At 45.6% G+C, this 144,179-nt stretch overlaps 1 protein-coding gene across 1 annotated transcript; it reads left to right on the top strand.

Annotated features, from left to right (window-relative positions):
- The first annotated feature begins 50,174 nt into the window (after positions 1–50,174).
- On the top strand, positions 50,175–131,794 carry DEPDC1B (DEP domain containing 1B). Its single transcript, XM_040339685.1, has 11 exons — positions 50,175–50,376; positions 80,555–80,820; positions 82,669–82,804; positions 97,935–98,062; positions 104,149–104,279; positions 109,750–109,797; positions 110,638–110,778; positions 114,911–115,077; positions 115,755–115,931; positions 118,230–118,415; positions 131,157–131,794. The coding sequence occupies exons 1-11, from the start codon at positions 50,329–50,331 to the stop codon at positions 131,316–131,318; spliced, it is 1,590 nt and encodes a 529-aa protein (XP_040195619.1). The 5' UTR covers positions 50,175–50,328; the 3' UTR covers positions 131,319–131,794.
- Positions 131,795–144,179: the final 12,385 nt, after the last annotated feature.

The raw sequence follows: 144,179 nt of genomic DNA, 5'->3' as shown, positions 1-144,179 counted from the left end.
TACACTAATAATCAGGGCACTCCCACCAGTGCTGCCAATTGGTGTCACCATCAGTGCAGCCTCAACAGCGCACATCATCGAAGGAGAGAAATTACCTGTTTGCAAAATTTTATTACAAACTTTGAAACCAGTAGTGATTAACCATTTGCCGACCTGCCCGCTGCACTGGGGGGTGCCGATGCTCGTGACCGGCAGTCGTGATGACTGCCGGCCACGAGTGATCGCGTGCATGAGAGGCAGAACAGGGATGTGTGTGTGTGTGTGTGTATGTAAACACACACATCCCTGTTCTGTTCTGAGAGGAGATGCAGATCGTGTTTTCCTATAAGCCTGGAACCATGATCTGTCATCTCCTATAGTGAGTCCCCTCCCTCTACAGTTAGAACACACATTCGGGGAACACAATTAACTCCTTGATCTCCCCCAGTGTTAACTCCTTCCCTGCCAGTGACATTTACACAGTAATCGGTGCATTTTTATAGCACTAATCGCTGTATAAATGCCTATGGTTCCCAAAAATGTGTCAAACGTATCTGCCATAATGTCATAGTACCGATAAAAATTGCAGATCGCCGACATTACTAGTAAAAAAAATTATAATAATTCAATTAAAAAGATTGGGGATATTTATTTTAGCAAAAAGTACAAAATATTGTGTTTTTTGTTTTTTGTTTTTCAAAATAGTCACTCTTATTATGCAGAAAAAAATTATAGCGCAAAAAATAAAAATCACAGAGATGATCACATACCACCAAAAGAAAGCTCTATTTGTGGGGAAAAAAATACGTAAATGTTGTTTGGGTACAACGTCGTATGGACGGAGCGTTGTCATTTTACTAACTCCTCCCCTTTACAAATGTTTCTATGGCAATGACTCAACCACAGAGATGCTCCCCCATGAAGTCTTCATTAACCTTGGATCCTTACATGATCTCTTGACAATAAACAAAATACAGGAAGAGAAGCAGAGTACTTTATTGGCACCTGGAGGGGGGGCCTCTCTAATGGGCACAGAGAGGGCTTCTGTTAGAAAGTGTCCCCAGACATACTACAGACATGATACAGGAGATGGTCAGAGACTGCAGACACAGTACAGGAGATGGTCAGAGACTGCAGACACAGTACAGGATATGGTCCATTAGACCCCTTTCACCCCTTTGGAGACATTTCTCTTTCGTTCATGGACGGACACAGCCTTGATCTTGACTTGGTGGGTATTGGCTTTCCTTTAGGAGTTGACTAGGCAGAAACTTATATAAAAGGTTAACTTATCATACACACCCTATAGCCCCGCCCAGGGGGCATAACCCCTCTCTGCATCTCGCAGATCAGTTTTTTTCTGCCTAGTTTCAGGAGAAGACATGGCTCCCTTCAGGCCCATGGCTTGAAGGCTGTTAAATCAAGATTCTGGATTTTTATTTTTTATTTTTTTCCTGCGATCTTCGATCAACTGCCGACTGGGCTGGATCCTAGATCCTTGTATTCTTCCCAGTTTCGGCCATCGAGCGTGTGCTGACCGTTGCTGCGCGCTGGGTTGTCCACGACATGCCCGTCGCTCTACGGGTGGCTGGTGAGCTATACGCTGCAGGGCTTGCATAAAGACCGTTCTACAGGGCCGAGTCGCAGTAGCCTGGCCAACAGTCATCTCTGTTACCATGCGGAAGATGCACTGTCCAGGATGCTCCAGCATAAAACCACAGGAGGGTAAGTACTACTACCTTGCTTCGGCAAGAAAACAGAGCTGGGCATCCCTGGAGAGGTGAATAAAGGGCTCTATATTTCCCTTCTCCCCTCCTTCCCCTTCCCTCCTCCCTAGACTGTTGAGGTGGGGGTTGTCCTGGGGAGCTCCACCTTAGAACCAATATAAAGTATAAGTACATAGATATTGCTTACTTTTGTCCATGTTGTCCGCTGCTGCTTCCCTCTTTCAATGTAGAGAGCTGCATAAGAGATTCTGCTGCTGTGTGTCTGGCGACCATTTTTTTCTGTGACCATGCTGGATTGTTTGTATACCTGGCAGCCATTTTCTTGTAGCCACTGTTGGCCTCTACTCGGAGCTTGGCGGGCCATAATTCTGGGGTCTATATGCACTACGGCGGCCATTTTCTTGTAGCCGACCAGCGCTGGAGGTGTTGCTCACACGGCGCCCAAGGGGGGGCTGTACCGCGTTTCCCGGCTGCTCAGCGGCCTGCGCGGTGCGCCCCAAGAAGGGCGATTAGAACGGCTATCCTCCGACAGCATTTCCCCATAAAACTGGGGCCTCTAGCGTCCCGCTCGGTGGCCATTTTTTTTGTAGCCCATGCAAGTATTACAGCACTGGCGGCCATGCTTTTGGGGCCTCAGTATGTTTGACCTCTAGCGCCTAAGCGGCGGCCATCTTATAAATCAGCATCCAAACAGACACACGCTGCTGACTAGCAAAGCTGATAAGGACAGCAGCATTGTAGAGAACAGCCATTCAGCAGACTGACCGTTATATTCAGCGGACAAAGAAGCAGCTCAGCTTGACGGCACTGCACTGCTGGTTCCAGGGTGGTGAGTCCTCTCGGGGGGTACCCCTCATCTCTGCTGCAGTTAGGAGGGTGGGTTGTCCACCTTGCTCAGAATCCCTGTGTCAAGCGTGTGGGCAGCATGGCGTCAGAAACAGAAGGTTTTTCCCTGAAACACCAATTGATGCCCCTGCGCCCGATGTATCGGTGGACGCTATGTCGGCAATCCTAGATGCCTTCATTGCCAAGGTGGAATCAGCGCGTGGAAGAACGGGGGCTAGAAAGCGCCCCCTCCCCCCGCCATCTTCTGGGGACAACTCCGATACGGAGACAGGTCTAGCTACCACTCAGGACCCTGACTGAGGTATCTGATGGTGCAGACCTAGAGCGGCCAGACAGTGAGGATGACTCTGGACCCAGGTCAGCTCGCGAGAAGGCTCTGGTGAGTAACCTTATCACCGCAGTGCGAGATACCCTAAAAATAGAGGGGTCTGTAGAATCAACAGAATCGCCGGCAGGGGTCAAGTCCTGAGGAAAAAAGTGTGGGAACTCCCACCCAAGATCCACTCCCCCACCAAAAAAAAAAAATGATACGCTCATATGCATAATTACTAAACCGCATGTTTTTTGTTTTTTTTCCGATCCACTGTACCTTAGTAATCCTTTATGTTACTGGCTGCTTCCTGTATATGGATTCATCGGGTAGTGTGCGGGTATTCAGTCACTTCCTCAATGCCGCAATGTCTCCTGGGAGCTTTTGTCATTGTTCCCAGGAGTCATTGCGGAGGTCTGCCGCAAGTTATCGCGGGATTTAGAAAGAAGTTCTTTCTAAATCCCGCGATAATTTCGCCTGCCCCTGACAGTGACTCGAGCCGGGCAATGCCGCTTAGTGAAGGATTGGCTCGGGTGGCTCGGCTGCTCTAGTCCTGCAAAGGGAACTGCAGTCCTGCTGTGAAAAAAGTGCAGGAACTCCGTTCCCACGCGTTCCTGCAGGACTTGAGCCCTGAGCGCCGGTCCCCTTTGGGTTCCGTAAGGCGACCCGCACTGCTAAGGTGTTCCCTTGTGTGTCTCATTTAGACAAACTTTTATACAAGGAATGGGACAGACCACAAAAAACTTTTTTGTACCTAAAAACCTGGCGGTTCGTTACCCACTGGAGGAGGGTTTCTTAAAGAAATGGAGCTCGCCCCCCATAGTGGACCCTCCTGTGTCCAGACTAAACAAGCTTACCACCCTTCCGGTGGAGGGGGCTCCTGCCTTCAAGGACCCGGCGGACAAGAAGGCAGAGTCGATATTCCGTAACCTATACACCATAAGTGAGGCGCTGGTGTCCCAGACACTCCGTGAGTGGGCAAAGTTACTGCTCAATGGGTTACAAACACATTACGCTTCCACCCACGAGGTATCCCTAGCGGAACAACTGGTACAGGGCCTAAAATTTGTGTGTGAATCAGCCTTGGACACTATTCCTCTGCTGGCCAGAGCCTCTGCTCAGGCTGTGTTGTTACGCCGTCTACTTTGGTTGAAGAATTGGTGGGTGGACCAAGCTTCCAAGAAGGCCCTAATGAACCTGCCCTTTAAAGGCGACAGACTCTTTGGAGCTTGCCTGGATGACATTATTAAGGATGCCACAGGAGGTAAGAGCACCTTGCTCCCTCAGACCTATAAGGGGAAGGAGCCACGTCGGCGACAGGGGCCCTTCTTTACCGCACCCAATCGTTTTTTTCGCCCGCCCAGCGCTGCGGGAAGAAAACCACAGGTCAATGAAGCGCCTGCTCAGGGACAGAGACGTCCCTGGTTTCGCAAACCCGTTAACAAGACCATGTCCGCATGAAGGTGTGCCCCCACCCATCCCTTTGGTGGGGGGACGTCTTCGCAAATTCGCTACCCGGTGGACATCTCGGGTCGACCGGTGGGTTCACGAGGTAGCCTCATCAGGGTACAAGATAGAGCTCCTATCTTGCCCACCAAACAGATTTTTTTCCCTCCAACCTCCAGCTACTACCGGCTCGTCTGACCTGCTGGAACGCGGGGTGGTTATCCCTGTCCCAGTACAGGATCGGTTTCAGGGGTTTCACTCCAATCTGTTCATTGTACCAAAGAAGGAGGGCGTTCGTCCTATCCTGGACCTCAGTGCCCTCAATTGCTTCGTGAAGGTACAAGGATTCCGGATGGCATCAATCCGCTCTGTCGTTGCTATCCTCCAGCCGGGGGGACTTTCTGCCATCCTTGGACATCAGGGATGACTATCTGCATGTCCCCATATGCACAAAGCATCAGAAACTTCTGCGCTTTGCGGTCGGGGAAGTCCACTATTAATTTGTGGTTCTCCCCTTTGGCCTGGCATCGGCACCAAAGGTGTTCACCAAGGTGATTGCCCCAATTCTCGCCCTACTAAGACAACGTGGCATCGCAGTCGTGGACTACTTGGACGACCTGCTTCTGAGGGCCGCTTCAGCCTCAGAATTAGAGGTGAGTGTTTATAACATCAGACCCTCAGACACTTGGGTGGCTACTGAACATTTAAAAGTCAGTAATGGTAACGACTCAACGCCTAGTGTATCTGGGATTGATTCTGGACTCCTCAGAGGCAAAGGTTTGCTTCCCTGTGGAAAATTTGCAGACCTTCGGGCTGCAGTGTGGTAGTTGACATCCCAGAAGGGTCATCAGTCCGCTTTGCATGTGAGTCTCGGGCCTTATGGTGGCCTCCTTTGAGGCGGTACCATAGGCACTATCTCACACGCGAGTGCTACAGAAGGAAAAAAAATTCTAGATGGGACAAGTGCCCATCATCCCTGGATTATCAGATCCGGGTGAGGCACCTGGTCAGACCCTCCCTGGTGTGGTGGCTGACCTCACCGGCACTTCTGTCCGGGAAGTCGTTCCTTCCTTATCACTAGATAGTCATCACGACGGACGCCAGTCTTACCGGTGGGGGAGTCTGGGGGGTTCAGTCGACCCAGGGTCGCTGGTCTCCAGAGGATTCCTATTTGCCGATCAAGGTCCTGGAACTTTGGGAGATCAGGCTGTGCCTCTCCACATGGTCTCAGAGGCTACGAGGGCGTCCAGTCAGGATCCAGTCAGACAACGCCACGGCGGTGGCATATGTCAACCATCAAGGAGGAACAAGTAGCTCGGCTGCAGCGTCAGAAGTCGCTCACATCCTAAGGTGGGCAGAAAGGAGCATACCGGCACTGTCGGCCATATACATTCCGGGTGTGGAAAACTGGCAGACGGACTACCTGTGTTGCCAGATGCTGGACCAAGGAGCATGGTCTCTGCACCCGAAGGTGTTTCAGCTTCTTTTGCCCAGGATGGGGCACGCCAGACGTAGATCTCCTAGCGTCTCAACTCAATCGGAAGGTATTGAGGTTTGTGGCCAGGTCAGGAGACCCATGGCCGGACGCGACCGATGCATTAGTGGCGCCATGGAGTCAGTACCAGCTAATCTATGCCTTCCCTCCTCTAAAGCTCCTGCCTCTTCTGCTTCGCAGAGTGGAGGCAGATGGGATTCCTATGATCCTAATTGCTCCGGATTGGCCTCGGTGTCCTTGGTACGCCGATCTAGTGCGGCTAGTAGCAGACGTCCCTTGGCGTCTACCACTGAGAGAGGACCTGCTGTCACAAGGTCCCATACTGCATCCTGCTTTACAGTTGTTGGCTTAACGGCATGGCTATTAAAAGCCAGGTACTAAGAGACCGGGGCCTGTTGGATTCTGTGATTCCAACCATAAGGAAGGCTAGGAAGTTATCCATTAGGAGCAATTATTATCGCACTTGGAGAGCTTACTTAGCCTCTTTGCGAGGAAATGAAGTGGAATCCACAGACTTATTTGGTTAAGGGACAGATATCTGCCCTGGCTGTTTTCTTCCAGCGACCCCTGGCGACTCACTCTCTAGTGAGAACATTTCTACAGGGGGTTCGGCAGGTGGCCCCTCTGGTCCGTCCTCCACTACCTCCGTGGGGATTTGAATAGCAGACGCAACTTGGCGTCTACCGCTATGAGAGGATCTGCTGTCGCAAGGTCCCATAAGCCATTGACTGTAAAGCAGAATGACCTAACGCCATGGCCTCTAGGTGCCTCAGAACCACTGTTGAGAACATTAGGAAAGTTCCCTCGTTGACACTTCTCAGAAAGTGGTCCTTTTAGTGGCTGTTATGTCAGCTAAGACGGGTTCTGAGCTGGCAGCCTTGTCATGAAAGGCTCCCTATCTGATCTTCCACAAGGATAAGATGGTGCTGCGTTCGCAGCCTTAGATTCTTCCTAAGGTCATTTCAACCTTCCATTTCAAGGAAGACATTGTACTGCCATACTTGTGTCCTCATCCGTCGAATCCTAAGGAGACGACGTGGCATTCCTCGGACGCTGTCCGAGCTCCGAGAATATACTTGTCTGTTACTGCTCCGTTCCGGAGTTCAGACTCACTGTTTGTTTCTCCCAAGAAGGGCCCAGCGGTCTCATCGGCCACCATTTTGAGGTGGACGCGACAGATCCTGATCAGGGTTGCGCCATAAAGGGTCGGGCGCCTCCCTATCACGATGCATTCGACCAGGGCAATGGTGCCTCTTGGGGTTTCTGACATCAAGTGTCTGTTTCCCAGGTGTGTAAGGCGGCTACCTGGTCGCCCGGACACACTTTCACTAAACTTTACAAGTTGATGTGAGTGCATCTTCGAATGCTTCTTTGTCGGCAAAGTTTTGCAGGCGACTGTTTAGAGTTACAACTCCTCAGTTGAGCTCGGTTTTGGGGTGAAGTTTAATTTTTTTTGCTGTTCCCACCCCTCATTTTGACACTGCTTTGGGACGTCCCACTAAGTCAAGATTAAGGCTGTGTCCATCCATGAACGAAATAGAAAATAGGATTTTATGCTCACCGTAAAATCTCTTTCTCTGAGTTCATGGACGGACACAGCACCCTCCCCTCTTTTTTATGTTTGTACTACTTTTGACGGTGTGTATGATAAGTTAACCTTTTATATAAGTTTCTGCCTAGTCCACTCCTAAAGGAAGGCTAATACCCACTAAGTCAAGATTAAGGCTGTGTCCGTCCATGAACTCAGAGAAAGAGATTTTACGGTGAGCATAAAATCCTATTTTTTCAGGCACTTTAGCGTTAAAAATAGCGCCTGAAAAAGCCTCATCTGCAATCCCAGTGTGAGAGCCTGAGTGCTTTCACACTGGGGCGGTGCGCTGGCAGGATGTCTAAAAAAAATCCTGCAAATAACTTCTTTGAGGCGCTTTAGGAGCAGTGTATACACCGCTCCTAAAGTGCCCCTGCCCATTGAAATCAATGGGCAGTGCCTGCAAAGCACTTTGGCACTGGCGCCTTTGAACCCTTTATTTGGCCAATAGTGGGGGTTAAAGGTACCTCTAAAATGACAGTAAAGCGCCGCTAAATCTAGCGGCGCTTTACCGCCGATGCCCTTGCACTGTCAGTGTGAAAGAGCTCTTGGTACAGCCTATTATACATGACATGTGTAGATGGACTAGGCGCAGGAATGGGCAGGGGCTGTATATCCTATGCAATCTATCATGCCATAAAACATCTAGAGCAGGGGCAGCCCAGAGCATGTGTAAAGGGATATTGGGGATGTCATCCCCCAGCACACTGAACACTGTGACTCACCTTGGTTCTCTCTCTGTGCAGCCCGAGATAGAGCTGGGAGGGGGAGGCATTCCAACTGGAGTTGGTGGAGACAGTTCGGGATCCAAGACTCCCAGTGTGAGGAATTCATTCCTGCACATCAGCACTCAGCAGCCACTGAAAACTAGAACCCTTGTGTCAGGAAGAGGAGCGGTCCCTCCCCCGAGCACTGCCAGGCTGGACGGGCTGCCCTATGCTCACACATCAATTCTGGACGGACACACACCTATGCTCAGAACACTAGTTCTGGACGGACACAAACAAGGAAAGAAGGAGGGAGGGGAAAACTCTGGCACTTCGGCGCCCCCACCTCTGCAGGCGCCTGGGTGGAATGCACCCTGTGCACCCTGCCTAGGATCGGCCCTGGTATACCGCTACTTCACCGCTCCCGCTCATTGAAATCAATGGGACAGCGCAGAGGCGCATTGTGGGCGGTTTTAACCTTTTCTTGGCCGCTACCGAATAGTGCAGCAAAATTAGCGGTAAATCGCCGCTAAAAATAGCGGCGCTTTACCACCACCGCACCTCCGCCCCAGTGTGAAAGGGGCCTTAAAGCGGAGTTCCGGCCACAATTTTAAATATAAAAACTTTTTAAATATAAAAACCCCTGTAATACACAAGCTTAATGTATTCTACTACAGTTAGTCTGTAAACTAAGGTCCGTTTTGTTAGGTTGTTACAGCATTTAGACACTTTATAAAATAGAAATTGACTGGGGCCATCTTAAGTGTGGGCATCATGAAGCCAGACTGTATGACTTCCTGGATTTCAGCCTCGCACATGCTCAGTGCTGCACAAGCAATGTAGTGGTTTCAGATCAGGTTTCAATAGCAACGGGAGTGTCAGAGGAAGTTACCGCCCCTTATCTATGCAAACCTCTCCTCCCCTCCTCCTTCCAGGAACCAGTAAATATACAAAATAATTTGTTCCTGTGCAGATATATCTACATAACAAGATGATATATATATCTTGTTATATATGTGGTGTGTATACATATACCAGACATGTGCACTGTCAATAAATTCATTTTGTTTAGTTCCGTTTCGTATTAGCCGTTATTTCGTATTTTGTGCCCGAAACTCACTTCGGATTTGTACGCTCATAATGGGCACAGCAGGAGTACAGGCACAGGAAGTCAGCACAGAACAGGGATGGTGGAAACCCTTCATGAGGGATTCCCACCATCCCTGCACTGAGTTCCCGGGTCTGTACACCAGCTGTGCCCATTATGAGGGGTTCCCACCATCCCTGTGCTGTGTTCCTCCTGCTTCCTTCTTCCCCCAGCACAGCACATTGCCACCATAACATTGCCCACCGCATCATCCCCGGCACAGCACCCCGCATCGGCCCCGGCACCCCACATCGGCCCCAGCTCACCGCATCATCCCCGGCACAACACCCCGCATCGGCCCCGGCACCCCGCATCGGCCCCGGCACCCCACATCGGCCCCAGCCCACCGCATCATCCCCGGCACAGCACCCCGCATCGGCCCCGGCACAGCACCCCGCATCGGCCCCGGCACAGCACCCCGCATCGGCCCCGGCACAGCACCCCGCATCGGCCCCGGCACAGCTCCCCGCATCGGCCCCCGGAACCACAACCAGACCCAAATGTCAGGGTACACCAGTGCAGATCATCAGTGCCCACCAGTGCATTATCAGTTCCCATTAGTGCGGTGACACCAGTTCATTATCTGTGCAGTGGCACCAGTGCCTTATATCAGTGCGGTGACAACATTATTAGTGCCCATCAGTGCGGTGACATTATTAGTGCCCATCAGTGCGGTGACAACACTATTAGTGCCCCTCAGTGCGGTGACAACATTATTAGTGCCCCTCAGTGCGGTGACAACATTAGTGCCCATCAGTGCGGTGACAACATTAGTGCCCATCAGTGCGGTGACAACATTAATAGTGCCCATCAGTGCGGTGACAACATTGTTATTGCCCCTCAGTGCGGTGACAACATCAGAGCGGTGACAACATTAGTGCGGTGACAACATTATTAGTCCCCAGTGCAGAGTGGGGAGAGTTACAGATCATCAGGCTGACAGAGCGGATCTCTGTCTGATAGATCTGTATGTGTGAACACAGCTCCTAGTACAGCCCCGCCTCCCTGTACATAGAAACATCGCTCTGCACTGTCTGTTACAATTCTAGTGCAGGATGACAGTTGGCATCTCTGTCTGTGTAGATCTGTATGTGAGTACACTGATCGTAGTACAGCCCCGCCTCCCTGCACCAGAATTGTGATAGACAGTGCAGAGCGCGCTGTTTCAATGTACAGGAAGGCGGGGCTGTACTACGAGCGGTGTTCTCACATACAGATCTATCAGACAGAGATCCGCGGGTGGTGGAGGGGGGAGGACGGGGGCGGTGGGAGGAGTTAGAGAGGGAGAAGAGGAAGGACACCACCTCTATGGGCGGCACTGCCCTCCCTCTCTCCTGCCCCCCGAGATGTTCAACCACGGCTGTGATGTTCAGCCCAGCCTCCTGGGATTGATGACACACATCTCCCAGGAGGCATAGCAGCGCTAGATGCGGCGGAGAGGCCATTCCGCCGCAACGGGGGAAAGAGACACATGAATAAAACCGTGAGTTTTTCAAAGACAAAAAAAAAACATCCCAAATGTATTTAAGGGGGCAGTGTAAAAAAGAATGCTGATAAGTTGAAAAATAGGGTGGAACTCCGCTTTAAGGCAAGATCCCTACAGAGTCTGGACTGGTTGAGTGACATCAGCCGACAGCAGAGCTGAAAAGGGGTCTCAGGAGTTCAGAACTGAGTGCACTCCCTTGACTCACAGTAGATGAAGGGTTAAAACGCTTTGGCTTTACTCCTCTTTTAATGCTACATCTGCGCTATGCATTCTATAAAAGAGGGATCAACAGCAGCAGCCCTTGGCTTTAGGTCTCAGAAAGCCAGTTGTCAATTAGGCAGCCAGGGTGGATCCTGACAATATTGGATTGGCCATGGAGCAACTTTCACACTTCAGCTGATGGCAGGCATTAGTTGTATACTCCTGTGGTCCAAAAACAGTATATGTAGCTAAAAACAGTATTGGTATTGGTAGTTGTAATGATAGACCTCCAGCCAAATACACCTGGGCAGTACACTGTGACCACTGACATGGTATTATCTATTCTAGGCACAAGGGGGAGCAGGCCTTCCACTTGAGCACACGTCTGGCCTAGTTACCTGGCGACTTATTGAATGAATGTTTCGGGTTGCAGGATTGCCCACTAGTTCTAGGTCAGTGACAAAGTGTTATTAAACCCAAAACCAAAAATGTATTATATTGCAGCTTACCAATCATTAGATGTGGTGGCTGCAATGGTTTTCTTTTCTTTGACTTTTTTCACCTCTCTTTTTATCTGGTCATCTGGCCAGTATCATACCTCTTGTGAGACATAACCCTGGATGAATGAGAACAGGAGGCTGTTCATTTTATTAGCAGATTTAAATACACTGGGGTAGATTCAGATAGGAGATACAACGGCGTATCTCCTGATACACCGTCGTATCTCTGAGTCTGGCCGGCCGTATCTATGCGCCTGATTCATAGAATCAGGCGCATAGATTTCCCTAAGATCCGACCGACGTAAGTCTCTTACGCCGTCGTTTCTTAGGCTGCATATTTATGCTGACTGCTAGCTGGCGCTTCCGTATATTTCCGCGAGGAATATGCAAATTAGGTAGTTACGCCGATTCAGAAACGTACGTCCGGCCGGCGCTTTTTTTTACGTCGTTTACGTTAGGCTTTTTTCGGCGTATAGTTACCCCTGCTATATGAGGCGTATCCTATGTTAAGTATGGACGTCTTTCCCGCGTCAAGTTTTACAAATTTTACGTCGAAAGCAATGACGTTTTGCGGCGGATTTTCGAGCATGCGCACTGGGATTTTTTCACGAACGGCGCATGCGCCGTTCGTAAAAAACGTCAAATGCGCGGGGTCACAGTTAATATACATAAAACACGCCCACATCATCCACATTTGAATTAAGCGGGCTTGCGCCGACACAGATACGTTACGCCGCCGTAACTAAGGGCGCAAGTTGTATCTGAATACGGAACTTGCGCCCTAAATTATGGCGGCGTAACGTATCTGAGATACGTTACGCCGGGCGGATAGATAGACCATTCTTTCTGAATCCAGCCCATTGAGCTTTATTATCAGTTATAGCCGTTTTCTTCCTTTTGAGATTTTGAATAAATAAATAAAAGCTGATTATTTTAATCACCCCTGCTAGTGTTAAGTGGTCTGTCCCATCCATGTAAACTGATACCTTCTGTTGGAGAGCTTCAATTTTTGAAAAACAGACTTGCTGGCTGGATCACCAGATGAAAATAGAAGAAAGAAAGCCTAAAAGAAAACCAACACAGCCATCACATCTAAGAAATGGTAAACTGCAATATATTAAATGTTTGCTTTTGGATGTATTACTGCTTTGAATGATTAACCACTTAAGGACCCCTTCACGCCGATATACGTCAGCAGAATGGCGCGGCTGGGCACATCAACTTATGTGTACGTTGCCCTTTAAGCCGTGGGTTTGCGGGCGCGTGCCCATGGCGCGCTTCCGTGACCCGATCCGAAGCTCCGTGACCGCGGGACTCGTGGACCCGATCGCCGCTGGAGTCCCGCGATCGGTCCCCGGAGCTGAAGAACGGGGAGAGCTGTATGTAAACACGGCTTCCCCGTTCTTCACTGTGGCGGCGTCATCGCTCGTGTGATCCCTTTTATAGGGGGACACAATCGATGACGTCACACCTACAGCCACGCCCCCCTACAGTTGTAAACACATATTAGGTCATACATAACCCCTTCAGCGCCCCCTTGCGGTTAACTCCCAAAATGCATTTTTTGCTGTGAAAATGACAATGGTCCCAAAAATGTGTCAAAATTGTCCGAAGTGTCCGCCATAATGTCGCAGTCACAAAAAAAATCGCTGGTCGCCGCCATTAGTAGTAAAAAAAAATAATGAATAAAAATGCAATAAAACTATCCCCTATTTTGTAAACGCTATAAATTTTGCGCAAACCAACCGATAAACGCTTATTGCGATTTTTTTTTACCAAAAATAGGTAGAAGAATACTTATCGGCCTAAACTGAAAAAAAATATTTTTGGGGGATATTTATTATAGCAAAAAGTAAAACATTTCAAAATTTTCGCTATATTTTTGTTTATAGCGCAAAAAATAAAAACCGCAAAGGTGATCAAATACCACCAAAAGAAAGCTCTATTTGTGGGAAAAAAAGGACGCCAATTTTGTTTGGGAGCCACGTCGCACGACCGCGCAATTGTCTGTTAAAGCGACACAGTGCCGAATCGCAAAACCTGTCCGGGTCCTTTAGCTGCATTTTGGTCCGGGTCTTAAGTGGTTAATACCAGAAGATCAGCACAAAGGCTTTACAGGTAGCATTTTCAGCTGGAAAGTCCAGCAACCAACCAGCAGCCTCAAGATTTGTCTCTTTAATAAATGTTTCTTTAATAATGAGCTGATGGAGTCTTCTTAGTCTGCTGTCTTAGTGCGACCTCTTGTGGCCACTGTTGATCATAGCAGCTACTTTTTCTGCTATAACATTGTGATTACTTCAATTCATTTTAGGTGTGGGCCTATCAGACTTCTTGATCAGATTGGCAAATCAAACACTTTCCAAATAAATGTAGATGGTAGACGTGAATGTGTGGTGCATGTGTTAGTCACCTCATCTTGTGCCATATGCTGTTCACAAGAGCAGATGTGTATTCCAGGGGTTCATTATCTCCCATTTAGTGACCATTTTTGTGCGGCTTGGATCGGCTTCAGAGACACTTGTCTGGCCCCTACCACCATCTATATGTTCATCTCTTACTGAAACAGCAATGGAACTTTAAATGATATAATGATTTCCCGAAATACGTGGATTGTTATTATTATTTACACTCACCGGTCACTTTATTAGGTACACCTGTTGATTTGCTTGGGAACACAAATTGCTTATCAGTCAATCATTCGGCCGCAACTCAATGCATTTAGGTATCTAGACGTGATTAAGACGACTTGCTGAAGTTTCAAACCGAGCATCAGAACGGGAAAGCAAGGGGGTGTGACTTTGAACGTGGCATGATTGTTGGTACCAGGTGGGCTGTTCTGATTATTTAAAAAACTGCTCATCTAATGGGATTTTCACGCACAATCATCTCTCGGGTTTACAGAGAATGGTCCGAAAAAGAGAAAATACCCAGTGAGCGGCCGTTGTGTGGATGACAATGCCTTGTTGAGGTCAGTGAAGAATGGGCAGGATGGTTTAAGATGATAGAAAGGCAACAATAACTCAAATATACACTCGTTACAACCAAGTATAGGTGTGCGCAGCCTTTGGTGTTAGGGTGTGCACCCCAAAGCTCAAACACACTCTACCGATCACTTATGATGTTCATTCAGAAAGGGAAGGGATCGGGAAATGGCATATTTACAGGCCCCTTCCCCCATTCATCCTAAAACATCCACAGCAACAACCAGTGGAAGAGGAGGGAAGCTGGCAGTGCTGTGGGGGGAAGGAGGTGGAGCCAGATCAGTGGGGGAATCTGTTCTGCACAGGGTGATTAGGGTGTGCCTGGGCACACCTGGCACACCCTGTGCGCATGCCTATGCAACCAAGGTATGCAGAATACCATCTCTGAACGCACAACACATTGAAACTTAAAGCAGATGGGCTACAGCAGCAGAAGACCACATCGGGTGCCACTTTTCTGTCAGCTAAGAACAGGAAATTGAGGCTACAATTCGCACAGACTCACCAAAATTGGTCAATAGAAGATTGGAAAAACGTTGCCTGGTCTGATAAGTCACTATTTCAGCTGCAACATTCATATGGTAGGGTCAGAATTTGCTGTAAAACAACATGAAAGCATGGATCCATCCTGCCTTGTATCAGCGGTTCAGACTGGTGGTGTAATGGTGTGGGGGACATTTTCTTGGCACACTTTGGGCCCCGTAGTACCAATTGAGCATCATTTAAACACCACGACCTATCTGAGTATTGTTGCTGACCATGTCCATCCCTTTATGACTACAGTGTACCCACCTTCTGATGGCTCCTTCCAGCAGGATAATACACCATGTCACAAAGCTCCAATCATCTCACCACTGGTTTCTTCAACATAACAATGAGGTCTCTGTACTCCAATGGCCTCCACAGTCACTAGATCCCAATCCAATAAAGCACCTTTGGGATGTGGTGGAACAGGAGATTTGCATTGTGGATGTGCAGCCAACAAATCTGCAGCAACTGTGTGATGCTATCATGTCACTATGGACCAAAATCTCTGAGGAATGTTTCCAACACCTTTTTGAATCTATGCCACAGAGAATTAAGGCAGTTCTGAAGGCAAAAGGGGTCCAACCCGGTACTAGCAAGGTGTACCTAATAAAGTGTCCGGTGAGTGTATATAGTGGTGACAGTTATACAGGGCGTACTCCCATCAGTCCCTGCCCTCAAGGAGCTTACAGTCTATAGACCCTATTAGTCATGAGCACATACACATGATAGGGCCCATTTAGACGGGAGTCAATCTACCTACCATCATGTCTTCGGAGTGTGGAAGTAAATGGGAGTATCCAGAAGAAACCCATCCAAGCACAGGGAGAACAAGTAAACTTCATGGCCCGGATTCACAGACAGCGGCGCACATTTATGCCGCCGTAGCGTATCTCCTTTATGCTACGCCAACGCAGCGCAGAGAGGCAAGCATGGAATTTACAAAGCACTTCCTCCCAAAACTGCGCTGGGTTTCCTAGGCGTAAACCGGCATAAGTGGAAGTGGGCTTGAGCCATGCTAATGAGGCGTGACGCCATGCAAATGATGGGCCAAACGCCAGACAGATACGTATCACCAACTGCGCATGCGCCGGGACGTGGGCGCATTGTTCTGCGCATGCTCAGAATCACGTTGGAACAACTGCCTAAGATACGCCAGATCACTGCCTACAGCGTGAACGTAACCTACGCCCAGCCATTTTCACGTCCTACGTAAAATACGCCGGCTTGGGTTCCTTGGTGCAGCCATTTGCATGGATGCTGCTGAGGCATATGGGGCATAACTTTACACCGTACGTACAACTTACGCGCACCAGTCGTAGCCTGCGTCGGGCGCAAGTACGATCGTGAATCGGCGTATCTCCCTCATCTACATATTTGAATAGAAAATCAATGGGAGCGCCACATGCGTCCAGCGTAAATATGCGCCCACTCTACGCCGGCGTAGGCAAGTTACGTCGGTGGAATGAAGCCTGTTTTTAGGCGTATCTTAGTTTTGTGGGCACGGCGCACAGATACGACGGTGCATATTTGCACTTACACGGCGTATATGGAGATACGTCGGCGCAAGTGCTTTGTGAATCCGGGCCCATGCGTCTAGTGCTCAAAAAAGTGCACAAGGTAGTTCAAAATCAGAACCGTATCCCAATGCTGATGCCCCCAATGCACCTATATTGACAGTTGTGGTTCCTTAAGGTCATGAACATGAAAAAAGATGGGGATTAGAGATCACCAAGAAACCTTATAAAGTAACAACATAGACTTAAAAAAATCGACTTTATTGCAGAAAACTACCACTGATGCAAACATCGTGTCATTTTTAATGTTTGCATCAGTGGTGTTTTTTTGCACCAATTTATTTTAACCATATTCAATCAAGTGGATTTTTTAAGTCTATGGTGTTCCTTTATAAGGTTTCTTGGTGATTCATGCACAGGGCTGCTTTTAGAAATCACGGGGCCCCGTACAGCCTACCTGACAGCCCCCCCCCCCCCCCCTCAAATATATCAAAACAAGATTTTTACTTAAAATTATACTAAAATCATTCTTAGCCCACGCTCCTGGCTTCTTCTCTATGGGGAGCAGGGGTGGACTGACAACTCATGGGGCCCCCGGGCAATAGAAGATTATGGGGCCCCCGGGCTTACAGATGGCCACCACGCCAGGAGGCAGTGCAGAGGCAGGGCAGCTAAAATCTCAAGATTTTCACTTTAAAAGCATGTCGGTTTAAGACATAGCAGGGACAGATGTAAAAAAAACACAACTTTTTACATACTGTCCCTGGTTTTATTGAGCCTGGCAACCCTGATGGGGCCCCCTAGTGGCATGGGGCCCTCGGGCAGTACCCGAAAGTCCCAATGGTCAGTCCGCCCCTGATGGGGAGAGACATGTAGGCTCACTCCCAAGCTGGGCTCTGTGTTTTCATAGACACACACACAGCATGGCTCAGCCCAGCCCCCCATTCCCTCCTTAGGCTCAATTCACACTAATGCTTTTTTTGATGCATTTTGCAGAAATGCATGGACATCTTTTAACATGGTTTCCTATGGAACATGTTCACATCAATGCTTTTTTGTGCCTCTGCGTTTTTGGAAAGGGTCAGGGACTTTTTTTCCTGCAAAAAGCAGCGTTTTGCATGTAATAGAATTTAATGGACCCGCATCCAAAACGCAAGTACCGCGTTTTTGCCGCGATTTGTGTTTTTTTTTTTACCTGTGTATAGCTGGTTGTTAAAGGAAATGTAAAAAAATTAAAATTGATGGCTAAAAAACAAAAAAAAAAAGGAAATCGCGGTAAAAATGCACGACAAAAAACGCAGCAAGCCCTGCAAAAAGCACTGCAAATACGCTCAAAAGCAACATGCATAGGTGTGAATCGAGCCTTACAGGATTTGATTGATACCAGCCAGGGGTGGACTGACCATTGAGGCACTCGGGCACCGCCCGAGGGCCTCATGCCATTAGGGTATGTAAAAAATTATGTTTTTTTTTACATCTGTCCCTGATATGTACGAAACCGACATGCTTTTGATGTGAAAATCCCGAGATTTTAGCTGCCCCGCCTCTGCACTACCTCCTGGCATGGTGGCCATCTGTAAGCCCCGGGGGCCCCATAATCTTCTATTGCCCGGGGGCCCCATGAGTTGTCAGTCCGCCCCTGAGACCAGCAGGAGCAGATGGCTCCCACTGCTGTGTCTGTGTCCTGCAAGGAGAAGAAGAGAGACCAGAAGATAAGCACAGCGCTGAATTGAGATAGGACTCAGGTAAGTATACGGGGGCAACACAAATACTGGGAAATTTACAACCACTTTAAGGCTGGGTTCACACCATTGCCACATGCCGCTCCCAGCAGGGATCCGGTGCGTCCTGGTTCACTGTTTCAGGTCCGATTTTAGCTCAAATATTTGGCTGAATTTGGACCTGAAACTGATCAAAAGATGCACAGGGCTCCTGTGCAAATTCGCACTAGAGCCGCAGTGGAGATGTGTGAACCGGTTCCATAGAGAGCCGGTCAAAATCTTCTGCTATTGTGAATCCAATGGTGTGAACCCAGCCTTAAAGTGATTGTAAAGGATATATATTTTTTTTAAAATAACAAACATGTTATACTTACCTCCACTGTGCAGCTCGTTTTGCACAGAGTGGCCCCGGACACCGACTTCTGGGGTCTCCCAGCAGCTCTCGAGGCTCTTTCTCACTTTCCAATAAAAACCCTAAGAGAAGCGCTCTCATGGGGGGTTACCATACGGGCGAGTTTGCTAGTCCAGCATTCTGCGTCTATAGACACGAATGCCGGACTCGGCCCCACCCCCCAGTGCCTGCGTCATTTGATTTGATTGACAGCAGAGGGAGCCAATGGCTGCACTGCTATCAATCTATCCAATTGGGATACGAGACACCAACTTCAGATGGTGTGCTCATTCCCAAACAGAAGATGAAAGTGTCCAGGTAAGTAAAAGGGGGGGGGGGGGGGGCTGCAGCCCTTTAATGCAGCCCTTTAATGCACATGAAAAAAATTGGACATGCAACCACACACAGCATGTGTGGGTTTATTATCTGCTACCATAACAGTGTGTTGGGGTGCAAAAGAATAAGGCTAAATGAGTCCTTAACCACTTGCCGACCTACCGCTGTCATTATACTGTGGCAGGTTGGCACGATCCTGCAAACCTACGTCGGTCCCTTTAAGCGGGATAGCAGGCACGTGCCCGCTGCACTGTGGGGGTGCCGATGCGCGTGCCCAGCGTTCGCAATGACCTCCGGCCACACGCGAGCACAAGAGGCAGAACAGAGACGCGTGTGTGTGTAAACACACACACATCCCCATTCTGTGAGGAGAGGAAAGGCAGATTGTGAGTTCCTACAAGCTAGGAACCATGATCTGTCAATTCCTCCAGTCACTTATGTAGCGCCTGGCTACTTTTATAGCAGGTGCTGTTGTAAATTTAGAAGGGGGTCAGAGAGTTAATTGGCTCTGAACGTGTTAATTTGGCTAAATGTAGGGCCTCTGTACCAGCCCTGGCTGTGCTGTGTGCCTATCCTCCTGTCTGGAGACTTCAGTCACCCCCGGATGGTAGGGGGCAGCAGTAGAATCAGGGTCGTGTGGATACTTCTCCTCGGCAGCCAATCAGGAGGGTTGATCGCCTCGCTGTGCATGCTGGGGAGGGGTATTTAAGGGGCAGACGCCATTGGTTTGGGTCGTCGCCGCCCCACGCCTTCCACCTGGGCAGTCGTCCCACCACCCCCGTGTGTGGCCCTCCTGGCTGGGGTGTGTGTGTTGCTGTGTTCCTGGCTCTGGGACCACGTTGGTCCAGAGCATTAATCGAACTCATAGGCTCAGTAAGCAGACTGGGTCTGCTATCTACAAGTGGTCCTGTGCTGTCCGTCCAAGGTGGAGGAAGCCGGTCGATGGAGAACCTGTCTGGGGGACACTGAGCATGAGGCTGGTGTTGCAGGAGAGGCCTATCTGCTCATCGAAGGACACTTCGTACCTGAGAGGCTGGACGATGGTCGCCTATCAGTTATTGATGCAATTGAAGCTGTTTGAAGGTAAGGTGACCAGACTTTTAAAATTAATTTCCTTACTAGTAATGGCAACAATCAGCACTCTCTGCCCGTCGCCGCCCGCCTCACAGCCTCTCAAGTCTTACTCTTCAGGCCCCGGCTACTACTGCATAGGGAGTGGAGGAAGATCACTCCGCCAGGGAAGGCAAGGAGGTAGTCAGGTGGCTGGCCAGGATTTGAGCTAAGGCAGAAGAACATGCGAGCGAAGCTGGATGGGCATGCGCCCGAAACTGAAGAAATATTCCCTCCGCTCCGACCAGCACATGATCATCAGAAAGGGGCACAGATAATGGGAAAAATACAACCCCCCTATGCTAGTAGGCACGGCGGAGTGGGGGGTGTGTAATTCTAATTTTTTTATTTTAATTCTGCACTGACTGTCTTTGAAATTGCCCCTGCCCCCTATTAAATCCAATCTGGGGACAAAACCAGGGACAGACTTGGTCCGGGGACAGTGTCCTCAATCAGGGGACTGTCCCCTGAAACTGGGGGTGTCTGGTCACCTTATTTGAAGGGTGCTGAATCCAGTTGAGAGGGATTTTAGACCGAGATTATCTCCACCTTTAGGAGGGTCTGTGGCAGAGACTTTAAAGGGGAGGTTCACCCTAAAAACCACTTTCTCTAATTACACTGGCCCCCCACATTACAATACGATTATGCCTGATGCTGTACATACCTTCGTACAGCTATTCACCCGTGGCTTCGGGGTTGCGAGTCCCGCGGGAGTGGGCGTTCCTCACATGCTGGTGATTGACGTTTTGACAAAAAAACAGTTCCCCCCGTCGCGTAAGCTGCGTCACGATTGGCGAAAGGAGCCGAACGGCGATGCGCAGGCGCAGTATAGCGCCGACTCGCCGTTCGGGGGGAGCTGTTTTTTTGTCAAAACGTCAATCACCAGCATGTGAGGAACGCCCACTCCCGCGGGACTCGCAACCCCGAAGCCACGGGTGAATAGCTGTACGAAGGTATGTACAGCATCAAAAAAAACATAACAGGCATAATCGTATTGTAATGTGGGGGGCCAGTGTAATTAGAGAAAGTGTTTTTTAGGGTGAATCTCCCCTTTAACCTAAAGTTCCGAGTGACACTCTGGCTGCTAGGCTGGGGAGAGAGGCCTATCCAGGTGCACTGTACCCACTCTGCTAGAGTGGTGAAGAGATTTATCATTGGAAGCAGGACTGTTTCCGCGCAGGTTAACCCTGAATCCGCCATTTTCATTTCTTCTATCCCTTCAACTACTTCTACTTCTATCGTTTTTACCCGGCTGGGTAATAAAAGCACAGAAAAGACATTGGCCCTGATTCAGGTACATTTGGCATATCTCTGCGGCTGCATAACGTATCCGATTTACGTAAAGCCGCCGCAAGTTTTTCAGGCAAGTGCTTTATTCACAAAGCACTTGCCTGTAAAGTTGCGGCGGCGTAGCGTAAATCACCCAGCGGAATTCAAATTTGGCGGGTAGGGGGCGTGTATCATTTAAATGAAGCGCGTCCCCGCGCCGAACAAACTGCGCATCCGCCGCCCGTAAAATATCCCAGTGTGCAGTGCTCCAAATGACGTCGCAAGGACGTCATTGGTTTCGACGTGAACGTAAATGACGTCCAGCCCCATTCACGGACGACTTACGCAAACGACGTAACTTTTTAAAATTTCAACGCAGGAACGGCCATACCTAACATTGGCTGCGCCTCATATAGCAGGGGCAACTTTACGCCGGGAAAAGCTTAACGTAAACGTCGTAGCTTTACTGCGTCGGCCACGTGTACGTTCGGGAATTCGCGTATCTAGCTAATTTGCATACTCAACACAGAAATCGACGGAAGCGCCACCTAGCGAGCAAAAAAAAATTGCAGTTTAGATCCGACAGCGTAAGAGACTTACGCCTGTCGGATCTAATGGATATCTATGCGTAACTGATTCTAAGAATCAGTCGCATAGATACGACGGCCCAGATTAGGACTTACGACGGCGTACATGGCGTTGCACCATCGTAAGTCCTTTGTGAATCTGGGCCATAGACTTTATTACAGCTCTCATCCAGTACCCTAGATGGCGATAAAACAGAGGTAACGTGCCACCCAAATCAAACCAGCAGCTCCTTCGGGGGTAGTGCTACACTTACAGTACATCCCCTTACAGTTAGAACACAAGGGAATAAAGTTAACCCCTCGCCCCTAGTGTTAACCCCTTCCCGGCCAGTGACATTTATACAGTAATCAGTGCATTTTTATAGTACGGTTCGCTGTATAAATGCCAATGGTCCCAAAATGGTGTCAAAAGTGTCTGATGTGTCCACCATAATGTCGCAGCCCCAATAAAAATTGCAGATCGCCGCCATTACTAGTACAAAAAATAATAATAATTAAAATGACATAAATATATCCCCTATTGTGTAGATGCTATAACTTTTGCGCAAACCAATCAATATACGCTCATTGCGTTTTTTATTACCAAAAAATATGTAAAAATATACATATCGGACTTAACTGAGGAAACAATTCACTTTTTTTTTTCAATTAGGATATTTATTATAGCAAAAAGTACAAAATATTGTGTTTTTTCAAAATAGTCGCTCTTTTTTTGTTTATAGCGCAAAAAAAACAACGCAGAGATGATCAAATACCACCAAAAGAAAGCTCTATTTTTGGGGAAATAAGGACGTCAATTTTGTTTGGGTACAGTGTCGCATGCAATTGTCATTTAAAGTGATGTATCAAAAAAATTGTCCCGGTCATCGAGCAGCCAAAACTTCAGGGGCTGAAGTAGATAATGGGCTAGATTCAGGTAGATTTCGGCGGGCGTAGCGTATCTCAGATACACTACGCCGCTGTAAGTTAGAGCAGCAGGTCCTGTATTCACAAAGAACTTGCGCTGTAACTTACGGCGGCGCAGTGTAACTGGGCTGGCGTAAGCCCGCCTAATTCAAAATAGGCTGGTTGGGGGCGTGTTCTATGTAAAATACTAGTGACCCCACGTATTTGAAGTTTCTAACGAACGGCGCATGCGCCGTCCGTGGACGTATCCCAATCGTCAATGCTTTCGACGTGAACGTAATTTACGGCCAGCCCCATTCACGGACGAGTTACGCAAACGGCGTAAAATTTGACGCGGTTCTGACGTCCATACTTAACATTGGCTGCGCCATCTTTTTGGTGGTTTATCTTTATGCCTGAAAACCCCTTATGTAAACGGCATATCTTTACTGCGACGGCTGGGCGTACGTTCGTGAATAGGCGTATCTAGCTGATTTACATATTCTAGGCGTAAATCAGCGTACACACCCCTAGCGGCCAGCGTAAATATGCAGTTAAGATACGACGGTGTAGGAGACTTACGCCGGTCGCATCTTAGCAACATTTAAGCATATCTCAGTTTGAGCATACGCTTAAAGTTGCGACGGCGCAGATTCGGACCTACGACGGCGTATCAACTGATACGCCCGTCGTAAGTGTTTATGAATCTGACCCAATGTATTTTTTGCAATCTCTTCAGGCTTCACTCTGCTTTGTTTATGAAGTAGGCCGCATGCACACAGCAGAAAAAACTGAGCTTTTAAAGGCATTTTTCAATTTGTTTACTCCTCTGAATTAAGCCTTTTTTAATAGGAAAAAGGATTGTAGTTGCTCTGAAAAGTGAAAATTTAAATTTGAAAATCAATATTAGAAAGACCAAGCTGTATAGTCCATAACTTCAAAAGTCCTCAAACAGCTTGGAGTATATGGTGATAAATAAATGCAATGAATCAAGAGTGTAGCCACCACCAGTGAATAACTGAATAAGATGTGCGCTTACCAAAAGGCAAGGAAATTGTGCTTGCGGCTGAACCCCAGCCAGGGTCTTTACATAGGAACCGCCATCGGCATCTAGGATGATGATCCTCCGGTTATGGCAAGGATGGAATAGGAATCCCAGAAAGAAAAAAAAAAATAGTGATGTACCGCAATTAAACAATAAATTTGTGACACACTGGAGAAATAAGGACCATCACCGCTAGAGACCACCGTATAAAGTGCACGTTTACCAGACAGATAAGCTTTAATGGCTTGTGGCTGAACCCCAGCCAGGGTCTTTAAACTGAATTGTCTCCAACTTCACAGCCTCAGAACTCTCCCAGCGTCCACAGCAATGGTAAACCACCAAAAAAGAATTGAATCCACAATAGTGATGTACCGTAAAAATAGTAGTATTTAATAATAAAAGGTTGCACTTACAGGAATAAAATTCAGGAAGTATAAAAAGATGAGCCGGCCGGCTTCCACGAACGCCCGTCCACAAGGACCGTAACGCTACACGTCAGAGCGTCTCCTACCCGACGTATGTTTTGTCAAATAATGACGTTGCCTGGGGAACCAGACGACGTCATTATTTGACGAAACGTACGTCGGGTATCTGTCTGGTAAGCGTGCACTTTATACGGTGGTCTCTATCGGTGATGGTCCTTATTTCTCCAGTGTGTCACAAATTTATTGTTTAATTGCGGTACATCACTATGTGAGCATTTTTCTTTCTGGGATTCCTATTCTATCCTTGCCATAACGGGAGGATCATCATCCTAGATGCCGATGGCGGTTCCTATGTAAAGACCCTGGCTGGGGTTCAGCCGCAAGCACAATTTGCTTGCCTTTTGGTAAGCGCACATTTTATTCAGTTATTCACTGGTGGTGGCTACACTCTTGATTCATTGCATTTATTTATCACCATATACTCCAAGATGTTTGAGGACTTTTGAAGTTATGGACTATACAGCTTGGTCTTTCTAATATTGATTTTCAAATTTCAATTTTCACTTTTCAGCGCAACTACAATCCTTTTTCCTATGTATCTTTGTGTGTATATCACTTTTTTGTTGCAGCTCATTTTATGTTAGTTAATGTTTTCATTTTTAGCGCGGTATAACTTTTTTGTCTAAGCCTTTTTTAATGCTTGATTTTCTTGCCAGATTCTGGCAGACGGGTCCAGTGTAGGTTTTAATACGACCGTGTGCATGAAGCCATAAACAGAAATTCAAGTAAATTATTTTCTTCTCTGGTTTAGTGTAACCCATGCCGATATCTGGAAACAACCGAATTTCATTGTATTAAATGTAAAGTTTATAGCACGCCACAAAAGTTACATTTTCTGAATGTATTTACTCAGCAGAACAGAAATAGTCTTTGCTTGGCAGAGGTATGTGTTGTGTCTTGGAGGAATCAGCACAAGATAACCTTTCTGACCTCAATATGGCAATGTGATTACTGCCTAGATTAATCTCTACGGCTATGACCTGTGATGGGGAAAGGTCTCCGGGGCTGATTCCTACTGCATTAACCACAATGACCTTGGCAGTATTTCCACAGATCCGACCTTTTTTTTCCCCAGAAAATCCAAGTTTATTATAATGTATAAACAGGTACACAAGTATTTGTAACAATGGGTCAACATTCCCCATACATTCTTTGGCAAAAAACAAAAAACGATCATGGTTATCCAGATCTACTCCATTCCCTCTCAACAGGTGAATCCCCCGGCATGAGCATACAGAAATATACATACCGCCCCTGTGCATCAAAAAGCATAAAGAAAAAAAAGCAAAGCAAAAGGACCTTCTATATGGATCGTACATCTGCTAGGTCCCAATTGGCTTCCCCCCCGTCCTTCCCCTCTCATTCATACCCCCTGCTTTGACGCCCCTGTACTCAAACTGTGCATGTTTCACCATCTTCCAGCCACCTGTCCCATACTTGAGAAAATTTTTGCGGTCTCCCTCTATGTGTATAAATCATTTTCCTGTAAGGGAGAATAGCATTTACATCCTTTTTCCAATCCCTCAGCGTCGGCGCCTCTGTTTGCATCCATACCTTGGCCACTGCCTTCCTAGCCAGGAATAACGTTTCAGTCATAAAGATTGCTTGGTACTTTTCTATGTCCACCTCGGGCAACAGTCCCAACAAACACAGCTTTGGGTCCATTCCCACCGGGGATCCCATGTTATCATGCAAAAATTGAGTCACCTGTAGCCAGTATGCTTGTACATCCGAACAGTGCCATATCATATGGTAGAAAGACCCCTCCTCAACCGCGCACATGGGACACCTAGGGCTCCTATTGGTCCGAAACTTCGCCACTCTCTGTGGTGTGATGTATGCCTGGTGTATTATATACAGTTGAGTTAACCTGTCTGATAGTTTAGGGGACGCAGCTTTAACCCCCTCCAGCACCTCTTCCCATTCCGTGTCCTCTATGGGGCCTACGTCCCTCTCCCACTTTAATTTGGCTGTCTGCGCTATCTTGCTCGTCCTACGTCTCCTAATGACATAATAACAGTTGGAGGTGAGCCCAGTGGATTCCCTCCCAAAGATCACGTCTAACACCTGTGGGGCACTCACATCTATACCTGTGGGGCCCAGCTGGGCTCTAAGTGCGTGCCTGAGTTGTAGGTATCTAAAATGGAGTTGCGGGGGGAGGGAAAATTCCTCCCTGAGTCTATTGTATGGCTTTGGGCCTGTGTCCAACATGACCTGGGAGAGATACAGTATCCCATACGCAGCCCATACCCCTGAATCTGGGCACAGATCCGACCTTTACTACAACTTTATTTATGAATTGAGGAAGGAATGTATGCAAAACGAAGGGGGTCCAAATCCCTGTACCAATTCCAAATTATTAAATGCATTTTACTTGTGTCAGAACCACAATGTCCATAAGAAATAAAGAGCAAAATCATATCATGAAGACATACATGGTTTAAAGTAGCCCACTTTATTTATTTAACCACTTATCCCCCGGACCATATTGCTGGTCAAAGACCAGAGCACTTTTTTGCGATTCGGGACTGCGTCGCTTTAACTGACAATTGCGCGGTCGTGCGACGTGGCTCCCAAACAAAATTGGCGTCCTTTTTTTCCTACAAATAGAGCTTTCTTTTGGTGGTATTTGATCCCCTTTGCGGTTTTTATTTTTTGCGCTATAAACAAAAATAGAGCGACAATTTTGAAACAATTAATATTTTTTACTTTTTGCTATAATAAATATCCCCCAAAAATATATAAAAAAAAAAAATGTTTTCCTCAGTTTAGGCCGATACGTATTCTTCTACGTATTTTTCGTAAAAAATCGCAATAAGCATTAAATGATTGGTTTGCGCAAAAGTTATAGCGTTTACAAAATAGGGGGTATTTTTATGTCATTTTTATTAATATATTTTATTTACTAGTAATGGCGGCGATCAGCGATTTTTTTTCGGTACTGCAACATTATGGTGGACACTTCGGACACTTTTGACACATTTTTGGGACCAGTGGCATTTTTATAGCGATCAGTGCTATAAAAATGCATTGGATTACTATAAAAATGCCACTGGCAGTGAAGGGGTTAACACTAGGGGCGGGGAAGGGGTTAAGTATGTCCCTGGGTGTGTTCTTAATGTGGGGGGGGGGGGTGGCCTCACTAGGGGAAACACTGATCCTCTGTTCATACATTGTATGAACAGAAGATCAGCATTTCCCCCGCTGACAGGACCGAGAGCTGTGTGTTTACACACACAGCTCCCGTTCCCCGCTCTGTAACGAGCGATCGCGTGTGCCCGGCGGCGATCGCGCCCGCCGGGCACACGCACGGGAGTCGCACGCGCCCCTAGTGGCCGCTCTAAGAGCTGACGTTATACTACGTGCTCTCGCCCAGGAGAGCCGACCTGCCGCCGTAGAATGACGGCGGCTGGTCGGCAAGTAGTTAAAATACTTTTTCAGACATTTAAACACTTGCTTACTCTTTACTGGGCACTTCTACCCCTTGCTGCCCAAGCCAATTTTCAGCTTTCAGCACTGTCGCAATTTGAATGACAATTGAGCGGTCATGCAACACTATGCCCAAATGATTATTTTTATATTTTCTTTCACACAAATGGAGCTTTCTTTTGGTGGTATTTAACCGCTTGCCGACCGCCGCACGACGATCGTGGGACACCGGCGGCGATCGGGTCAGCAGGTCCCATGGGTGTTGTCACGGAGTACCCCACCGGGTCGCGAGCGAACTGCCGCCGGCGAGCGCGACCCACGGCATGCGCATATTTAAGGGGACGTACCTGTACGGCAATATGCGCAGCTGTTGGTCGCGCACGCGCCGCAGGCAGCACGCTCGCGACCGAGTCGGGTACTCCGTGACCACATCCGCGGGACCCGCGGACCCGATCGCCGCCGGTGTCCCGCGATCGGGTCACAGATGCCTCTCCCCGTGCTTCCTAGTCAGACTGTCACTGATTGTCTGTTTCCTGTCATAGGGAATGACGATCAGTGACGTCACACGCCAAGCCACGACCCCACACAGTAAGAATCACTCCATTAGGGCACACTTAACCCCTTCAGCGCCCCCTACAGGTTAAACCCTTCACTGCCAGTGTCATTTTCACAGTAATCTGTGCATTTTTATAGCACTGATCACTGTAAAAATGACAATGGTCCCAAAATAGTGTCAAAAGTGTCCGATGTGTCCGCCATAATGTCGCAGTTTTTTTCTTTTACCAAAAATATGTAGAAGAATGCGTATCGGCCTAAACTGAGGAAAAATAATGTTTTTTTATATATTTTTTGGTGATATTTATTAAAACAAAATGTAAAAAATATTGATTTTTTTTCAGAATTGTCGCTCTATTTTTGTTTATAGCGCAAAAAATAAAAACCGCAGAGGTGATCAAATACCACCAAAAGAAAGCTCTATTTGTGCGAAAAAAAGGACATCAATTTTGTTTGAGAGCCACGTCACACATCACACGTGAAGTTGTCAGTGAAAGCGACGCAGTGCCGAATCGCAAAAAGGGGCCTGGTCCTTTAGCAACAAAATGGTTCGGGGCTTAAGTGTTTTTTTACCACTGGGGGTTTTTTTTTTCCTAAAAACTTTTTTTTATAGTTTGTTATGAAATTCTGCAAACAGGTAATTTTTCTCCTTTACTGGTGAGACTGCACTGATAGGCACTGATAGGCTGCACTGATGGGCACTGATGGGGCGGGACTGATGGGCACTGATAGGGGGCACTGACGGGCACTGAAGAAGCTGCACTGATGAGGAGGCACTGATGGGCACTGTTAGGCAGCACTGGTGGGCACTGATGAGGAGGCACCGATAGGTGGTACTAATTGGCTCTGATAGGTGGTACTGATGGGCACTGATAGGTGGCACTGGTAGGTGGCACTGATAGGTGACACCGATGGGCACTGATAGGTGGCACTGGTAAGGGGCACTGATAGGTGACACCGATAGGCACTGATAGGCGTCACTCCAAGACAAACCATATGCAGCATTACCCCCGTAGGGGTTGCAAATGACATGGTTCCCCACTGCTGCACAGCCAGGCACACAACAGCATCAGCTTTCATCTGAACACATTGACCAGTTCTTGAGCTTTGCTTAGGCCTCATGTACGCTGTTGCTGGTAAACGGAATGTTTAGGAGCAGTTTGTCATTTTTTTCAGCTGCCCCAAAATATAAAGGGGAAGTTCCATTCAGATGGCGCCACCCTTTGGGCTGCTTTTGCTGATTTTGTGTTAGTAAAAGTTTGGTGAGAGACGATTTGTGCTTTTCAGTCTGTTACAGCGTGACGAATGTGCTATCTCCATTACAAACGCTAGTTTTACCAGAACGAGTGCTCCCGTCTCATAACTTGCTTCTGAGCATGCATGTTTTTTCCCGTTGTTAAAAACGACGCAAAAATTTAGAGCATGCTCTAAATTTTTAATGCCCATTTTTCACGTTGAGAAAAATGCTCTGGAGCCCACACACGATAGTTTTTAATGACATAAAAAAAAAATGGCATTTTTCACGTCATGAAAAACGGTCGTGTGTACGCGGCATTAGAATTAATGACATGGAAAATAAAATGGAGGATGTCGCAGACAATAAATTGGTAGACTCTCATTTTGAGCTAATAGAAGAATTGAGGCAACTTAAAGGAGTTGTAAAGGAAAAAAAATGTTTTGCTGAAATGACTGTTTACAGGGTATAGAGAGATAATAGTTAACTGATTCCTTTTAAAAATGATTAAAAATAGATAAAAATCAATCATATAATGTGCCTGCAATTTCAGTTTCGTTTATGCATCTAGTTTCATGCTTCTGTGAAGTACAGAGACACAGAGCCAATAGAGGGCAGTGAGGGTTTGTAAAACGAAAGTGATTGGTTCTGAGGGGTTTAAGACACACAGTAATCACACCTCCTTGATTAGTGCCACAGAGAGAAAGCTCCCATGACTTTTTTCATCAGGAAACAGACAACCAGGAAGTGTTCAGAACAGAGAAGGATTACAGCAACATCAGAGCAAAAACGAACAATGAGGACATGAAACCAGGTCTGCAGTAAGGTAGAGGAAGCTATTTAGCTAAAAAAAAAAAATCCTTTAGTGACCCTTTAAGCTGAAAGTGTCAGGCCTCGTACACACGACCGAACATGTCTGCTGAAACTGGTCCGTGGACCAGTTTCCGCGGACATGTCCGACCGTGTGTAGGGCCTACCGGACCGGATTCCTGGGCTAGCGGACAGGTTTCCAGCGGACAAAAGTTTCTTAGCATGCTAAGAAACTTGTCCGCTGCAACCATGTCCGTCGGACATGTCCGATGGTCAGTATGACTCATCAGACATGTCCGCTGGTTATGACGTATAACCAGCGGCCTGAAAAACCCGCGCATGCGTCAAATTGATTCGACGCATGCGTGGAAGCATTGAACTTCCACGTCAGAGAACGTCGGTGTCATATACGTCACCGCGTTCTCTGTCCGCTGGGATTTTGGTCTGATGGTGTGTACACACATCAGACCAAAACCTCCCAGCAGACATGTCCGATGAAAACAGTCCGCGGACCGTTTTCATCAGACATGTCTGGCCGTGTGTACAAGGCCTCAGTTATCGAGGACAGATCCAGACGCAATAATATCAAATTCAGAGGAATCCCAGATACTGTCAAAAATACTGATTGCAAAAAACCTTTGCATATACCAGAAAAACTCCCAAGAGATGTTATTGCAAGGATTCATTTCTATCATATTAAAGATCTCCTGATGCACAGCGCACGACAACATGTCCGACTACCAGATCCATATGCAGGTATTTTTTTCTACTCAGACTTTTCACAAGCAACTTTATTGGCACGGAAAAACCTGAATTCCATTACTAAGATACTCCATAATCATAAATTGTTTCTATTTTTGTCTCCTTATATTTCTTTCCAACAGGATTTCAAAATTACTCATACATTCTATGATAATCTATCTTTTTTCCTTCAAGGTTGGTCTCTCCACTCAGGAACATGATCATTATATATTTTGGCTTATCCACAATAGGATGCCGCTGCTACTTATCATCAACACCTTAAAAAATGTTGCAACTTAAATTTTTTTCTCTGAACACCAACGGGCTTAACAGTCCTCATAAAAGAAAAGCTCTCTGGACTGATGCTATCAAACTTCAGAGTGACATCAAATGTGTACAAGAGTCGAATTTTGCGAAGGATAAAGCACCTAAATTTTCGTATCGTCTTTTCCCAGATATCTTCTGCTCTAACAACCTCAAAAAGAAGAAAGGTGTTATAACGGCAATCAAAGGGACAGTCTCATTCCACCTTTTGGTTAATTAATTAACCACTTAACCCCCGGACCATATTGCTGGTCAAAGACGAGAGCACTTTTTGCGATTCGGCACTGCGTCGCTTTAACTGACAATTGCGCGGTCGTGCGACGTGGCTCCCAAACAAAATTGGCGTCCTTTTTCCCCCCACAAATAGAGCTTTATTTTGGTGTATTTGATCACCTCTGCGGTTTTTACTTTTTGCTATATTAAATATCCCCCAAAAATATATAAAAAAAAATGTTTTCCTCAGTTTAGGAAGATACGTATTCTTCCAAATATTTTTCGTAAAAAATCGCAATAAGCGTTTATTGATTGGTTTGCGCAAAAGTTATAGCGTTTACAATATTTTGGTAGTATTTTTATGGCATTTTTATTAATATTTTTTTTTACTAGTAATGACGGCGATCAGCGATTTTTTTTCGGTACTGCGACATTATGGCGGCACTTCGGACACTTTTGACACATTTTTGGGGCCATTGGCATTTTTATAGCGATCGGTGCTATAAAAATGCATTGGATTACTACAAAAATGCCACTGGCAGTGAAGGGGTTAACACTAGGGGGGCGGGGAAGGGGTTAAGTATGTTCCCTGGGTGTGTTCTAACTGTAGGGGGGTGGCCTCACTAGGGGAAATGACTGATCTTCTGTTCATACGTTGTATGAACAGAAGATCAGCATTTCTCTGCCTGACAGGACCGGGAGCTGTGTGTTTACACACACAGCTCCCGGTCCCCGCTCTGTAACGAGCGATCGCGTGTGCCCGGCGCTGATCGCGCCCGCCGGGCACGCGCACGGGAGTTGGGGCACCAGCCCCTAGTGGTCTGCGCGAGAGCCAAAGTAAAGCTACGTGCTCTCGCGCAGGGGAGCCGACCTGCCGCCGTAAAATGATATTTCGATAACACTTGGTCACGTTACTTATATGTCCACTTAAACTATAGGATAGTTAATTTATCCCTTAACTACCCCCATTTGTGAGGGTCGGGGTTTTTGTTTAAAGTCCCATGCAAATCAATGGGAAATGTATGTTCCCACATAACTTCTGTACGCCTGGAGATATTTTAATAATACCTGGTACACATATTACTTATATGCCAAATAAAAATATATGACAGTTAAATTAACCCTTACCTACACCCTTATATAAAAGATGGGTATATTTATATTACTATGATTTTCCTCCCCAAAAGGTTAAGATAGGAAGACCGGGCAACGCCGGGTATTCAGCTAGTTCATCATAAATCTGGGAAAGCATTAATAAACCCACAAGAATTATGGAGATTTATACAACTTATAATGGAGATTTATACAACTTAAAAAATGACAAGGATACTATCCAACCAACATTACAAGACATTACAGTATTTTTAAGCCTCGTACACACGACCGAGTTACTCGTCGGGCGAAACACATCATTTTCCTCGTCGAGTTCCTTGTTAGGCTTGTCGAGGAACTCGACAAGCTTGCTTTGCGTACACACAGTCAAGACAAAATCTCCTCGTTCTCAAATGCAGTGACTACAACACAGAGGATGGCAGGGGAAGTTCGATTCCACTTGCACAACTCTTGGGGCTGCTTTTGCTAATCTCATGTGTTTGCGTGTTAAGTAAAAGTTTGGTAAGAGACTATTTGCACTTTTCAGTCTGTTACAGCTTTAAAAATGTGTTATCTCCATTACAAATGCTACTTTTTCTCCCGTCTCATACTTTATTATGAGCAAGCGCGGGTTCCTTAGCATACACACGCTCGAGTTTCTCGTCAGAAACCAGCCGGACCAGGAACTTGACGAGCCAATTTGACTCCCGTCGAGGAAAAAGAGAACTTGCTCTCTTTTTGGCTCCACGAGTTCCTCGACAGTTTCCTCGATGAAAAATGTACACACGACCAGTTTCCTCGGCAAAAAAACTCTCCCACCAAGTTTCTTGATGGATTCTGCCGAGCAGGGGCGGACTGACCATTGAGTCACTCGGGCACTGCCCGAGGGCCCCATGCCACTAGGGGGCCCCATCAGGGTTGCCAGGCTCAGTAAAACCAGGGACAGTATGTAAAAATCTATGTTTTTTTTAGATCTGTCCCTGATATGTCCGAAACCGACATGCTTTTGATGTGAAAATCCCGAGATTTTAGCTGCACTGCCTCCTGGCGTGGTGGCCATCTGTAAGCCCAGGGGCCCAATAATCTTCTATTGCCCGGGGGCCCCATGAGTTGTCAGTCTGCCCCTGCTGCCGAGGAAACTGGTCGTGTGTACGAGGCCTTAGACAAAGTGAACTTACCCTAAATTGACTCCAATACACTTGACACACTAAATCAACCCATATCGTTAATGGACCGCTGCATAAATCATCAGGTAATGACGGTCTATCTAACGAATATTACAAAATATTCATTAATATTTTAGCTCCGCACTTACATACACGTGCCAAATGTTGCCCAAAATAACTATTATGCCGCGTACACACGATCGGATTCTCCGATGGTCTAAAATCCAATGGATTCCGTTGCAAGCTGTCTTGCATACATGTCAGACTACATTTCGATAGTCCAAAATGCAGTGACGTAAAACACTACGACGAGCCGAGAAAAATGAAGTTCAATGCTTCCGAGCATGCGTCCACTTGATTCTGAGCATGCATGGATTTTCCTCCGACAGAATTCCACACAGACGATCAGAATTTCCCATCCGTGGGTCCCGGAGCATGCTGGGACTGTGACGTCATAAGAGGCCTATATAAATCGCTGCACACCGCACACCCGGCATTACAGTGGGAGGGAGCGTTGAGTCAACATCGGAAGAAAAGAAGAAGGCAGAAGGCGACAAAGAAGACCGGGCTGGCCGCCACTAGTAAGAGAGCTTCAAAGAAGATAGCGGCGGCCTACAGCCCCGAAGAAGGCACAGAAGAGCGAGCGGGAGTAGAACCGGGGAGCGCCGAGACGACACCGGAGAGCGGAGAAGACGGAAGAAGACCCCACGGAGAGCGGAGAAGACCTCCGGAGCTGACTAATAAATTATTTTAAAATAAATTAAGATAAGCCCCCCCGCCCGCAGACCCCGACATCCAACGGCCAGGGCTGTCGGGAAGAGGCCCTGTCCTTATCAACATGGGGACAGGGTGCTTTGGGGTAAGGGGGCGCCCACCCCCCCCATGTTGAGGGCATGCGGCCTGGTATGGCTCAAGAGGGGGGGGGCGCTTGTTTGTCCCCACCCCTTTCCTGACCGGCCGGGCGGCGTGCTCAGGTACAGGTCTGGTATGGATTGTGGAGGAACCCACACGCCGTTTTTTCGGCGTAGGGGTTCTCCTTACAATCCATACCAGACCTAAGGGCCTGGTATGCTCCTGGAGGGGAACCCATGCCGTTTTTTTATTTAAAATTTGGCGTGGAGTTCCCCCTCATGATTCATACCAACTGCCTCGGCTAGAATTGGTGGGAATCCAAGTCGGATCCCCGTCGCTTCTATATCGCGCTCGCTGGAATGTGCTTTTCCTATTCTAGCGAGTGCGAGATGTCGGCACCCTGTCGCCGAGAATCAGCGCAATGCCGTCGTGCTGGAAACACATTCTCGCAGACAGGTACTGTATGATATTCCCTAAGGTCATAGTTCATAAATTGCTTTCCATTAAAGCTACCTTGTTAGTATGGAAGTTTCTTGTCTCAAACTTGCATGCTCTAGGTCTAGGGCATTTACAAAAGATACCTATACCTAATCTGACCAGTTTCTGGAACTCGACCAGTTTCTGGAACTCGATATCCATCTTTATTGCCTCTCTCACTTGTTAAAACTATCACCTGCTATGGCCCTTTTAGGTATCAACCTGGACACGTTCCCATTTCAATACAGAGTATTAGTGGCGAATATTCTTATAGCGGCTAGATTTACCATAACGAAAATGTGGAAATCAATTGAGGCATCTAACCTGTGTGATGTAATTCTTACAGTCAACACCCAGGCATACTACCAATTACTGTTAGCACTTAAAAATTATTAACATACTTTAAGAAGCACTGGCATGTATGGATCATGCATCCTAAAGCATCTACAGCGCTAAAAGACTTGTACGCTTGTTTTTAACTACCACTAGGTAGCCTGTTGGTATCACTTATTCCTTGCAGAGACTTATGCTGATTTCATTTCCTGATTGATTTGTTTTGACTCGCTAGAATACAATGATTTACTTGACAACATCCGGTTCTCTCTTTTTTTTTTCATGTTAGAACAGACCTGTTCACAGTTTTCTCCCCTAGGGGTGAATATGTTTATTCTTGGAGGTTTACTAGCTAGAAACTGAATTTAAAGAAATTAATTTGAAGGATTATTCACGATTATTATACTGACTGAATGTATTTATCAAAAATGCATTCGCTATACTATGTAACTGTAATGGTGTGAATCCTGTTATACTTTTCTTAAAGGAGTTGTAAAGGAAAAACATTTTTTACCTAAAATGAATGTCTGCAAGGTAGACAGACAGAATAGTGTAATGATTCTGTTAAAAAAACGAGTAAATACCTATTAAATTCCTTCATCTATATAACCTCCGGCGTTCTAGTTTCTGTTCTCTCATTCACTTCCTGGTTTGCGGTGCTAGTTCATGTAAGAACTACATTTCCCAGTATGAATTGCAGCACGCCCAGTAATTCACACCTCCTTGAAGTCTCTAACACGTAGAGAGCGTCCTGCCACACAGATGTGATTCCCAGGAGGGGGCGAGCATGTCACTGACCACCGCAGTAAAGCCTCCCATCACGGTGGTGAGTAACAATCAGACAAGCAGGAAGGGAACAGAACAGAGAAGAAATAGAGCAACTTCTGAGCAAAAACGAACAATGAGGAAGTGAAAAGAGGAATGTCTGCAGGTAAAGGATGCTTATTATGAAAAACAAAATTCCTTTACAACCCCTTTAATGTCTTTACTTGTTATTTTATATTCTGATAACTAAATAAAAAATTGAATGTTTAAAAAAAAAGCCCATCCTCAGGCACCATCCTAATGTATCAGTTGAGTCACATTTTGATGCATTTCTATTTAGGAAACACAAAGGTGTATATCCAGCCATGGGCGTCCGCTGAAAATTTTACAGGGGGGGGGCATCATTTTAAAGTCATCCATGCTCGGTCCTTTTTGACAATGTGATAAAGGGGAGGGGCTTAGTGCGTTGGGGGCTGGTAAAAAATCAGGCCTGCTTTAATTAAAAAAAAGGTGAAATAATTGTGCCCAATTTATCATGGTGCCCTGTGCATGTACCTTGTTAGCCTGTATGGCAAATGTAAGTGTTTTTTCTTTATATTTACACCTGTAACAGCCACTAATGATTACATTCTTGACCCTAATGAACCTTTTTGTTAAGTTGAGTATTTTTTTTATATATATATGGTATAAGTCACACATTTCTAAAACCCTGAATTAACAATCTATTTACTTTTATTTATTTATTTTGCCCTAGGCTCCCAATAACCCCCAAACGTTCTTTTTTTTGCATTGTTTGTCATGCAGTCCTATCTCCATATCGTCGGTACAAATAAGCAGGGGGGGCGGGCAATTGCTGCATTTTAAACAAATAAAGGAAATTTAACTAGTTGTAAACTGGTGCAAGAAACAGAGAGGAGGAAGGAAACAGGCCGGCTTCCCAGGCCAGCTTCTCTTTGACATTGCACAAGGTCAATTGCAGAACAGTCCTTACCTGTAGTTACCCAGGGCAGGCACTGGCCAGGCATTGTATTCTCTCTTGTCTCGGCCACTGCACGCCACTCACGTGACCTGTGGGAGGAGCCGCATCGGCCGGATCGGCAAATGCACAAGTTCATTTACACAGGCTGAGGCAGCAGCCAATCACAGAACAGAGAGGGAAAAACTATATACCCCACTGCTTGCTGTGCTTTGTAGTGCCTTTTCTCCTTTTACCATTAAAGGCCACCTTTTTAAAGGGGTTGTAAAGACAAAAATATTTTCCTCTTAAATTAAAGTCTGACAGTAGCTGATAAAGTAAAAAGTAATGTTTTGCATTATAACTAGTTTGATACCTGTTGAAATCGAGCTGTTTTATTCACCTCCGTCACTCCTGAATCGTTATTTTCACTGACTTCCTGGTTTGCGGTGCGCATTCATTCTTGCTACATCACGGCCTAATGGGAACTACAGTTCCCATTAGGCTTAGCCTCCATGCCTGTGAGGGATAAGAGAGCATCTTCACGCAGGCCTGTAGTCATAGGGAGGGGGTGAGCACATTCTGCTTTCCACCATGCAAAACAGCTCAGATGCTGGTGGAAAGCAAGAAGAGGAGAGACAGGAAATGGCATTTTCAAACCTGGATTACTGTATTTTGGAGGTCAAAAGGAAAAACGAGGTAAGTGATATTTAAATGCTCTAGCTTACAGCAATCAATTTATCTAATAAAAAACGAACCTTTAGTGTTCCTTTAGTGTTTGTTGGTATGCGGCTGTCCATATTTTCTCTTCAAGTTTTCCAATCACAGAACAGGTGATGTTAAGCAGAGGCCCAAGCAGAAGTCGGCAGAGCCAATCCGATGCTCGGGCCGGGGGTGAGGAGAGAGGGACGGATCGGATGTGTAGTCGGAAAAGACTGAGAGCTGAGCAGCCCCAGCCCCCAGGCCAGCAACAGACTTAGTTCAGTGCACTTGATTGTGGTTAGTTCCTGTTCCATGTTTCTCCTGCTGTAAGACATGTTCTGTAATCCTCCATAAAAGCAAAGCTATTGCTAAAAACAAGAAGCTTCCAGTGCATGCACTTTTAAACGCACATTGTCATGTATTTTCATGATCTTTTCTATAATTATATGCTCATCATCTAGCAAGGTGTGAAAAGAGCTTGCCCTTTTCAAAATGTAGCTAGGCCAAGCAACCTAAAAAAACACTCAATTAAAAATGAACCCTTTTTGGTTTCCTATGTATTTATAAAGATGTTATGAAGACCAGGAAACTAAGGCTGGCTTCAAACCTATGTGCTCCTGTTTTCATGTTTTTAGTGAGGATTTCATGAGTTTATGCACATTTTCAATGTACGCGTTCATGAAATATGTGCTCAGCATCTATGGAGGTGTGAGAAAAGCCTTTCATTTTCCAAATGTAACTAGGTCAAGAGCACTTGGTCTGTTGCCAGGGAAGGGTCTCGGTAGAAATGCGATTACAGTACATAAAGACATATACTGTATATAGTGTGTATGTCCTCCTTTTGACTTCTATTGGCCACTCAACGCACTTTGACAAATTAAAAAACATACCTGAACTTTTTTCCATGACGTGCTGTAACACATTTATTTGTTATTCCCTACTTATTTGTTGTCCCTACTCAGTGCTGAACTCTACTCACTGTTTGTATTTGCTCTGTCCGGCTGCCTCTTCTGATGGTTCTCCCTCAACTGCCTCCTGTGGTGGGGTGCTTCTAGGCCAGCTATCCTGAGCCTCCAGCCCAAGTTATCACCCCTCCCCAGCCCAGGGCTCCTTCATGGGTCACAAAAGCCTCTCTTCAGCACTCAATCTCCATCTTCCACTTGACTCTCCAGATGGAAAGGTCCATGTCTATTTATGGGGCTGTCTCTGCCCCCTGCCAGCCCACTTCTGGGGATTAGCTGAGGCTCCATAAATATTAATTTCCTAACCCCCGCCCTCTAGTTCTAGAAGGTTTTCCAACCTTTCAGACACCAGGGGGAGACACCAGAGATCTGCCAGGATGAGTCCGGATGAGGCATGGTACACTCAACTCCTCCTGAGTAAGCTGTGTTACCAGCAGGGTGGTTGATAATTGTCATGCTGTGTTAACTGTTTAAATATAAACTAGGCCAATTACCTGTTATGGGTATTGTCGGTGTTTACATATTGTGTTTATACTGGAAATGTATCAATTGTTATAGCTGAATTGTTATTAGTAGGAGTTCTGTCTCTTTTTTTTCAGGTTGTATGCTCTGTCAGTAAATTTTCCTTGTTCTGCCAGTAGAAAAAGTTGCGGGAGGTTGGCAGCCCTGCTCCCTATCCCAGGCTTTAGGCCCCTTTCATACTGGGGGGGCAGCAGCGGCGGTATTTTTAGCGGTGCTTTACCGTAAATTTCGCGGGGCTATTTGGCCGTTAGCAGGGCGGTTTTACCCCCCGCTAGCGGCCAATAAAGGGTTAAAAACCACTGCAAAGTGCCTCTGCAGAGGCGCTTTGCTGGCGGTATAGCCGCGGTTTCCCATTGATTTCAGTGGGCAGGAGCGGTATACACACTGCTCCTTAACCGCTCCAAAGATGCTGCTAGCAGGACATTTTTTACAATCCTGCTAGCGCACCAGTCCAGTGTGAAAACCCTCTGGGCTTTTACATTGGAGAGACAGCAACGGCTGTTTTTAGGTCGCTTTGCAGGTGCTATTTTATGCGTTATAGCACCTGCAAAGCGACCCAGTGTGAAAGGATTCTTACCAACCCCTGGCTAAACAGACTATTGCCAGAAGTTTGAAGAAACCTATGTGGTCTTGCAAGAGCCTAAAACATGAATGAATGTGCTGCATGTCAACAAGAAACTTTCTCCTCACTGACTCGCAACTAAAATTCCTCAAAGTCTGTAAACTCTGGCTTGAATATGCACTTCTTACCTTATTATTATTATTATTATTATTATTATTATTATTATTATTATACAGAATTCATATAGCGCCAACAGCACTTTACAAAGGGAGACAATAGAGCAACAATACAATTCAATACAATGAGGGTTAGGAGGGCCCTGCTGCTGCAAGCTTATAATCTAATAGGGAGAGGCTGGTGAAATAAAAAGTAATAACTGAGAGGGATGACATGTTGGGAGAAAAAAATTATTTGGTTATTATCTGAAGGCAGGGTAGGCTTCTCTGAAGAGATGAATCCTCAGGGATTGTCTAAAAGTGGACATAATTGGAGACAGCGGACAGATTGGGGTAGTGAGTTACAGAGGATGGGAAAAGCCCTGGAGAAGCCCTGGAGATGAGCATGCGAGGAGGAGACAAGGGAACTAGAGAGCAGTAGGTCTTGGGAGAAGCGGAGAGGATGGCTTGGGTGATATTTGGAGACAAGATTGGTGATGTAACTCGGGGCAGAGTTGTAAATGGCTTTGTATGTTATTGTTACTGTTTTGAATTGTATGTGTTGGGCAATGGGAAGCCAATGTAGGGATTGGCAGAGAGGAGTGGGGACACTGAACGGTTGGTAAGGTGGATGAGTCTGGCAGCAGCATTCATGAAAGACTGAAGAGGGGATAGCCTGCGGAGAGGTAGGCCTATGAGGAGGGAGTTACAATAGTCAAGGTGAGAGCAAACAAGGGAGTGAATAAATTGCTTAGTGGCATATGTGGCATATTTTGGAGATGTTATGGAGCTGAAGTCTGCAAGATTCAGGCAGTAAGTAAATACGTTTTGTGTTGTCCCTTGTTCTGGGCTCTTGGGGCCTTTAACCACTTCCCGCCCGGTCCATAGGGGATTTACGTCCGGGAAGTGGTTCTGAAATCCTGACTGGACGTCCATGGACGTCCTGCAGGATTTCATGCCGCGCGCGCCCGTGGGGACGCGCAGCGCGGCGATCGGTGATGCGGGGTATCAGTCTGACACCCTGCATATCCGATCTCGGTAAAGAGCCTCCGGCGGGGGGCTCTTTACCACGTGATCAGCCGTGTCCAATCATGGCTGATCACGATGTAAACAGGAAGAGCCGTTGATGGCTCTTCCTCACTCTGATTGTTTATCAGCGCAGCCCCCCCTTGGATCGCCACACTGGACCACCAGGGAAGCCCATACTGGACCACCAGGGAAGGGCAAAAAAAAAGGGGGGCAAAAAAAAAAAAAAAAAAAGTCAGTGAAAAAAAAAAGCAGTAAAAAATAAAAAAGATGCCAATCAGTGCCCACAAATGGGCACTGACAGGCAACATGGAGAAATCAGTGCTGCCCCACAGTGTCCATCAGTGCCACCCCACAGTGCCCATCCATGCCCAGTGCCCACCTATCAGTGCCCATCTGTGCCACCCATAAGTATCCATCAGTGCCACCCATAAGTGCCGCCCATGAGTGCCCATCTGTGCCGCCTATGAGTGCCCAGTGCCGCCCATGAGTGCCCATCAGTGCCGCCCATGAGTGCCCATCAGTGCCGCCTATGTGTGCCCATCAGTGCCGCCTATGAGTGCCCATCAGTGCCGCATACCAGCGCCGCCAATCAGTGCCACCTCATCTGTGCCCATCAGTACTACCTCATCGATGTCCATCAGTGCTATCTCATCGGTGCCCATCAGTGCCGGCATATCAGTGCCCGTAATTGAAAGAGAAAACTTACTTATTTACAAAAAAAAATAAAAACGTATTTTTTTTCAAAATTTTCAGTCTTTTTTTAGTTGTTGTGCAAAAAAAAAATCGCAGAGGTGATCAAATACCACCAAAAGAAAGCTCTATTTGTGGGGAAAAAAGGACGCCAATTTTGTTTGGGTACAGTGTAGCATGACCGCGCAATTGCCATTCAAAGTGCGACAGTGCTGAAAGCTGAAAATTGGCTTGGGCGGGAAGGTGCGTAAGTGCCTGGTATGGAAGTGGTTAAGGGCCAGCTCACACCAGACAGTGGTTCGGGAACCCTATGTTCTGTATGCGGTTTCCGCACCAGGCTCAAAACGCACTGCACTTGTGATCTGCAGCGAGTATCAGCGTTAACTTAACCACACCCAAAGCGCAGGTCACAAAAGCCAATTAGGATGAGCGGCTGTGTCTGTGCAGCTGCTGTGTCCCTATAGACTTACTTGGGCTGACAGCATGCAGACCCTGTTGACTCCAGCCGATTAAAGAAATGGCCAATTCATGGTGTCCGGGCCCCAGTGCCCATAGTAATGAGATCTTACAAGAACTACTATATATATCCAACTATTGGAGTAGAGTACTAATCTTGAAATGTTTTTTTTTTAGAAAATTTTAACTTTGCACCTTTCTAATTGTGGTTAACTTCAATAGAATTCAAAATACCTGTTAACAATGGTGCAATATAAAACTACATTTATAAATGAAAATAACAAAATCATATTGTGAAATGGAAGCAAATAGTGGAAAAGGCAGCAAACTAACCATCTGGAACCCTTCTGAATAGGTCCTTTCCTGGCAGCACACATACATTGTAGCACGCACATGCCTTGCTCCCAGTTGGAGGACTTTAGTATAAACATATGTCAGCTTCAGAATAGATATTTCAGCTGTTGTCATTTGAATGTGTTAACAAATAAGACGTGTTGAAGAAATGCACAGAAAGGTATTAACATACTGCGGCTGGGGTAGCCAGGTGGGGGCTGCAATTGGTTCAAATTAAAGGAGCATTAGTACCAAAAGGCTTAGATCTTGATATGAACTACGTTTGCCCAGATGGTCCTCAAAAATAACATCTCAGTGAAGATGTGTGAATGATAGATGGGAAGATCCCAAAAAGGCCATCATCTGACACAGCAATTCCAATCTGAGTTCTTTGTTATTTGGCCTTTTCACTGCTGGCCTAAAATAGATAAAAACACATCTGGAATGTTGCTATTAGTTATACCTATTTATGTTAAAGAGATTATAAATAAAAATTTACTATTTTGCCGCTAATCCTTAACCACTTAAGACCCGGACAGTTTTTGCGGCACTGCGTCTGCTTTAACTGATAATTGCGCGGTCGTGCGACGTGGCTCCCAAGCAAAATTGGCAATTTTTTTTTCTCTACAAATAGAGCTTTATTTTGGTGGTATTTGATCACCTCTGCGGTTTTTATTTTTTGCGCTATAAACAAAAATAGAGCGACAATTTTGAAAAAAATGCAGTATTTTTTACTTTTTTCTAAAATAAATATCCCCCAAAAATATATAAAACATTATTTTTTTCCCTCAGTTTAGGCCGATACGTATTCTCCTACTTATTTTTAGTAAAAAAAATCGCAATAAGCGTTTATCGATTGGTTTGCGCAAAATTTATAGCGTTTAAAAAAAAATGAAAAAAATTAAATCCATTAGTGTACAGTGTTACAGTACATAACTAATTGTCATTCAAACTATCACAGTGCTGAAATCTGAACAGTGGCCCAGATTCAAGAAGCACTTGCGCCCGCGCAACCATAGGTTACGCAGCGCAAGTGCTTACTTGCTCCGGTGTAACGAGTGCTCCTGATTCAAGAACCTCGTTACACCGACTGCAGGCTAAAATCTGCGCGGCATAAGGCTCTTATGCCTCGCAGATTTTAGGCTGCATTCTTGTGGGGGCCGCTAGGGGGCGCTCCCATTGTGTATCAGCGTGTAGTATGCAAATTGCATACTACCAATGATTCACAAGCTTGCGCGGGCCCCGCGCAAGCCAGGTACGGAGTTTCCGTACGGCTACTTTTAGCGCAAGGCTGCCCCTTCTAATAGTAGGGGCAGCCAATGCTAAAGTATAGCCGGCCTTCCCGCGCCGTGAAATTTGAATGGCTGGACGCCATTCACGTTCACTTAGAAGCAAATGACGTCCTTGCGACGTCATTTGCCGCAATGCACGTCGGGAAAGTTTCCCCACGGAGCATGCGCTGTACGCTCTGCGCGGGAGCGCGCCTAATTTAAATGATTCCCGCCCCCGGCCAACCACTTAAGGACCACCCACTGTATATATACGTCCTCTTTTTAAACATGGATATCTCAGTAACGGCAGCAGCTGCTGCCACAACTGAGATATCCATGTTTTCAGCTGGCGGCCGTGTAAACGATAACGGCGGTCTCCGCGGCGGATTCGCCGCGAGATCGCCGTTATCGGTGGCGGGAGAGGGGCCCCCCCCCCTCCCGCCGCTTTTCCGCGCCCTCCGCCGCTTACCGGAGCCGTCGGTAGCGGCGGAGGAGATACGATGCTGCCGCCTTGTGTGTGAGGACTTGAGTGAGGGCAAGATGGCCCCCACCCGTCCTCATAGCTCTGCTGGGCGGAAGTGACGTCAAAACGTCAGTCCCGCCCAGCCTCTTAAAGAGACAATTTTTTTTCTGTCATTTTTTTAAATGACAAATTTTCCTTTTTTTTTTTTTTTTTTGCATTTAAGCCTAAATATGAGATCTGAGGTCTTTTTGACCCCAGATCTCATATTTAAGAGGACCTGTCATGCTTTTTTCTATTACAAGGGATGTTTACATTCCTTGTAATAGGAATAAAAGTGATCATTTTTTTTTTTTTTTATATTTTAGTGTAAAAAATAATAAAATCAATAAAATTAAATAAGAAAACAAAAAAAAAATGTTTTTAAAGCGCCCCGTCCTGACGAGCTCGCGCGCAGAAGCGAACGCATACGCAAGTAGCGCCCGCATATGAAAACGGTGTTCAAATCACACAAGTGAGGTATCGCCGCGATCGTTAGAGCGAGAGCAATAATTATAGCCCTAGAGCTACTCTGTAGCTCAAAAAATGCAACTTATAGAATTTTTTAAACGTCGCCTATCTAGATTTTTAAGGGTAAAAGTTTGACGCCATGCCACGAGCGGGCGCAATTTTAAAGCGTGACATGTTGGGTATCATTTTACTCGGCGTAACATTATCTTTCACAATATATAAAAAAATTGGGCCAAATTTATTGTTGTCTTATTTTTTAATTCAAAAAAGTGAATTTTTTCCAAAAAAAGTGCGCTTGTAAGACTGCTGCGCAAATACGGTGTGACAAAAAGTATTGCAATGACCGCCATTTTATTCTCTAGGGTGTTAGAAAAAAAAAATATATAATGTTTGGGGGTTTTAAGTAATTTTCTAGCAGAAAAAAATGTTTTAGTCTTGCAAACACCAAATCTGAAAAACACCTGTGGTCTTTAAGTGGTTAAATTGCGCGCGCTTACGCCGGGCAAATTTGCCGGCGCGCCCTCGCAATTCACGGAGCTACGGCCGTGCTCCCCCGCAAATATCGCGCAATTCTACTTGAATCTGGGCCAATGTCCTGATAATGAGGGAATATATTACCAACTGGCACTCAAGGGGTTAAAGCGGTGTTCTGGCCGAAATGTTACTTTTTAGATAAAAATACCCCAATAATCCTCATGCTTAATGTATTCTAGTAAAGGTATGCTGTAAACGAAGGTCCGTTTTGTATTTTAGCACCATTGATTTCTTACTTTTGTAAGTTCCAGCAGGCAGGGGCCATCTCATGTGTGGGCATCTGAAGCCAGACTGTATCTCTTCCTGTATTCCATGCAGGCTGGTTACCCAGCATGCACCTCCAGATCTAACATATGCTCAGAGCAGCACGAGCGGTGTAATAGGTTGTAGGTCGGGTTTCCATAGCAACTGCAGTGTCAGAGGAAGTTGCTGCCCCTTAGCTATGGAAACCTCTCCTCCCGCTCCAGGAAAAAGACATATCATTCACAATTAGCATTGTTTAACCACTTCAATACAAGGCACTTTCACCCCCCTTCCTGCCCAAGCCATTTTTCAGTTTTCAGCGCTGTCACACTTTGACTGACAATTGCGCAGTCATGCAACGGTGTACCCAAATTACATTTTTATATTTTTTTCCCCACAAATAGAGCTTTCTTTTGGTGGTATTTGATCACCTCTGCAGTTTTTATTGTTTGCGCTATAAACAAAAGAAGAGGGACAAGTTTGAAAAAAACACAATATTTTTTACTTTTTGCTATAATAAATATCCATTTTTTTTCCAAACAATTTTTTTCCTCATTTTAGGCCGATACGTATTCTTCTACATATTTTTGGTAAAAAAATCGCAATAAGCGTATATTGATTGGTTTGCGCAAAAGTTATAGCGGCTACAAAATAGGGGATAGATTTATAGCATTTTTATTTTTTTGTTATTTTGAACTAGTAATGGTGGCGATCAGCGATTTTTATCATGACTGCGATATTGCGGCGGACACATTGGACACTTTTGACACATTTTTGGGACCATTCACATTTATACAGCGATCCCTGCTATAAAAATGCATTGATTACTGTATAAATGTGACTGGCAGGGAAGGGGTTAACACTAGGGGGCAATCAAGGGGTTAATGTGTTCCCTAGGGAATGATTGTGACTATGGGGGGAGGGGACTGACTGGGGGAGGTGACCGATCGTGTCCCTATGTACAAGGGACACACCATCGGTCTCCGCCTGACAGGACATGGATCTGTGTGTTTACACACACAGATCCACGGTCCTGCTCAGTTACTGGGCAATCGCGAGTGCCCGGTGGCCGCATGCGCATTGGGTCCCCAGTGACGCAGTGAGCCCCATCAAAACTGCCCCCATCAAAATGGCGCATCATATTGCCACCTTTAAAACTGCCCCCATCAAAATTGCCCAATCATACTGCCCCATCCTATTGCCCCCATCAAAATTGCCCCTATAAAAACTGCCCCCATCAAAAACTGCCCCATGAAAATTGCCCCCATCAAAAACTGCTCCATGACAATTGCCCCATCAAATTGCCCCCATAAAAACTGCCCCATCAAAATTGCCCGATCAAATTGCCCCCTCAAAACTGCCCCATCAAAAATTGCACCATCAAATTGTGCCCATAAAAACTGCCCAAAAAATTGCCCCATCAAAACGGCTCCATCCTATTACCCCCATCAAAACTGCCCCATCAAAACTGTCCCATCAAATTGCCCCATCAAAACTGCCTCATCAATTTGCCACCATAAAAACTGCACCATCAAAACTGCCCCATCAATTGGTTGGGCACCCCTGGTTTAAAGCCTCCAGCCGGATGCAACTTCTGTATAGGCATGACCGCTGTCTCCTATGGCAATTAAGCTTTTAACAGTTTCCAAAGACCTTCACACATAGAACTTGGCAACAGAGTACAGTTCTCTTTTCTCACAGGTTCCCACTGTGGGTCTTCAATCACTGATCTCCCAGTCTCTCACTAGACTTCCAGATCCCAGCTGCCTGCTAGATCCCCTGAGCTCTTCCACAGCTCACCCGCTGTATACTCGTGAAGCGCCACCCCCGCTAACCCGCTGGGTCCCTGGCTTGGCACTGGCTGAAACTTTCCCACTTCTTCACCGTTCCCGGCTAGTGAGAAGACTGCTTTGGCACTTCTTCAGGCTTACTCACAATAGTCTCTGGTAATAAGCTGAATGGTCCCTTAGTGGCGACTGCTTTCCCTTTACCTCCGACCACAGCTGGTTCCCCGTCTGGCTGAACCTCTGTAACTCGTGGATAGGCCTCAGGTAGATTAGCAGCCTAGCAGCCAGGTGTCCCCGGGATAGGCCGCAGGCTTCTGTCCAAGCAACCCAGGACGACATAACACACATCCACCCAGACAGCCGTCCAGGTGGCACAGAACACTGATCACCTGACTGAGTGAGAAACTTGTATAGCGCTACACATGCGAACCGAATCGCCTCAAGGCGCTTGGTATCCATTTCCTACTATTTTTTGCCTTCAGAATAGATGGGTTTTGATTTTTTTTCTGAAAGCCTGATGATTCTTTTCCATTCGGATGCTGGTTGGTAAAGCGTTCCATAGTCGAGGTCCTTAGACTGCAAATCGTCGTTCTCCTTTGGACTTGTATCGGGCCTTGGGTATTTGGAGTAGATTTTGGTTGGTAGATCGGAGGACGCGGTTTGGGTTATGACATTTTAATTTTTCGCATAGATATTGGGGTGCACTGTTTTGTACACATTTGTGCGTCAGGCAGAGTGCCTTAAACATGATTCGATCTTTTACGGGCAGCCAGTGAAGGGACCTAAGGGAGGGAGAGATTGATTCCCAGGGTTTTTTTCCTGTTACAAGTCGTGCCGCCGTATTCTGGACAACTTGTAGACGCGCAATTTGGTACTTTGGGAGTCTGAGGTGAAGGGCATTTGCATAGTCGAGTCTGGAGTTGATTATGGTTCCCACCACGACTGCTATGTCTTCTTTTGGGATAAAGGGAATGAGTCTACGTAGCAGGCGCAGCAGATGGTGGGATCCGCTGACTACTGAACTTATTTGTGCATCCATTGTCATGTCGGAGTCAAAAGTGACTCCAAGACTTTTGACTTTGGTGCTGGGGGTGATGGTTTGTCCCAAAATGGGCGGGGGTGTCCATATTGTTGTAGCGAGTCTTTTCCGGTTGACGTGAAACAGAAGGAGTTCTGTTTTTGAGCCATTGAGTTTAAGATAAATATCCGTCATCCAATTCTCTATCAGAGTAAGGAAGGCATTTCTCTAATCCGAGATAATGATCCTTTTTGTTGCTGATGCTGAAATAGAGTTGGGTGTCATCCGCGTCGGAATGGTAGAGTAGATTCTGATTACTGATGAGATTTTTGAGGAGGGGGCGGAGATAAATATTGAATAGTACGGGCGACAAGGGTGACCCCTGAGGGACTCCGCATGACACCATGCGTTTTTCAGAAGTGAAAGGACCTAGTTTCACTCTCTGTGATCGGTTTTCCAAAAAGGACTCCACCCAAATAAATAGGCTCTCCCAGCAGGCCAAGGGACTAAAGAAACCCCTGCCAATTGGCTGAGACACCCCATCCATTCATAATCTGACCTTGCTATGCCCTTGTCGATCAGCACAGTTTCATTGGGCACAGTGGTCAGATGGCACAATGTCAATGATTTCTAGAATGCAGGTTGCTGGACCTCACATCATCATTGGTTGCTAGGATGCAGGTGACTGCATTGCTTAGTGTCATTGGTTGCTAGGACACAGGTGGCTGGAAAGCACAGTGTCATTGGTTGCTGGAATTCAGGTGGCCAGACGACACATCATCATTGGTTGCTGGAATTCAGGTGGCCAGACGACACAGTGTCATTGATTTCTAGAATGCAGGTGGCTGGACCTCCCATCATCGTTGGTTGCTAGGATTCAGGTGGCAGGATTGCTTAGTGTCATTGGTTGCTAGGATGCAGGTAGTTGGACAGCACAGTGGCATTGGTTGCTATGATTGAAGTGGCTGGACAGCACAGTGTCATTGGTTGCTAGAATGCAGGTGGCTGGGCCTCACATCATCATTGGTTGCTAGAATGCAGGTGGCGGGATTGCTTAGTGCGATTTGTTGCTAGGATGCAGGTGGTGGACAGCACAGTGTTATTGGTCACTAGTATTCTGGTGGCCAGACGACGCAGTGTCATTGGATCCTAGAATGGAGGTGGATGGACCTCACATCATCATCGGTTGCTAGGATGCAGGTGGCGGGATCAAAAATAAAATGTAAGCAGTGTGATGCAATGTAACAACGCATTGCCCCTACATAACGTACACCAGCGTGCATCGGTGGCATACCAACAGGGGGTGTCAGGCTGCACCCAGGTGCAGGGCCAGTACAAGGAGGTGGGGCACATGCATACAGGTGGGATGCACAGTACATAGGACGCCTGTAGACATTATAGAACAAGTCTTATGTGGAGAACAGATCAAAACTGGAGCAGCTGTGCACAACAACCAATCAGATTGTACAGTGAAGCTTTAGAAACTGGAAGCTGATTGGTTGCCCTGCACAGCTGCTCCAGTCTTGTGATAAACCTCCCTCTGTGGTTCTGTGCTCGGTGTGACTTGTAATGTAAGTCTCAGGTATTCCTGCATTGGAGGGAGGGATGGTGGGAGCCCCGCCCCGCCGCCGATAGTCACGCCCTTCTCCTCGTGTATCGGCATGACATAGAAATCCCACCCCCTCCCCAGACAGCTCGTCCTAGAGGAAATCCCATCGCTGACACCAGCCCCGCCCCTTCTGCCGCACACATCACGTGGGCTACCTGGGCCAATAGGCAATCAGCGTCCAACAGGTACGAGATTCAAACTGTGGCCGTCTCTAGGAGACCCGACACACAACCCGGAGCCAGGCCGGGGGTCAGCATGGAGCATCGCATGATCGGACCGGGGCCCTACCGGGCCACCAAACTGGTGAGGAGGAAAGCGGGGAAGGGGTCTGATCGGTGGGGGGAGATGTCTGGTCTGAGGACAGGAAACGAACTTTTCCGGATGTTCTAATTGTATCTTTCCTTAGTTACACCTCGAACAGGTGATTGCCTTGCTGAGATCATTGTGGGTGGTCTGATCGTACAATCACTGGGCGGACATCTGATCTAAATATATATATAAAAAAAAAACTTGCAAGATATATTACAAGCTCGCCAATCACACACCATACAATCTGATTGTACAATCGCTTAGGCTCCATTCACACCTGACCGCAGGTGAATCACCGTGATTCCAAATCGCTGCAAAACGTAGAACGCGATGCCGTTACTTCTTAATGACACCCCAATCGCACCGTGATTTTGCAGCGCAGTAAATCGTACTGCAATTGCAACGTGCAAAGATTGTCGCTTAAATAAGGAACACGAAGCCCCGTTCACACCCGTGCGATTTTCTGCTTGAAGCTCTAAAACGCTCAAGAAGTCAAATCTGAGTGTTCTGTCACCTGAAACAAAACGCTTGTCCCTCAAAAATAAGGTACGTGAGCTTCTTTTTGGCCCCATAGACTTAAACAGAAACGCCCGACTTGAGCGTTTTACAAGCGTTTTGTCGCTCGTTCTCTGTTCAAACAGGAGCTCTCCACCCCTAATTTCCTCAAACCCCCCCTAGTGCTTTCTATTGGCTAAACAAAATACCTGACGCTGTAAACCGCTTGTAATACACTGCTAAAATCCTTGTAAAAAGCTGCAAAAACGCTTAAAATGCTGGGAAAACGCCAGTAAATCACGTGGGTGTAAAATTAAATCAGGTGTGAATGGAGCCAGAGCTTCTTTTGGGCGACGGCGTCGTACGTTGTTATCCCGCGTCTTGCAGCGGTTCGAAATCGCGGTTATTCCGCTCGTGATCAGGTGTGAATGAATCCTAAAGTGCAGATCTGTAGCACCAAAGGTGCGATATTGCAAAAAAAAAAAAAAAAGAGTCTTTACAATCACTTTACATTCTATGTCTGGGGGTAGTGGGGCCCTCGTTGCAGGGATTGGTGGGGCCCTCGTTGCAGGGATTGGTGGGACCCTCGTTGTAGGGATTGGTGGGACCCTCGTTGTAGGGATTGGTGGGACCCTCGTTGCAGGGATTGGTGGGACCCTCATTTCAGTCTAGGTGCACAAAGCAGTTTTGATGCTCCACTCCTGCAGCAGTCAATGCTCCCCTACTCTTCTACACTCCAGTGCTGTCCTCACATCCAATGCAGGGCTATGGACTGTGCACTGTACTTGATGACATCAGAGATTCTGCAAGCACCAGAGTGTGGGGGAGAAGAGGCTGCGGGGAAAGGTTTTGTAGCACGAAGGGTCAGATGAGTCAAAAATGCTTTTTCCCCCCCTGAGACCTAAATGATAAGTAGAGTGGGAGTAACCTCCCATGTATGAGTCTTTTACCTATAGGTATGTCTATAATACGCTACGCTCAGGTGTGAATGCAGCCTTAAGGGCACCTGCATGTGACTGCGCAGTGGCGTTCTCCAGCAAGAATCGCTAATTGCTGCTTGCACCCTCTGTACAAATCAATGGCCAGGTGTTCTATTGAGAAATGCCCCCCCCCCCCCCCCGTCAAAAAAGGCCTCCAATGAGTCTGCGCATGTGCAATACTCAACATCACTCCAGCTGATATGTTGATTAGCTGGCGTGACGTCAACATGGCGCATGCGCTGATCATCAGAGGCAGTATCTGATACACGCCGAGAGAAAATTAAATTGTCAGATTCTGCCTCGCTGTTGCAGGGCGGGTTTTGGCTGTATTGAACGGCGTGTTTTCTGCCCATTGCTCGGCGGCTTGAGTGTGTTAAGCGGCGGGTTTTGGCTGTGTCTAAGGCCTGGTTCACACTGGCGCGTTTTGGCATGTCAAAACGGTGGTATATGCTGCAAATTGCCGGCAATGGCACCGTCCTAATCGGTGCGACGCCGCATCTGCGGCGCTGCACCGATTAAAAAAAAAAAGTTTCTGTTACTTTTTGCGATTTCGGCCTGCGATTTACATTGACATCTGTGCAGAAACCTGCACAGATGTCTCTATAATCGCGTGCGAAATCGGGACTGCCAGCGGGAGTGAAATTGTGCGAGTTCAGCTGAACTCGCATGGCTTCCCTCCCGCAGCCCAGTGTGAACCTGGGCTAAGGGCGGATTAAAACGCACCCACAGCCTTCCCCCGCAATAGTAAGGCAGAATCTGAATTCTCCCTTAGCAGATCGTCAGGTACTGCCTCAGAGGATCTGCGTATGCGCCGTGTTGACGTCACGACAGCTGATCAACATATCTACTGGAGTGACGTTGCATACTGCGCATGCGCACACCCATCTGAGGCATTTTTTCGATGGAACGCTGGCTCCACCACCATTCGCGTATACCCCTCATCTGAACGGTTGCATGTGATTAGAGTCTCTGACCGACCCTGGAAGCAGCTAGTGTTTAACCAAGGTCAGTATTGGCCAGTTTGTGTCTGGTAGTGGCACTTTGTTGCCTCAGAACGCAGCAAACTATGGACCTCGGACCACCTGTGTGAATGTAACCCAATGTTCATAGTTCTGGTAGGGTGAACTCCCTACCTACAGCTGGAAGCCATCAGGAAGAGGTGTGTGGGCAAATGTTTGTAATGATCATTGTGAAATCCTTCCTGTCCTGAATGTTATGTAGTGCGCTCATGCTGTATATTGTAGAGTCTATTGTATGGTGATGTATGGTTAGTGTGTCATGTCTCGTGCTGGACTTGGATCTTTTTGTGAATGTTGATTATGAGTTTGCTCAGTAAGGGTGTATACAGCACAGGGTGTCAATGACACTCGGAGCGTCCCAGTACTGTATTCAGTCTGATCTCTTTGATACGCACTGCAAGCTGCAACCTGTTTAGAGCGCATTGCCAGGCTTGTCGGAGTATAGTGCACAGGAGAAGGGTTTGGTGTATGTAGGGCTGTTTTTTTTTCTTTTTTTAGCTTTGGCGATTTTTTTTTTTTTTTTTTTTTTCTTTCTTGCGTTTAGGTGACTAGAGAAACCAGCATCGTGCAAGTATAACATTCACACCAGACTCCTGCATCTGGTTTATTTAAAGGGGCTGTAAAGGTTAGTTTTTTATTTTCTAAATAGGTTCCTTTAAGCTAGTGCATTGTTGGTTCACTTACCTTTTCCTTCCTTTTCCCTCCTAAATGTTTTTTTTCCTTTGTCTGAATTTCTCACTTCCTGTTCCTCCTCAGTAAGCTTTCCACCATCATCCGAGCCCTTCTGGCTGGGGGTTAGTCAGCCAGAACAGCTTACTGAGGAGGAACAGGAAGTGAGAAATTCAGACAAAGAAAAAAAAAAGGGAAATCTAAGGAAAAGGTAAGTGAACCAACAATGCACTAGCTTAAAGCGGAGTTCCACCCAAAAGTGGAACTTCCACTTAATCCACTCCTCGCCCCCTTACATGCCACATTTGGCATGTAATTTTTTTTGTGGGGGCTTCAGGAGGAGTGGGACTTCCTGTCCCACTTCTTCCTTCCGCCGAGGGGCTGCTAAGGCGAATAGCCTAATCGCCTTTTTGCAGCCCCTCCCTGTAGGCATTCGCCTGGGACACGTGACAGGTCCCAGGCGATCGCCTGTCCAATTGGATGGCGCAGCACTGCTTGCGCATGCTCAGTGACGCTGGCGCATGCGCAATGGGTGCCCGGCCGTGAAGCTGAAAGCTGTCACGGCCGGGTGCCCACACTTGGAATGAAGACGCCGGCCGGAGAGGGGGGGGGAGAGGAGCGGAGCCCCGGCCGGCGCGTCGCTGGAACGTGGAGCAGGTGAGTGTATGTTTATTAAAAGCCAGCAGCTACACTTTTTGTAGCTGCTGACTTTTAATAAACATAAAAAATGACTGGAACACCCCTTAAAGGAACCTATTTAGAAAATAAAAAACAAACCTTTACAACCCGTTTAACCTCTTCCTATTGGAGCCTAAAAGTCCTAATGTGACGCACAGTTTTGCAACTTTGACATGTTTTTAGTAAAACTGTATAAATCATCACAACTACTTGGTGTATCCAAGTGGATTATACCACGTGTGTGTTGTGTGTTTTTTTTTTTTTTCACAAGACAAATTGGTCTTTCATTATTGATCAATAGTAATAGATCTTGCCAAATAAATGTTATATATAATTTTATTCAGAGTAGCGCGATTAATCGTGAAGAATCGAAATCGCAATCTTTTTCCCTTCCCGAATTTCAAAACGACATGTCACAGTTCTCTCTAACAAGTACAGAAAGTTCTCACAGCTGGATAAACAAAATCCAGGCAGCCTGCCAAGTTTTAATACAACACAAATAAGTGGAAACAAAGTATCTCTTCGTTCTTTTATCAAAGGAAGCAACTGTAGATGAAGGAAGTTTAACCATTTAAAGACCAAACCTTTTCTGACCTTTGTTGCTTATAAGTAAGAAATCATTCTTTTCTGCTGGAAAATTACTTGGAACACCCAAACATGATAGTTTTTTTTTTTTGCAGATACACTAGAGAATAAAATGGTGATTGTTGCAATATTTTCTGTCACACCGTATTTGCGCAGTGGTTTTTGAAACGCAATTAAAAAAAAAATACTCTTTAACCACTTCAATACCGCACATGGTCATATGACGTCCACAAAGGGGATCTCCCATCTCGGGTGGACGTCATATGACGCCCTGGACTTTGTGCGATAATATCTGAATGATGCCTGCAGCTAGAGGCATCATTTATATATCATTGGGTGCCGGCGGCGATCCTGCACACCATAAGAACGATCATAGTGGTGGTTCCGCCACTTGATCATTCTTATAGGCGGCGGGAGGGGACACCCCCCCCCCCCCCCCAGTGCTTCTCCGGGCTCTCCCGTGCCATCGGGGGCCCGGAGAAAGGATCGCCCTGCGCCGGATAGGAAGCATAGAGATGACTGGTGACCAGATGGTCACCAGTCATCTCTATGACCGTCGGAGGCCCGGGCGCGATGTAATGACGTCACGCCCAGGTACCCAGAAGTAAACAAAGCTGCAATTGCGGCTAGTAAGCATGAGATCGGTGATTGTGAAAAAAAATCTCATGCTTTCCAGCCTGGAGGAGAGATTTGGTCTTATTGACCCTGCATCTCTCCTTTAAAGCGGGAGTTCACCCAAATTTTTTTTTTTTAACATTAGATTGATGCTAATTTTGTCAAGGGGAATCTGGTAGTTTTTTTTTTTTTTTAAATCGAAGCAGTACTTACCGTTTTAGAGAGCGATCTTCTCCGCCGCTTCCGGGTATGGTTTTCGGGACTGGGCGTTCCTATTTGATCGACAGGCTTCCGACGGTCGCATACATCGCGTCACGAGTAGCCGAACGTCGGTGCGGCTCTATACGGCGCCTGCGCACCGACGTTCGGCTACTTTCGGAAAATCGTGACGAGATAGATGCGACCGTCGGAAGACTGTCAATCAAATAGGAACGCCCAGTCCCACAGCCCATACCCGGAAGCGGCGGAGAAGATCGCTCTCTAAAACGGTAAGTACTGCTTCGATTTTAAAAAAACTACCCGATTCCCCTTGACAAAATGAGCCTCAATCTAATGTTAAAATTTAACATTTCCGGGTGAACCTCCACTTTAAAGAGGACCTTTTACACACCTTTTCTACTACAAGGGATGTTTACATTCCTTGTAATAGAAATAAAAGTGATTAAAAAAAAAAAACAAATGTAAAAAATGTTTTTTTTTTTTTTTTAAACGCCACTGTCCCCGGTAGCTCACGCTCAGAAGCGAACACACACGCAAGTCCCGCCCACGTATGTAAACGTTGTTTAAACCACATATGTGAGGTATCGCCACGTGTGTTAGAGCGTGTGCAACAATTCTAGCACTAGACCTCCTCTGTAACTCTAAACTGGTAACCTGTAAAATTTTTCAAAGCGTCGCCTATGGAGATTTTTAAGTACTGAAGTTTGGCGCCATTCCAGGAGTGTGCTCAATTTTAAAGCATGACATGTTAGGTATCTATTTACTCTGCGTAACATCATCTTTCATATTTTACAAAAAAATTGGGCTAACTTTACTGTTTTTTGTTATTTTTTTTTTTTTTTTAATTCATGAAACCATTTTTTCCAAAAAAAGGCGTTTGAAAAATGATTGTGCAAATACCGTGCAAGATAAAAAGTTGCAATGACCGCCATTTTATTTCCTAGGGTGTCTGCTAAAAAAACATATGTGTGTGTGTGTGTGTGTGTGTGTGTATATGAATATATAGTGTATGTGTGTGTATGTGTGTATGCGTGTGTGTGTATGTGTGTGTATGCGTGTGTGTGTGTGTTCTGAGTAATTTTCTACCAAAATAATGATGATTTGTACATGTAGGAGAGAAGTGCCAGAATAGGCCCAGTATGGAGGTGGGAATAAAAGCCCCGTATTGAAGGGGTTAATGAATAAATAAAAACGCAACATTTTTTGGTATAATGTGAAAGAAGATGTTACATCGTGAGAGAATCCTGTTCTTTATTCTAAGCAAAAAATACAGATTGTGATTCTCATTTTATCCGGAATCATGCAGCTCTCAGATATTTAGTGTGTTTTGTTTTTCTTCATAATTACCACAGGAAAAGTAATAATTAGGGCTGGGAAAAAAATCGATTCGATTTAAAAAATTGAGTTGGTAGGTCAAATTGATTCATTTGGGCTGAAATCAGACCTGAAACGGACCCCCTGCTGTAAGCCGCTCTGTGTTGCGGTGTGAACCCAGTCTTATGGCACACACACTACAACTTCCAGGCAATTTCAATCCGCCATTGAATGAGTCAGGGCAACCAGCCACAAAAGCTTGGACCATTCCACGTATTTCTAGAAGCTATTGGTGGCACGTTGGAGTCATTCTGTAAGCTGGTTAAAATTGTCTGCACAATGCTGAGAGTGTTATCTTTGTAAATTAAAAATGTGCTGGAATCAAGTTGAAAAGCCGAAAGACTTTTTTTTTTTTTTTTTTATAAATGAATCATATTTACAACATTGATAAAAATACAGACGGCAGACCTTTTATATAGCATGTGATCTGTATATTGCCCACCAGGGAAAGCTTTACAAACCGCAGAACTTTAGAAGCTAAATGATTGCCGTGACTATCCTTCAGACGCACCTCCTATACAAACAAGAGTGACCCTTGGAAGAAACGTCATCTATCACTGATATCGGACAGGCTGTATATATTCCGATCCATAAGATGTGCTTTCAGGTCTTCCATTAGACGGAGTGTATATATTAAGGATATAAACAATTTTATTTGAAAGGTAAACCAAGCTCCATTGTAATTCTTTCAGGCCCACAAGTAATCGTTAAAGCTGAATTCCAGGTATGGCAATTTTTTTTCTTTGTTTGGACCAATGTAAGTATGTTGGTGCCGTACTTGTGGGGTCCCTCTAGAAAGTGTAATTCACTGTGTAAGGCACCATTACTACAGTGATCGTCTCTTGTGTGGAGCGGCTGCATTGGGAACACAGGAGGATGCTCATTTAGCATGGGCACCATTCAGGGAAAGCTTTTCTTTTCTCCAATGAATGCAAGGCCTTCTATGATTTGATAAGGTGGAGATCTTCTCCACCGTTTTTCAATTGGTGAGCATTTTGCATTTATTAAGAATGTGTAGCATGTTCCCTGAATTGTGCCCATGCTAAGTGAGCACCCTCCTGTGTTCATAATGCAGCAGGGCAGCCGCTAAACCAGGGCTTGAAAAAACCCAGGTCGCAATGGCTGGAAATTTGCGTCCAAGCGCCTGGTCTACACCGCAGCAGCTGTCTGTTTCTTCCCATGTGGCCCCCCGCCAGTGTGCAAACTAATTTTGGGCTGACCAATATTTTGAGGCCATGGCTTTGTGGCCTGCTGGAGTGGGATACATGCTCCTTTGTGTGACCCGGTGCCCTCCTCTTGTGCGCGGTGCTGTGATGAACGCGGCTTGCTCTTACTGCACGCGCACATCGAACATCATCTTTCTAGTTTGGCATCTGGGGTTGAGGTTGCAGGCTTGATCGGTCACCCTTTCCTTACTGCCGCTGAGTGGATGGGGAGTGCCGCCTATCAGTGCCAACTCATCGGTGGCCATCGGTGGAGCCTATTGGCGCTTAGTAGCGCAGCCACATCAGTGCCCATCAACTGCTACTATAAATTTATCCAGTGAGAACGAAAACAGCGGCTGAAACGGATGGGCTCAAGTAAGAAAAAGCAGGGCTCTGGGGGCAGCGGCAGCATGGGTTTTTCACCTAAATGCATAGAATGCATTAAAGCGGTTGTATACCAGAAAAATAATGCAAAAAAACCCTGGTAAGGTAAAGGCATAATGAGCTGGTATGCATCGCAAATATGTAGCTTAGAACGAAGCACTGGCATCACCTCCCAGTCACCGCTGAGGGAGCTGACATATTCCTTCTGCGTTTCTTCCGGGTTCGTAACTCGCATCGATTTGAATCGGCGTCGCTGCCAAGGGAGCTGACATGTTCCCTCATCGTTTCTTCCGGGCGCGCCACTCACGGCGCTGGAGCCGCGATGACTTCACTTTTTCCGTCAAGGAGTTCTGGTTTTCTGAATGCAGAGTGCGTGCGACGCCGACGTCAGCATGCAAGGTGAATATCTCCTAAACTGTGCATTTAATTTTTTTTTTGGAGGTAAAAATGTGAAAGCAGGGAATACGCAACCTTCTTTATTTTTATTTTATTTTTTTTTTTTTTTTTTTTACATGCTTTAAAATGGAAAATTGTATTAGATACAGGAATTTTCCTTTCCTGGTGCCGATCCATGACGGCATACTACCACATGTATGCTGTCATGTTGGCTCCAGGAAAGTGGACATCAACCTAGCAGAATCAATTGTATTTAAGTACATGGTTACCGACCATTTGTTTACATAATAATCTACTGTGCTCAGAGCCGGTTCACACAGGGGCGGCACGACTTCGGGGGCGACTCGGCCAGGCGACCTGAAGACGACTTCTAAGGCGACTTGCAAAATGACTTCTGTATATAAGTCAATGCAGGTCGCCCCCGAAGTCGTACAAGAACCTTTTTCTAAGTCTGAGCGACTTGCGTCGCTCCTATTAGAACGGTTCCATTCACTAGAATAAGAGGCGACTTGTCAGGCGGCTGCGTCGCCTGACGAGTCGCTCCAGTGTGAACCGGCTCATGTGTTCCTTTAGTATATAATAGTTGAGCAATTGCATCCTAGACTGGATATCTCCATGATTACAGAGCAAAGTAGGAAATGTGATGTTTTAACATTTGTAAATAAGGTGGAAAATCTACATACTTTTGAGTTCAGGTCTGCTTTTAAGGTGTCTCCTTTTTTATTTTTATAAACTTGTCTAAGTAACTCTAGGATGTGTATTGGACATGTAATAGGTTTTTGTACAAGGTAACATCTTGGTGTAAATCTCTTCTCTCTTCTCATTGTGGGTCCTCACACTGGACTGCTAAAATACAAGACAAATATTGACTCGGAGGTGCTGACCCTCCGCTGTCCATCCTCTGTTTGGCTTCGCAGCTCACCCTGTGTGCATGAGGCCTTGGTAAAAGAGCAGACACCAGAAAAAAGCTATTGGAAGCATTTTGCATTGGCGTTCATGCACGTTTAGCCGTGTTGGCGTTTAGCAGCATTTCTCTGCCCTCTTCTTCTTCTATTTTCCTCTCCCAAATCAAATTACTACAGCTTAAAAAACCCCGGACGCAGCTTAACGCTGATGGAATAACATGGAGAGGCATTTTTAAGCCTGACGCTGCTAAAAGCGGCTGTAAAAACACCCTGTGTGCATGAGGCCTAAATGATCCATGAAGTATGCTTTACATTTGATCCATTGTATGTCATATATTTATTTTAGGCTGTTGCTGATTACAATTTTTGTGTTCGATTAATCAATTTTTAATTTTTTTTATTTATTTATTTTTAATCGACTAATTTCGACGCACATACATTTTTTTTTGGATCACCACCATATATAGTCCCCATTGTAATATCCACAGACCTCTCCCCCACTGTATAGGAAGATTAGTGCTTGCTTAGTCTTACCAGAGAAGCCGGATGAACACGAGCAGTTGAGGCCGGGTGGTGACGTCAGCGTGCCGCTCTAGGCTCACCTAGGCCGCCGCCGGGTAGACCAAGATGGCCTCCGCTCCGGGAGCTAGGCCGAAGCCGCTGCCTTTCCTATGGCCGAGGCAGCAGCGGATCACGTGGTGTGCCGATCCGCATATGGTGACCCGTTTGGATCACGGATCCGTTGCACCACTAGTACCGATCAAAAGAATTTTGATCAATCAAAAAATTTTATGATTAATCGAGCAATTAATCTTTATTTTCCACAGCCCTAATATATATTTATCCACACAATAATGCAAGGCTTTCTCCCTGGTGTGGAGTGTCGTGCTCGCCCCTTCCTTGGACTACAGGAGAGTCAGGACGCTCTCTACGTTGCAGATAGAGAAAGGAGCTGTGTGTTAGTAGGTGTCCTGACTCTTCTGTAGTCCAAGGGAGGGGGCGAGCACGACACTCCACACCGGGGAGAAAGCCTCAAATTACTGTGTGGAGTTAGACAGAACAGGAAGTGAGGATTTCTCAGAAGAAATAAGGACATTTAAAAGCAAAATGGAAGGATGAGGTAAGTGAAGGAGGACTCCACTAAGGTAAAGGAGGCTATTTAAGGGAAAAAAATTGTGTACCTTTTAGGCCCTGTACACAAGGGCCAGAATCTCGTCGGGGGGGGGGGGGGGGGGTGGGGGCTTTGAATCTCTTGCCGCCCGAGTGTACAGACACTTCTTTCAAAAGAACTGCTTTTCTTTTGAAAGGCAAGAACGCGGTGACGTCATCGCGTACGATGAGCATGCGCTCGTCACATTCGATGCCGTCGCCGCCATCTTGCTTCACCCTACCTATGCCGTGGAAGCTACCGTGCATGAGTCAAAGTCATTTCGAGCATGCGCGGGTTTCCACGGCGACAGGTAAGTATACACACCCTCGAGTTTCACTTCGGGAAACAGGCCGACAAGAATCCCGACGAGAAAATAGAGCGCAGGATCTCTATTTTTCTCGTCGAGATTCTGGCCAGATTTTCCAACGAGAAACCTGAAAGCCTCGTACACACGCTCTGCCAGCAGTTTTGTTGCTGATTCTTGCCGAGAAAACCGAGCGATTGTACGAGGCCTTACAACCCCTTATAACAGGGATATGCAATTAGCGGACCTCCAGCTGTTGCAGAACTACGATTCCCATGAGGCATGGCAAGACTCTGACAGCCACAAGCATGACGCCCAGAGTCAGAGGCATGATGGGACTTGTAGTTTTGCAACAGCTGGAGGTCCGCTAATTGCATATCCCTGCCTTATAAGTATTGTGTAGTTTAGCTCCACTTTAAGAATGAATGACTGAGTCACACGTGTGCAAAAGAGCTGTGCGTTTTGTGTGTTGCAAGAAAGCGTGCTCCCACAATGCACAAATGTGAATCTAGCCTGAGTACATTACTTTCTCTAAAGGTACCAGAGGAATACAAATGAGAAATTCTGTAAACATGGGGTCGTCAACCCCCCCCCTTGCTGCGGCCCACTTCCGGGCCGTGGCCTTTCTGCAGCCGGGCCGCAGGTGGCATGAGACAGCCGAGTGGCCGGCATATGAGAGCTGGGTGAAAGGAAGAAGCAGGCAAGCAAAGGTTACATCAGCTCTCTCCGCCCCCTGCGTCACTGCTCTTCTGCCCTCACAGCCGGTGTACTGTCAGCCTCAATGTCGGAGGTGCGGCGGGGAGCAGAGAGATTACATTATCTCTCACTGCCTGCCCCGCTCTCTGGCCTTCATTCGAAACCCACCGGCGGCCCAATGCAGTGGTGGCAGGCAGCGTGGCAAGTGATGTTCTGCATCTTGTGACAGGCAATGTAGCAAGTGGCGTGACAATTCATATCTTGTGGCAAGTGAAATTCCACATCCGGTGGCAAGTGACACGCTCAGGGCTCCCACTAATGAAGCATTATGATGAGTTGATCTATTTCATTACAATGTAATAATATAATGCGCTTCAATCATCTTGACACCATATCAAGCATGGTGTTGTGATGATTAAAGGCGCCAACACCAGACATAAAAAATCGTTTGCCCCCCCCCCCTCCCCCCCCGGTCCTTGGCGCAGTTTCTTCCACGCAGCCAGTCCCCGGTGCCAAAAAGGTTGGGGACCGCTGCTTTAAACATTAGTCTTATATTTAGTAGCCATTCCCACCTTGGTTTTCCATAGCAATGATTTTAATTTGTTCCCTAGTGCGGTTTTTCTGAAAGACAATGAAATCTTGCATATAAAACCCATTTTTAATTTGTCACGTTTATTCATTTACAGAGACAATAAGAAAATAACTAATCTGGCAGTAATCGCTTGATGGGTGTTTGTTTAGGTGGGGCGGGAGCCGCAGGGGTCAGTTTCATGGGCTGTTAACCATTTAACAATAGAACCAAATAAGAGTGACCTGTTACAGAAACCAGTTGTGCAATGATTAGTATTCATGGCTCAGCCTCATTTTACACCCGAAAGACTTCATGCTGATGTGCATCTTATGATGTGCAGGAAACTGCAATGGGAAATGAATCATACCAACGTGTTATTTCTGGTGGCCCATAAAGGCAAACTATACCTATCTATTTCCCTTTTTTTTTGTCTAGTTGGTATCCGTGTAAAAGTTCAGAGTAAAGTACATATAATAGTTCGCCAACCCTTTGTGTGCTGTATACCGTATTTATTGGGGTATTGCGCGCTCCGGCGTATAGCGCGCCCCCCTAAAGTGGACCCGCATTCCTGTAAAAAAAAAAAGATTTTAGTACTTACAGTTTTGGTGTCTTGCGCAGCCTCGTCGGGTCCGGTGGTGTCGGCCGCGTCATCTGCTGTGATTGACAGCAGCGCCAGCCAATGTCTGCGCTGCTATCAATCCGCCCAGCCTAGCCAATCAACGGCCAGGCTGGGAACCGAACAAGATGACAAGCTCGCACCCGGGACTTTCGAACGGTGAGGTAAGTAAAACGGGGGCTGGGGGGGGGGGGGGCCCTGCTGTCAGATGTTTTTTTACCTTAATGCATAGGATGCATTAAGGTGAAAAAACTTTTACCTTTACAACCCCTTTAAATGTCCTTATTTCTCATCTCATCCTCACTTCCTGTTCTTCTGTCTGTAACTACACACAGTAATGCAAGGCTTTCTCCCTGGTGTGGAGAAAGCCTCTTGAGCAGGCAAGTCGGGACACTCTCTACATTGCAGAGAAAGGAGCTGTGTGTTAGTGGGCGTCCTGACACTCCTGCTCGCCCCCCCTCAAGAGGCTTTCTCCACACCAGGGAGAAAGCCTTGCATTACTGTTGGCACTGATTGGCATCCCAAAAATTTTCCTTTACAACCCCCTATTTTTAAGGGTTGGTTCACACAAAAAAAAATGCACTCCAGATGCGTTTCTGCATGCGCCTTTTTTTTTTTTTTCAAATTTCTCTTTTTATTAATCTTTTTTTCAACAATACATACAATACAAAAAAATAGAAACAAATTATTTAAAAACAAGCATGCGCCTTTTTGATGCGGTTCCGGATGCATTGCAAGTGCTTTTTTTTTTTTTTTCACTATACTAGGGTCCTGTGCTTTTTATTGATGTGTTTCAGTGCGTTTTTTTTGTGTGATGTGTTTTACTGTGTTACAGTGCAGAAAAGATGTAGAATGTTTTTTTTTTTTCTTAGAAAGTCCTGGAACTGAGTGCACTGGTGTGAATTATGCCATTGGAAACCATACAACCTATTTTTCCATGCATTTTTTTTGATGCAGAAAAAAATGCACTGGACTGCATGTGGTGTGAACTAACCCTTAGAATAATAAGCTGTCAGGTTTAATAAAAACAAAGAGAAACACCCTCTAGAGCAGTGGTTCTCAACCTGGGGGTCGAATGATGATTTGCCAGGGGTCACCGAATCCTGGGCTGTTCCTGAAGCCTGCGGCCTTTCAAGGCCGCCCAGCTGGGCTGTTCATGAAGCACGCGGTCGCCCACTCGGCCTCTTCGTAGCCACCCATTCAGTTCACAGTATGGCTGGGGGGCTGGTTAGGGGCACAAATTACTAGTCTTGCCTAGGGTGCTGACAACCTACGCTATGATTTTTTTTTTTTACTGTTAGGGGTCCCCACAACTTGGGAAATTTTATCAAGGGGTCATGGCACTAGAAGGTTGAGAACCAATGCTCTAGAGGTTTGACTATATAGGCCAGTGGTTCTCAACCTGGGGGTCGAATAAAGATTTGGCAGGGGTCACCGCATCCCGGGCTGTTCCTGAAGCCTGCACTACTCTCCCAGCCTTTATGCAGCTGCCCAGAAGGGCAGTCCCTGGAGCCCGTGGCCGCCCACTCAGCCTCTTCGCTGGTGCCCATTCAGTTCATGGCATGGTTGGGGGGCAGAGACTAGAGGTCAGCTGACTGGTGAGGAACGTGAAGTGGGAGGGGCTGGAGGAGACGATGGGCCAGATTCACAAAGAGATACGACAGTGTATCTACAGATACACCATCGTATCTCTGACTTACACTGGTCCTATCTATGCGTCTGATTCATAGAATCAGTTACGCATAGATAGGGCTAGATCCGACAGTGTTACACTGTCGGATCTTATTTTCAATTTAAAAAAATATTCAATGATTTACATTGAATAATATGTAAATCAGCGAGATACGCAAATTCATGAACGTATGCGGACCCGACGCAGTCTTCTTACGACGTTTCCGTAGCGGCTTTCCCGACGTATACTTACCCCTGCTTCTATGAGGCGCAGCCAATGGTAAGTATAGCCGTCGTTCCCGCGTCGAGTTTGTATTTTCTTACGTCGTTTGCGTACGCCGATTCACAAACACGCGCGTCGCAAGTCCCGCTCACGTCGAAACCACTGACGTCCTAGCGACGTCAGTGGGAGCAATGCACGCTGGGAAATTCCTCGGACGGCGCATGCGCATTTAAATCGGCGCGGGAACGTGCCCGATTTAAATAGTACACTCCCCTAGCCGCGGAATTTGAATTCCGCTGGGGGTTTTACGATCCGCCGCCGCAAGTTTGGAGGTAAGTGGTTTGTGAATTACCCACTTGCCTCCCAAACTTGCGGGAGCGGATCTTAAATCACGTAGATCGAGCGGATCTATAGATCCGCTGATCTACGTGAATCTGGCCCGATATCTCCTGATTTCGGCATAGGTGTCACTGCTACGAGACACCACAAAGTCGGAGACACTGAAGCTGGAGACAGTAACACTACCTGTGATTATAGTTGCCATTAAAAGTACTCGGGAAGAGCTTAATGTCCGTGGGTTAAGGGCACAAATTACTTGTCTTGCCTTGGGTGCTGACAACCAACGCTACGAAAATTATTTTACTGTTAGGGGTCCCCACAACTTGGGAAATTGTATCAAGGGGTCACGGCACTAGAAGGTTGAGAACTACTGATATAGGCACTAAAAAGATGTCAATTGGATACAAATATAATTTTATTATTGTACTAAAAGATAGAATATACATTTTTTATTAAAGTTTCAGTAACTTCCCTTTTGGGATAAATAAAGTATTCTGAATCTTTACATACTGGCATGTTTATCTCGTACAATAGATCTAAATGCACAATAGCACAAGCCCTCCACTCTTCTATCATCTCCAAATATTCTGTTCCCCTGAAGGGCGCCCTCATTTCAAGGAGCTTTAGATCAATTTTCAGGTGGACGGTCCGGTTAGGTCTGCCTGTCAGGTTTGTTAGGCACACCTGTTTGGACGCTCCATGTCATTCTATGGGTGACCAGACGTAAACCGACTTGTATCAGTTTGTCAGATTACCTCCATGTCTGTCGTGGTGACAAAAAAAGGTCTTTGTGACAGAATGGTGGTAATTAGGGTTGTCCCAATACCACTTTTTTGAGACCGAGTACAAGTACCGATACTTTTTTTCAAGTACTCGCCGATACCGAAACTTTTTTTTTAATGTCATGTGACAGTGGCGTTTTTTTTTTTTTTTTTTAACAGTGATTTTTGTTTTTGTTTGATTTTTTTTGGGGGGGGGGGAGTGAATTGTCAGTGTGTTTGTTGTTTTTTTAAAAAAAAAAATTATTTACCTTTTTAAAAATATTTATTTGATTTTTTTTTTTTTTTTTTTTTTTTATCAGCCCTGTTGGGGGTCTTTGGTGAGATATCAGGGGTCTTAAAAGACCTCTGAAATCTCCCCTTTAAGACAGAGAAAGGGACTAAGGACACATATTCCCCAGTCCCTTTCTCTGCAGCCTCAGCTTAAATGAATGGATGGAAGCTCCTCTCCATTCATAAACTGAAGCATCGTAAACACAGATTACGATGCTTAGTTATGTGAATGGACATTCGGAAAAGGTAGGAGCCGGATTTAGCGAGAAGGGGATGGACGGGGGGGGGGGGAGAAGAGCGGCACGGGACGGGGGGGGAGAAGAGCGGCACGGGACGGGGGGGGGGAGAAGAGCGGCAGGGACAGGGGGGGGGGGGGGGAGAAGTGCGGCAGGGACGGGAGGGGGGGGAGAAGAGCGGCAGGGACGGGAGGGGGGGGGAGAAGAGCGGCAGGGACGGGGGGGGGGGGAGAAGAGCGGCAGGGGCGGGGGGGGGGAAGAAGAGCGGCAGGGACGGGGGGGGGGAGAAGAGCGGCACTGACGGGGGGGGGGAGAAGATCGGCACGGACGGGGGGGGGGGAGAAGATCGGCACGGACGGGGGGGGGGGAGAAGATCGGCACGGACGGGGGGGGGGGGAGAAGATCGGCACGGACGGACGGGGGGGGGGGGGGGAGAAGAGCGGCACGGACGGGGGGGGGAGAAGAGCGGCAGGGACGGGGGGGGGGGGAAGAAGAGCGGCACGGACGGGGGGGGGGGGGAGAAGAGCGGCACGGACGGGGGGGGGGAGAAGAGCGGCACGGACGGGGGGGGGGGAGAAGAGCGGCACGGACGGGGGGGGGGGAGAAGAGCGGCACGGACGGGGGGGGGGGAGAAGAGCGGCACGGACGGGGGGGGGGAGAAGAGCGGCACGGACGGGGGAGGGGGGGAAAAGAGCGGCACGGGGGGGGAGGGGAAAAGAGCGGCACGGGGGGGGAGGGGAGGGGAAAAGAGCGGCACGGACGGGGGGGGGAGGGGGGGAAAAGAGCGGCAGGGGGGGGAGAATAGCGGCATTGAGCACCGGGGGGGGGGAGGAAAGACTGCACGGAGCACGGGAGGGGAGGAAAGACTGCACGGAGCAGAAGACTTGCAACTCCCCTGCCTGCCCAGGTATCGGCTATCGGGACATCCCTAGTGGTAATCAAATGTTGTGAATGGACACAGATCTCTTCTGATATGATCCCTGTGTCCGGCGTGAAACACGTTTTTGCCTGAACAGAGTCTAGGCTGAGGCTGTTTCCACTCAGAGGTTTTGTGTGCTGTTCAGTTTTCAGAATTTTCCTTTTCATTGAATTCTGATATTTAGCTTCAGCAAAAGAAAAGCATGGACACCGATATCACAAAAGTGACATCCATACCCTCCGACTATGATTCGGAAGGGAATCTGTTGACAGATCTGCTGATTTGGACCAGACATGGCCTGTGTAAAAGGTGCCTTCAAAGCCAACAGTGCGACTTCATTGCAGCTTACTGACACTGTGCGACTTCATTTAACAGATGTCCATGCATGTCACAATGAATTGGCACAAGACTTGTGCAGGAACCTTTTTTCAAAGTCGCTGTGACTTGGGTCGCACTGATTTGAATGACTCTGTTGCCGCTAATGGGGTGCAACTTGTCCTGCAACTTTGAACCCTCAAGTCACATGACAAGTCGCACTGTTGTGAACCAAGATCTAAAGCAGGGGTGCCCAACCTTTTGAAGGCCGAGGGCCACTTAAGCGACTTGGTAACCAGTCTCGGGCCACAATGAGTGGAGTGAGCAGATAACAGATCTGTGTCCAGTCTGCATATACAAAGCAGACACAGCCCAATCTACTGTATGGGCCCTCCGATCCAATCAGATAGAAGGGGGCAGATCCACTTCTGTGTTTTTTGTTATTATTATTATTTTTTTTTTTAGCAGATCGGATTGCAGGTAGGCAGGTGTAAACAGACAAGTCTGTTTACATTTGTCGCTCCATAGCGGTTAATGGAGGGACTGATCCTGTGAAAGGCGGCTTTTACACTGATGGTCTGCGGTCTATTGCGGCGCAGTGTACCTGTGGTTTTTCCCGCCGGTTAGCTGCACTTTGCCATAGACATCTATTATATCCGGCAGGTCTGGTGCCCTTTTCTGAAAAGCCGCTTGGTTCCTCTACCGCCAACTTCATTTACAACACTGATGCTCCCGGATGGCTGGTCGTCAATCTGGGCTTGCCAACCAGCCATCCCAGAGCAAGAGGTCGCGGGCCACATCAGAGGGCTCCGCGGGCCACATGTGGCCCCCGGGCCTCTGGTTTGGCACCCCTGATCTAAAGTATGGCTTTATATGTAAACTAATCCACATACATAACACTTATTAGATTGTAAACTCTTCTGAGCAGGGCCCTCTTAATCCTCTTATATTTTATTGTATTGTAACCAGGGCTGTGGAGTCGGAGTCGGAGAGTCGGAGTCGGGGGAAATTTTGGGTACCTGGAGTCGGAAAACAATGCACCGAATCCGACTCCTACTAAATTTAGATTGGAATTAAAAAAAAAATTCCAACAGGAGTTTTATAAAGCACTAAAAGAAGTTGGAAAGTATGATCGCTCATCAAAACTTACTGTTGAAGAAGCCATCCTTGTTTATCCAGAGATCGTTAGTGATGAGGCCAGAATAGTTACTGCAATGCCACCCACCCAAGTCAGTGTCGAAAGATTATTTTCAGCCCTAAAAATAATAAAGTCTGACTTAAGAGCCTCTATGAAAGAGGATCTGGCAGAGGCAATTCTCTTCCTTAGAACTCTACATTGAATTGATTTCTATTTGCTAAGCCTATAACTACATTTCAAGATTAATATAAACCATTTCTAGGTTTTACAGATTTAGTTTTTGGTTCATTATAGATAAGCTTTGTTTTTGTTCTAAAACAACCAAATAATGTGGTTTGTATTTTTGAACTGGTAAAGATCCTGTTCCTAATGTTTATGCCTGCTGCTACTATCCAGCCACTTGATTGATTAATATTTTTTTTTTTATAAAACTTTGTTTTCATTGTGTTTGTCTTTTGCTTAAACTGTGCAATACAGTAGACTGTTGGCTTCCCAGCCAGTAGTCCTGTGGTAGGCAGGGCCATCTTTTCCATTGGGCACGCTGGGCAGTTGCCCGGGGGCCCCGCTTGCCTGGGGGGCCCCACCGGCTGCCCAGCAACCCCAGTAAAAAATTATGGAGAGTGACGGGTTAGAACTGCCCATGCCCAGTTCGCGGAAATCACAGAGAAGATCCGATCCTCCACGAGTGCGGGGGGTTGCTGATGTAAGGGGGGAATGAATGCAAAAATGTAAGGGGGCACTGATATAAAGGTTCCCCCTCCTATATTAGTGACCCCCCTTACCTTAGTGTATTTAATCTAAGGTAGGTGGTCTCTGGTCACCAGAGTACCCCCCACATCAGAGTCTGCAGGATTCCCCCTTACAATGCAAGGGGGAACTCAGTCTGCGGACCCTGATGTAAGTGGGAAAGAGAAAGCAGTGGACTCTGATATAAGGTTGTCTCTGGTCACCATAGCCCCCCTCCACATCAGAGTTCCCCCCTTAGATCATGATCTGCAGCGTTCCCCTTTACATAAGAGTTCCCTTTCACTGTAAGGGGGAATCCTGCAGACTCTGATGTAAGAGGAAACTCTGTGCTGGCTGGGTTATAGTAACCTGACCTTCATGTCAATGAAGACCTTTTTATTTTTTTTACTTTTGTTTAACTTAAACACATTTCTAATAGCACTAGCTATATGTTTATAGTTTAAATACTGACATTTGCATTGTTGGGCACTGAAAACTGTCATTTTAGGTACTTTTTTTGCAGTGGCAGTAAATGTGGTTCTGCCAGTAAATGTTATGATTTTTGTCAGTAATTCTCGTGCGTAATTGTGTAGACAGGGCCCCAGTGCACTGTATTGCCCGGGGGCCTATAATGCTCTTAAGATGACACTGGTGGTAGGTTGCGTTTCTTTCCCTCAAGGAATGTATAAAATACATTCGCATATTAATACAGAGGAGTCGGAGTCGGAAGTACATAAAACTGAGGAGTCGGAACATTTATCTACCGACTCCACAGCCCTGATTGTAACTGTATTGTCTCCCTTTTATATTGTAAAGTGCTGCGTAAACTGTTGGCGCTATATAAATCCTGTATAATAATAATAATAATAATAACACGCCCGCAGCTGCCTACTTGCCTCAGCTTCTGATGTTTGCTGATTTTGTCCTGATGATGTTCCCTATAGAGCTAGGCTGCGTCTGTCTTTCCATTGATTTTAATAGAGTCGGAGACTGAAAATTTCCAGTCTGGGTACATAGCTTTATCAAGAAAATGGGAATTAAAATAAAAAAAATTTAATTACACACCCCCGCTCCACCGTGCCTACTAGCATACGGTGACCAGACATCCCCCAGTTTCAGGGGACAGTCCCTGAATTGAGGACACTGTCCCCGGACCAAGTCTGTCCCCAGTTTTGTCCCCAGATTGGATTTGAACAGGGGCTGGGGCAATTTCAAAGACAGTCAGTGCAAAATTAATAAAAAAAAAAATCTGAATTGCACCCCCCCGCTCCGCCGCTCCTACTAGCTATGGGGGGGGGGGGGGGGTCTATTTTTTTCCATTATCTGTGCCTCTTTCTCATGATCATGTGCTGGTCAGAATGGGGGGGGAAATTCTTCAGTTTTGGGTGCATGCCCATTTAGCTCCGCTCTCATTTTCTTCTGCCTTGGCTCAAGTCCCAGCCAGTCGCCTGCCTGCTTATCTCCTTGCCTTCTGTGGCAGTGATCTTCCTACGCTCCCCACTGAGTAGTAGCCGGGGCCCAGAGAGTAAGACTTGAGAGACTCTGAGGCGGGCGGTGGCGGCGACAGCCAGAGGGTCACTGATTGCTGCCATTACTAGTAAAAAAAAAAAATATGTCCCTGGATTTCATATTATAAATCTGGTCACCTTATACTAGCATAGGGGGTGTATTTTTTCCATTATCTGTGCCTCTTTCTGATGATCATGTGCTGGTCGGAGCGGAGGGAATATTTCTTCAGTTTCGGGCGCATGCCCATTCAGCTTCGCTCGCATGTTCTTCTGCCTTGGCTCAAATCCTGGCCAGCCACCTGCCTATCTCTTTGCCTTCCCTGGAGGAGTGATCTTCCTTCGCTTCCCATCCAGTAGTAGCCGGGGGCCCGAAGAGTAAGACTTGAGAGGCTGTGAGGTGGGCAGCGACGGGCAATATGTCGCTGATTGTTGCCATTACTAGTAAACAAAAAATATGGCCCCGGATTTCATTTTTAAAAACTGGTCACCTTACATTAAATTGTCCCCCTTTTAAACAGTAGGATATCAAACAAACATTTAATTGGCTACTGTCTTCCAACAATATTCTGTGTATGGTAAGTGCAGAGTTTGGCTTGGAACTGAGGGGAAATGTTTAGTGATGGTTCATATAAATAGATGGTGGATAAATAGGCTGGAGTTTAGAGGAGAGAGTCTTTCCCCAGTGTGGGAAAGGATCTGTGAGTTCCAGGGGCTGCTTGCCCTGGAGCACTCCTTGGCTGGTCGCTGGAGCGTGTGTGGTGGCAATCAGGTGAGGAGTACAAAGTGTGTCTTGCCTACAGTCAAGCATGGTGGTGGGAGTGTCATGGTTTGGGGCTGCATGAGTGCTGCCGGCACTGGGGAACTATAGTTCATTGAGGAAACCATGAATGCCAACATGTACTGTGACATACTGAAGCAGAGCATGATCCCCCTCCCTTCAGAGACTGGGCTGCAGGGCTATATGCCAGGGCTCGACAAAATCTGGTCGCAATTGCGACAAGAAATTGTGACTTGGCGCCCGGGGAAGCTTAGGCCTGCAGAAGGCCGCAAATCCGCGGCCTCAATTACCGGCGGGCACGGGCCCGCCGCGGTTGCGCTGTGGGGGCGCACGGAGACACAGGATCCTGTGTCTCCGTGCGCCGCGGCTTTGCGGCCTTCTGCAGGCCTAAGCTTCCTTCTGTGATCTGGCACCATCTTGTGGTGGCCGTTGGCATTACAAGTAAAACGGCAGTTATAATGTGTTTTTCACTGCCATCTCCTTCCCTGTAATTAGAGTAAATAGAAAGAAAAACCGTTCAGGTGTGGAAATCTTCAGAATAAATGTTTCCCCCAGAACCACCGGTGCAGGCAATGCATATGAGATTGCAAAACAAAAAGGATTCTTCTGGACAGCCGCACTCGGAACAAAAGTTTCCTTTATTGTAAAAATCCAAGATGGAAAAACAGCACTACATGTCACAGCATACAGGCAGAGCTGATGCGTTTCACACTGTATTTAGTGTTTAATCATAGTGAAATAAATACAGTGTGAAATGCATCGGCTCTGACGATATGCTGTGACATGTAGCGCTGTTTTTCTATCTTGGATTTTTACAATAAAGGCAACTTTTGTTCGGAGTGCGGCTGTCCAGAAAAATCCTTTCTTTTGTTTTTCAATAGAATAAAAAAATATATATAATGTTTGGGGGTTCTAACACCCTAGAGAATAAAATGGCGATCGTTGCAACACTTACTGTCACACCGTATTTGTGCAGCGGTCTTACAAGCGCACTATTTTTGGGAAAAATACACTTTTTTTTAATTAAAAAAAATAAGACCACAGTAAAGTTGGCCCAATTTATTTATTTTTTTTATGTGAAAGATAATGTTACGCCGAGTAAATTGATACCCAACATTTCACGCTTCAAAATTGCCTCCGCTCGTGGAATGGCGACAAACTTTTACCCTTTAAAATCTCCATAGGCAACGTTTAAAAAAATTCTACAGGTTGCATGTTTTGAGTTAGAGGAGGTCTAGGGCTAGAATTATTGCTCTTGCTCTACCAATCGCGGCGATAACTCGCATGTGTGGTTTAAATACCATTTACATATGCGGGCGCTACTCGCGTATGTGTTCGCTTCTGCGCGTGAGCTTGGCAGGACGGGGCACGTTTTCTGGCTCCTAACTTTTTTTAGCTGGCTCCTAGATTCCAAGCAAATTTGTCAAACCCTGCTATATGCTAACATGATAACGACCCTAAACACACCTCCAAGACGACCACTGCCTTGCTAAAGAAGCTGAGGGTAAAGGTGTTGGACTGACCAGGCATGTCTCCACACCTAAACCCTATTGAGCATCTGTGGGGCATCCAGAAACAGAAGGGGGAGAAGCACAAGGTCTCTAACATCCACCAGCTCCGTAATGTCATCATGGAGGAGTGGAAGAGGACTCCAATGGCAACCTGTGAAGCTCTGGTGAACTCAGTGCCCAAGAGCGTTAATGCAGTGCTGGAAAATAATGGTGGCCACAAAAAATATTGACACTTTGGGCCCAATTTGGAAATTTTCACTTAGGGGTGTATTTTGCTTTTATTGCCAGCGGTTTAGACATTAATGGCTGTGTGTTGCGTTATTTTGAGGGGACAGCAAATTTACACTGTTATACAAGCTATACACTCACTACTTTACATTGTAGCAAAGTGTAATTTCTTCAGTGTTGTCACTAGAGGTCGACCGATATATCGGTCGGCCGATATATCGGCCGATATTTGGCCGTTTTTGTGAAATCGGCATCGGCCGATTATCGTGAAAAAATCGGCCGATTCGCCGCTACAATATCCAGGCCTTGAGGTCCCTTGCCTTCCAGTCATGTACTGACCAGTCACCAGTGCCCCCGCCCCCGCCATGAATCCTCCATCCGCATTGGCCTCTGCTACTCACCGCAGGTCCTGGAAGTCTACGTACGGCGGCGAGTAGGGGCGTGACGTCACGGTCCTTCCCCCGCAGCTCGCGGTCCACTCCGTGCTCACATTGCGAGTAGGGGGCCACGCCTGTCTCTCACGTCACCCTTGCGTGCCCCACCCCCTGCTGCTCCTGGTTCCCGGGTCTTCTACTGGCTCTCCGTTGCGAGTAGAGGCGTGACGCCCAGTGCGCACCCCGCCCCCTGCTACTCCTTCCCGGCTTCTTATTTTGCAGCATCCCCTGCATTCGAGCTAGGTATGTGGCATATTCGTTCATTGATGTAGATCACTATGGGCATTTATTTTTTGTCAACACTAACACTGCTGGGCAAGGTCACGCTGATGGGCACTTTTTTATGTTAAGGGGCACTCTGATGGGTATATTTTTAATGTGCGCACTGATGAGCATATTGTTTTAAGAGGCACACTGATGGACACATTTTGTTGTGCCCATCAGATTGCCCCTTAACATAAAATATGCCCATCAGCATACACATTAAAAATATACCCATCAGAGTGCCCCTTAACATAAAATTTGCCCATCAGAGTGTCCCTTAATAACAATAAATGTGCTCATGGGCACATTTTATGTTATTAAGGGACACTGTGATGGGCAAATTTTATGTCAAGGGGCACTCTGATGGGTATATTTTTAATGTGTTCGCTGATGGGCATATTGCATGTTAAGGGGCACTCTGATGGGCAAATTTTATGTTAAGGAGCACGTTTTGTTGTGCCCATCAGAGTGCCCCTTAACATAAAATGTGCCCATCAGCGTGACCCTTATTTTAAGTTAAGGGGCACAATGCATCCCCACCCATCCCTCTCCACAACACATGGCTGTGGAGGAGGCGGGTACAGAGAGAGGTGGCTGTGGAGGAGGCGGGTACAGAGAGGTGGCTGTAGAGGAGGGGGTACAGAGAGGTAGCTTTACAGCCACCTCTGTACCTCCCTCCGCCACAACCACCTCTCTGTACCTCCCTCCTCCACAACCACCTCTCTGTACCTCCCTCCTCCACAACCACCTCTCTGTACCCCCCTCCTTAAAATGACTAAGATTGTATTTTTTTTTCTTTTTTAATAATTATGAGGTGGCACTGATGGGCTGCACTGGTGGGCACTAATGAGGTGGTACTGATGGACACTAATGGGCTGAACTGGTAGGCACTGATGAGGTTGCACTGACAGGCTGAACTGGTGGACACTAATGAGGTGGCACTGATGGACACTGATAGGCTACACTGGTGAGCTGCATTGGTGGGCACTGATGGACACTGATAGGCTGCACTCCACCTTTCCACCCTAAACAATAACCTCCTCCCCAACCTAGGTTTTCTAAAATAATGGGAAAGAAAAAAAAAATCGGCCTAAAATATCGGCCGCAAAAATCGGCCTAAAATATCGGCCATCGGCCGCCCCGATTTTGAAATATCGGCATCGGTATCGGCCAGAGAAAAACCCATATCGGTCGACCTCTAGTTGTCACATGAAATTATAGAATTTTTGTGCCAAAAAGATTCCACTCCAAGATTATGGCGACCCCACAACTGTGTAATGATATCCACCAGTCTTTCATTTCAAAAGTGGAGAAAATCTATGCTCGATCCTCCTTAGCACCCCCTGTGCAACACCAAAAGCCAAAAACCACCCTGGAAAAACTACGTAAATTTTGCCCAGTGTCAGAGGAGGAAATCGGAGCTATCATCTCAAAACTGAAACCAACCAGTTATCCTGATGATCCATTCAGAAGCATGTAGACACTCTGGTTATTGACATCTGCAGAGTAATTAATTTGTCCCTCCGCCTGGGTATAGTGCCATCTAGATTCAAGAGAGCAATCATACTCCCATTATTGAAAAAAGTGTGCCTGGACCCCTCGAATACTTACCAACTACCGCCCCATTTCTCTACTGCCTTTTCTATCTAAGGTCCTGGAGCAGGTTGTGTTTATCCAGGTGCAGGAGCAGTTTGAGTCACACGGTCTGGTCTGTTCCATGACTGCCAGTCGGGATTTCGACCCGGGCGCGGTACGGAGATGTCTGCCCTAGATATGAGGGAACGTCTGCTGGGTGTCCGCGACGCAGGGGGGTGCTGCTGGACCTCTCCGGCGTTTGATACCATTGACCATTCTATCCTTCTCTCTAGATTGCAATCCTTATTTGGCTGTGAGGACTTCGTGCTAAATTGGATTAGATCCTTCTTGTTCGAAAGAACGCACTCCATAAAAATGGAGTCATCCGGCTCAAACACCCAGCCATTGACCTGCGGGGTACCTCAGGGCTCTGCCCTTTCTCCCTTATTCTTTAACTGCTATATGCGCCCACTTGCCGACCTCATTACCAGCTATGGTCTAGGCTGCCAGATCTACGCGGATGACACGCAGATCTTGGCAGACCTTGCAAGTGGACCTAATATGCCTGACCAGCTGAACAAGGGACTATCTAACATCCAACAATGGATGGACACAAACGGGCTAGGCCTTAACGCCGACAAAACTGAGCTTTTGCTGATCGGCCCACAGGCCAATTCTACCTTTTTTACCTGCCTGGCCATCCTCGTTTGGCCCTGCCCCAACTCCAGCTAAGCAGGTAAAAAAATCTGGGTATCATTTTTGATGCTGAACTAAGCTTCGTACCTCACACAAAATATTGCATAAAATCAGCCAACTATCATCTACAATTATTACAGAAAATTAAGAACCTTTTCACTCATAACAACCGTATGATCTTAGTTCATGGACTTATGCACACTAGGCTAGATTGTTCTAACGTGTTCTTTCTAGGGCTTCCACAGAAGTGGACAAAACGGTTGCAGATCACACAGAACCATGCGGCAAGACTAGTCACAAACTGCCCAAGGCGGAATCGCATCCCCCCGGGGGTTAAGGATCTATACTGGCTCCCGATAGCAAAACGGGTCGAGTTCAAGGCTCTCTGTCTGGTGTTTCAGGCCTATTGGCAACTAGGCCCGATGTACTTATCGAACATGACACAACACTACTGTGCAGTGTCCACCCAGAGAGCTTTGTTCAACTGACGCCCTGTTAGCGATTATTCAACCTAGTCGCTCAGCTTCAAAGGGTGGCCGCCGGCTCCAAACACTGGGGAGTTCTCTTTGAAACCAGCTCCCTCATCAGCTCCGAGCATCCTCCTCCTTGATGGCCTTCCGTAAAGGCTTGAAAATACTGCTTTTTTTTCACAAGCTTACGGATAGTCACTTGGCCATCCAAGCTCTTAGCAGGACGCTGCCTTAATCCCAGGCTGCAGTCCATGGTCAGGGAGTAGGGATAGGCTCCTTGTGTCCTGCCCCTCCCATATTTTTATATTTCTGTTTACTTCTTGCTTGTTCACCTCTTTCACTTAGATGTCCTAGTCCAGTGATGGCGAACCTTGGCACCCCAGATGTTTTGGAACTACATTTCCCATGATGCTCATGCACTCTTCAGAGTAGCTGAGCATCATGGGAAATGTAGTTCCAAAACATCTGGGGTGCCAAGGTTCGCCATCACTGTCCTAGTCTCTTCTCTTGGCTCTTGGGAATTGGATACCCCTAGCTTGTTGGTAAGCGCTTAGACGCAAGTTTCACAACTCTCATTCGGCGATCTATAAGCATTTATTCCAATCCAATATATAATTATCATTCATGATAGACTTGTCCTCCGTTAGCAATCTGTTTAATTTTGGGGTATCCTGCATCACTCCAGATCCCCTCCGAAGGTCAAATTGGGGGACTATCACATGTTTAGAAGTACCTCAGAAACTTCTGACTGACAGTGAGAAATCAGTGAGTAAGAATCTGATGGGTTAGAGAACCTTGTCTGATTTCTGTTCCTTCTTTTCAGATAAACCAATACCAGATGTTTGTTTTTGACGCATACACTACTCTCCATATTCATAATCCGGAATGTTCCACTGAGGGTTTGTTTATGGAGACACTAATTCTGGTGCGTGGATCATGACTGCACATCTAATTTATCTCTTATATGTCTAACTCTGTACAAAATGGGATGGGTGAATTAAAGTAAGGAATCTGAACTTTTTAAAGAGACCCCCGTCCAGCATGAAAAATTGCAGGTGTGAGCATAGAAATATTAAGTATTTCAAATGCTTGCTTACAGCGTTTTTTTTTTTTTTTTTCCCATTCACAAAGGAATGTTGTATTTTACATACAAAGTGCTTTTAAAGGGGTTGTAAAGGTAAAAAAAAAATCCTAAATAGCTTCCTTTACCTTAGTGCAGTCCTCCTTTACTTACCTCATCCTTCCATTTTGCTTTTAAATGTCCTTATTTCTTCTGAGAAATCCTCACTTCCTGTTCTTCCGTCTGTAACTCCACGCAGTAATGTGAGGCTTTCTCCCTGTTTTAGAGTGTCGTGCTTGCCCCCTCCCTCCCCCTGCAACGTAGAGAGCGTCCTGACTCTCCTGTCGTCCAAGGGAGGGGGCGAGCACAACACTCCACACCAGAGAGAAAGCCTCGCATTACTGTGTCGAGTTAGACAGAAGAACAGGAAGTGAGGATTTCTCAGAAGAAATAAGGACTTTTTAAAAGCAAAATCGAAGGATGAGGTAAGTGGAGGACTGCACTAAAAGGTACAGGAAGCTATTTTTTTTTACCTTTACAACCCCTTTAAACTTGGTAGAAAGTTTGACTTCTTCAGAAGGAGTCAATTTGTTAACGCAGAATCGTCCTCTGTTATACATCATAGCCCTTTCCTCTTCTGCAAGTGTTTTAACCTTTTTCCATGCTGATCCAGCTTTTTGTTTATGTACCATCCAGGGGAGGAATGAATGGGGATACCTACATCTACAGTAAGTCTGCTGGGGCTGCTGATATCGCATCCAAGATGGTGGCACCAAGCAGCAGTCTTTCGCTGGCCATTTCAAATTGTAGCCAGCTCCCGATAAGCAAACCTGAAGTTTGCTCATTGGGTTTCCCTGTCAATCGCCTTTTGCCCGACATCCCTTATTTACAAAAATTAAATAGCTGTGTCGACAATTGTTGGCCAGTTGTAGCTGCTGTTTGAGTTTTTTGACAGCGAGTGGCGTCAGCTGTCAGAACACAATAGCCACAGTGGATTCATCCATCTGCACTGTGTTGCACGGATGGAGGAATTTGGATTTTTTTTTTCCTGTTCAGCTTGCAGGCTGAATGGGGGGGAAAAAAATCTGTGTATGACTAGCCTTAGGCCAGGGGTGCTCCAACCTGTAGCCTACAAAGCCCTCTGACTAGCAGCCTCAAGATCGATGCCAGCAGAAGAAAAGGACAGTGTATTATATAGTACATTACATCCTTCAATTTTGCAATGGGCATATTAACACTTATAAAAAGGGGTTATTGGGCTTCTTTCACACTGATCTGCAGGTGCCAAGCAGTGCACCCATGGGTTAGCTACACTGAGCCGTAGACGTCTATTGTATCCTGCAGGTTTGGTGTACTTTCTGAATGTAGGAGTTTTTTTTTTTGGTTCAGTGCAGCAAAGCCGCAGGTGCAGGTAAACCACAGCACATCCGTGTGAAAGTAGCCTTATAGGGGGCTCAGAGTAAGCGCTTGTTTAAATTTGTGGTTTGGGAGGTGGTAAAACCCAACGGTTCATTTTGGCCCGCGATCGGTTACCAAATCATTTAAAAGGGGCATTTTGCTCTTCAAATGCTAAGCACCCCTGCTTTAGGCCTTTTTGGATGTTTACATGTAAACCATGTGCATACAATGTTAAATGCACATATCTCATTGGAATATTTTTGTTAAAATTAATGGTCTGGTCAATGGGTGTCTATAAAGGAGCTCCATACACTTTCCTATTTTAATAGTATGATAGTTATTTTTGACAATCCAATTTTTTTACTTGAAAATTCTCCCTTTCATGTTGTGCGTTCTGCTTGTCTGCTATTCACCTTTTCCCTCAACTTCCTGGATTCCCTGCATGCTTTGCAGCTTCTCTTCTGCTGTTTACTTTCCATTTCTAAGGACTACATATCCCATGGTACCTTGCCTGCAAGCAGTGATTTCTGTGCAGACTCTGCCTCCTAAAACGCCTTCTCTCAGCATGTCTGTAGTTCAAAGGCAGGCTCTGTGAAATGTGACACAGTAGTCCCTATGGTCAGGTGGTATATCCCCTCCCACATGCCTGCAGGCCAGCCAGTGCGACAGTGCGATCTATGCAGGTTTCAAATCGACAGCTAGGTCTATGTGAAAGAGGCCTTTGTGCACTGTGAAAATGCCATTTAACATTCTGTATTGTTTTCTTTCAGTGGAATGAAACGATTGAGTTGTTCCGTGATGGAATGCCACAGAAGAGGCATCGCGTGCACTTTAAAATCTACGAGAAGTGTTTCACGGCCTCGGAAGCTGTAGACTGGCTGCATGAGCTGCTCCAGTGCAACCAGAATTTTGGACCACAAGTGACTCGAGATCAGACTATCCAGCTCTTAAATAAGTTCACAAAGAACCATGTTATAGAGGATGTGAAAGGCAGATGGGGGAAAGAGGACTTTGAAGAGAACAACAACCTTTACAGGTGAATTCTAATTAATTTGCATGCAAAAGTATTCCCATCTTCCTCTTATTGGCACTAAATGCTAATGTGACACCGATAAAGAACTGTATAGGTCAGAAGATTAAAGAAGTGCACCTGCATAACTATAAAGATCCTCTCTGCCCCCAAAACTGTCCTGTAAGTAGCAGACCTTAGATCAGAAATGCCCTCTTTGGATAACTGCAGCATATACTGTGGCTTCTCCATATTCCTCAAACTTGGGAGCCAAGGTTTTCCTGGGAGATGTACACTCTGTTATACTCTGTGTGGGGTGGGCTGGTGGAAGTCAGTGCTTGGTACACCAGTAAAGTTGCCTTCTTATATTGATAAATCTTTCCAAGATCTTTGAGCAAGTCACAAGGATCTGATGGATGGTAAATTCAATGTAGAGCTTGCATAGACCTTCATGAAGTGAAATCATATCCGTAATTTCCTAAAATATTCCATACACATCCACTACTTAATGCGGAACTCCACCCAGAAGGGGAATTCAGGCTTAAAGGGGTGTTCCAGTCATTTTTAATGTTTATTAAAAGTCAGCAGCTACAGAAAGTGTAGCTGCTGGCTTTTAATAAACATACAGTCGCCTGCTCCACGTTCCAGCGACGCGCTGACCGGGGCTCCGCCCGCCCCCCCCCCCCTCTCCGGCCGGCGTCTTCATTCTAAGTGTGGGCACCCAGCCAAGATTGCTTTTGGCTTCATGGCCGGGCACCCACTGCGCATGCGTGAGCAGCGCTGCCCCATCCGATTGGACAGGCGATCGCCTGGGACCTGTCACGTGTCCCAGGCGATCGCCCAAAGGGAGGGGCTGCCAAAAGGCGATATGACGTATCGCCTTAGCAGCCCCTCCGCAGAAGGAGGAAGTGGGACAGGAAGTCCCACTCCTCCTGAAGCCCCACTCCCCCCCCCCCCCCCCCCCCCCCCCCCCAAAAAAAAACATTACATGCCAAATGGGTGGAACTCCGCTTTAAGGCCTCCTTTCCTGCTTCTCTTTAACATTTGGCTTGTTTTTTGGGTGGGGGGGTTGGGTGGAAGAGGGCCCCTGGTTTTGACAGGTACCCACTTCTGCTCAGATCGCCTAGGCTATGCCAAGAAAAAGTGTACTTGGTCAGCAACAATTTTTAGGTAGGTGGTACCTCCACATGAATCGTAGGATCCAATGTTTCCCTGCAGAATCTTGCCCAAAGCATCACACTGCCTTTACCACCTTGCCTTGTTCCCATACTGCATGCTGGTGCCATCTCTTACCCAGGTAAGCGATACACATGAACCTGTTCATCCACATGATGTAAAAGAAAAAGATGTAAAAGAAAACGTGATTCATCAGACCAGGCCACCTTCTTCCTTTGCTCCGTGGTCCAGTTCTGATGATCACTTGAACATTGTAGGTGCTTTTGTCTGTGTATACGGGTCAGCATGGGCACCCTGACTGGTCTGCAGTTTAGCAGCCCCATACACAACAAACTGAGATTCCCATTTTTTTCTCTGCTTTCAACACATCAACTTCAGGGAGAACATGCTTACGTGCAGCCTGATATATCCCATCAACTTTTAGATGCCATTGTACCATGATGATCAATTTTATTCACTTAACCTGTCAGTGGTCAGATATTATTTTAATGTAGTTCAATGATTGTAGATGCCTCCAATCCACAGCTTATGCTTTATTTCTGTGTCTGATGGCATCTTGTAGATAACATAGCTTTTAACATGAGCCTCATGCTGGAGCCGAGTTGGACAGCTTGTGTCTAGTATTGCATGATGCTAAATGTGGCCCCTAATGCGTTCTATTTCCTTTTAGTTATGCTTACTCTTTGCCTTTCTTTGCAGGTTCCCACCAACTTCCCCACTTAAACCATACCCAAATAGACCCCCACAGAAAGTGGAGCCCCTTCCGTTCCCACGATGGAGTGATGAGGATGCTGTGACCTCCCGAAGTCATATTCCTGTGAAACCCCTAGTGATGGTCAGTTCTGTTTGGTGTTCGTCTTTTACTAAAACATTTTTTTATTTATTTTTTAGGGCACTTGGACAGTGCTGTTGTTTTATGATGTTTATTGTAATATGTTTTGGACAAGACTCCAATGCAACTCCATCTTTATCCTTATCACATAAAAGAGCAGTGCAAAGAGCAATGATTATGTGTTGGCACTATCAGTTTGCAAATTCACTAAACCATTTTCCAGGTACATCAAATCAAAAGGTGAAACCAGAGTAAAACGGGTGTCCACTGCCAACAGGCTGTGGAAAAGGACCCTCAATATTCTGTGTAGAAGGTCCACAAAGCTCATGCTCCCTGCTGATTTGGGAGTTGTAGCCACGACACGTGCAGGTGTGTTGGACTTCTGCAGAGAGACCACTGTTTCCTACAAGAAAGAAGCAAAAGTCTTTCTTTCTCTACAATATGCTTGCAAAAGACAAGACATTGCATACCCCCTTCTTTTCTTTTTTTTTTGATGCACCTTGAATATATTTAATGGAGCTAAACTTTGTCAGATATTTATTAACCACTTGAGATTTTACCCCCTGCATGATCAGGCCATTTTTTTGCTATTTGGCACTGCTATTTTAACTGGCAATTGCACGGTCATGCAACTCTGTACCCACATGAAATTGATCAAATTTTTTTCGCACAAATAGAGCTTTCTTCTGGTGGTTTTGGATCCTTACTGTGTTTTTTTTATTATTAAAACAAAAAAGACCAAACTATTAAAAAAAAAAAATAATAATACTAGAATAAAATCCAATTACTTCGCTATGTATGTAGCATATGTATGTATGCTATGTCAAATGTATTGAATAATGACCAGTTATGAATTTGTTTTTTGCAAACTGTTTTTGCAGTTCTTGTTGTGCTTTATATTTCCATTTTTAATTAACATGTGCTGAAGGTGGGACAGGCAAAGTTGGACACTCAGTGGCCCAGATTCAAGAAGCACTTGCGCCCGCGCAACCATAGGTTACGCAGCGCAAGTGCTTACTTGCTCCGGTGTAACGAGTGCTCCTGATTCAGGAACCTCGTTACACCGACTGCAGGCTAAAATCTGCGCGGCATAAGGCTCTTATGCCTCGCAGATTTTAGGCTGCATTCTTGCGGGGGCCGCTCCCATTGTGTATCAGCGTGTAGTATGCAAATTGCATACTACCACTGATTCACAAGCTTGCGCGGGCCCCACGCAAGCCAGGTACGGAGTTTCCGTACGGCTACTTTTAGCGCAAGGCTGCCCCTTCTAATAGTAGGGGCAGCCAATGCTAAAGTATAGCCGGCCTTCCCGCGCCGTGAAATTTGAATTTCACGGCGTTTGTGTAAGTGAAACGTGAATGGCGCTGGACGCCATTCACGTTCACTTAGAAGCAAATGACGTCCTTGCGACGTCATTTGCCGCAATGCACGTCGGGAAAGTTTCCCGACGGAGCATGCGCTGTACGCTCGGCGCGGGAGCGCGCCTAATTTAAATGATTCCCGGCGGGATCATTTAACTTGCGCGCGCTTACGCTGGGCAAATTTGCCGGCGCGCCCTCGCAATTCACGGAGCTACTGCTCCGTGAATCGAGGGCAGCGCAAAATATTTGTGGGGCGCAGGGCAAAATCGTTGCCCTGCTCCCCCGCAAATATCGCGCAATTCTACTTTAATCTGGGCCAGTGAGTTTAAGGTGCTATGGGCCAATACCACAGATTATGCGTACCTGGTTTTAGATGGTCACCTAATTTTGTGTATTCGCTATCCCCCCCCAGGTACAGAGACCGAGTTGTACATGGGTTATATGGTATCTAGTAATACTTCCATTACAGACCCTGGGAAAGACCAGAGCTTTTCCTTAAATAAGAACCATCTATGTTTCCTCACATCCTCCAAACACTGCAATCTGTCCTAGAAAATGAGTTGGCCATATTCTTCACATTCTAAGTATGAGGTGAGGAGTCTGGGTTTTCTGAGTACACATTTCCATGCTATGTTCTCTATGATGAGAAACGGATGCCCTGCTTCACCCGATGTATTATTTATCACCATCACACATAAGCATTTGCGGTAATCCACTTGTCCCCGATCCAAGCAAATGATTTTCTCCTATTGTATAATTTTCTAAATGTATTCTAATATGCCACCTGCTGCACTTTAATCTTCATGGTTGATATTCTATTATGCTAATATATTCCCAAATAACATAAGGGAGAAATGTTAATCAAACCTGTTTCCTCTCATCCCATGTAGCCGTCTCTTCAATATTCAAGCACTGGAGAAATGGCTGCACTAGCGGGTGGAATTTGTGTTTTGTAGTGTCAGGTGTTTGTTAAGGTGGTTTCTCAGTGATTGCCGGAGAAGCCAATCATTTATTGATTTGAGAATCTCTGTGGAATCTGAAATTTTGGACCTCTATGCTCCCAGTCCTTAGGTTCTTTTAGTAGACATTTGGAATATATTCACAAAAATTTACAAGGTCAAATGGGATATTGTCTGCTGTACAGTTGTCTGTTGTGCTGCACAGAAGGGGAACAGCTGATCTGCATGGCTTTCTATAGACATCAGGTGGCAGTAGGTGATCCAAGAAATCATCTATTGTTCAAAACCTCTTTCCATAGACATGCATGTTCAGATTAGCTAAAGGGGATGGCACACCTGAGACACACACTAGGGACTGGGGTATCTCAAAGTGGTCCCTGATTATCTGGGTTCATCCGTGCCAGAGATGTCCATCAGACACTCCTGGCACTGGCTTATGGAGGAGGGACCAGCATGCCCCCCCTTGGCACTGGCTTATGGAGGAGGGACCAGGATGGCCACCCTTGGCACTGGCTTGTCTTGGAGGGTAAACTCAGAGAGAGAGATGTAGCACTGGCTTTTCCTAGAAGAGAGAAACTAGATGGGCTACCCTGGCACTGACTTATCTTGGAGGTGAACTCTGGTAGAGACACCCTTGTCATTGGTTTATCTTGGAGGAGGCACCAGGGAAGATGCTAGCTTGTCTTGGAAGAGCGACCCACATAGACTCCCCTGGTGCTGGCTCCTTATGGAGGAAGGACCCATGATGGGACACCCCTGGCATTGGTGTATCAAGGGGGAGAGACCCAGGATAGATACCGCTGGCACTGTTTCTCTTGGAAGAGGAACCCAGATAGACTACTGTGGCACTGACTTATGTTGGAGGTAAACTGTAGTAGACCCCCCTGTCATTGCGTTATCTTTGAGGATGGACCAGGATAGACACCCCTGGCAATTTCTCCTCTTGGAGGAAAGACCCAGTAGCCACCCCTGGCATGGGCTCCTCATGGAAGAGGCACCAAGAAAGACGCTCCTGGCTTATCATGGAGGAAGGACCCGTGGTAGACATCTGTCATTAATGTATTGTGGGGGGGGGGGGACCCAGGATAGACACCCCTGGCTTATTTTGGAAGAGAAACCCAGACTCCCTTGGCACTGACTTATCTTGGAGGGGGAACTTGGTCACCCTTGTTGCTTGCTCCTCTTGGAGGAGGGACAGGATAGACGCCCCTGGCACTGACTTATCATGGAAGAGGGACCCAGATTGGACTTGCTTATCTTGGAGGGTGAGCTCAGATGGGCACCCCTGGCACTTGCTTATCTTGGATATGAAACAAGGGTGGACATCCCTGGTACTGGCTTATCTTGGACAGTGGAACTTTATAGACACCCCAGGCAATGATGCATCTCAGAGAGACCCTAAGACGATGCCAGAGTGGTTTATCTTAAAGTGGTTGTAAAGGCAGAAGATATTTAATCTTAATGCGTTCTATGCATTAAGATTAAAAGCCTTCTGTGTGCAGCAGCCCCCCCTAATACTTACTTGAGGCCCCTCTCAATCCAGCGATGTCCACTAGTGCCTCGGCCGTCCAGGACTCTCTCTCTCCTGATTGGCTGAGAAACAGCAGCAGCGCCATGTCCTGATGTGAGTTTATTGCTCTATTTATTTTTTGTGTCATCCGCAAAAACTAAGACTGAGCTATTTTATCCCGTTCTCTAAATCATTTATGAATGGATTGAATAGAATTTGGTCCCAACACAGAACCTTGGGGAACCCCACTTATCACTCCAGACCAGCCTGAGTATGTTTGTTATTTATCACCACCCTTTGGCCACATCCCTGTAACCAGTTATTTACCCAAATGCAAACCTTGGGGTTCAAAAACCTTGGGTAAATAACGGTTTGTAAAGTCTTGTTTTTTATTTATTTTTTTCTATTAAAATAACAATCAATTTAAACAGACAATCCCATTCATTCATAAAATCTAATCCAGATCTTCCCTGAGAAAGTTCAGCCAGTGAATGTCTTGAGAGGTCGGACTTGCCTACATTTCCATCCTGATCATCTTCTTTCAGTAATCGCCTTTATGAATGACCCATATACTGCCTAACAAAAACAAGTTCACTTCCGGCCATGTACGAGAGTCAAAGGGCACGTTTTCTAAACTCTTCTGGCTTGCAGGGATTCTTTGAGCTTTTGTAAAGACTCTGAATATACCTTTGGTAATTATTCTCCTTTTAATCTATTGAAAGAGAAGCAAATGTTTTATCCATTCGCCAGCTATATTCAAACATATGGAATATGTAAAAAGGGCTTGTTCACATGAATATTAATGTGTGAAGATTGGTATGGTCTTACCTTTGACAGCTGTGCACATTTCTGATCTAAAGTGTTTTTTTTTCCTTTTTTTTTTTTTTTTTTTATTGCTGCAGATACATAGCTGCACAAATACAAAAGTGTTAATCTAGAACTTGTATGAAAGGCCCACTTTAAGGGGGTAAAGTGGTTGTTAACCTCAGACATGAAAATGAACACAGCATATCCCTCTATAGTGTGTATTTGTCTCAATCCAGAGCACTAATGCCGCGTACACACGATCATTTTTCGGCATGAAAAAACGTTGTTTCTCTTTCGTTCATAGACGGACACAGCCTTCATTGACCTTAGGGTTATGCTTCTTCCTACCAGGAGATTTAGGCAGAATTCTACAGCACTTAAGGTGTTAAAAACTTTCCTTCATGCCGCTCCTCCCAGGGGGCGTGGCTCCCCCAGGCATAACCCCCACTCTGCTCTAGCAGCTTCAGTTTGTTTCTGCCTAACCGTCAGGAGAGTCAGGCTCTCTCTGGAGTCCTGGACTCTGGAGTTTTTCTTGCAATTTTCTTGCGATTTTTTTCTTGCGATTTTTCTCGCTTTTTATTATTTTGTTCCTGCATTTTTGAATCCTGCGATTCTTCTATCAACAGCCGACTGGGTGACAGGCTGGGTCCTCGACCCTTGTAGTCCCCCCAGGTTCGGCCTTCGAGCGTGTGCCGGCCCTCAGCTCAGCTTTGGGACGTCCACGACAGGCCCCATTGCTCCAGGGGCGGCCGGGGAACTTCGGTTCTAGGGCACACATATGACCGGTCTCTATGGCCTTGTCACAGTGTGTCTGGCCGACAGCCATGCCGTTTAGCGGACGTTGGTTCTGTCTGGGATACCTCCAGCCGGTAGTCGCAGGACAGGTAAGTAGTGACCCTTGCTCAGGTAAGTGATCTGGCTGGAATTTTCCCTGGGGAGGTCGACTGAGGGTTCGCCCTGCTTTCCTCTCTCCCTTATTCCTCTCCTTCCTTCCTTTTTGGGTAGCGGCTGTGAGGGGGATTTTTCTGGGGTCTCTTTATTATCACCGGGGCCTGTGTGTTAGCTGGGGCTGTGTGTGTTCACTGCAGGGGGCTGTAGTGTTCTCTGCGGGACTTGTGTGCTGTTTTACTATGCTGCTGTGGCTGCTGGCTGTCTGTTAAAAAAAAAAAAAAAAAAATTTGGAAAAGTGCGCCACGGCCGCCATTTTGCCGTAGTCGCGCCTTGTATATCTCGGCGGCCATTTTCTTGTGGTCCTTGGCAGTTTTTTTGCATTACGGCGGCCATCTTTAATTTTCGTTTGGCCTCGTGTGGCCGTTTTAGCGCTCAGAGAGACCGCGAATCTCTCCGTGGGGACTGTCAGCAGCGCAGCCGGCTTCTCAGCACATCATCAGGCTCCTCTCAGCGCGATGCACCAGGCGGGGTGGTGAGTTCCCTGGGGGCCCTCATGCTCAGAATAGAGCTAGAACAGCCGGGAGGTGACCGTGGGTGGTTCTCTGCTTAGCAGTTTGGGTAACTCGGTGGTGGGATGCCCTGGAGCCTGTACTAGGTACTATCCTCCCCACTAAGGCCTGAGTTAACCCTTGATGCCCCTCCCCCTGCCACTTCTGTTGAGGGAGTGTTATTTCTGAAGCAGCTAGTGCCTGGTTGGGGGGTAAAAAAGCGCCCCCTCCCTGAGCCTGCTTCGGGGGATGCCGCTGACATTATACTATGCCCGGCTATTGCGTCTGGTTCTGTGGTGTCAGTGGATGCGGGATATAAAAAACCCACGCGACCAAGGAATTTGTTGGAGCTCTTATTTTCTGCGGTTAGAGCTTATAGCTCAGTAACTAGACGGTTTGTGGTTTTGGCGGAGGTACCAGATGTACCGGTCCCTTTTGGGTTCCGCAAAAACGCAGCGCACTGCAACTGTGTTCCTTATTTGGACTTTTTATGTTACACCGCAGTGTATATATATATATATATATATATATATATATATATATATATATATATATATATATATATATATATATATATATATATATAATTTTTTTTTTTGCAGTCCCTGAATGCTTTGCGACCCCTTTGTAAGTAGGTGGGTCTCTCCTCCTGTGGACCCCCCGGTGTCCGGATGGAGCAAAGCCGCCACGTTGCCCGTGGAAGGGGCTCCTGCCTGTGGGTACCCCGCTGAGACCGGTCTTGACTCGGTCTCTGGTGTCACAGACTCTGACTAGAGGGCTGTAGCTCCTGCTGCAGGAGCTGGGGGCACAAGATGCTGCTGAGCCCTGTAAGGACCTAGCTGAACGTTTGGTTCGGGGTCTGTAGTTCGTCTGTGAGTCGGTCCTGGATGCGCTTCCCTTGCTTTCCAGGGCCTCCGCCTGTGTGGGGGTGTTTGCGCCGCCTCGTGTGGCTTACATGCTGGTCTTCGGACCGATCCTCAAAGGGTCCTTGGTGGACTCGCCCCTTTAGGGGTGGGCGGCTTTTTGGGCCTCCCGGGTTGGCACCCCTAGGGATGCCACGGGTGGTAAGAGCACGCTGCTTCCTCTGCTAGGAAGGGCAAGGAGCCTCGCCGTCGGCGAGGGCCCTCCTCTCCCGAGCGGTTCGTGCGCCCAGCACGGTGGGTATTCTGCAGGGTGCTAAGGCCCCCGCTGCGGGGCTGTGACGCGCCTGGCACCACGTGCCTTATGGGCCTGCGGACGGTATTGCTTCCGCATGTAGGTCTGCCCCCGCCCGTGTCGGGTGGGGGGCTGGCTTTGTGATTTTGCGGCTCGGTTGAGGCCTCTTCTTTCCGACCGTTGGCTTTGCGAGGTTTTCTCGCGGTGCAAGATAGATTTTCTCTCTTGGCTGCCTAACAGATTTTTTCCTCCGTCCTCTGGCTTCCTCCGGTTCGCTGGTTGGTTCTGTCCAGGATCTTCTGATCAGGGGAGTGATGGTGCCAGTTCCCTCAATGGAACGGTCTCAGGGGTAATACTCCAATCTGTTGGTAATCCCCATGGTGGACGGGGTCCGTCCAATCCTGGGCCTCAGGGCCCTCGTTGTTTTTTTGTAAAGTACAAAATTTCAGGATGGGAATTTTTTTCTGGCGTCCTTGGATGTCATGAACGCATACCTGCATGTTCCCATATGCTCTAAGCACCAGAGATTCTGGGCTTTGCGGTCAGGGAGGACCTTTTTCTTTTTGTGGCCCTCCCGCTCGACTTGGTGTAGACACCACAGGTTTTTACCGGGGTGCTCGTCCCGATACTGGCCCGGCTGTGTCAGCGGGGGTTTATCGTGGGGTGTCTGGGCGACATTCTCCTACGAGCTTCTGAGAACTCTGCATTTGTGGAGCCGTGTCTATCACGTGTCAGACTCTCCAGGAAGTTTGGCTGGCTTCTGTTTTTGTCCAGAAGTCAGTGTTGGTCCCGTCTGGGACTGGAATTCCTGGGACTAGTCCTGGATTCCGCCGGGGCGGGAGTTTGTTCTCCTAACGGAAAAATTTAAGACTCAGCAATCTGCTGGGCAGCAGTTGTCGACCTAGTGGTGGTCATCTCTGCGATTCTGCTTGAGGGTTCTGGATCTGACGGTGGCCTCTTTCGAGGCGGTTCCGTATGCCCAATTCCACGCCAGGGTGCTACTGGAGGACCTGTTGTCACGTGGGGACTAGCTTCCGTCATCTCTGGATTACCAGGTTCGGATGAGTCATCTAGTCCCTGGTGTGGTGGCTGATGTTTTCCGGTGCTTCGGGCCGGGAAGTCGTTTCGGCCAAGCCACTGGACAGTGGTCGCGACGGATGCCAGCCTCTCCGGTTGTGGGAGGGGTTTTTGGGGCACCCAGTCAGCCCTGGGGTGCTGGACTCAGGTGGCGACCCACCTACCAATCATTGTTCTGAATTACCTGGTGGTCCCTGGATCTACAGGGCCGACCATTCGGGACCCTGTCCGTCAACGCTGTGGCGTACGTCGACCATCAGGGAGGCACACAGAGCTCTGTTGCAGCGACGAGGGTCGCGCACATACTTTGGTGGGCCGAAGGGTCCGTTCCGGCTCTATTGGCCGTGTACATTCCGGGAGTACGGAATTGGCAAGCCGACTCCTAAGTCGGATTGTGCTTGACCACGGAGAGTGGTCTCTCCACCCGTAGGGGTTTTTCAGTATATGTGCCGAAAGTGGGGCACTCCAGGCGTGGTCCTTCTAGTGTCCCGCCTCAACCGGAAGGTGCCATGTTTTTGGCCAGGGCACGGGTCCCGTGGGCTGACGCGTCAGGCGCGTTGGTGGCTCCTTGGGGTCGCTATCGCCTGCTTTACACCTTCCCTCCTCGGTAGCTTCTTCCTCGCCTGCTGCGCAGAGTGGAAGCCGAGGGTATTATCAATCCGGATTGCCCCAGATTGGCCGCGTCGCTCCTGGTACGCGGACCTGGTGCGTCTGGTGGCTGACGCCCCCTAGCATTTTCCCCTGGGGGTTGATCTTCTGTTACAGGGTCCGATCTTCCACCCTGTTTTTACAGCCACTGGCTTAGCGACGTGGCTGTTGAGAGCCTGGGGCTGAAGGCCCGAGGCCTATTGGGCTCGGTGGTCTCGACCGTGCTGCCGGCACGGTAGTCTACCTCACGTAGGATTTCCAACTGTACGTAAGGCGAGAGCCTGATCCACTCCCTGCTGTAAAAAACAGCAGAATCCTGGATACCACGTACGTACGTACGTACGTACGTACGTACGTACGTACGTACGTACGTACGTACGTACGTACGTGGTATCCAGGATTCTGCTGTTTTTTACAGCAGGGAGTGGATCAGGCTCTCGCCTTACGTACAGTTGGAAATCAGTTTTCTGCTCTGGCTGTTATTTTCAATGAGCCTTGGCGTCGCACTCCTTGGTGCGTACGTCTGTTCTGGGGGTCTGGCATATGGCCCCTCCACTACCCCCATGGGACTTGTATTTAGTCCTTTTGGTTCTTCTGGATGCTCCCTTTGTGGACATTCGGGAGGTTTTTTGTTGACTGTCACGAGACGGGAGCAGGTTTAGCTCAAGTGCTAGAGTACCTGCCCTTCAGGCATTTGACTCTGGGTTCTAGCCCAGGAAGGTCTGCGTTGTCACGTGGCCTTGGCTCGTCGTGGGAATTTCCACTGTGATTTTTTTCTGGTAGCAATTACCTCGATCAGACTAGTGTTTGTCTGAACTGGAGGCCTTGTCTTGCATGGCTCCCTGCTTGGTCATCCATAAGGATGAGGTGGTGCTGCGGCGCAGCCGTCTTTTCTCCCCAAGGTGGTTTCGGCTTTTCACGTTGGTGTGGACATTGTTCTTCCATCCTTATGTCCTTGGCCGAAATGGAGGGAGGTGGCCACTTTTACATCCTCTGGATGTGATTCGGGCCCTACGTATGTACTTATCTGCTACGATTCCATTCCGGAAGTCGGTCTCACTGTTCGTGTCGCTGGCTGGTTCTACCAGGGGGCCTGGTAGTCTCGTCGGCCACCTTTTTCCGGGGTGGATCCGACGGATTGTGCTTCAGGCCTATGCCCTGAAGGGGCAGGCGCCTCCCTTTTGGGTTACGGCGCATTCGACCAGGGCGATCGGGGCCTCTTGGGCTTTCTGGCATCATGCCTGTGTTACAGGGGTGTATGGCAGCCACCTGGTCGTCGTTCCACACTTTTTCTAAGTCTTAAAGGTGGATGTGAGTGCATCTTCTGATGCCTCCTTCAGCCGCAGGGTGTTACAGGCGGCAGTTTACGGTTGGAGTTCCTCCGTTGAGTGACTCCGGTTTTGTTTGGGGTGTAACCTGTTTTTGCTGTGTTATTTTCCCACCCCTCGAATTTTTTTGACACTGCTTGGGGACGTCCCTAAGGTCAATGAAGGCTGTGTCCGTCTATGAACGAAAGAGAAAAAAGGATTTTTGTACTCACCGTAAAATCCATTTCTCTGAGTTCATAGACGGACACAGCACCCACCCCTCCTTGGTTTGTACTGCTTGTTACGAACTGAAGCTGCTAGAGCAGAGTGGGGGTTATGCCTGGGGGAGCCACGCCCCCTGGGAGGAGCGGCATGAAGGAAAGTTTTTAACACCTTAAGTGCTGTAGAATTCTGCCTAAATCTCCTGGTAGGAAGAAGCATAACCCTAAGGTCAATGAAGGCTGTGTCCGTCTATGAACTCAGAGAAATGGATTTTACGGTGAGTACAAAAATCCTTTTTTTTCAAAAACGTCATTTAAAATGATCGTGTGTGGGCTACACATCATTTTTCTGGTTCTGAAAAACGACAAAATAAAAATTCGAACATGCTGCATTTTTTTAACGTCGTTTTAAACTATTTCGTTTTTCGGGTTGTAAAAAATGATCGTGTGTGGGCTAAAACGACGTAAAAAATCCACGCATGCTCAGAAGCAAGTTATGAGACGGAAGCGCTCGTTCTGGTAAAACTACCATTAGTAATGGAGTAAGCACATTCATCACGCTGTAACAGATAGAAAAGCGCGAATCGTCTTTTACTAACATGGAATCAGCCCAAAGGCGAATGGAACTTGCCCTTTAACCACTTCCCGCCCGGCCTATGGCCGATTTACGTCCGGGAAGTGGTTATGAAATCCTGACAGAACGTCCTGCAGGATTTCATGCCGCGCGCGCCCGTGGGGGCGCGCATCGCGGCGATCGGTGATGCGGGGTGTCAGTCTGACACCCTGCATCTCCGATCTCGGTAAAGAGCCTCCGGCGGAGACTCTTTACCACGTGATCATCACGGCTGATCACGATGTAAACAGGAAGAGCCGTTGATGGCTCTTCCTCACTCGCGTCTGACAGACGCGAGTAGAGGAGAGCCGATCGGCGGCTCTCCTGACAGAGGGGGTTCGCGCTGATTGTTTATCAGCGCAGCCCCCCCTCGGATCGCCACACTGGACCACCAGGGATGCCCACCCTGGAGCACCAGGGTGGGCAAAAAAAAAAAAAAAGTCTAAAAAATAAATAAAAAAAAAAGCATTCAAAAAAAGAAAAAATATGCCAATCAGTGCCCACAAATGGGCACTGACTGGCAACCTGGCAAAATCAGTGCTGCCCCACAGTGTCAGTGCCACCCCAGTGTCCATCAGTGCCACCCCAGTGTCCATCAGTGCCACCCCACAGTGCCCATCCATGCCCAGTGCCCACCTATCAGTGCCCATCTGTGCCACCCATAAGTATCCATCAGTGCCCATCTGTGCCGCCCATCAGTGCCGCCTATGTGTGCCCATCAGTGCCGCCTATGTGTGCCCATCAGTGCCGCATACCAGCGCCGCCAATCAGTGCCACCTCATCTGTGCCCGTCAGTACTACCTCATCGATGTCCATCAGTGCCATCTCATCGGTGCCCATTAGTGCCGCCATATCAGTGCCCGTAATTGAAAGAGAAAACTTATTTACAAAAAAATTAACAGAAAAAAATAAAAAAAAAATTTTTTTCCAAATTTTCAGCCTTTTTTTAGTTGTTGCGCAAAAAAAAAAAAATCACAGAGGTGATCAAATACCACCAAAAGAAAGCTCTATTTGTGGGGAAAAAAGGACGCCAATTTTGTTTGGGTACAATGTAGCATGACCGCGCAATTGCCATTCAAATTGCGACAGTGCTGAAAGCTGAAAATTGGCTTGGGCGGGAAGCTGCGTAAGTGCCTGGTATGGAAGTGGTTAAAGTGCCATTGTACGTCACCGCGATTTGCTAGATAATTTTTTTAAAAACGATGGTGTGTAGGCAACATCGTTTTAATGATGAAGTTGGGAAAACATCGTTTTTTGGACATGCTGAAAAACGATCGTGTGTACGCGGCATAAGTGTAATTTCTTCCTGCTGCCTCATTCCTCTATCCTCTAGTCTATTCTGCCATGTTCTCCATACATAAAAAGGTGACGACGGCTGACTGACAGCCTCTGCGCTCTTGCTGTGTGCTAAGAGGGGGGGGGGGGGTGTGTGTGCGGTGTCCCTTTTTTACATCCAATCAGCTTTCAGAGATCTCTCTGAGCTCCGCAGAGTGTAACTTCAGTTCTCCCTTTCCCTTTTTTTTTTTTTGACCACTCCGACGAGCTTTATAAATTCTGGATTTTGAACGGATGTAGAGAAGAGAATACAGCAGATAAACCGGTACAATTTGTGTAGGAAATTTTGGTTAATCTGTGTCACCTGAGGTAAGTCACATCACTGGGTATAGGTAAGGGTTTTTCAACCACTTTAAAGTGGTTCTAAAGGCTCAAGTTTTTTTTTCCCTCATGCATTCTATGCCGCGGCTCTGTGAATGAACGAACTGAGCCTCTGCTCAGGAGCCCCCATTGCATGCTGCTTGGAGGGAGGGGCCAGGAGTGCTGCTGAGAGACCCAAGGAGGAGGGTCAGGGCTGCTCTGTGCAAAACCACTACACAGAGCAGGAGAGTATAACGTGTAATTTTTTATCTATCATCAGGGTGGATTTGATTTAAATCGCTAGTAAAAAGGATTGATTTAAATCAACTCATTTTTTTTAAATCATTTTTAAAGAGCAACAGTCATCTCTGTCACACAGCGGCTCCTCCTGACCTGCTGTTGACTCACTGACACTCCCATTCACTTAAATGGGACAGCTGATGATGCGGCAGTGACACAACAAGGTGAGGGACGTGGCGGCAGCAGGTGAGTGTATACCCGCTAACAGTCGCTGCCATGATGGATCTGAAATGACAGTTGCTCTTTAACTGTAAGGACTCGTTCTTGCTGGTAGTTAGAATCTTTAATATCGGTGCAGTGCATGTTATCTCAGCTTGCAGAACTTGGATTCAATGAATTGATTTACCAAAAATGTAAATATTACATATAAAGAGTATAAAGCCTCATGCTACATAACTAAGCTCAATGTGATGCTGAATAAACTATATTATTAATGTATCCTAAATAGAAAATCTATACTCCAAAAGCATTTTATTGAATTTTTTGCGAAAAATCAAACGCAAAAAAAATTTTTTTTTTACATAAAAATACAAAAATAAGGTGTGTTGTGTGTGTGTTTTTTTTTTTTTTTTTTTGAGATTTTAATATTACTTTTAAGGATGAGTGAGACCAGTACTGTGCAGAAAACTCTTGCCAACCACAAACGCTATATACATATCGCACTTGTGTATATACAAGTGGAACCTTGGATTGCGAGCATAATCCGTTCCAGGAGAATGCTCGTAATCCAAAGCACTCGCATATCAAAGCGAGATTCTCCATAGAGGTCAATAGAAGCAAAAAATATTTTGTTCCGCATTGACTTCTATGGCATGCAATACCGCATGTGGCCAGAGGTAGGGGGCGCCAGAGAGACTCAGAAATACTCGGAAAGTCTCAGGGACAGCTCGGCTGAACTCGGAAAGGCTCGGGAATGGAGTATTTCTGAATGGCTCGGCTCCGGCGCCCCCCCCACCTCTGGCCAAATGCGGTACTGCACACCGCTGTGGCTTGAGTCCTGCTCGTTTTGCGAGACAACACTCGTAAACTGAGTCAGGATTTAAAAATAAATGCTCGTATTGCGAAACGCTCGTTAAATGCATTGCTCACAATCCGAGGTTTCACTGTACCAGTGTGTTGTATCTTGTGTATATGCTGTTCCTGGTTTGTCATGGACTTTTTTTTTAGTCTGCGTCATGTTATTTCTGCTTCTATCAATGCCACTTTCAGTGTAATTTAGGTACCGTATTTATGGGCGTATACCGCGCACTTTTTTGCCCTGAAAATCATATACGCCGATACCCGCTTTCCCGCGCCGAGTTTTGAACACTGCGCTGTCACACCGAGCGCAGCACACCCGGGCACAGTCGGGCAGTCTCGGCCCCTTTCGCGCCCTGGACGTACAGGACGCCAGCGCGGGCAGCCGAGCATTGCCGACAACACACGAGCGCACTGCGCTCACGCCGGCGCAGCACCCAAACTCGGCGCGGGGAGGACGTCGCAGAAGGACGCCGGACCCGCCGAGGCCGCCGATGGACACCGCGCAAGACACCAAAACTGTAAGTACAAAAAAAACTTTTTTTCCCACAGGATTCGGGTCAACTTTGGGGGTGCGCGGTATACGCGGGAGCGCGTTATACCGCGATAAATGCGGTATATAAGAAATGATACATGAGTGTTTAATAAATACATTACAGAAACACATAATACTTTTTATATTGTCTTTAAAAATGTTTATAATAAAACCTTAGCCGATTTACTCCAAGAGCGGCAGTTTTTCATTCAAGCCAAGCTCCGTTGACTTTGACCACCTTAAGCGGCTGTCCATCTCCACGATTAAAAAATGTAAACAACCGACTTTTGGTGTACTGATGCCTATGCCTTTGCTAACTTGTGCTGTACCTGTTGTAAGCTCCGCCCATCGTACAGATGAATGTAGCGCCATTGACAATCTGTGTAGCTCACATGTTCTGCCTATATAAGAACCCCCAAAGATAATTAAATATCTATTTTGTTTGTGCGAATGGACTGTGATAGTAATTGGGTATATTCATCCCAATCTGTATTGTGTAAAATATGTTAAAACAATGTGTGAATTATCCTGTTTTTTGGTTTTCCCAAGAACTCTGAGATGTGGTATAAACGTCATAGTATCGCAATAGGAGAGGTACCTACATGTCGACTGCTTCATCGCAGAGATTTAACAGCAGCAAACATTGAAGAAATATGGAAATCCAAGACACTGTCATGGTAATTTTATGTCCTATTCATTATTACAAACTTACACATTACTTTTGTAGTCTGATCAGATGAAAGTCGCCAAAGCCCCTGTGTGGTATGACATTGGCAGTAGATTCTGTAAAATGCCATAGGATAAAAACGGACAGGTGATCAATTTTCATCCGATCTTTCCAAAGAGAAGAACAGGGCTCTGACAGGTCTGTCTTGGCACAGTGAGCAGAGACGGACCTGTCATCCGCTTGCTCAGCAGGAATTGGTGAATCAGATTCCCCCCCCCCCCCCCGCTGAGCAAAGCAGAGTCCGCCAGGCGGGTCCGTACGTGTGCAAGGACACCAAGTGTGTGTGTGTGTGTGTGTGTGTGTGTGTGTGTGTGTGTGTGTGTGTGTGTGAATCATCCATGTGGATTGAGTTTAAGTTCAAAGTCTGACAATACATACCGCAAAGTAGGTTGTTCATATGTCCAGGTTCCCCATGGTCTGGCAGCGTAGAATCCCTGCCAATTCTTTCATACTCCCACCACCGGCGTCTCAATGGCCAACGCCCTCAAGCGTATGACGTGGCTGTGATGGAAGTACTGGGCATGCGAGAACTGTCAACGTTTTAAGTGATATACTGTGTGTGTGTGTGTGTAAATGTTCAATCGTGAAGCCAGCACCTTTTATGGGGAGAGTACATGCTTGCCAACTAAATATAACCCCCCTAATAAAGAGAAGTCAACAGAGCTTTTAATTGGGCACCCAGCCAGATAGAGAAACTTCTCAGGCTCTCCAGCTGGCAGATGATTGGGAATGGTTCTCGGACATCACCCAATAAGATATAACTGGTTTTCTGCTCACCAGACTGTGGCACTCAAGGTCATTCCAACCAGCTATATGAGCATATTTAAAATTAATTTAAATTGTCCGTCACATTAACAACTGACTGACTGTTGGCAGGTTTCCCTACTGACAGCTGAATGTAAAAAAAAAAAAAATGGCAGCAATAAAAAATAAAGGGGGGGGGGGGGGGGAACAGCGTGGGGTCCCATCCTTCTAGCCTTACCAGGCCCTTTGGGTTTGTTATAGATTTTAGGGGGAACCCCATGTCCAACCCCCCCCCCCCCCCAAAAAAAGTGTGGGGTCCCCCTTAAAATCTATACCAGACCCTTATCTGTGCATGCAGTATGGCAAGTCAGGGGGAGGGACAAGTGAGCGCCCCCCTCCTGAACCATAGGCCACATTCCCTCAACATGGGGAGGTCTGTAAGGGACTTATCAGAATCTTGATGTGAAGGAGTATAGGGTACATTCACCAAAAAAAGTGTTTAAAATAAATACAATTCCTTCATTACCAAAAAAAAAAAATGCTCCCGAAGTAAATCTAGCGTCAATCACGAAGAACACCACCTCCGACTCAAGAAAAAGAAAATAGGGTACGCACCTGACGAAGGCTCCCGCCGTCTAACCGTTCTTAAATCACTAAGGGGCAGGGCCACCCGATGTCGCCAGGTGATAGCATATACCAGTCTATGACCAGTTGATGAAGTCACATGGGGCGAGGTCGTTTGGCGATGTCAGGTGGCTCCACCCCTTAGTTCTTTAAGAACTGTCAGACAGTGGTATCCTTGGGCTGATGAGGACCCCCTCCCTCAGACCCTCACAACCACCGGCCAAGGTTGTGGAGAAGAGGCATTTGTCCCCATCAACGTGGGGACTAGGTGCTTTGGCGGGCATGTGACCTGGTATGGTTCAGGAGGAAGGTGCGCATAAGGGTCTGTTATGGGTTTTGGGTCATTGGACAAGTCGTTTAAATTAATAATAAACTAATTCATAAACTAAAGAAAACAATTTTTTTTCTGTTCTGCACATGTCTAGCGACTTTATAGAGCACAAACAATCACATTGGTCAAATGTTTTATCCAAAGTGGATTTCATTCAGAGCTAGTGAAGGCGGCGTCTCGCAAAGATTTTTACACTACTAATAATCTTAATTCTTCTTTTGTTGTAATTTCATTATTAATCTATTTTAGTACCAATGGAGCATTGGTTGTTCCTACACAAGACATGGCCTAAAACAACTTACTGGGGTTGATTTACTAAAACTGGAAAGTGCAAATTCTGGCGCATGGTAGCTGCTGTCAATCAACCCAGCATGGCCAGGTGCCTCTCACCAAGGTACAGATGTTCTGCAAGGTGGAGCAGCAGATATGCCAACTGTCTACTCCAGCATGGATGGACTTTTTTTGTGCTGTAGAGCAGCACTTCCTCCTTTGACGCCTAGGTGAGAAGGACATTGCACACATGTATGCAGATGTGCTAAAGGGTTCTGCCTTTCCTTTAGAGCACAGTGGTTACCTTTCAGCACATCTGTGCACATGCACAAAGATAGCAGAATGAAGAAGGTCCAGGACTTCTTTTCTCTGCACATATGCTCAGATGTAGGCGAATGCACAGCTGTGCAGTAGGGGGTGGGGGGGGGGGCCGCAGCACAGAGCATCCCCGTTTATGGTTGAGCAGCGGGGGCGTGTCAGGACAACAAGTCATTGGAGGAGGGTACATAACTAGAGAACGGACCATGGTGTGGTTAGTGTTATTTTTTTTTAATAGGAAAGCAAGGGGACTTCACATAAAGTAAGCAGTACAAAGAACATTATACTTTCTCATACAAGTACATGGTACAGCAGGCACATACCTGGAATATGAAGTGTTGGGGTAACACACTCTTTAAGACCCATCTCCCTGTTACTTGTAAACGCTTAGAATGCCTAGTCTACAGCTGTCTGAGCCAACACCCCACAGTTAATAACTATTTGGAACCCTTTCTATCTGACTGTTGTCTGTAATAATACTCCACAGAATCTGCCCTTTAAACCTCACCAAGAACTAACTACCAGAACCAATGTTCTCTACTCTACTCGTACTTTTACACTGTTCTGCTGCCTTTGATACAGTTGACAGTTATCCTCAAACTCCACTTTTTTTTTTTTCTTTAAAAAAAATAAAAATAAAAAAAAACACACAAAACAAACACAAAAAAAAGAAAAAAATAGAAAAAAACTAAGACATAAAACCGAAAAAAACAAACAAAAAAAAAAACCACAAACACAAAAAAAAAAAAAATTATTCGCCGTCTGACCCCTCCCCCCCCACCCGCCTCCTAGCCTCTCCGCCCCAAACTAATCCTTCCCTATTTCAGGAGAGTAATATATCCACCCTGCCCATATATCCTTAAATTTGTCCTGTTGGTCCTTGACCGTGTGTACCCATCTCTCTGCCTCCATTATCCTCTCTACCTCGATTTTCCATTCCCCTATATTGGACTTTAGGTTGTTTCCAGTATCTAGGTATCAGTGCCTTCGCTGCATTTAATAGGTGTGGTGTGACACTTCTTTTATAGAACTTCATGCATGATGATGGCATTCCATGAAACAGAAAATGCAATGGGGATTGCTCAATAGGTCTTAATGTCAGTTTTTTTTTTTTATCCACGGAGAGATCTCCTGCCAGAATCTCCTGATCTTGGGACGCTGCCACCATATATGAAGAAATGACCCTCTTTGATTGCACCCCCTCCAGCAGTTGGCATTCATTAATGGGTAGATCTGAGCCAAACGGGTCGGTGTATGGTACCATCTAGTCAGAAACTTATACGACATCTCCTGTATATATGAACTTATTGAGGACCGGTGTGTTATTTCCATCAACCTATTTAATTGTTCTGCTGTAAATTTAAGGCCCAGCCTCAAACTCCACTTACTCGGCCTCCAAGGTCCTCCCCCTGTTCTCGGCACACCTTCAGCTGCCCTCTTTCCATAGGCGTCCCCCAAGGCTCTGTCCTTGGGCTCCTTCTATTCTCGATCATCTTTACCTCCTCCCTGGATCAGTTGATTATCTCTCACATTTTCCAGTACCATCGCTCTGCAGATGACACCCAAATCGATCTCTCCTCCACTCACCCCCTTATGTCTGCTCACACATCAGTAACTTACTAGCTTGACATATCGGCATGTATGTTGCAACACTTCCTCCAAGCCAAACATCCATTCACTGTCCTACCTTCATCTCCCCAACATTTTCCAAAATTCGACCCTTTCTAAAATATCGCAAAACTTCTAATGTGCTCACTTATCTCCCACCTCAACATTTGCTACTCCCTATTTGTTGGCCTACCTCTACACAAGCTATTCCCCTTTCAGTCTACTATAAATGCTGCTATCGGACGCCTCCACTTATTCAACTGCTTAGTATCCACCAATCCTTTCTGACGATCCCTCCACTGTTTTCAACTCGCACAATACATACATTTCAAAATTCCAATTACAGCATACAAACCCATCCTCGCTGCCCCAACCTATATCACCAACCACATCCCAGAATATCACCCAAACATCCTCTTCGCACCTCCCAAGACCTTCTGCTCACTAGCACAAAGCCCCCTCCCTCTTTTCCCCACTCACCACCTACCATGCTCATCTCTAGGATTTCTACAGAGCAGGAGACTCAAACTGGCGGCCCTCCAGATGTTACGAAACTACAAGTCCCATCATGCCCCTGCCTGGCAGGCCCGGATTTACTCCCTTTGCCGCCCCAAGGCCGGGTCCTTCAATGCCACCCTCCGCCTGCGCAGTACAGGGGGGAGATTATCCGCCAGGGGACTTTTTCGGCAACACACAAAGAAGGAGGGGGGGGGGGTTTCTGACGAATATGACATTGAGAGGTGGGGGGTGCTGCTGCCGCCGAAAATTGCATTGAGAAGCGGGGGGGTGGGGGGGCTGACATTGAGCATTGGGGGGGGGCTGACAAAATGACATTGAGAACCGGAGGGGGGTTGCTGCTGCCGAAAATTACATTGAGAGCCATCTCGCCTCCTCTTCCCTCTGTTTTCTCTTGTCTCACCATCCGTGACATGACAGGGGGGAACTCCGGAAATGAAAGTGAAAGTGTCCTCTCCTCTCAGCCGCAGTGCCACCCCTGCACCCACTGCCGCCCCGAGGCCTGGCCTTGTTGGCCTTGTCTGGAATCCGGCCCTGCCTGTGGGAGTCATGCTTGTAACTGTCAGCCTGGTAATGCTCATGGGACTTGCAGCCAGTTTGAGACCCCTGCTCCAGGGCCTCTACATCCTATGAAACTCCCGGCCCCAATCTATCCAGCTATCTCCTATTCTGCCAGCCTTTAGGCAATCTCTGAAAACTGGAGCAGGTGTATGAGCTACTACCTCCTGTGCAATGCTTGGTGCCTCGAGAACACCACACTCGGTCTCACAAAGTCTCTGTAAACCTCCATGTAAGCCATGCAAAAAGGGAGGAAGGCTGGTGCCATGGAAGTCGGCTAAAACATTGTTTTATTATAGCATGCGAGCAACACTCAAAAAAGCCATGTGTTTTGGCCATCAGGCCTTAATCATGGTTTATGATTAATCCAAATGATTAATCAAAATAAAGTCCAAATGTGCTAAAAAAATCATTTAGTCTTTGTTCTTCTGATTCCAGTATACCCTGTGCAAGGATTAAACAGAATTCACCTCCTCCAAGATTATACAATGGCTGCTCACCTACACTGGGCAATCGTTTAAATGTCATTTTCAATGATGGTTTTGTGTATTATTATTATTATTATTATTATTATTATTATTATTATTATTATTATTATATATATATTTTTTTTTTTCACATTTATTACAGAAAGGGATGTTTAAATATAAAATATACAGTTTAAACTTGACACTTTTAATTATAGTGTAGTTAAAAGTTGGCTGCGTTGGCGTACTTTAGCCTATTAGATTTATACTACAGTAATTTTGGGTGAGCGCAAAAGTGGTTTGTTTAATAAAAAAATGTAATATTTCAAGTGAAAGCACAGGCTGTTTTTTATTCTATAAGCAGGGACTATGTGACTAATGCCAGGACAGCGACTATTTAATTCCTAACGGAACCAGGCTACTTTGGCGTTAATCTCCAGCGCTGATGATCTCATAGCGATTTACACTAGTGAATTGTTCATTTTGCCATTCGTGACTCGAATATCCTTTGTTTGGTTTTATACTGCAAGTTTTTCTTTGTTCTGGTAACCCCTTTGTGCTGCTGGATTTTTAATGTATTACCTTTTTCCTGTCATACAGTTTACAGAAGATAATGGGTCTTGATTCTCTGAATGATGTGATGGATACAAAGCAGGCAAAGGGAAAGCACATAATGCACAATATATACAATGTCAACAAACAGGGGATTGTGGTAATGGATGACCGATCGAGTAAGTATTCTCTTCCTTTCCCTCTAAAACATCTGAGGTTGAATCTGGGTTGCCCGGTCTGATTGTGTGTAGCCATCTTTAGCGTTGCACAATCCTTAAGCCTTGAACACACAATCGGATTTTTTGCAGACAAAGCCTCGACTTTTTTCCGAAGGGCGTTGGCCAAAAAATTGTCTTGCACACAATTGTCGGCCAACAAACCCGAGCGTAATTAGATACTACGTTGTTTTTCAGCTCTTTAGCGCCACCCTTTGGGCACCTTATGCTAATGTTGTGTTTGGTGAGCATTGCTTCCGAGCATGCGTTTTTGGACTTTTGTCCGACGAAAAATCCAACAGACCGTTGTTCGGAAAATTTTAAAGCCTGCCATCCAACATTTATCTGCGGAAAATCTGATAACAATTGTCCGATGGAGCATACAAACGGCCGGATTTTCCGCCAACAGGATTTTCGCGACACAATTCCCATTGGAATATCCGATCGTGTGTATGAGGCTTTAGGCTACTTTCAAACAGAGGCATTTTTCAGGCATTTAATTACTAGAAATGGCACCTGAAAAAACGCCTCCCCAGTGTGAAAGCCTGAGTGCTTTCACACTGGAGCGGTGCGCTTGTTGGATGTTAGACCCCTTTCACACTGGGGAGTTTTTCAGGCAGTACAGCGCTAAAAATAGCGCTGCTATACCCCCTGAAAAACTCCTGCCCAGCTACCTCAATGTGAAAGCCGGAGGGCTTTCACACTGAGGCGATGCGCTGGCAGGAGAGAAACAAATCTCTTGCTAGCAGCATCTTTGGAGCGGTGAGAGGAGCTTTATGTATACCGCTCCTTCCCATTTAAAACAATGGGAAACCGCGGCAATACCGCCCGCAATGCGCCCATGCAGAGGCGCAATGCGGGCGGTATTAACCCTTTATCGGCCGCTAACGGGGGTTAATACTGCACCGCTAGCGGCCGAATCCTGTCGCAAAACCGACGGTACAGCGCCGCTATTCCGCCACCGCCCCAGTGTGAAAGGGGCCTTAGAGAAAGTCCTGCAAGCAGCATCTTTGGGGCGGTTTGGGAGCGCTGTATACACCGCTCCTCCACCACCCCTGCCAACTGAAATGAATGGGCAGCTTTTTGGCAGTGCCGCAACAGGTGCTTTTAATCCTTTCTTTGGCTGCCAATGGGGGTTAAAAGTGCCCCGCTAGCGGCCGAAAAGAGCAGCTAAAACGATGATAAAGCGCTGCTAAAACTAGTGGCGCTTTATAGCTAATTCCAGGGGTGCTTTCACTGTGCTATTTGGCAGTTAATTCCAAGCAATGCCTTTTAAAATGGTACAGGATGACCTAGAATAATCTTGGCGTTCAAAAATCGAAGTGTCCTGGGAAAGAAATGGGTCATTATGGATGTTCTGCAAAGTTAACAACTTCAGTTGTTACGTCGCAATCAATGGAGGTACTGCTGACAGGTTCTTGTTATAATAAGACTCTGAACTTAAATTCCAATTTTCAGATTGCGCAGTAAATTATGCAGCCTGTTTTTGAAGTGAAAATAATAAAACCCATTTTCAATCCCCAGAGCCAAAATTCATCTTTAACAAGTAAGTGTTTTGAGGTGACAGCCAAGGGGCACTTTATATACAAGCGACCTTCATGCATTATTGGTTCTAATCGAAACACTTCCCTAATTAACATGTACACAATGGGCTAGATTCGGCAATGAATTACGCCGGTGTATCTATAGATACGCCGTGTAAATTCAAAGCTGCGCCGGCGTATCTTTTTTCTGTATTCAGAAAGCAAGATACGCCATTAGCCTAAGATCCGACTGGCGTAAGTCTCTTACACCGTCGTATCTTAGGGTGCATATTTACGCTGGCTGCTAGGTGGCGCTTCCGTCGTTTTCGGTGTAGAATATGCAAATGACCTAGATACGCCGATTCACAAATTTACGTACGCCCGGCGCTATTTTTTTTACGTCGTTTACGTTTGGCTTTTTCGGCGTAAGGTTACTCCTGCTATTAGGAGGCGCACGCAATGTTGAGTATGGCCGTCGTTCCCGCGTCGAAATTTTAATTTTTTTACGTTGTTTGCGCAAGTCGTTTGCGAATAGGGCTGGACGTAATTTACGTTCACGTCGAAACCAATGACGTCCTTGCGGCGTACTTTGGAGCAATGCACACTGGGAAATTCAACGGACGGTGCATGCGCCGTTCGGGAAAAGCGCCAATCACGTCGGGTCACCAAGAATTAACATAAAACACGCCCCCTCATTCACATTTGAATTAGGCGCGCTCACGACGGCCCCATTTACGCTACGCCGCCGTAACTTAGAAGGCAAGTGCTTTGTGAATACAGCACTTGCCTCTCTAACTTACGGCGGCGTAGCGTAAATACAATACGATACGCTGTAACAATGCGCGCCCCTACCTGAATCTAGCCCAATGTGCCTGTAAGCAGGGCATAAAATATGACCCTCTTCGTTTTTTTTCTCTTTCTCTATTGATCACACACTGTCAGTTGTACAAAATTCCAAGAAGTAAATGGACCCCCTTAGTTTTAATAACATGGAAGTCTGTCTGCCCGCTACAAATCCACAGGTTTCACGAGAGAGTGGGAATTCAATCTCTGGATTCAATCTCTGATTCCATCTATTATTATTATTACTATCTGCAGGTGAAAATGAGATGGCAGTGTGTCTGTTTACATAAAATACATACTGAATGGCTATTATTTCTGTTCAGGTGAATGATGGAAGGTAATATTAGGAATAGTGAGACTCCTCTCACGTGCACTGTTATGTACAAGCTATGAAATACAGGGGGCAGATCCTCAAAGAAATTACGCCGGCGTATCACTTGATTACCTGCGTCGTATCTTTAGTTTGAATCCTCAAACCAAGATACAATGGCATCTGGGTTAGATCTGACAGGTATACGTCCTCGTACGCCTTTCGGATCGAAGATGCAATACTTCGGCGTCCGCTGGGTGGCGTTCACGTTGTTTTCCGCGTCGGGTATGCAAATTAGCGATTTCCGACGATCCACGAACATATGCGCGGCTGTTGCATTCTCTTACGTCGTCTCTAGTCGGCTTTTTGCGGCGTATACTTAAAGCTGCTTTTTTGCGGCGTATAGTTAGATTTGCCATGTTAAGTATGGCCGTCGTTCCCGCGTCGAAATTTGAAATTTTTTTTTTTTTTTTTTTTTTGCGTAAATCGTCCGTGAATCGGGATTAGTCACGTCTAAGTTTAAAAAATGACGTCCTTGCGACGTCATTTCGCGCAATGCACGGCGGGAAATTTAGAAACGGAGCATGCGCAGTTCATTTGGCGCGGGGACACGCTTCATTTAAATGAAACACGCCCCCTAATCGCCGATTTGAATTCCGCCGCCAGAGATGCACTATGCCGCCGTAACTTACGGCGCAAATTCTTCCAGGATTCGAACCAGCCAAAAGTAAGATACATCGGCGTAGCGTAGCTCTGATACCCTGCGCTGATGTATTTCTGTGTGAATCTGCCCCACAGTGTTTAGAGGTCATTTATAACTGTTTTTCATTATTTAATGGGATGCCTTTTTGGAAGTAAACCTGTTTTTGTCTACCAAAGTGTATAAACCAACATTGCTGATGGAGTTCAGGTACAAAGTAGCTGTTCTGGTCTTCAGTTCATTTGTGTGGGGAGAGCTACACATAGACTCTACTATAGAGTCTAGGTGTAGGGGTCCAGGAGGCCCCCACACACAATTTTAGTGTAAGGAAGATGATCTTAATTTGGATAGAAGTTTAGGCTCTGTATAGAGTCGATACAGAGCCTAAACTTCTATCCAGATTGAGATTATCTCCTTACACTAAAATCTACCCCCTGCCATCCAGCTGTCAAATATCCACCTCTACCTACCTACCTACCTACCTACCTACCTATCTACCAACCAGAGGTTCTGACATTCAACAATTCTGACCATGTTACACTAGTAATCGGTTGATGGCACCAAGTCGCTAATGATAAAATCTCCAAGAGGGCACTTGTCAACTCCAATAGCATTGTTTATTCACTGGCCAAACAAACGATCGGTCTCTGCTCCCCCTCTGGTGTGAGATATTGTTGAAACAGGTGAGCACGGTATTAAAGCAATCCTGTTGCTTGCGTGTTGCCGCTAGAGTGATATGGCCTGTTATTTTTACTTCAGGGCCCTACAGAAGTCCTAGAATAGAACTCTGTGCCTGCACTATACTGAAAATCTCAAGCTTCATACGCACTATGAGACGAATGATTTTTTTTTTTGCATGCTAGTCTCAATTCTTAATTGAAGAGAATACTTCTGATAAGACAATTCTAATACGCATAATACAGCTTTGGAAGTGATTTGTGTTGTAATGTATTCTGACATTTTGTGCGTGTACTCGAGAGAGGAGCCGGACTGAAGGAGTTGGGAGTAGGCAGGCCTCCCCCAGAGGCAATCTGCCACCTTTCTCCATGCCCCGGGTGGCAATGGCGGGTGTGTGAGGGGGTCCTCCCACACAGCCCGCCCTACCTGCTCCGCTTTGAAGCCCAACGGGGCAGAGGGACTCCCTATAAGGGAGTGAGAGGATTTGCCCGCTCAACCAGCCCCATTAGTCCTTCGCCTCTCTTTTTAGAGACCGCATGGTCAAAGTGCGTGCATGTTAACCCAATTTCGAGTGCGTGTAAGTGTGGTGGTTTTTGTGGGAGGGGGTGGGCGTACTAAGCGCAGGCTTACCTCGCATAGCACACCCACCGGGAGCCGGGCTGAGACCACCAAACTCAATTCACATGGACTGAGACCGGGATCCGAACCCCTAGCTGCAGAGGTGAATCGCTTGTCAGCGCAGTGCCAATCGCGTTGAGCCACCGCAGCTCAAGTTTAGGTAAATTTTTATGTAAATTTTTTTTGGTCTAATACTATACTGAATAAACAAATATTGTACCTTCTGGTATCGTGCAAGAAGATTTTTTGTGTTTGTCCCTTTTGGATAATTTAGCTTGAACTGTTCTGATTGGCATCTGAAAAAAATCTGAATATCGTACAATCGCTTCGAAAGCTGTATTTTATATTTTTTTTGTCCAATTTCCTAATTTCGCATAACTTTATACTCTTTGGGTGGACATGACTGGTTCCTTTTTGGATAAGGTTTCAAAAATCCATTCCTCCTTAACTTCTACTATTTTAAGTGCAAGTTCCCCATGGTACCATTGTTTGATTTCAGTTCAGTACTTTACAAGGACACACAATTTCCATCAGGCTCAACAGAAACTATTCGGTAATGGGAGAAAATGTACTAAAAGAATAAAGAAAACAAATGGAGCCCCAACATCTAAGGACTGATGAGCTGCAATATATTTTTTTTTTTATACTTCGGTTTACATAAACATTAACCCTTTATTCTCTACACATAATTACATCATTTTTATATTGTGTTTTGTATAAACCGTAAAAAAAAGCATACTAATGTTTTTTTAATTTTTGCAGAAGAGCTTCCACATTGGCTGCTGTCTGCAATGAAGTGTTTAGCAAATTGTAAGTATCTTTATTTTCTACTGCCACATGATTCTCTTGATTTAAAGTGATTGTAAAGGAAATTATTTTATTTAAAAACAAAAACAAACATGTTACAATTACCTGCTCTGTGAAGTGGGTTTGCACAAAGCAGCCCCGATCCTCCTCTTCTCAGACCCCCTGCCATCGCTCTGGGCGCTTCCCCCTTGCAGAGTGCCCCCATAGCAAGCCGCTTGCTATGAGGGCACTGGTGCGGGCTCCCCCCCCCCGCACCTACTGCTGCATCTCAACCAATCGGGAAGAAGAGACCTGGTTGCGTCTCGGGTCTCCTGCACATTGCTGGATCGAGATCGGCTTAGGTAAGTATGTATTAGGGGGGGGGGCCGAGGGGGGCGCTGCATGAAAGATAAAAACCTTCAGCCTGAACAACCACTTTATTCAAGCTATAAGGTAATCTCCATCCAGAAGCTACTTTTTAACTATTGCGTAGAGGCAGAAGGGATTAGAAAACTTTGTGTGTGTATTTTTATTACATTTTTATTGCAGTCTGTTGGGCAGATTTATCAAATTTTGTCCTAGTTGCAATTATTTTTATTTTTTTCTGTGAAAGGAGTAGAGCGAGAATGGAGACACTTGTTCTGGTGATAAATGTCTGGGGGGGGGGGCCGGATTCCCTTTGTTCCTCCTGCTTTCCTTTTTTATGTTTCTGGGGCAAGAAATAAAGAGACATTTTCTCACCGACACAGACAGAAAAAAGTGTGTGGTGGTTTTTTTTTTTTATTGTTTTGTTTTTTAATAGTATGCCCTATACCAGTCGTAACATGTTTTTACAAATGTTTTTTCTTTCCCCCTTTTTTTTAGGGCCAAATTGCTCAGAAATGAAGCAGCCAATGTACATCGGGTTTGAACGAGATGTATTTAAGACTATTGCAGATTATTACAGTTATCTTCAGGAGCCGTTACTGACTTTTCAGCTTTTTGATGTGTTTGTGAACATCTTGGGTAAGCAAACGCAATTTTTTTTTTTTTTTTAAACGAAACAAAACAACTTGCCACATGACCTAGCTTTCTGTATCGCTACAAGTGACTGAATAGAAGTTTCTCAGGAGTTAAATTACCGGTAGCTCCTTGCGTCTCATGGAGGCTTAAAGGACAGGTCCTAAGCACCAGAATCTTCTCCCATTTGCAGGAGCCATTACTAATTTTTGCGCTTGCAGCTAGATTTTATATGTATTTTACAAGATGTAGATTTCAGCAGCAGATTGAGAATACATAATGACTTGGGGTAGTGTGGTGGAAGTCACGTCCTTCATGTTTCCCTCTTAGATGGGCGCCATGCAAGGGTCACATGAGATGACTAGACCCGGGGTGGGTTCTTCTCTGCTAGGCACCTGTAACAGGATCACTTGACTGCACATGGGGTATACCATTACCTTTGTGCCATTTTCATCAGTGCTGAGGCTGCTGTGGGGGAAAACGTGACCATAAGGCGGGCTACTGCTGTTGGAGATGAATGTGCACCTTGTACACTTGTACCATAACTGTTCTCCAGGTAACGCCCAGGATCCTGTGACAATGTACACCTTCTCTGTAACCTGTAATTCAGGAGGGACACGCTGAGCCTTGTTTATATTCACTTGTCCAGCGTTTTCCACTACCTAAAAATATTAGGTGACTTCTGAAGGCAATTGGTTCCACTAGATTGGTTTTAAATGGGTTAATTTTTTTTTTTATTATAAATAACACGCATGTCATGCTTGCCTCCACTGTGCATTTCGTTTTGCACTGAGTGGCCCCCAATCGTCCTCTTCTGGGGTCCCGCGGCGGCTCTCGTGGCTCCTCCCCGCAATAGATAACCCCCTCTGTGAGGCTCTATTCTGAGGGGGTTACCTTGCGGGCGTGCTCCCGTATCATACACTCGGCATCCATAGCCGGCGAGTATATGACACTGCCCCAGCGGCCGTTTCATTGGATTTGATTTGAGCCGTGGGGAGAGTGACACGGGATCGCACCCATGGAAATTTGGTGCTCAGGTAAGTAAAACGGGGGGGACGGGCACATCAAGGTGTTTTTTTCACCTTGATGCATAGGATGCATTAAAGTGGATGTAAACCCTCCATACACCCACTGAAGTGAACAGCATAAGACGATACACAGAGATTAACCAAATCTCCCAACATAGGTTTTATATGTATATCTGCTGTGTTTACATTTATATATTGTTTAGAAAGTTCAGATTTTGTTAGATTTTCTCTTCCTGGTTAACACAGAGTGTGATGTCTGGGCATAACAGCCAAGATGGCTAAAATTGCTGATTGGAGGAAAGGCACACACCCCCTCTCCTCATAGGCAGAGACTCTCAGCGCTGTTTTGTAATAGGAGCTGCTCTCTGCTAATCTATTTTAGCAACCTTCTTTGACAAAAGATTCAAGCTGCTTTTGTCTAAAAAGTTAAAAAATATGTCGGGAGTTCTCATGCTAAAAACGGAGGAACCGTTCAGACGAGAGCTATAAGACTTGGCTCATTGAAGAGAGATAACAAAATACTGCAGATATGTGCCCGGCTCAAATTTCATGAAACGGGTTTACATCCACTTTAAGGTACAAAAACACGAGGGTTTACAACCCCTTTTTAATGACGCTGTTTGTTCACAGAACCGCTATATTTATATTGTGATTAAATTACACACAGGTGGACTCTATTTACTAATTAGGTGACTTCTGAAGGCAATTGGTTCCACTAGATTTTAGTTACAAATTTTAGTTACAAATGCACACCACACTTTTCAGATATTTATATGTAAATAATTTGGAAAATCATTTGATCACAATTATGTGCCACTTTATGCTGGTCTATCGCTTAAAATACATTTACGTTTTTAGTTTGTAACTACGGTTGTCCCGATACCACTTTTTTAGGACCGAGTACAAGTACCGATACTTTTTTTCAAGTACTCGCCGATAATTTTTTTTTTTTTTAAATGTCCCCCCACATATGCAGCCATGTCCCCCCACATATGCAGCCATGTCCCTCCACACTTAGATGCCGCCACCTAGTTAATCAGCGTGCGGGGAACATTACAGCTTTCATTTAAATACCTGTGTGTTCCCCCGCCGCATATAGACACTCCCCCTTACTCGGGATTGGACGGGTGATCTGCACTTTAATAGACAGATCACCCGTCCAATCCTGAGCAGGGGGGAGTGTCTATACGCGGCGGGGAACAGACAGCTTTTCAAATGAAAGCTGTAATGTTCCCCGCACGCTGAATAAATAGGCGGCGGCGTTGCGGTATGCAGCGGCATTGCGGCGACGGCGGCGGTAGGGGGGGGGGGGTTGTATCGGATCTGGCATCGGGGGCATTTGCGGGAGTACAAGTACTCCCGCAAAGCTCCGTATCGGTCCCGATACCGGTATCGGTATCGGGACAACCCTATTTGTAACATGACAAAATGTGGAAAATTTCAAGGGGTATGAATACTTTTTCAAGTCGCTGTATGTGAGAGGTGGAAATTGCTCAAGGAACCCCTGGAAACTTCCATGGGATCCCTAGTTTAGAGAAATTGCTATAAACCATCCAACTCAGGAGTAAGAACGAGGAAAATGTATGTCAAGCTGGTCAGTGATGTACTCTTCATGTATCCATCCAAAACTGGATTAGCTTGGCATAGAGAGCATGGGGGGAAAAAAAAGTTTAGTGCCAGTATGAAAGATATTGTACTAGGAATATATGTTGCTGTATTTAGCTGCTCATTAGTGTTCACGGCGCATGTTAAATATCGCCTATTTTCATTCAGCTTCCAGATCCGCGTCTTCTAAAGGTCTGTGTCAGCTATTTATAGCTGCAGCCTTTGGGATCTTTCAGGGAATTATTACATCCATTCTTTCCTCTAATAATGACGACAATAAAGCACAGCAGTGTTTGCTGTCGCCTCCATACTTATTCAGCTACTTGGCCTGCATTCTCCCACTCCGTCTAATCGCATCAAAGCGCAATAAGGAGAAAGTCGGCACGCAGAGCTGTAGAAGTAGATTCTCATCTTCACATCGCATTTTTCGCTATATATAATATGTTCATCACTGGTTCTCAACCGGTCAGGTACAACATTAGTTTGTATAACAAAAGGTAGAAATCATAAAAAATGGAGTATGATTGGTTGGTTGTTACAGCCCATCTTTTTTTTTTTTTTTCTGACGGTGACCATCGGCCTTAAATGCTTTGTGTATTTTAAAGAGGAACTGCAGTCTGCTCACATCATTTGTAATAAAAACATCTTTATCGTTCTGAAGCTTCCCCTTAACCACTTTGCATATTATTTCATGTGATTCTGTACTTTCCAATTATCTCCCTCCACTGTGTCTGCCTGCATCCATTTTAAGATAGAAAAAATCTTGGACGGCCGCACACCCTTGAAGGCATCTTTATTAATATCTTGTGTCGCAGATGAAATCGGTCACTTCATGTTACAGGAAAAGCCACTGACACGTTTCACACCGTATGAAGGTGCTTAATCATGATTAAGCACCTTCATACAGTGTGAAACGCATCAGCAGCTTTTCCTATTTTCTGAAACATGAAGTGACTGATTTCATCCACTACACAAGATATTAATAAAGATGCCTTCAACTGTGTGTGGCCGTCCAGGATTTTTTCTTCCTTCCTAGTTCGTTGCAGAGCCAGCACCTGTAAGTTCCTAAGGGATTGGTGTTTTACACCGGTATAGATCAAATACTAATAATGTGCAAAATTCAAAATGTATGCTCGGTGAAAACCCTGTACATAACCAGGGTAGCATTGTTCACGGATTTCACTTTTTTGATTGGCATTACTAATATTAACAATGTCCTCTTTTAAGTGATGATGGTTAAAGCAAATAGTGATGGTATCCTTAATTGCGTTCCCCGCTTTCCCCATGCAATAAAATGAAAACCTCATTACTGATTGTGATCTTATGTATTTTGTAACCTTTTTTTCCTTCTAAATTGCGCTGCGGCGGTGTCTGGAGAGAAGATGTACCATATGATTGTTAGAACAGGATGCGTCTGCTACCGGTGGGGATACAGTCACCAGGGTATGCAGTTGTACAAGATTTTTTTTTTTGCCTCTGAATCATTGTAATTTATGCTGTCACAGGTCTGCAGCAGAAGGAGCTGATTGCTATTGAAGCTCTTCAAGTTTGCTGTCTACTTCTGCCACCGGAAAATCGCAGGAAACTGCAGCTGCTAATGAGGATGATGGCGAGGATAAGCGTTAACAGGGATATGCCACCTCTGCGTGATAGCACAGGGAACAGAGCACTGGTATGTTATTAAAGAGACTCTGGATAATTGAACCTCCTTGACTGCTGAGCTCAGCACAACAGGTGCCTGCTCACAAAAGGGACGGTTTTATCTGCCTAATAAAAGATTTCCATGCCCATGCTTGCCTTTGTTCCACATCGTGTGTTCTATATTTTTTTCCTCCTAATTTTTTCCTTTTTTATGAGGATTTGGTGTGTGTTTTTTTTTTTTTTTTTTTTTTTTTTTTTTTTTTAGGCCATCTTGTACATGATTTGCTTGACCTTAGAGAACAATTACAGGTTATAAATGTAGGATTTAAAGACCTACACACACAGTTTGTCAGAGAACCTGTTCTAAAGGTATGTGGGCTACCATTAAAGACCTGATTTCTGAAAATGCTAGTGGCTTGGCTGTCTTTTTGATCTATTGGCTTCAGTACTCAATGTTTTGAAGCCAGCTGATCAATGTAACACCCAGGCAACTAGCATGATTAAAGCAGTTTAGCAGATGTAGCCTTTGTATTTTTTCAGTACAGGTTTGCTTTAAAAGCAGTGTAGGCTACTTTTGCATTCTAGCAGCCTTTTCTTTATTTAAAAAAAATAAATAAAAAGAAAACAGTTATTATATACAGCGGGTAAAGCAGGTACTATTTTTATCTGCAGTGTATTGTCTCATCTCCTATCATATTTTGTTCTCAGATGGTTCAGACTTTTTCTCGCTGTATCCTTCGTTCCAAAGAGGAGATGGACCTGGGTGAACTTCTGTCCACAAAACTGGTGACTTTCATGATGGACAATTGTCAGAATATACTGAATGTTCCAGTATCACTGAAAAACTCTGTGGAGGATTATATTGCACACCAGAGAAGAGTCCAGGTACTTGTTTGTTGTGCAATAGATTAAAGTTCTTTGTTTGCACAGGTATATGTGATTTAGTAAAGTCTGTTGTTTTATATGGTGAGTGTTCCCAAATATCTGAGCTAACCAAGGCCTTATCCATGTCAGAACCACAAACTAAGGGCCATGTTTTGCATGTGATCCTGACACTGCCAGCAACAGGCTTGCGAAGAGACCCTTAAACAATTTCTGAGGGTTTTCGCTCTTTCACTGGTGAGATGTCATTCTGATGTTGCTTCCTTGCTAGTAAGTGTTCCAAGGACAGCATGGAAGCCATGGAGCCACGTTTTACAGAAAGTGATTGCTGTACCTTAGTGATTCTGCCATCAGCCTAAAGAGAAGTACCACACTTTATGTTGTTTAGTAATGGCTATTGTGTTTTGTATAATCTGTATTGAAGCTTAACCATTTCAGCCCCGGACCATATTGCTGGTCAATGACCAGGCCACTTTTTGCGATTCGGCACTGTGTTGCTTTAACTGACAATTGCGCGGTCGTGCGATGTGGCTCCCAAACAAAATTGGCGTCCTTTGTTCCCCACAAATAGAGCTTTCTTTTGGTGGTATTTGATCACCTCTGCGTTTTTTTTTATATTTTTTGCGCTATAAACAAAAATAGAGCGACAATTTTGAAAAAAAATGTATATATTTTTTAGAGGTCGACCGATATATCGGTTGGCCGATATATCGGCCGATATTTGTCGTTTTTAAATTAATCGGCATCGGCCGATTTGTGCTTTAAAAATGCCGATTTAAACTTCAGCACCGCGACTTGCAAAAAGCTTCTGTAATAGAAGTCAATGCAAGTTGCCTGAAGCTTCCCGTAGAAGACCTTCTCTCTCTCCTGGGCAGCCTGCCAAGTTTTAGAAAAGATATACAATGTTGCTACTTATCAATTAACTGAACTCCGTGTAGGAGAATTCTCAGTTTAACCATTTAAAGGCTAAATCTTTTTTGACACTTGATGCTTACAAGTAAAAATCCTGTATTTTCTGCTAGAAAATTACTTGGAACCCCGAAACATTATATATTTTTTTTTAGCAGAGACCCTAGGAAATAAAATGGCGATTGCTGCAATATTTAATGTTACACGGTATTTGCGCAGCGGTCTTTCAAACACATTTTTATGGGAAAAAAATATACTTTAACAAAAAAATAAATAAACGGTAAAGTTAGCCCATATTTTTTTTTTCATCCAAAAGTTTTCATTACCTGTTTTTGTGTTATATATATATATATATATATATATATATATATATATATATATATATATATATATATATATATATATAATATAAAAAATGTAATACACAAAAACAGGTAATGAAAACTTTTGGACGAAAAAATAAAAATATGGGCTAACTTTACTGTTAAGCTGATTTTTCAGGCGCTTTTGGGCTAAACATATCGGCCCAAAAAAATCGGCATCATAAATCGGCTATCGGCCGCCGCGATTTCTAAATTGCGGCATCGGCCAGAGAAAAACCCATATCGGTCGACCTCTAATATTTTTTACTTTTTTCTGTAAAAAAATATCCCCAAAAATATATAAAAAAAACTTTTTTTTTCCTCAGTTTAGGCCGATATGTATTTTTTTTACATATTTTTCGTAAAAAAAATCGCAATAAGTGTTTATTGATTTGCGCAAAGGTTATAGCGTCTACAAAATAGGGCATAGTTTTGTGGCATTTGTATTAATATTATTTTTTTTTTACTAGTAATGGTGGCGATCAGCAATTTTTTTTTTTTTTTTAAACGGTACTGCGACCTTATGGCAAACACTTTTGACACATTGGCATTTTTATAGCGATCAGTGCTATAAAAATGCATTGATTACTATAAAAATGACACTGACAGGGAAGGGGTTAACACTTGGGGACGAAGGGGTTAATTTATGTTCCCTGTGTGTGTTCTCTAACTCAAGGGAGGGTGGGACTGATTTGGGGAAATGACTGATTGCTGTTCATACATTATTTAAGTTTTTTCTTTGGTGCTGCAAATATTTACTTATACAGTACTAGACTCCATAGGTGTTCTATGTCAGCTGGTTGTTTTGCAAGCAGCCTAATACCACAGTGTGGACTTCCTTGATTATTCATATTGTATATCGCCCTGCTCATGTACACATTTTCATGTTTTGCTAGTTCTAAATTGACCCAAACAGCCATTGTTACTTGTTACACTGTTGGGTTTCCGTTATGTTGCTGTACTTGTGTAGAGATGACCACATCAAGTAAACCTATACACTATTCCTGCATTGCTTTTTTTTTTTCTTTAGATCAAGTATCCAGGAGCAGATATGGACTCCACGCTACATCCCACCTTTGAAAAACCCCAACCAGCAAAGCCTCAGTATGAATATGAGAAGCTGAGCAAGCCTCAAGATCCAACACGGGTCTTGTTGGAGGATATTATTAATAACAACCAGATGTCCTCCAAGGAGAAGAAGAAGAAACTGAAACAGGTGAAACAAATCATTGCTTCTGTACTTCCTGCATAATTTTTATTTATTTTTTTATCAGTGCCTTCAAAGCAAATTAGTGGTGATCTTAAACTAACATCAGCCATTAAATTCAGGCACATATAGGGTGTCTGTGAGTAGGGATGAGCTTGCACGTGTTTGGATTATTTCTGGAGCGAGTCCTCCAGAAAGCTGTGAGTGAGTGAAAAAATCATATAGAGCAACACATGCGAACTGAATCGCCTCTGGGCGCTGTATCCATTCCATGAGAAAAACCCTTTGACCTCAGAAGAGATGGGTTTTAGGGCCCTTTCACATGCACGGACAAACGGTCCGTTTATTACAAGTCCGTTTACGGACTTGTAATGTATCCCTATGGGATTGCAGACGTTAGCGGATGATGCATCCGCTAACGTCCGCAACCATCCGCGTCCGCAAAGATCCGCTTTTGCGGACGGAAGAAAACCCTATTTTTCTTCCGTCCGGCGGAACGGATCGGATGAATACGGACACACGGTCCGATTCCCCATAGGGGAGAGTAGAGGAGAGACAGGGCGGTCTCTGCACTGTGTGCGGGGACCGCCCTGTCCGCCGACAGCTCAGCGGGGATTAACGGAGGAATCCCCGCTGAGCCAAACGGGCTAATGGAGCGGATTAATACGGATCCGCTCCGTGTGAAAGAGCCCTTAATCTTTCTCCTGAAGGCCAAGTGGTTCAACTCCAATCGGATGGTGGTTGGTAGAGCGTTCCACAGTCGAGGTCCCTGGACTGCAAATCTTCAATCTCCTTTGGACTTGTATCTGGCTTTGGGTATCTGGAATAGATTTTGATTGGTGGATCGCAGAACGTGATTGGGGTTGTGAGCTTTTATTTTTTGGCATAGATATTGGGGGGTGTTTCCTTAAATACACTTATGCATTAGGCAGAGTGCCTTGAAAGTGATTCTGTCTTTTACTGGCAACCATGAAGGGATCACCTGTACTGGGCCAGTAATCTGCGCCCATGAGGTTCCACACTCCATGTATCCAACGCCCTTAATACACATGTGGCTGCGGGGCATGGGATGCCCCAGCATCAGATGATTGGATCTGAACAGGTGACCGCTTACTGGTGGGCTCATTCACATGGTTTTCGGCCTAGGATCCAAGCATGCCTGAGCTCATCCCTACCTGTGAGTATCTTGTAGAGAATTGTTTCAGGAGCCATGAAACATGCGACAGCCAACTGTTCAAGTTTGTAAGACTGTTACCAGGTTTTCTGTTCATGTGTTTTGATGAGTTTTACCACTCGTTCATGCCTTTTTGTATGCAAAGTTTGGGCAGAAGGCGACTGCTTGGCTTTGACTCTTAAGCGATGTTTCCCTCCTATTCTGTTTTGCATTTTTAGCCTTTGTGCTGTGTTTACCTACCTCCTTTTCAGTGCTTTAGGACATCCAAAGTAGTCATTAATATGAAGATGCCCCATGTTCTGTGATGTAAGATTGAGAAATTTGGATTTTTGGTTTACATGTAAAATCCTTTTTCAGTAATATATCACAGGACACCGGGTTCCCCCTCTTTGTCTGTTCCTCATTGCTTGCCACATTTTTATGCCTTCAACCCAGCGTGTTCAAAGGGAAAAACTGACAGCTCTGACGTTATTGCAGCGATCTCCCCTGCTGTTCTTTTGTGTTCTGACGGGGGAGTGCTCCCCCGGCTTCCATACACACAGGCCAACATTTGACCCATGTGTACTAGGCTTAAGGCTTGGCTGAACAGGGAGGGGTTATGTCTAATGGGAAAATCTGCTTTTTTTTTTTTTTTTTTGCCCACTGTACATTCACCTGAAGGTGGCAGAATAAGTAGTCATGAATTAAGTGATGCCCTGTGATGTACTCTAAGAAAATGATTTTACAGGTAAGACAAAAATCGTACTTTTGTATATTTTTAGATAAATGTGTACTTTTAATTTTACAGTAAAACTACCTAAAGAGGAGGTCCAGCAGCCCCCCCAATGAAAAATTAAGTCGGCAGCTACAAATACTGCAGCTGATGACTTTTAATATATGGACACTTAAATGTCCAGGGAGCCTTCAGATCAGATGTTGGGTGTAGCCGCCGCCATTTCTGGTTCCCTACTACACATGAAGCCTGCTGCATTTTCTAATTGGCCCGGTGAGAGAGGAAGGAAGCGAGGGGCCGAACTTCCGAGAGGCGGCGCCATCACTGGAAGTAGCTGATAGTCATCTTGAAGGTTAAAAACCTGAAAGCGGGAGTTCACCCGAAATTTTATTTTTTTAACATTAGATTGATGCTCTCTTTGTCAAGGGGAATCGGGTATTTTTTTTTAAATCGAAGCAGTACTTACCGTTTTAGAGAGCGATCTTCTCCGCCACTTCCGGGTATGGTCTTCGGGACTGGGCGTTCCTATTTGACAGGCATCCGACAGGCTTCCGACAGTCGCATACATCGCGTCAGGAGTAGCCAAAAGAAGCCGAACGTCGGTGCGGCTCTATACGGCGACTGCGTACCGACGTTCGGCTATTTTCGGAAAATGGTGACGCGATGTATGCGACTGTCGGAAGCCTGTCAATCAAATAGGAACGCCCAGTCCCGCAGCCCATACCCGGAAGCGGCGGAGAAGAACGCTCTCTAAAACGGTAAGTACTGCTTTGATTTTAAAAAAAACTACCCGATTCCCCTTGACAAAATGAGCATCAATCTAATGTTTAAAAATTAAGTTTTCGCGTGAACCTCCACTTTAAGGCTTTAGAACCACTTAAAGTCGCTAGCCAAAACCGAATGCTACAGTAATACAAAACCCTGGGCTGCATTCTGTGTGTATCAACCATGCCCCAAAGTGAAAGTACTTCTACAGTAAACATCCCCCACCCGACATGTTTCACCCCGATTCGGCTTAATCGTAGAGGCCGAATCGGGATTAAATGCGTCGGTGCCGGGCCAACAGGTGAAGACTGAAGCTTGTACTTTGTTTATCAACCATGTCTCAAAGTTTAAATTCAAGCTTCAGCTACAGTCCTTACCCGTTGGCCATACCCTACTGACGTGTTACATCCTGATTGGGCTTAGTTGTAGAGGCCCAATCAGTGTGAAACTGGTCAAGAGGTGTGGCCAACAGTGCAGCCCAGGGTTTTGTATTACTATGGATGGACCTGGAGCAGAGATCCGGTGGGATGGTATGCAGGAGGCTTCTTGGGTCCTAGAAAAGAACACTTTTTTCAAAAAATTGTCTAGAAATTACATAATTTAAATATTTTGGCAAACCAATATTGCCAAAGAGCCTTCCTTTTCCTCATTTAACCACTTCCATACCAGGTACTTACGCAGCTTCCCGCCCAAGCCAATTTTCAGCTTTCAGCACTGTCGCACTTTGAATGGCAATTGCGCGGTCATGCTACACTGTACCCAAACAAAATTGGTGTCATTTTTTCCCCACAAATAGAGCTTTCTTTTGGTGGTATTCGATCACCTCTGCGATTTTTTTTTTTTTTTGCGCAACAACTAAAAAAAGGCTGAAAATTTGGAAAAAAAATTACGTTTTTATTTTTTTCTGTTAATTTTTTTGTAAATAAGTTTTCTCTTTCAATTACGGGCACTGATATGGCGGCACTAATGGGCACCGATGAGATGGCACTGATGGACATCGATGAGGTAGTACTGACGGGCACAGATGAGGTGGCACTGATTGGCGGCGCTGGTATGCGACACTGATGGGCACACATAGGCGGCACTGATGGGCACACATAGGCGGCACTGATGGGCACACATAGGCGGCACTGATGGGCACACATAGGCGGCACTGATGGGCACACATAGGCGGCACTGATGGGCACACATAGGCGGCACTGATGGGCACTCATGGGCGGCACTGGGCACTCATAGGCGGCACAGATGGGCACTCATGGGCGGCACTGATGGATACTTATGGGTGGCACAGATGGGCACTGATAGGTGGGCACTGGGCATGGATGGGCACTGTGGGGTGGCACTGATGGACACTGGGGTGGCACTGATGGACACTGGGGTGGCGCTGATGGACACTGGGGTGGCAGCACTGATTTTTGCCAGGTTGCCAGTCAGTGCCCATTTGTGGGCACTGACTGGCATCTTTTTTTTTTTTTCTTTATGCTTTTTTTTAATTTATTTTTTAGACTTTTTTTTTTTTTTTTTTTTTTTGTCATTTTTTTTTTTTTTGCCCACCCTGGTGCTCCAGGGTGGGCATCCCTGGTGGTCCAGTGTGGCGATCCGAGGGGGGGCTGTGCTGATAAACAATCAGCGCTAACCCCCCCTGTCAGGAGAGCCGCCGATCGGCTATCCTCTACTCGCGTCTGTCAGACGCGAGTGAGGAAGAGCCATCGACGGCTCTTCCTGTTTACATCGTGATCAGCCGTGGTTGGACACGGCTGATCACGTGGTAAAGAGTCTCCGCCGGAGGCTCTTTACCGAGATCGGAGATGCAGGGTGTCAGACTGACACCCCGCATCACCGATCGCCGCGATGTGCGCCCCCACGGGCGCGCGCGGCGTGAAATCCTGCAGGACGTTCTAGAACGTCCTGTCAGGATTTCATAACCACTTCCCGGACGTAAATCGGCCATAGGCCGGGCGGGAAGTGGTTAAAAGAAAAAGTATATCTGCAGTAATGCCAAAGTAAAAAAAGGTTAGCTCGGTAGCGGGGTGTGTGACCCCCTGGATGGGTTCCCTACACACTGAATTTATACAGACAGGCAGTCGAAGATGGTTGAAAACAAAGATTTTGGTAATTCTTCCATCTTGCTGGAAACAAGTGCAAGCATCCAAACAGCATAAACAAAATCAAACATAAAATAAACCCTAGCCACTTGGGGCGTCTACCTTCACCACACAGGAACCTATCTAGGGAGTCTGGCACAGCCTAGTGCTGGGCAGACACTGCTGGTCATACAGTAGAAAAACAATAGTCTCGTTTTGATTTTTATCACACAGAAAAATCAATCCTCCTCACCTCCTCAGAAGACTTTCAGCTACTGCTCTCCCTCACTCAGCCTCAGGATGCAGCAAATCGGTGGTAATCCTCTGGATTACTTATAGAGGCCTTAATTGCCTTATTCTGAACAGCTGAAGTTTTCCAACGCCCTTAGACCTTTTCTGGCTGCTTTTGCAGCCGACGCCTAATAACAATTGGTGTATTGTCTAAACAAGGTAGAAATGTATGTCCCGTCTGTGACAACACCCGCAGATTTACCTGACTTCCTGTCACAGTATATACAGGTATGAGAGCTGAAGTGGTTAAGGCTTACATGGGCAGCTGATTATCAGTGTTTACTGTTCCATAAAATTCAATTAAAACTGTCTGAAGCAATCCACAAATATTTTTGTGACGGTAGTATACACATGGACATAGACTAGTAGGCACAGAATGTGAATGAAAACCCTGCAGAAAACAATATTTATTATATTGTTCGATTAAACAATAATTCTTGGCAAAGCTATAAGTAATGTACTTATGGCGGATGCCCCTGAAAGCTGGAAATCACCGACGTAGACACCACTACACAGTGATCTCCACTCGCTTCTGGGTCCTGTGTCGAGTGGTTGCCCTGCTGCATTTTCAACACCGAATGTCAGCTGCTTGGCATGAGCACCATTCAGATAACACTTTGAATTTCCTGAATGCATGCAAAGTATTTTCTGATTGAATGAGGCATGACATTACTGCCCAACCTCTACTCCTGGTCCAATCGGAGAACGCTTTGCACTCATTCAGAAAAGGATGTTTGGTAAGCAAAAGAATAGCCACTCCACAAGGGGCCGGAAAGCAAATGGAGAGCACTGAAGTAGCAGGGTCAATATTGCTGTAGAATATAGCCATGCCTGAAATTATTCTTAAGATTTAATAAGTATATAAGATTCGTTAATTATTTCTAACGTAAAATTATTGTAAAGGCTTGTTGTTATTTTTTTTCTTAAAAAAAAAAAAAAAAAAAAAAAAGTTGTACTTGCCTCCTCCTCTGTGCAGTTGGATTTGCACAGAGCAGCCCAGATCCTCCTCTTCTCGGGTTCCTCGTTGCTGCTCCTGGCCCCTCCCTACTGACGAGTGCCCCCATAGCCCAGAAGCTTACTATGGGGCACCCAAGCCAAGCTGCATCTCGGTGTGTCCATTGAGACACACAACTGCCGTTTGGCCCTGCCCCCTCACTCCCCTGATTGGCTAACTGACTTTAATTGACAGCCGCGGGAGCCAGCGGCCCCGCTGCTGTACCCCAGCCAATTAAGAGAGTCCCGGGCGGCCGAGGGATTCGTGGACATCGCTGGAGAGTGATGGGGCTCAGGCAAGTATTAGGGGGGCTGCTACACACAAGTATTTTTTATCTTAATGCCTAGAATGCATTAAGATAAAAAAAACCTTCTGCCTTTACAACTCTTTTAATTTTCTTTTACCCAGGTTCACGCTGAGCTGTGTGAATGAAACCTGCACAATTTCACTCCAGCATGTCGGTCCCGATTTCGGCTGCGATGTCAATGGAAATCGCACCCCAAAATCGCAGAAAGTAGTACAGAAATTACTTTTTGAAATTGGTGCAGCCCCACAATTGCAGTGTCGCACCGATTTAGGACGGTGACATTGCTTCCGGTTTGACCTGTCAAATCGCACCAATGTGAACCAGGGCTTGGAGAGAGTTTTTGAGTTTACTTCTTTTTTTTATTGGCATTTCCTGTATTGCCTGAAAGCAGTCTTTCCAGATTCAAACCTAACTCCTAACGTATTCATAGTGGCGGTGCCAAAGAGTCCAAAAGCTGATCCTTTTTATATGTAATGTTGAATTTGTCGCAAATTTCATTGCTCTTATTGAAGTATTGTACTATGTTAGCCATTGATTTATGCATGGGGTATCCCAGGAAACGCTACACTTTCTTAATTGCATTAAATTGACAGATAAGTGTATAGTGTGCAGTAAATCTATAACAAACTGGCATAAAACCACTCTCATTGACTTTGTGAAGGACATTTGACTAATGAAAAATCAGTTTTCAAAAGGGAAGGTGTTAAAGTAGCTGAATATAACTTTTTATCTGCATTCCTAAAGAATCATTGCTATGATTAAAGCGAAGTTCCAACCACAATTCGCATTTTTTAAATGTATGTCCTTTCATCCTGCATTTTTATAATATAAATCTGGTCACTTACTATTTTACAATCCGCTGCCGATCCGCATAGATATTCAAAAAAGATAGTTTATAAAACTATGTCTACACCGTTGTCATTTTGCTTGTGGGCATTGTGAAGCCTACATGCACTTACTTCCTGGAAGTCTTGGATGAGGAGTGATAATTGGGGAGTGATAATTGGACAGCGCACTGCATCCTGGGAAATGATGACACACATTTCCCAGGAGCATTAGAGGGAGATGTCAGAATCCTAGGTGGTTTTAAAGGCAGATTTCGTGGGACCGCATAGCAACAGGCATTTCCAGATGAGTAAAAAAAATAAAACTTTTTTTTTTTTTTCTTTTTTAGTCGTAAGCTACAGTTTAAAGCAAAATTCTTTTTTTGATGGAACCTCCACTATAAGCACTAATTATTTATAGTGCGAAACGTGTCAGCTGTTTTACCCCTGTGTTGTGTGCTGTGATTTGTAGTGCATTTTTCCTTTTTTAAATAAAGACAACCATCAAGGTTTTTTGGAGTGCGGCTGTCCATATTTTCTTTTTCCATTTGTTGCCTTGTGCATTGCCAGCACCCTTGATCTCCTGAGACCATACTGATCATCCTAACACAATCCACCTGGAGCAGTAACTTTCTTAAAGAATCATTTCGGCGGTTTTGCAGTCCAGGAGCGGACACCCCAGGAAAAAGGAAAATGTTAAGTCTCTTGCTGACAAAACTCGGCAATACTTTTCATTAAAGTGGTATTAAAGACACACAAGGTTTTTTTTACCTTCATGCATACATTACAGATCAATAATGCAGGCTCAGTCCCCCTCACTAAGCTGTGGCTGCCCAGGCATAGCTGTACAAGTCCATGATAGGCACTTGCTAGAGTATCCCCTTTGGAAGGAAGACTAACGTTGCTGCCAGCTAATCCTTCTTTGTAATCCGGACCTTCTTGCTTCCCATGCGTTGCCACCGGCGTTCTCTGAGCTCGGCCTTCCCCCTATTTATATCTAGACCAGGGTGGAGGGCAGAACCCAAAAGGATGGGAAATTGCAGACCCAAGGCTTCCCTAGCATAGGCTGCTTAGTCTCACTCACTAGCAGCCCATTTCCCTAGTAGGCACTTGCCCACACTATGTTGTGGAAATTATGAGCTTTGCCTATAAGCAAATAATTCAGTTGCGCTAATGAGCACAGTTTCAGCTCTTTTTTGTATAATCTGGTAAAGCGCGCTTGTATAAACCCAAGTGACCCAGAGACTGGTATCACGTTTGGACATCAGTATAAAAGTCGTCCTGAACTAGGTTGGGTCCCGTTTGTTTATAGGGCTGAACAGGGATAACACCGATGGTGGCTTCACAATCGACCAATCACACTTGTATACCTTCAAAAAGGACCAATCGGACACATGTATACATTCAAATAGATATTAGGTAGTGACGTATGAAATTGTTCACGTGCAGAGCAATGTTTGCAGTTTTCCACTGAAATGCACGCGCAGGCATCCAAAACAATGCGCCTCACATTGTGCCCGGTACAAACACTGCGATGATTGCTCTGATCAGGACCGTGTGCATATTCTCATTGTTTACGGTACCATTTACGCAAACTGTACTTCATGAGGCTCAGCGAGCCATGCTTTGTTACGGTTATACTATTGTTCCCATGTACGTGGGTCTGCTTGCCGGGATGCAGTCTCCATGAGGTGGCCAGCCTCTTGGTGGGGCATAAGGGAACATCCCTTAAAGGGCCAAGAGATCTCCCGCTTTCAGGAGAGGGTTTCCACACCCAACGGTCCTTCACCGGTGTCTGTATGTGTCAAGTGTGCAAAACTGCCACTGGGGGGATATCTGACACTATACATTAATAAAAATTTCCACAACAACTATGTCCACAGGGACTCTGATCCACCTCTTCCTAGGTGGTCATGTTACCAGTAGAAAAAAATGTTTTATATTGACATTTAGGAATTTTGTTTAGTGGATTGTGGGTTCAATGCAAAGGCTCTTGCAGACTATTTCTTCAGCCCCAGGTCCATACTGAGATTCAGTTATGGAGCTGGAGAGAGTGAAATTACAAGTTCCTTTGCCTTGGTAACAGATGGGACTTGTAGTCTTTCCATTTACAGATCTTTGTGAATGAATGAACCAATTCAGAATCGACCTCTTAATGCTGAGTTTCACCCAAAAGTGAAACTTCCGCCCATTTGTTACCTTTCGGCGGGGAGCATACACCTATCTGTGACATGAACCCCCTCTTTAAGCTCTAGGATGTGTCTAGTACATTCAGGAATCTGAATAAACAGTCAGGTGGTGAAATGCTTCCACTGCTGCTGACGTAAGCCTTATGTCTGTGGCATGGAAGGGTTTAAAGTAGGACTGTGTGCTGCAGGACATAGTTATAAGTGCAACTGTACTTTACATTTCTTTTTCTTAGTCCGCATTTAGTGTCCTACACATCTGTTGATTCTACCAGTGTGATGGGGTGGCAACAATGCTGAACTGCTCTTTGAATTCAGAGCAGAGTTGTCACTCTCATGTGGGTTGTGCCTACTTGCACTACAGTTGGTTGAAAACGTGTTGCTGGGGGCATGGCTATCAACATTACCACTTCAGATTATTCAGCTTGTCTATCAGCAGATGTCCACACCCAGCCCTGCCCAATGCTTTCTTGATTGGCAGCACTCCTTATGTTGCTGAAACCCTCCCACCGTGGCCTGCAGTGTCTGGGAAGAAGAGTGTGTGAGACATAAATGAAGGAGGATTTGGCGCAGTCAGAGAAGGTAAAGGCAGATTTTTGGCACGTGTTTAGACTTTTAAACAGAAGCCTTTAGTTATACTTAAAAGCCTGTTTCTGGGGGGAAAAATCCTTCCCTGAGGTGGGGTGGTCCCCACACTGCAAGGTATAAATGCTCATTTAGGTCTTGGACCAAAAAAAATATTTTTGCTTACCTGAGCCAACTCCCCTAGACTCTGTAAAAGGGGGGGGGGGGGGAAACCAATGCGCAAAACCACAACTAACCTAAGGTAACCTAACTAATAAACAAAGTGTATAAATAAATAAATATATGCAGCAGCCACTACATGAAAGTGCTCACGCACCAATCCGCATATAAGAAAGAGGGGGTGTAGTGGCGCTTGCAGTAAATAAATAAAATAGACAAACGCACAGCAACGTGTGATGATGTCCAAAAAAAATGTGTTCACTCCAAATTCCTCTTTATAATCCTCTCGCATCAATGACTTATGATGTGAAGGAGGGGATGTGTGAAGATAATGAGATCCAAACAATATTTATGACTCAATGTCTAGAGTTCATACACAATCATATATGATGAAGCAAAATGTGGATAATTGCATCTGTAAAAGTGAATCCATGTAACCACAAATAAACGTAGTAAAAGGGTGAACCCAAATGACAGTACGTGCACTATAATACTATAATAATAAGCAAAAAAAAAAAAAACCGCACAGCAACGTGTGATAATGTCCAAAAAAATATGTTCCACTCCAAATTCCTCTTTATAATCCTCTCGCATCAATGACTTATGATGTGAAGGAGGGGATGTGTGAAGATAATGAGATCCAAACAATATTTATGACTCAATGTCTAGAGTTCATACACAATCATATATGATGAAGCAAAATGTGGATAATTGCATCTGTAAAAGTGAATCCATGTAACCACAAATAAACGTAGTAAAAGGGTGAACCCAAATGACAGTACGTGCACTATAATACTATAATAATAAGCAAAAAAAAAAAAAAAACGCACAGCAACGTGTGATAATGTCCAAAAAAATGTGTTCCACTCCAAATTCCTCTTTATAATCCTCTCGCATCAATGACTTATGATGTGAAGGAGGGGATGTGTGAAGATAATGAGATCCAAACAATATTTATGACTCAATGTCTAGAGTTCATACACAATCATATATGATGAAGCAAAATGTGGATAATTGCATCTGTAAAAGTGAATCCATGTAACCACAAATAAACGTAGTAAAAGGGTGAACCCAAATGACAGTACGTGCACTATAAAAAGTCTGTGCCTAAAAAATATAAACATATAATAAATAAATAAATAAAATAATGTTCCAGTTAGGTGCACTAATTAAATGTGCCAAATAAATAAATAATGTTCCAAAAAACCACCTACTATTAAGTGGCGTAGTTCAGCCACGCAACGTGTCAGGTGTTTGGAGAAGTGCCGTCGGTGACGTTATTTCCGCTCTTACAAATGCAATTATCCACATTTTGCTTCATCATATATGATTGTGTATGAACTCAAGACTTTGAGTCATAAATATTGTTTGGATCTCATTATCGTCGCACATCCCCTCCTTCACATCATAAGTCATTTGATGCGAGAGGATTATAAAGAGGAATTTGGAGTGAACACATTTTTTTTGGACATTATCACACGTTGCTGTGCGTTTCTTGTCTATTTTATTTATTTACTGCAAGCGCCACTACACCCCCTCTTTCTTATCCCCTAGACTCTGGATGTGGACTGTCCCTTGATGTCCTCTCGTACACGCCAGCAACTCTACAGCTTCTCCATAGAAAATGTTATTAATTTGTAGCATTACAGCAGTAACATCACCCAAGACTGACGCATTTTGCCCTAAGCCTTCATCAAAGCAATCTTATATTTACCGGATATAGGCTCTCTCCTCATTGGCTGAGAGACAGCAGCAGGAGGTATTTTCTCCTGCTACTGTCAATCACAGTCAGTAAGGAGAGACAGGGTGGGCTAAGCTATGCTCTGTGTGTTAAAGGGGTTGTAAAAGGTAAAAAAAAATAAAATCCCTAAATAGCTTCCTTTACCTTAGTGCAGTCCTCCTTCACTTATCTCATCCTTCGATTTTGCTTTTAAATATCCTTATTTCCTCTGAGAAATTCTCACTTCCTGTTCTTCTGTCTGTAACTCCACACCGTAATGCAAGGCTTTCTCCCTGGTGTTTAAAGCCTCTTGAGGGGGCGAGCAGGAGTGTCAGGATGCCCACTAACACACAGCTCCTTTCTCTATCTGCAAAGTAGATAGCATCCTGACCCTCCTGCTCGCCCCCTCCCCCCTCAAGAGGCTTTCGCCACACCAGGGAGAAAGTGTTGCATTACTGTGTGGAGTTGCAGACAGAACAGGAAGTGAGGATTTCTGAGAAAGAAATAAGGACATTTAAAAGCAAAATTGAAGGATGAGGTAAGTGAAGGAGGACTGCACTAAGGTAAAGGAAGAAATTTAGGGAATTTTTGTTTTTACCTTTACAACCCCTTTAATGAATACAGAGCAGGGCTCAGGAGTGAGCATGCATGAGTGCCCCCATTGTAGGTGACTTGCTATGGGGGTACTGCTAGGATTGGGGCTGCTATTTACACAGAGCAGGTAAAGATGACATCTTTTAAAGATGTTCCTCATCAAATGATCTGGATGAATCCTTGCTTTGATGAAGCCGAAACGCCTCAGTGTATAGCCTGTACCCGTGTAACCATTAAAGGACTTTTATTCAAGAGCATCCGAGTTGCCAGCCCTTTTTGATTCAAATCCTTGCTATATTAGTATATTATCTGCATAAGAAAACATCTGCTTATTGAACCAATTGTTCCTCTTCAGTTTCAGCGGGCTCACCCACAAGTCTACAAGGAACGGTTCCCCACACAAGAAAGCGAGATGGCGATCTTTCCTGAGCGACCGACCCTAAAGTCTCAGCTGTCATTTTTCACTCTTAAGAGACCCTTCCAGTCATTTCAGAGGACCCGCAGCTTTCGTATGTAGGTAAATATTCGGTTTAACACAGACTGATCGATGGTTTACATGGTTCCTGCTGAACTACTGAGACTAATTTAGAAAAAGCAGCAAGACACGAGATATTCACCAACGCTAATGATCAGTATTTCTGTGAATATCGCTTTTTTTTTTTTTTTTTTTTTTACAAAAGTAGGTCAACTATTAACAGGAACTTGCGTTTTTTTTGTTGTTGTATGAAACATTTCAATTTTTATAATTCGCCTGTGGATTCTAACTAAGCCTACTGAGTATAGAAGAACTACTTGAAACTACACTGGAAGGATCATTTCAAAGCTTATAATCTTCCTTGTCAAATCATGTACATACTTGAATGTCTTCGATACACTGGAGGTGCCTTCTGAGAAGTTGCCTAGTGCGGATCTGTCTTTACAGAAATGTCTAATTCTTATATATAAAAGTAATGTTGAGGAGCATATTCCAAATTAAAACACTGTATGGTCTGACATAGGTTCCTATTTTAGAACTGTTTTGTATCAACAGACGTAGCAATATGCTTTTTATGGAATAGGTTAAAAAAAAAAAAAAAAAAGATGATGTTTTTACTGTGCCTATAGATTTAAAGTGTGTGCTCTTAATTGTCAGAAAGTAATTATGCCAATTCCTGCTGGATTCAGGTTTTCGTGTTATTAGATGCTACAAATTGCCTCCCTTTCTGGTGCAGTTTTCTTCCTGCTTGGTGGTGTGTGGGTAGTTTGAGACAGGCACCTCATGCAGCAAGCTCATACAGTACAACCTACCTCCTTCTCCTCAGTCAGTACCCGCCATATTTTAGCTTTTACATCCCCAAAACATAGATTTCAATGGTCACTGGAGGTTTGAATCACCCGCCAGATTTTTCATCAGAGACTCAAGTGTTGTGACGTCTGTGCATTTTTGCATTTGTATGTCCTTCTGAAAAGCTATAGTGAAGGTGTCCCATTCTTGTAACACTGCTTGCTAATTATTTATGTATCCTACAGTTTAGGAAAGTTTGTTGGAGATGTAAAGCACCATTTTGGTTTTGTAATGACAACTGTAATTGGTTGGAACTGGGAATACGTATTGGCGTATTACTGGAGGCCACAAGAGAGCCAGACTGTTGTTCAACCTGCCACCAACCACACAAAATTGTAATATCTATTCTGGCAGGCACTGGCCTTTTTAATACTTAAAGCGGAGTTCCAGCCACAATTTTACTTTTTTAAATATAAATACCCCTGTAATACACAAGCTTAATGTATTCTAGTAAAGTTAGTCTGTAAACTAAGGTCCGTTTTGTTAGGTTGTTACAGCATTTAGACACTTTATAAAATAGAAATTGACTGGGGCCATCTTAAGTGTGGGCATCATGAAGCCAGACTGTATGACTTCCTGGATTTCAGCCTTGCAAATCTTGCACATGCTCAGTGCTGCACAAGCAGTGTCAGATCAGGTTTCAGCACCTGTGCTGTCCAAGTCACATGATTCTTTGAGACTGGGGAGTGCACAGACTCCTGGAAAGTTACACCCATTACATTCCCAGGAGTCTGTGCGGTGTAGGTTAGGAAGCATTAAGCACCTAGGTGCAGGAAGTGGGAAGATTAACTATTCTGCCTAGCAACAACACTTTGAAGGCATCTAAAAAAAAAAAAAAAAATTCGTAAAGGACTAATGACATTTTTTTTAAAACTACTGATGTAATGTTATATTTAGGGGTAGAACTCCACTTTAAGATTTACTTGTGTATAGAAATGTGGTTGCAAATGCTAAACCTAAAGTGCAGATGTGTAGCACAGAGGTGTGCTGCTATTCATGTACTGTACATGCCTCTTTAATAATGGGAAGTGTGGTGGTGCATTTTTACCTAATTTTCTGCTTGGGGGCCAGTTCACGCCACGCTTTGTTTTCCAGATACGTTTCTGCATACCTGTTTTTGATGCGTTCCAGTGCAGAAAAAAATGTGGCATGTTCTACTTTTGTTGTCTGCATTGGAACACAATGCACTTGTGTGAATGAGGGCCATGGTAATGCTGTCAATGCATTTTTGATGCAGAATACAAAAGCACTGGAATGCATCTGGTGAACCAGCCCTTAAGTGTTGCTAACAAAAAAGGTCACTGCCCCTACCTATAACTGGTCTTCACAGCGAGGAGCACTGGAAGGGCAGACGCATGTCAAATAAAACCAAAGAATTTCCGTGCTTAACTTGCCAACCAGCCAGCGACCAACCAAACCAGTCTAGCATTATGCGTTAAAAATAGGGGTTTAGTTGCACACATTTGCAAATACATGCGTAAGCTGCAGGCCCCCTGTATCCTGCAGACCCTAACTCTCTAAATTTAAAGAGTCTACACATGTATGCTGATGGATAGATGAAGGGCAGATGACTTGGAGGGAACCTTAAAGTGTTACTAAACACAGGACCCTGCATTCACTATATCTGGTCTCCCACAGTACACAGAACATGGAAATGCAATTATTTTAGTAAATATAAACGTCTAAATGCCTTTTCCCATCAGCAGTTTAAAGCACCACAAATTATTGTTTGTACTTTTTGATAGAGGTTTTAATTATTTGACTTTTTTTATTATGCAAATCTGTTATTGGCAACCCAAAATTATTTCCAGAAATTTTGGCTTAATATTGTTTTGTGTACATATTCAGGGATATTTAAGGTTCTCACCTGCAGCCCCATGATCTCTTGAGCTTTGGTTGTCCATGTAGTTATCCAGCTTACACAATATACTAGTGTATTTGTTATCATGGACAAGGGTTCTAATTTAATAATGCTGTGCAAAGAACGCATGAAGATCAGTGAAGTGCACTTACCATATCGGCCAAAGGACTTTCAGCATCTCACTCATCCAATTAGTTGCCTTGTTGCACATTGCCCTTTTTACAGGTAAATGTCTCCTTTGAAAAAAAATTGAACAATACAAGTGGAACCCTTTGAACAATCCACAGTGGGTGGGCTGAGCAGGGAATTTGTTGCATAGGGTTGTATAGCCTCAAAAGACATAATAGTTGGTTGGTGATTCAACCTATTAACATCTGTTCAGAAGTGAAATGTCAGTTTTGATTGGACGGACCCATTAAATTAAAGGAGTTGTAAAGTCAGAAGGTTTTTTAGCTTAATACATTCAAAGCATTAAGATAAAAAGCCTTCTGTGTGTATCTGCCCCCCTAATACTTAAGCCCATCTCTGTCCAGCGATGTCCACAAGTGTCTCTCCTGATTGGTTGAGACACTGCAGTGACACCATTGGCTCCCGGTGCTGTCAATCAAAGTCAATTAGCAAATCAGGGGAGAGAGGAGGGGCGGGGCCGACCCACAGCTCCATGTCTGAGTGGACACACACAGCTACAGCTCGGCTGAAGTGTCCCTATAGTAAGCTGTTTGCTGTAAGGGCACTCACCAGGAGGGAGGAGCCAGGAGCACAGAATAGGGACCTGAGAAGAGGAGGCTCCAGGCTGCTCTGTGCAAATCCACTTCAACAGAGCAGGTAAGTATAACATGTTTGTTATTTTTATAGAAAAAAAAACTGGACTTTACAATCACTTTCAATTTGGCTAAAAAAGGATCTTTGATTGGAATCAACAGTATTGTGGGGCAACTTTCTAATTGGGAAACTTGCAGGACATAGATTCAGAAGTGATATCTGGCACTCTCGTAGTTTACACTGATCAGAGATGCAGCCAAGAGGCCCATGATCACTCTGGATGAACTGCAGAGATCTACAGCTGAGGTGGGAGACTCTGTCCATAGGACAACAATCAGTCGTATACTGCACAAATCTGGCCTTTATGGAAGAGTGGCAAGAAGAAAGCCATTTCTTAAAGATATCCATAAAAAGTGTTGTTTAAAGTTTGCCACAAGCCACCTGGGAGACACACCAAACATGTGGAGGAAGGTGCTCTGGTCAGATGAAACCAAAATCAAACTTTTTGGCAACAATGCAAAACGTTATGTTTGGCGTAAAAGCAACACAGCTCATCACCCTGAACAAACATGGTGGTGGCAGCATCATGGTTTGGGCCTGCTTTTCTTCAGCAGGGACAGCGAAGATGGTTAATATTGATGGGAAGATGGATGGAGCCAAATACAGGACCATTCTGGAAGAAAACCTGATGGAGTCTGCAAAAGACCTGAGACTGGGACGGAGATTTGTCTTCCAACAAGACAATGATCCAAAACATAAAGCAAAATCTACAATGGAATGGTCCACAAATAAACATATCCAGGTGTTAGAATGGTCAAGTCAAAGTCCAGACCTGAATCCAATCGAGAATCTGTGGAAAGAACTGAAAACTGCTGTTCACAAACGCTCTCCATCCAACCTCACTGAGCTCGAGCTGTTTTGCAAGGAGGAATGGGCAAAAATGTCTATCTCAATGTGCAAAACTGATAGAGACATACCCCAAGCGACTTACAGCTGTAATCGCAGCAAAAGGTGGCGCTACAAAGTATTAACTTAAGTGGGCTGAATAATTTTGCACGCCCAATTTTTCAGTTTTTTATTTGTTAAAGTTTGAAATATCCAATACATTTCGTTCCTCTTCATGATTGTGTTCCACTTGTTGATTCTTCAAAAAAAAAAACAGTTTTATGTCTTTATGTTTTGAAGCCTGAAATGTGGCAAAAGGTCGCAAAGTTCAAGGGGGCCGAATACTTTCGCAAGGCACTGTATGTCTAAAGGCAGCCTAAGGCTTGAGGTTAAATATTTGAAACTGGAAAACTTTATTGTCTATAGGCTGGTTTAATACAAGGTACTATTGTTAAATAATCTTATTTTAGGCAACTCATGCATGGTCTGCTTGGAGGTTAACCACAAGTTGTTCTAATGTGTACTTGCTGTAAGGAAAAAAAAAAATAATAATAAAACGTCCACCTGTTTCCACACATTGCACAGTTTAGATTTCTACTGACCACTCGATCTCAGATTATCCTATATTTCATATTGCGTGCCTTATATCTTTTGCTTAACAATTCATGTCTTGGATATTTTTTTTAAAGAGCTGTTACATTTTTGTATTATAATAATGACTGTAAAATGGTATAATGAAACCAAGTGCACTTAATAAAAATGTGTTTTTATGTTTAGTGGTTTGGTGAAAAGTGTTTGTTTAAGCCGGGCATGTCCGGCCCGGGGGCCAATTGCGGCCCCCCTGGTGATTTAATATGGCCCCCCTGGGTATTTGGATATATATATATATATATATATATATATATATATATATATATATATATATATATATATATATATATATATATATATATATATATAGCCATTGCAGCCTCACATGTGCCCTGGGGGCCACAAAAGATATATACCTTATTTATCGGAGCTGCCTCGGAGGGGACATGAAGAGAATCTCCTGTTTACTCTGCGGCGTCTGTAATAGGAAGTCCCGTTTCCTGAGATGCCATTGGATGACTGTTCTGTTTATCATAGGAGGCGGGACTTTGTATTAAAGAAGCTATGGAGTAAACAAATTCTGACGGCACTTGTCCCTCCCCCTCCCTGTCCCCTCCGAGGCTGCAGATGGGCATTGATCAGGATGCACTGATGGAAATGGTAAGGCTGCATTCAGGGCACATGTGAGGCTGCATTGATTGCAATGGTAAGGCTGCATTCATGGCAATGGTGAGGCTACATTCAGGGCAATGGTAAGCCTGTGCGTGTTATACGCTGATAAATACGGTATATCCAAATAACACGCTCAAGCTCATCCCCAAACTAGTCCTTAGCAGCGCTCGGGGATTCGTTGGGGCCACAAAAGAGATATATACAGTATATCCAAATAATACGCTCAAGCTCAGCTCTTCACCACACACAGGCACAAAGGCAAGAGATTTCTTGTTGGGCAGTGTATTAGTGCTCGGAGGAACACACTTAGATCAAATTTTAATGGTTCAAAGAATGTCAGGCAAAATGGTCGGCCCTCGAGCATGTTCACTTCATTGGGTTATTTGTGGAGTTTTACATTAGTGTGCTGAATAACCTTTTTAAAGCAGAACTCCAGCCAAAAATAAGATGACACTTAGCTCATGCGCTGTGCGGTGTCATTTGTCCCTTAGTGTACTGACCATGGTAATCATGGCTGCTCATCCACGCTACCGTGGTCAGTTTACATCCTTCCATCAGCCTGCAGTCTTCCTCTCCCCCTGTCACGGCCAGACCCTCTGTTTATAACAAGATATAATAAATGTGTGTTTTTTTTTTTTTTTTTTTATTCTGCAGCTAAATACATTATTCCACATCACCGATGTGTGGTCATGTGATCACCCGGCTGCTGTTACGTGGGGGATCTTTGCCCCTCCCTCTGTAGTCCTTAGATCGGCAGGCGGTCATGTGATTGCACATTGGCAATGTGAAAACAAAGTATTTAGCAGCAGAATTTAAAAAAAACTTCTAGAGCACTTCATGCTTCCCTCTGCTGACCAGCTTTATGGAGATGCTGATTTCATTTTCCAGCAGGACTTGGCACCTGCCCACACTGCCAAAAGTACCAATACCTGGTTTAACCACTTCACGCAAATCGCAGTACCTGTATGCCGGGAACGGCGTACGTTTCTCTTTAAGATATAAAAATGGTCTCTGCGGCGGATTTGCTGCAAGATTAATTTTATCGAGCTGCACAACCACATGAGCTTCACTTTTTAAATTTAATGACTTAAATTAACTTTTTGATTATATTCTAATGTTATGAGATGGACCTGTATGAATGTCATCTGACACTTCCGGGATTACACACAACAGAAACTGATCAGCGTGTGCAGGGTACTCTCTCCTCTGGCACCCGCCAATCAACCGGCAGAGAGACAGAACATTCTTTTATTTGGGTACAGTATCGCACGACCACGCAATTGTCAGTTAAAGTAACGCAGTGCCATATTGCAAAAATGGCCTGGTCAGGAAGAGGGGTAAACCTTCTGGAGGTCAAATGGTTAAGAAACTAAGGCCCCTTTCACATGTGCGGACCGTATGTCCGCTTTTACATCCATCCGTTTGCGGATGAAAAAGGGACATACATTGGTCCCTATGTGATTGCGGGTGTCAGCGAATAAACATCCGCTGACGCCCGTAATCGCCCGCATCAGCAAAGATCCGATTTTGCGGACGGAAGAAAACCCTATTTTTTCTTCCATCATCGGATCGGATGAACACAGACACACGGTCCGTGTTCATCCGATCCCTTATTGGGGAGAGCGGAGAAAAGACAGGGCGGTCCCTGCACTGTGTGCGGAGACCGCCCTGTCAGCCGCCGGCTCAGCGGGGATATACGGAGCGATCCCCGCTAAGCTTATGGACACACGGAGGCGAATCATTACTCCGTGTGAAACAATGCACTGCTATTTAATCCATAGGCTGGGTTCACACTATACTACACGATTTTCATCCTACTTTGCTCTGCGACATTGGTCCTACACTGATCCTACATTGGTCCTACATCCATCCGACTTTAATGAACAGGATACTACTTTGATCCGACTTTGCCCTGGACTTGAAGTCCGACTTTCAATGAGTGGGGATCCGACTTGGATTCCTGCCAATATCGGGCACTGGTTGATATGAATCTTGAGGGGAAACTCCACGCCAAATATTAAGCAAAAAAAATGGCATGGGTGCGGATTTAAAGGGGAACCCCCTGCTCTGAAAAAATGGCGTGGGGGTCCCCCCAAAATTCATACCAGACCCGTATCCGAGCAGCAGCCCGGCCGGTCAGGAAAGGGGGTGGGGATGAGCGAGCGGCCCCCCTCCTTAACCGTACCAGGCCGCATGCCCTCAACATGGAGAGGTTGGGGCAGGGGGCGCACTGCGGCCCACCCCACAGCACCCTGCCCCGATGTTGATGAGGACAGGGCCTCTTCCCGACAACCCTGGCCGTTGGTTGTCGGGGTCTGCGGGGGGCTTATCGGAATCTGGGAGCACCCTTTAACAAGGGGTGCCCCCCACCCTAGGTGAATGAGTATGGGGTACATCGTACCCCTACCCATTCACCTGGAAGTAAAGTGTTAAAAATAAACAGCTGTATTACAGCGGCCCCCTCCCGGGCTTCCTTTGGCGGGGGGGGATTGCCCGGGCTTCTGTCGCGTTCTGCATCCTTCTGCCTTCTTCTTCGCTGTTGACACGTCGCTTCCTCACGCTGTAATGCCGTGTGCGTGGCTCGCACCGACTTATATAGGTCTCTTATGACGTCACAGTCCCATCATGCTCCGGGTGCTGACTAATAAAATATATATATATTTTTTTTTAACACTTTACTTCCAGGTGAATGGGTAGGGGTACGATGTACTCCATACTCATTCACCTAGGGTGGGGGGCCGGTATCTGGGGGCTCCCTTGTTAAAGGGGGATCCCAGATTCCGATAAGCCCCCCACCCGCAGACCCCGACAACCAACGGCCAGGTTTGTCGGGAAGAGGCCCTGTCCTCATCAACGTGGGGGGGGGGCCGCAGTGTGCCCCCCTGCCACATAGCACCTACCTCCCCATGTTGAGGGCATGTGGCCTGGCAGGGTTGAGGGGGGGTGCTCGCTCGTCCCCACCCCCTTTCCTGACCGGCCGGGCTCGGATACGGGTCTGGTATGGATTTTGGGGGGACCCCCACGCCGTTTTTTTTGCGTAGGGGGTTCCCCTTTAAATCGGCACCAGACCCATGGGCCTGGTATGCTCTTGGAGGGGAACCCATGCCGGTTTTTTGCTTAAAATTTGGCGTGGAGTTCCCCCTCAAGATCAGTAGAATACAAGTCGCATGCCAAAGTCGGAGCGTGCAAGACTGCGTTACGACTTTGATCCTACTTCAATGATGTTCAATGGAGTGAAGTAGGATCAAAGTTGGACCAAAATAGTACAGGGAGCGTTTGCAAAGTCGGACTGACATGTATCGGACCAGTTAAGACGGCTCCCATAAGGAAACATTGCTTTTCACACGTCATGCGACATGAGCTCCCAATGTCGGAGCGTATGTCGGACTAGTGTGAACCCGGCCTTAGTTCAGATGCCAATGATGCAACTTATGAGGAAAAAGGAAAACCGAAAGCTCTCACAATCCATCAGGAGCCTTTCTCGTAAATATAACCCAGAAAGTAGGAATAAAAATAAACAATCCCCCCCCCCCCCCCTTACTAAACTAGTGTGCAGCACAGTAAAACTTTCTAGTGGGTTTTGTCTCGACAGAAGCTCTCCTTTTCCAAAAAGAGAATAAATTAATTTTATATATATATATATATATATATATATATATATATATATATATATATATATATATATATATATATATATATATATATATATATATATATATATATATAAATTTTTAATAGAGTTTAAATAACCATGACAACATTTGTAACATACAGCAATAAAATAATATATCAATTTCAAATCCATTTATTTATTGGAATATCGCACTCCACAGACTTTACACTTGACTGCCAGTAGAGGGCGCCATTGTTAGACTTTTGAATATCCCATACACTGCATGATTTTTAGCCTGAAAATACAGCAGTTGACATTTGTAAATGCTTTCGGATATAAGCGTAATTATTCTTTTGTGGATAGCAAAGTAAAGGAAGATAAAGATAAATGAATGCAGCAAAGTCTAACAGATGAAACTAGAATGTGGAATTTGTAAGGCTTGGGTAATATTCAAAACTTTTGCTATCGGCAAATTAAATTTAAGGTGAAGGTAAAACTAAGTGTCGAAAAATATAGAGCGTTTGATTTTGGCTTTGTTTTTAAGTCCACTTCACCAATTTAAAAAATATGTAAACATTTTCTTCCTAAATGACATCTAACAAATGTGATACTGAAAATCAGAACTGTAACAAAGTGTATTTTATTCAATCGTATAGCATTCAATTTCCCAGAACTCTATGGAGGATAGAGCACAATTCAAAAACTCATGGATGGTACAATCGTCTTTAGGGCTCATTTACACTGTGTGTGGGGTGACCTGCGGTTTTTCCACACTGGATAAGTCACCGCTGTGGCACATACAAAACAAAGGTTTCCTGTGTGCCCTGTTTACACCACAATGCAGATGTAAAACTTCAATCAAAATGGTATTAAAGCCATTTATTATATTGCAGCCTACCTACTTTCTTTAGATGTGAGGGCTGCATTCATTTTTGGCTTTCTTTTATTTTCACCTGGTCATCGGTCAGCATTTTTTTTTTTTTCAGTTCCAGTGCACAAAAAAAAGTAGAACGTGCTGCAAAAATCTGTACTGGAACGTGGTAAAATGCCCAGGAACGCATTAATGCATTGCATAAAAAAAACATTGGGGGGGGGGGGGAGAGGAAAAGGCATTGAAAACACATAAATGCACAGGAACTGCGTTCATGTAGTATGAACTGACCCTAATGCCGCGTACACACGATCATTTTTCAGCATGAAAATTTTTTTTGTTTTTAAGCATGTCTAAAAAAAACTATGTTTTCCCAACTTCATCATTAAAACGACATTGCCCACACACCATTGTTTTTAAAAAAAATGATCTAGCAAAGCGCGGTGACGTACACCACGTACGACGGCACTATAAAGGGGAAGTTCCATTTGCCTTGGGGCTGCTTTAGCTGATTCCGTGTTAGTAAAAGACGATTCGCACTTTTTTGTCTGTTACAGCGTGATGAATGTGCTTACTCCATTATGAACGGTAGTTTTACCAGAACGAGTGCTCCCATCTCATAACTTGCTTCTGAGCATGAGCAGGTTTTTTACGTCATTTTAGCCCACACACGATCATTTTTTACAACCCGAAAAACTACGTTACAAAACTACGTTACAAAAATGCAGCATGTTCGAATTTTTTTTTCTCGTTTTTCAGAACCTGAAAAATGATGTGAAGCCCACACACGATCATTTTAAATGACTTTTTTGAAAAACAACAATTTTTTCATGCCGAAAAATGATCGTGTGTACGCGGCATCAGGCCTTGTTCACCCCTATGCGTTTTAAGTGCCATTCGCAGACTCTTACTACAGTCCAATTAACATGATTTCCTATGGGACATGCTCACATCTACTATATGCTTTTTTTTTTTTTTTTTTAAGCTTCTGTGTATTTGGAAAGGGTCAGGGCCATTTTTTTTATTAATGCAAAACTATGTTTGTTTTTTTTTGGTTCAACAGACTTTAATGGAGAAGCTGCAGAAAAGCATGTAGTGTTTTTGTCACAATTCGTGTTTCAGGTTTTAGTTAAGTGGTTCTAAAGACAGAAGGTTTTTATCTTCATGCATTCTATACATGAAGATAAAATAAACACCTGTGTGCAGCAGCTCTCCTAATATTTACCTGAGCTCCATCTTGATCCAGCAATGTTGTGAAAGATCCTTGGTTGTCTGGGACTCTCCCTGCTGATTCGCTGAGACACATCAGCAGGCACCATTGGCTCCCACTGCTGTCAATCAAAGTCAATGAACTTTGAGCCAATGAAGAGAGAAAGGGGGTGGAGCCTAACCACAGCTCCATATCTGAATGGACGCAGAGCAGCAGCTCGGGTGCCCCCCATAGAAAGCTGCTTGCTGTGGGGGAACTCAGCAGGTGGGAGGGGCCAGGAGAGTCGGTGAGGGACCCCAGAAGAGGAGGATTTGGGCTGGTCTGTACAAATCCTCTGCACAGAGCAAGTAAGTATAACATGTTGTTGAATAAAAAAAAAAAAAAAAAGACTTTATTATCACTTTAATCTACCCAACAAATTTGCCCCTCAAAAAGGCATAAATGCAAAACGCATTTAAAAAAAAGTGGGGAAAATGTGTCAAAACCGCAAAATACACTTCAGAAACTGATCCAAAGCAAACTGCATGGGTGTCTTTTTAGTATTCTGGTTTTCAAAAGAACAATTTTCAGACGTATCGGTTATAGAGTTGAGACAACTATTTACCACTGACAGGGGTGCTTATAATGATCAGCTTTTTCCCCAAAAGGGATTTTTTGTTGTTGTTGTTAATGCTTACAAGGTATTGGCTGGAGTTTGGCTTTAACGTGTTAGTGTATTTAAATCTGCCAATACATCGAACACTCACCGCAGGTGAAAACAGTTGGGGGAAAAAAATCCTAAAAAAGAAAACTAATGCACCATCTAATGATTGGTAAGCTGCAATATATTACATTTTTAAGTTTAATACCACTTTAATGTAAAAACAAAAATAAATAATAAAAAGCAGTGCAATGTGCTGAAACATGCGTAATTTCTTTAATTCAAGCCATTGATGGCCAGCCTTACCGCCGCCTGGTCGCCTATCCATACTGTATAGATGCCACAGCCACAATGCTTTGCTTAGTGGCCACAGCAATTTTAATTTGGGGTACAGAGTTTGGCAAGTGGTACCGCCTCTCAAACTCTCACCCACTGATTTTATTTGGACTGCATGTGATTGCAGCACGGTAGTTAAATTAGGCAGTGAGGTGGTGATATAATGCCTTCTCACCTCCTGTCGAACACCCTTTTGAAAAGCGATCCAAAGGTGGATTGCTCTTCCCGGAGCACCTCTATTCTCTACGAGTGTGAAAGAGCCCTACAGCCTAAAGGATAACTCCACTTTCGTGAGGGGGAAAAAATAGCAAATAAAGAAAAAATAATATAGCGTATACACAAGTCCTGTTGTAATTGGATGTTATTAAAAAATTCCTTTCCTTTTCAATCTGCAGCCGCTGTCCAGATAATGCAATATGGCTACCTTGAGGTGTTCTGTACACAGAATGCTTCAGGTCAGATTTCGGGCATCCCCTGCACCAAAAATGTCATTTTTGGTAAGCCACTCCCAATAGGAACACCTCTAAAGGGATGCAGACTAGGTGTCAAGCGATATTGTTTTTTCAGGGCCGATACCGATTTTTCGGCTGCTTTTCAAAACGTCTCAATCTGC

This window comes from Rana temporaria, chromosome 1, assembly GCF_905171775.1.
Source record: "Rana temporaria chromosome 1, aRanTem1.1, whole genome shotgun sequence".
NCBI lineage: Eukaryota > Metazoa > Chordata > Amphibia > Anura > Ranidae > Rana > Rana temporaria.
Note: the sequence above shows the minus strand (reverse complement) of the source record. Positions and strands in the feature narration are given on the sequence as shown.

What these genes read in the sequence shown, in the direction of transcription:
- DEPDC1B (XM_040339685.1), top strand. Translation starts at nt 50,329, where the DNA reads ATGGAGCATCGCATGATCGGACCGGGGCCCTACCGGGCCACCAAACTG. An exon ending in AAATCCAAGACACTGTCATG is followed by an intron (nt 98,063 to 104,148) that starts GTAATTTTATGT and finishes CCTGTCATACAG; the next exon opens with TTTACAGAAGATAATGGGTC. An exon ending in GCACAGGGAACAGAGCACTG is followed by an intron (nt 115,078 to 115,754) that starts GTATGTTATTAA and finishes TTTTGTTCTCAG; the next exon opens with ATGGTTCAGACTTTTTCTCG.